The following is a 144,179-nucleotide window of genomic DNA, read 5'->3' on the forward strand; positions in this document are numbered from 1 at the left end:
TGAGTACACCCCCTCACATTTCACAAATATTTTAGTATATCTTTTCATGTGACAACACTGAAGAAATGACACTTGGCTAGAATCTAAAGTAGTGAGTATACAGCTTGTACAGCAGTGTAAATGTGCTGTCCCCTCAAAATAACACAACACACAGCCATTGATGTCTAAACTGCTGGCAACAAAGGTGAGTACAAGTATACAGGCTGTATACTCACTGCTTTACATTATAGCCAAGTGTCATTTCTTCAGTGTTGTCAGATGAAAAGATATACTAAAATATTTATGAAATCTGAGGGAGTGTATTCACTTCCGTGATATACTGTAATCATGACACTAACATTGTTTTGCTTCTTTCGAAATTACTCAAATATTAAAAAAAACACCCTTCACATAAATTTGATACACGTTTGTATCATCGGTTGAAATTTGGTGACATACATTTCATAAACATGAGCTGAATCATTCTCCTTCTGTGGAGCTTACCCAATAAGACCATTTCTTACCTTCTGTCCAAAAAGTATTATCTGAATTCAGTCCTGTGAGGCACGATGCCACCTATTTTTTAATGAAATATTGCACAGATGGTTGTACTTGTCCCTTTTATTAAATCATATAATATTACATTCACCACTTGCTTTTCAGAAAGACATCACTTCTAAGCAAAACACTGCCTTTTGCATTTCAAGAAGCACCCTTTGCAAAGCGATTGATTCTGCTTTCTAGATTGGATCTCAAGTCCTAACGACTTCAACAAGAGTGATATCCTTTTAACAAATTAACAATCACTTATGTCCTAAAGTGCTGTTGAAGGCGGTGAGGGAAGTGTATTTTATGCATCTCATTTTGCTGTGCTTTAAAGACATGTTCCTGAATGAGCAAAGTTTCACAGATCAAAACTGTTACCTTCGATGCTTTCAACACCTCTCTTGTCAGCACAGCACCAGCTTTTGAATGAAATTCTTGGAACAGCATTTGGGAAATAGATAAGGGAAAAGCTTGTTTCCATTCATTTTTCCTAGGGATTTTCTTAAATCTGCAGACTCCTTCATCTTCAAGATTAAAAAATGAGACAAAAAATAAAATAAAATCTTGAGCTTGCCCCAGAGTTTAAATTTTAAAAATCTTGATTTCAATCTCTGCATGTGCAGCTAATGGGGCTCTGGCTTAGTAAAATGGATCTTCTCAAGAGAAACAGACCCACATGTCAGATGGCGACTCCTATAGGCTTCAGTTTCTCCCATTTGATCTAAACTGATCTGTGGGTGTAAATGCAGTGACATATATCCACTTGCTAGCCACTGAGTACAGTAGCCCCATTGAATCAGTTTGAGGAGTCTACTCTAATTGGGAGTAGCAATGGGATCCAGGCAAGTGTGCATTTCCTGATCTTAACTTTCACTGCTTGAATGTGTGGGGATAAAAACATTGTAATAATGACAAAACTGGGTATGAGCAAGTCTGCCCCTTTTACTTTCTTCCACATATAATTTATATTTATAATTTTCAATATAAAATCCTTTGTCTTATTTTTAAAAAGGTGCAAGGCTTGTTTTTTTTTAAATCACAGATAAACAAAACAACATGCTCAACCATTTGTACTGGAAAATTTCAATGCAGAGTCAATTAAAAAATCCAATGTTCAAGCATATTTAATATGTTTTTATCACTTCTTTTCAAAAAGTAAATTGGATAGGATTTCATTTTATTGTTAAAATGTATTTTTAAGCCCTGTGTGACAACAATTCTAATTCAAAATCAAAGATTTCATTCTTTAATAGTGATTATAAATTCTAATTCTGTTTGGTGTGATAGTGCATTAAGATAGACACATATTATATTCTCTGTGCACAGAAGTAAAAAATTAGTGGCAATGAATTGTGTAAAGAATATTCAGTTCTTGGAAAGAAAACCTCAGTTTGATGGTGTTCCACAGGCTTTTGTATAAAGTATTTCAGTTGATCTCTCTGTTTCCCCTCATACTTGGTCATCAGAAAAATCTTCAGTTTCTCAAACTGAGTTTGTGTCTCCGGAATACTTTTTTATACAGTAGTATATGGAGATAAATAACAAATCTAATCACTCCCACTTTCAGCTGTGACTGGATCTTTCTTTTAATTTATTTTTTCCCTCTTACCATGGTATAATACTGGGAGTTATTGGGAGCTCTATAAAAATCTCCAGGTTTGCTTCCAATACTTTCTCTGAGTGATGCTGTTCTCTTTAGAACATTTTTAGAATGACATGTAGCTATTCTCCCTCTACAAGTTTGTGTAGACAAAGCTGAGCACTGAATTCTTTCGTTAAAAGTGCATACCTTCTGACAGTGAAATTCTAGAGGGTTATTGAAGGAAGAGTCTAGTCTAGTTGGTCAAGGACAATATGCAAAGTCATGAAAATATGATGGTACAACTATGTCCAGCAAGTGAACTGAAATAATGTTAAGGTGACAAACCTGCAATGTTACTTGATGGGTTTTTTTGAGGCTTGAAAATCCACGGGTCTTATGAAGTAGCTAACCCCCTCTAATTAGGGAAAAATGATGATGTGTTGAAATCTGGGCAACACTAACATAGTTATTTCTTATTCCCAAGTTTAACATTGCACATTAATATTGCATGTCACACAAAATCTGTATAGCTTTTAGAATGGCCACACAGGTAACACCAAACAAACACAGAAATGAGAGAACAAGAAGACATAGATTTGCTTGAAATTTGGATAGGCAAATATATGTGTATGGCTGAAATCCTGTTCATATGTTCTTCAAGCACAGCATTCCACCCATTCCTCCTTGGTACACAAACTAATGCTATCGTAATTCTCAGGGGTCATGTATACACTAGATAGGAAAGTTCTACTTGGACTTACACTACAAACAGGATTTCAGCCTATTGTATGAAACTGAAACACAATACAAGGTAACTTGTGTGCCTGCTCTCCAGCTGCTCCTTATGGCCAATTTCAAAACCCCTATTCTGCCTGCTTATGCTTTGTAATCTGTTTGGCTGCTCATCAGACAGAAGCCACATAACAAAAACTGACAAAAATCAAGTCAAACACATAGTCATTCTAATTTCTTTATAATCTGGTTACCTCACTAGCTAAGCATTTCCTACATTGAAATATAAATCACAAAACCTTCATGCCACATGCATTTTTAAATTGAATTCTTCTATTTTTTTCAAAGAAAAACAATTTGCAAAGACTTGGCCAGAGCAACAGCAATTCAACCTTTTATTTACCTACCTATTAGGACTCAATTTGAACATCCTCCCTTAACTGATTAGGTTCAAAGTACAATATATCTTTTGAATCCCATAAGAAAAAAAATTGTGCAATTAGTTGGCAAATGATAAACAACTACCTCTCCCAACATTTTCTCCAACTAACATGAGCTGGTTTATGGAGAAAGCCAGAGAGTTCCAGAAAAACATCTACTTCTGCTTCCTTGTCTACGGAAAAGTCTTTGACAGTGTGGACCACAGCAAACTATGGCAAGTCCTTAAAGAAATGGGAGTGTTTCACCACCTTCTCTGTCTCATGAGAAATCTATAAGTGGGACAGGAAGCAACAGCTAGAACTGGATATGGAACACCTGATTGGTTCAAAATTGGGAAAGGGGTACGACAAGGCTGTATATTGTCTCCCTGCTTATTTAGCTTATATGAAGAATACATCATGCAAAAGGCAGGACTGGATGAATCCCAAGACAGAATTAAGATTGCCAGAAGAAATATTAACAACCTCTGATATGCAGATGATACCACTCTCATGGCAGAAAGTGAGGAGGAATTAAGGAACCTCTTACTAAGGGGGAAAGAGGAGAACACAAAAAAATGGTCTGAAGCTCAACATCATAAAAACTAAGATTACGGCTACTGGTCCCATCACCTCCTGGCAAATAGAAGGGGAAGATATGGAGGCAGTGACAGATTTTACTTTTTTGGGGCTCCATGATCACTGTAGATGGTGACAGCAGCCACGAAATTAAAAGACACCTGCTTCTTGGGAGGAAAGCGATGACAAACCTAAACAGCATCTTAAAAAGCAGAGATATCATCTTGCCGACAAAGTCCATATAGTCAAAGCTATGGTTTTTCTAACAGCGATGTATGGAAGTGAGAGCTGGACCATAAAGAAGGCTGGCCGCCAAAGAATTGATGCTTTTGAATTGTGGTGCTGGGGGAGACTGAGAGTCCCCTGGACTGCAAGGAGAGCAAACCTACCCATTCTCAAGTAAATCAACCCTGAGCGCTCACTGCAAGGACAGATTCTGAAGATGAGGCTCCAATACTTGGCCATCTCATGAGAAAAGGAGACTCCCTGGAAAAGACTCTGATGCTGGGAAAGTGTGAAGGCAAGAGGAGAAGGGGACGACAGAGGAGATGGTTGGACAGTGTGAGCGAAGCTACCAATATAAATTTGATCCACCTCCAGGAGGCAGTGGAAGACAGGAGGGCCTGCCGTGCTCTGGTCCATGGGATCACGAAGAGTCAGACATGACTTAATGACTAAACAACAACTTTTTCTCCATTGAAAATCTAGAGTTTCACTTTAGGTTTCTCCTCTGTAAATACGGAAAACCAACTGTAGGGTTCTCCTTAATGAAATCCCCACCAACATCTTTCTCTATCCCCTTAAAAGTGGAAGGATTGTGAGGATCCCACTGGATGACACTCTAGATCTGAATCAAAATGCAGTGCATCCTCAAGAGGAAAAGGCTGTTTATTCTAACACAAATGTGCTTCAACCTGTATTTGGTAAATTAGCTTGCTTTTCTTGTAATCAGTGAGTTGCAGGATAGCTGAAAGATTTGTGTTCACTGGAAGGATAACACTATAAGAAGAGGCAAAATGTTTTTTTTTAACGTGATCAATTGTAACAGAGAAGGGCATCAAGCAATTATGCATGAAAACAGATATAAGGAGGCTCACAAAATAACCACAATCCATTTGCAACACTTATACCCAGCACGTTCCCCAAACTACTGGAGGGAGTGTAAGAACAGGGGATCCTTCCATTATATCTAGCTTGAACACCCAGAAACCTCCATATTTTGAACTAATGTCCTAGAAATTATACAGGGCAAAATCTACAGAAAAAAAAGAGATTTCTTGCTTTTGTTGATATGTGCAGATTCCTCAGCACACACAAGGAAAAGTGTGGACAATCTTTCAAACTCATTGGATACAACTTGGTTGATGGCTCTTTCAAAGAAATTGACTTACAAATTAAGAATACCTAAAGGCTTAGAGTCAGACAAATTTATCAAGATTTGGTTGCCTTTTATCAAGTATGCAAACAACAACACAAAGTTTCAATGACCAACACCCTGAGTTTTGAAATGGCAGGTTGCTTTCTTCATTCTCTTTAACGTTACACTTTGTCTAGGAATTTGTAACTATGCTGGACACTATAATGGATGACATTTTCTGTCTGGCTAGAGACAGATGAATGCATTTTTTAAAATTTGTTTTAATAAAACATTTTATTTTGAAGAGAGAGAGAGGGAGAGGGAGAGGAGAAAAGGCGTGTGTTACATACAGCACTGATGTTACCTGTCTGTCATGGGTTGGAGGGAAAGTTCCATCCTATGGGGAGTGGAAGGCGGGACATCAGGAGGAGGGGCTGTACTGTATATATATGTGGAGTTTGTGTGGAGAAGTTTTAGGAGAGCTGAAGGAGAGCTGAGAGAAGAAGCTTGAGTGGGAGTCTGTGTGTCAGACAGGGTACTACTGTGTGTCAGTCAGTACCAACCTGATAGGTTCAGGTGTCTTTATGGTTAGCCAGAACTGATAGGTTCAGGGTCTGTGCTTTATTTAAAGGTGTTCTGGGTGAACCAAACTGGTGTATGTATGATTGAGACTAAGCCACGTTACTGTATCTTATTCACTTGATCATTTTATTTTCCCTGTGTGTTATTTAAATAAACCTTATTCCTTTGTTAGTTAAAAATCCATCCCTGGTCTGTGTGACTTCTTATAGGGAATGGTTGGTGGCAGCTTAGTGAAACTGTGGCATATCCCAGTAGGTCTGGGTTTGTCACATTGATTGGTGTCCAGCGTGTGGGATACGACTGGTCCAGTTGTCCAGTGGTCCAGCAAAGCCTTGGCAAGTGTGCCCAGAGCAAGGGGGGTCTAGTCAGGGACAATCTGAGAGCGCGTAGGTAATCTTCTAGGCTTACCTCACGGGGAGGTACGCTAGTGGAAGAACGTGTAACCTCAGATTGGGGACTAGATTAGGGAGCTCTGAGGCAACCTGTTTTGGCGGGAAAAAAGCTGAGGCAAAGCTGAGGGAAGCAGCAGTGATCTAGCTTGTCTGCTGAGAGGCCTAGCAGAGGGGGGTAGACTCTGGCTGGCAACAGTTGCAAGTTAGTGCTGAAAGAACAGCAGCAATCTATAGAAGGCTGGTTCTGAGGTAAAAGAGAAAAAAAAAGTGGTCGCTTTATTTTGAGGCTTGACTTTTGAAAGCAGCCTGTTCTGAGGGGGGGGATTATGCCCTTGACTCGAAGCCAAATGGCAGAAATGGGTGAAGTGAGGGAACCCCAGGTAGACCAAGGTTCTGAGGATGAATTTGGCTCAGTGCAGGATGAGAGCACGGGAGAACAGAACCCAGAACTCAGGAAAATGCTCATAGTCCAACAGCATGAACTGAGGGTGAGGGAAATGGAGGAAAGATTAGAGAGAGAAAGAATGCAGGAAAGGGAGAGGCAAAGACAATTTGAGTTGGAGAAAGAAAGGATGGCGTTTGAGTTAAGAAGATTGGAACTGATGAATCAGAACAATAATAACAATAGGGATTCTGAGGGAGGCCAATTGTCTAAAACTGACCTGAAGAAATTCCCTGTATACCACAAGGGAGATTGCCCTGAGGTGTTCTTTTCCCTCGTGGAAAGAGCGTTTGTGGACTTCTCAGTAAGGGAAACTGAGAAGATGACCATCATGCGATCTTTAATCAGTGGCAGCCTGTAAGAAGTCTATGCAGAGATGCCAGAGGAATTGCTGAGAGATTTCGCAGAGTTTAAAAAGCTGGTGTTTGCCAGACATGGGATAAATGCGGAACAGCTGAGGCAAAGATTCAGGTCACTCACCAAGAAACCAGAGCAGACTTTTACCCAAGTGGGGGCCCAACTGGTGAGGCTGCTAGAGAAATGGCTATCTCAGGAGGGGACAGAGACCTTCCAGCAGCTCAAAGACCTGATAGCGCTGGAACAGTTTTATTCAGTCCTGCATGGGGAACTGAAGTTCCAGGTGAGGGAAAGGAAACCGAAATCTGTGGCAGAGGCGGCCGAGATCGCAGATTTTATTTCCCAAATAAGAAAGCCCTTAGGTGAGGGGAAATCTATAGGTAAACCTAAAGAAACCTACAGCAAGTACTCTCAGGGACCAGGAAAAAACCAGCAAGTGGGAGGGGCCCATGGTGAAGGGAAGCCCTCAGACACGAAACCAAGACCTCAGATTTTGGAGGGAAAACCAAAACCAGATGAGAAAGACTCCAAATACAGCAGAAAATGTTATTTCTGTCAAGGAAAGGGCCATCTAATCTCAGAGTGTGAGAAATTAAAGCAGCTAAAAGGAAATGTGCCTCATGATTTGAGTGGAACCAAGCCAAAAGCTGTGTTCTGTATCCAGACAGAGCAAAGCTCCTTGTCACTGAGGGAGCCTGTTGCCATGGCTACTCAATCTGGAACAGTTACATCTGCTGATCAGGCTGAGGAAAATGGTCCTCTTGTGGAGGTCAAGCGCTGCTTGCTAGTGAGAACAGATTCACAGTTGTTTGAAACCGCAGGGGTGGACGTAGGAATACTTGACCATCAGTATAGGGGGCTAAGGGATACTTGTTCCCAGGTGACCCTGTGCCATCCAGATATTATTCCTAGGGAGTATATCATCCCAAATGAGAGCCTAAAGGTGGCAGGGATTGAGGGACAGGTGATCTCGCTGCCAGTAGCTGAGGTACCTGTGAACTTTCAAGGCTGGAGGGGAGTTTGGCGGCTAGCGATTTCATCCACTCTGCCAGCAGCCGTGCTCGTGGGAAATGACCTGGCTGAACATGTGAAACGGGTGCTAGTGATTACACGCTCACAAGCTACCACGGGGACAGTTCAGGGGGGTACTGATGAGCCCGAGACGGAAGCAGAAGGGAGTTCCGAAGCTGTGGTGGAAACTTTAACCACAGACAGCCGATTTGGCCAAGAGCAAAAGGCAGACGCCACTCTCCAAAAGTGTTTTGAACAGGTGACAGACGCCCAGCTAACACCTGAAACCCCAGTGAGATTTCGAGAGAAAAGGGGGATTTTATATAGAGAGACCCTGAGGAATATCTCAAAAGGGGGAGATGGGATCAGAAGTCAGCTGGTGGTACCTGAAAAGTATCGCCCCATGATCTTACAAAGGGGGCACTCTGACATGTTTGCTGCGCACTTAGGGGTGAACAAAACACAACAGAGAATTACACAGAATTTTTACTGGCCTGAAATAGGGAAGCAGATCAAGGAGTTCTGTAAATAATGTGATGTGTGTCAGAGGCAGGGGAATAACCGTGACAGGACCAAAGCAAAGTTGTGCCCTTTGCCTGTGATTGACACTCCGTTCAAATGCATAGGGGTGGATATTGTGGGACCTTTGCCCAAGGCCACAAAGAGGGGGAACAGGTTCATTCTCACCATTGTGGACCATGCCACGAGGTACCCTGAAGCCATTCCCTTAACTAACATTGAAACTAACACAGTGGCAGATGCCTTGGTGGGGTATATGTCCAGGATGGGATTTGCCTCAGAAATAATCACAGATTTGGGCGCATCGTTTACATCGAAGCTCATGAAACGGTTATGGCAAATCTGTGGAATTAAACACAAGGAAACCACTGCCTATCACCCTGAAAGTAATGGGTTAACGGAGAAGTTCAATGGGACTCTAATGCGCATGATTAGGGCTTACTTGGCAGAGAATCCAAACAATTGGGACCAGAAGCTGCAATCCCTTTTGTTTGCTTATCGATCAGTGCCACAACCCAGTACTGGGTTCAGTCCATTTGAACTTTTGTTTGGGAGAAGGGTGAAAGGGCCCCTTGATTTAATCAAACAGAATTGGGAGCAGATCATCCAGGATGACCCACAAGATGTTGTGACATATATAGACTCTTTAAGGAATGACCTAAAGAGAAACCTAGAGCTAGCAGCAGAGACCCTGCAAGCTCAAAGGGTCAGAAAGAAAGCTTGGGATGACCAGGAAGGCAGGGAGAGGCACTTTAACCCAGGGGAGGAAGTGCTTTGGCCTAGGCCCTGCAAAGAGAACAAACTGCAGCTGGGTAGCCCAGACATAAAATACTTGGGTCACATGGTAGGGGGAGGAGTGATCAAACCCCTAGAGGCCAAAATAGAAGCAGTTCGTGATTGGCCTAGACCCAACACCAAGAAAAAAGTCAAATCATTTCTTGGGTTGGTGGGCTACTACAGAAAGTTCATCCCGAGGTTTAGCGAGATTGCGACTCCGCTGACCGATCTGACGAGGAAGAAGACTGATGACCGCATCCCGTGGACCAGCGACTGTGAGGAGGCGTTCCAGAGGTTGAAGCAGGCCCTCATCAACTATCCGGTGCTGCGTGCTCCAGACTTCGACCGGGAGTTCATCATCTACACCGATGCGTCTAACAGCGGGGTAGGAGCAGTTCTTTGCCAGGAGGATGAAAATGGTGACCAGCATCCAGTGTCCTACCTGAGTAGGAAACTCCAGAAAGGTGAGAGACATTTGGCAACCGTGGAAAAGGAGTGCCTGGCCATAGTCTACGCGATCCAGAAGGCCAAGCCTTACATCTGGGGAAGACATTTTATTCTGTGCACTGACCATTCACCACTGCAATGGTTAAAGACAATGAAAACCCACAATAGCAAACTTATGAGGTGGGCTTTAAACCTGCAAGACTATGACTTTGAAGTGAAGGTGGTCAGAGGATCAGTGAACTGTGTTGCTGACGCCTTGTCAAGAAGACCCGAAGAATGAAGACGGCGGAAGGAACATGGACTATGTATATATTTTGGTGACCAAAAAGTTAAATGTACTTGTTTATTAAACATGCTTGGTTTGTATGAATAAAGGTAACTTGATGTATTGTAAATGGTATATGTTTAAATGCCTAATTGATATGGTTATCCTAGTGTAAGTATAAGTAAGTATGGTATTGTATGTTAATGTATAACTGTTTTTGTATGTTTTGGATCCAGGTTGTTTTTTGGAGAAAAGCACCTTAGCTTTCCCCCTACAAAACAACTTATAAAGAGGGGAGGTGTTACATACAGCACTGATGTTACCTGTCTGTCATGGGTTGGAGGGAAAGTTCCATCCTATGGGGAGTGGAAGGCGGGACATCAGGAGGAGGGGCTGTACTGTATATATATGTGGAGTTTGTGTGGAGAAGTTTTAGGAGAGCTGAAGGAGAGCTGAGAGAAGAAGCTTGAGTGGGAGTCTGTGTGTCAGACAGGGTACTACTGTGTGTCAGTCAGTACCAACCTGATAGGTTCAGGTGTCTTTATGGTTAGCCAGAACTGATAGGTTCAGGGTCTGTGCTTTATTTAAAGGTGTTCTGGGTGAACCAAACTGGTGTATGTATGATTGAGACTAAGCCACGTTACTGTATCTTATTCACTTGATCATTTTATTTTCCCTGTGTGTTATTTAAATAAACCTTATTCCTTTGTTAGTTAAAAATCCATCCCTGGTCTGTGTGACTTCTTATAGGGAATGGTTGGTGGCAGCTTAGTGAAACTGTGGCATATCCCAGTAGGTCTGGGTTTGTCACAGCGTGTTCATGATAAACAGGATACGATACATTTACTGAAGGAAAGGGTTTGAATAATAATCTTAGATAATAATCTTACAATTTCAGAGCTGGAAGGGATCCTGTGCATCATCAAGTCCAGCCCTTGTCAAGGTGGCACAGTGAGAAATCATACTCTCAACCTCTGGCTCTGTGGCCAGCTACCTAAATCATCGAGCTGTGTAGCAGTTCAGAAATTACCATGGTTTATTAACACATTTCCTCCTCATTAACAGATAAGGGCAGTATGCTATTATTTTTATTCTTGTTTAAACAACTTGTCAGTAGACTCATTTTAAAACAATCGTATTTGAGTGTTGCTCCTCTCGCTCGCCAACACAACTTTGAAAGGTGGAAGTCAACATTTGTCAATTGTTCACTAATTAAAAAATAATAATTTGATTTGTCAGTCCAGTGACAAATTATCAGCCTCACAGAGTGGAATTATTAAGTTGAGACAAGTGCCTCTGTGATTTCTGTTATGTACTTGACCTTTTAAAAAAAATACCACTGCAATATTGCAAAGTTTCCTCTGTTGTATGCTTAACACACATAAATGGCCACACCTGGTAAATTAGTTGGCTGTAGAAAACTGGCACTTAATTCCTCAATGGAATTCATTTTTATCCTTCAGCAATCAGATGTTACCCATCAAAAAGAATGACTTTGTCCTCGAGACTTCTCCATGGAAGAGTAAGGAAATAAAAATGCATCCACTTCCTCAGGGCCATGTGTCCTACAGTGCTGACATTTTCCACCTTTGGATATAAACATAGATATTGGAAGAGATGGTAGAAATAATTGATCTTGACACTAGATTCGGTAGGCCACTGTCTGCCTCAGAGATAACAACTGTAATGTCTGTGTGCCTCAGATTGCTACCCCACATCTCATCAATCACCAATGCGTTCCTGCAGGTACCTACTAGGATACCAGCTTTCCATCATACAGTGGATGTCAACAGTCTCGCTGTAACAGCAAATATCATTTTCATTTCCAAATCACCTGTGTCTTCCCTTATTTTGAAACAGCCGCCAGCATAGCTCTGTGATAGTTTGATCTCTTACAGCCACTGAATTGTGGATTTCTTTCCAAAGAGCAGACTCGCTTCATTTGTGTAGCAAAGAGAGGCCTGTGAAAAAAAGGAGAGTATTAGGATCCCAAAACAGAAATGGTCAATTTAAATGTGATTGAAAAGCATAGGGATGACTGTCCACATATTTCTTTTTTAATATCTTACAGGGGGAAAAATATGGGTGTTGGTGGTATGAACTGTGCCACATAGAAAAAGCATTTCATGTGACTGCATCACGCACCCATAATGGATCAGTTTCTGTACGCATGATGGAAGAAGTTATTAATACTGCAGGTTCAGAATTATCCTTTTAATTGTTATATAAAAGATCATAGAATCATTGTCACATTTCATTTTGATTCCACAAGTCATATTTAGGGTCATTTGTATTTGCATGTGGGGGGAAAAGATGAGAAGAGAAACTGGTTTCTCCATACCAGCTTTTAAAGTGCCAGTTTTACCACAGCTTCATTGAGAGGGGCAGCCAAGCACAAGGAAACTGCTATTATTTTGGTTGATCATAGACAACGTTATATCTCTCAGTGATCAGAGACAACAGTAGAGATTCCTCTCCCTAGCCCCACCTTGAGAGGGTAGATCGAAGACAGAAGCAGAGATTGGGAATGGAGAGAGAGATGGGGTTCTCTGTAAACCAAATGCCAACCTTCTTGGACAAAATTAAGCCCAGAGGAAGGCAGACATTTCTGCCCCATGGGTACAAACTTTACTGAATGATGTACCATTTGGGGAATTTTGTGCTCCGTTAAGTTAAGGAATGCAAATCCTAATTATTAGTACTATACAATGTACAGCTGTACAAGCATATTGGCCTGCAACAAATCTTGATAGCCATTTCACATTTAACACTTTTGTGGGGATGGTATATTCAAATGTACAAATGTGCATGCATAGTCTGATGAAACGCAATGTGTATACCTAAGCATGCTGCACATATTGAAATTTTTGCACACTGGATGTGAGAACCAACCCTCCACTCTCTACATTTTAATTTCAGTTCATTTGTACAACAGGAGAGTGAACTTGAATGATTCAATTTTATAATAGCTATTGCTTTTCAGGAATGTTTGCTTTTATTGAAATAAATCCGGCTATGAAAATGCATTCAAACCCATATGAGCTCATTTTCTTTAAAGTATTCAGACAACTGTGTGAAGACATTTTGTATAAGTGGATTGCCTTTGTCTAATGGAGCCTCAAAGCACACTCATTTTTTACAGCAAAATGTGTAATGTAAACACTGCAGACTATGATAATTAATATAAATAACTATTTTTTAAAAAAAATCCATGCCTAACCATTTAAAAAATTAGCCACTAAAACTGTCCAAACACTTTATTGAAAAGGAAGTTATCATATTATTTCTTCCACTCAAATCTGGAAACAACTTTACAAAACATTAACACAGTTTATTTCCCTATGGAAGACTAATTAATATGAGTTAATTTCTTTTTACATATGGGTAAGAGTGAAGGAGCGGAGTGCGAAAGTGAGCCGTCCGTAATAATAGACGCCATAGAAGGAGGAGAAGAAGAGACAAATAGGGAGAAACCAAAGGAGGAAGAGGTGGCAGTTAAAACAGGCGGGAGAATTAGAATCAAAGGAAAGAGCGGGAAGGACAGAGGTTTGTTTAGCAGAGGAGACGAAAGGGGAAAAGTGGGCGGAGCAAGAAATGACAATTTGAGAGGAAGATATAAATGAGGAAGGGGTACGCTGGTTTAGTTCAGTGGTGGCAGAATATGAGAGAAAGAGAGCAGAAGAGCGCAATAAGACATTTGAAAGAATTAGAACCCAGGGGCTTATAAGAGACTTTCCTAACCTAAGGGTAGGTGGATTGCTGCCAGAACCGGTGCCAGAAGGAAGAAAGCCTGCACGTTACATGACTGAAGAATGGACTGTGATAGTTGTGCTACTTGAGCTCAAGTTGCAGCGAGAGGCAGAAATCGCCCACAATCAGTTCTACGACAAGTCTGACGAGAGAGGGTGGGTCCGGCATGCATGTTGTGGGACGATCTGCGCCCTTCGGAGTACTCATCCCCCAAGACCGGGCTACAAGGAATGGCGTGGGGGGTCTCCCCGTTGAGTCCCTGGGACTATGGGAAAAAATTCAGTTCCATTAGTTGCGGCTTGTTGCCAGAGTTAAAAGTTTTTGACCCCATAAGTACTGTGCTGGAGGAGGTGAGTGTTAATAAAGATGAAGGTTTTAAAGTTATAACAATGACTTCATTGTTATTTCCCACCAAAAGTGAGGGGTTGCCCCAAAAGACAGAAGAACCCAATCACAGTAAGTGTTTTTGATTGGAAGGCAGAGTTAACCACTAGTATTCAAATTTGACACTTGAGAAGGGGACGACAGAGGCGAGATGGTTGGACAGTGTGATTGAAGCAACCAACACGAATTTGACCAGACTCTGGGAGGCAGTGGAAGACAGGAGGGCCTGGCATGCTCTGACCCATGGGGTCATGAAGAGTTAGACATGACTTAACGACTAAACAACAACAACAATGAGCAAAGCGAAATTAAACTCTTCTTTTGTATTCTTGCCCAATAGCTGCCTCTACGTAAACCAATTTGCATCTATTCACCTGAAATGTTGCAGCCTTAGTTTCTTCAGAAAAAAAGAAACTATGCTTGAAAATCTGTTTCTATTCTACCAAGAAAGGAAGAAGTGCTCAGCAGTTCCTTAAAAAAAAGAACCTGTGTAGAGCAGAAACCCTACACACTCACTCCCCTTCAATTTGATAGGCAAAATGCTCTCTTAAGGGGTTGTGCACTCTCTCTTTCTCTCTCTGTCTCTCTGTATCTAATTTCTGTGCTTACAAGACCCAAGCCAGCTCACAGATTATTAAAAGACCAAACCAGTTAAAAACACAATTGTTATTACATCTCAAAAACAATTAAACAAACATAAATATTAAAACAATCAATTAAAATGATTTTTAAAGACCCACAAAAACCCACCTTAAAGGTGAATTAAAACATAGTATATGCACCTTCTCGGTGATTAAGATCATCAGAGGAGGCCTCCCTCTCGGTCCCATTGTCAGCACAAGCACGGCCGACAGGGACATGGGAGTAGGTCTTCTCTGTGGCAGCTCCCAGGCTATGTAACAGTCCCCCTCAAGAGATCAGGACGGCCCCTTCCTTTTTATCCTTCTGAAAAAAGCTAAAGACCCATCTCTTCAGGCAGGCTTTTAACAGTTATAACTGAATCCATGAACCCCATTTTAGCAGACAATTTTAATATTTTTCATATTTTAATTTTTTAGTTTTACTTTAATCCATATATTGTTTAATTTGTATTTTAATATTTAACTTATTGTGTTTTTAACTGTGTGAATTTTAATGTTGGGAGTCGCTTTGGGTCCCTTGTTGGGAGAAATGTGTGATAATCATAACCATAATCATAATACCTAAAATGATAAGCAGTACTCAAATTCACCACTGCCCAATTAGCTGTTAAAATATTGCCTTACAAATATGGTCTTCAGCTGTCACCAGAAGGAGAAGGAGGCATACCTGGCTTCCTAAGGGAGTGCATTTTGCAACCTGGGGGCGACCACAGGGAAGGCTCCACTTTTTCATTTTGTGTCCCCACCAAACATGACTGAGAGATTGTGGGACTGAGAGAAGCGCGTCATCTGAAGATTTTAAAAGCTGAGAAGGCTCATATGAGGAGATACTGTCTTTTTCATAGCCTGGACCCAAGCCATACAGGGCTTAATGTAACACAACTAGCACTTTGAATTGGGCCGAGAAATTGACTGGCAGCCAACAAAGTTGTTGTAGCATCAGAGTTGTATACTCCCTGTTACCAGCTGCAGTCAGCAGCCTGGCTGTAACATTTTCAATCAGCTGAAGTTTTCAAACAGTCTTCAAAGCCATCCCTGTGCAAAGCACGTGACTCTAAATCCAAGTGAGATATAACCAAGGCATATGCCACCCTAGCCAAATCAGGCATCTCCACAAATGAATACAGCTGGTGCACCAGTTTTACTTGTGCATATGCACTCTTGAGACCCAACTATCAAGGTTTAGGGATGAGTCTAGGAGTAGACCCAAGCTGCAAACATGAGTTTTCAGGGGAGTGTAACCAAAAATATTAATGTCATAGCAAGTTCATGTAATTTGGTGATGCAACCCCCTTCCAAATATTTATAGCTTTCTTAATAATCTTGATAGAGATTAGATTTATGAGTCTCAGTGAATGCAGAGTGTCTCTGAATCATTTGAAGCAGAAGTAGGCCATTTCCTGAAGCAGAAATGGGAGTCCAAATTAAATCTGGAGATCTGTGCACGTTCATTTTACATAGGCTTCCCATCTCACTAAACAGCTTATGGGTGCAGAATCCTGTTCACACATTACTCTAAATGAGCAAAGATTGGGGCATTAAAACAAGGTACAGTCCCACTCCCCAACTATTAAATAAATATGTTTTAAAGAGGAATAAGGTTACAGCATTTAGAACAGAAATATCCGATCTTTTGCAACATTTTTCAGTCAAGCTGTGTTCCATAAACATGTGGAATGGGAAATCAGAATTGCACCTTGGCTATGTATATATAGGCACCTAGTATGGTGTAGTGGATAGAGTGATGGACTAGGACTCTGGAGACCAGGGTTCAAATCCCCATTCAATCATGGAAGCTCATGGGTGTGTGTGTGGAACTTATAAAGGCAGTCCTTAAATATCTCACTGACCTTGAAAGCCCTATTAGGGTTGCTGTAAGTCATTTTCTGACTTGACAGCATGTAACAACAACAACAACAGTGTAGCATGTCAAAATTTAAAAATAAACAAAAACCTAAGCACACATACAATTATTGGCTGTATAGAATCTTCTGCAGCTCGTGTCAACCTTTAAATACTGATCAGAAAATGGACAAATTAATGCTCACCAGTTCCCATGCTTCACCTCAGCGCACAGAAAAGGACATCAGCTTTGCACAATCAGAACAATAATTTCTTTCCAGACTGAGAATTGTAGCTAATAAAATGTGCAACTAGCCAAGCTTCAAGTGGTTCAAGATCTCATTGTGAGTGCCTTGAATGCTGATAATAGTCATGGAAGTGAAGCAATTGCTCCAGTCCCTGCAATGTAGTGCATAACCATAGGCAATCAGCAATGACAATAATATGCTTCCTACTGGTAGGTAATGAAAAAGGAGTACAGACAAATTGGATGTGAATTGCCTGATTTCAGTGCTATTGTCTCTGATGCTTACCTTGGTATCTGGCTTTACCATTGTTCGAAATCTAATGAGGAAAAAAAAGAGTGGAAGAAAAGCAATCTGTTTTGGGTGAGGAGAGGGGCCAGGCATGGTGCAGGAGCAATCAACTAACAAGGATTAACATTCACATTCATGAACTTCCTTTGAATCTTTTAGTAGGACTCCTACTGAAGAGAGACATCTGGCATTTTTGCATTTATTCAGTGTAGCAGGATGCATCTCAGGCCTGTCCACCTAGAATCTTCCAGGTATTAATAAAAATAAATACATGAAAGTTTGTGTGACAACAATAATGTCCAGATTGGAGGGCATGAGTAGAGAGTAGGGGAGTAAATTTTCATCTCTCTTGTAAGGATGGAGAACTGCAGAGTTATCATGCTCACCCCATATGTGATGGGGTATTTTGTGGTACACTCAACAAGAAGATAATGGAAATGTACTACCTTACAAGGTCTCTGAGAGGAATTTTATCAGGGGGTACAAAGTTTCTTTTGGGGCCCCTCCCTTTCCATTTTCTGCATTTAGGGCCTAAAGCTCTTCTACTTCTTCAGAATTTATCCCTCCACAATGAATATAAATAAATAAAATAAAAGAGGACCAGAGATAAGAAAGCACATTTGATTTTAACATCTTTGTTTATGCTACAATATAGATAATGAGAAAGAATTCACATTGAAACATCCTTTAATATTGCAATGCAGATCAGATGATCAGAAAACAAAAGTATTAGTAAAAAAAAAAAGGAGATAAACATATTGTTTACTTTTTAAAAAGAGCTTCCCTGGCCCTTTTTTTGTGAAAATTTTTGAATTAACAGCATGAAAATTAAGTGCTTTGGCAGTATTTGATTCAAGGTACTTGAGCATTGTTCTAGCATTTATGCTTGTGTTTCCTTGCGTTTTCCAGCTACATCTGCCCCATTATCGCAGGCTTGTGCTGAAAAATCATTAAGGGGAATAGCATGTTGTTTCAATGCATCAGTTATCAACTGGGTAATTTCTTCCCCTCTTTTGTTGTTACAATCTGCAAGTTTGAGAAATCTTCCTTGCATCTCATAATGCATTTCTTTAAAAGATCTCAAAATAAAGGTTGTTTGTTCATTATGGGAAGAATCTGGTGGGGAATCTACTATGATTGCAAAGTACTTTGCAGATTACCTCTCAAGCAAAACACGTTGTTTTACAAGATTCAAGCATTCTGCAATAAATTCATTTGGTGAGGTAGGAGATGATGTGCTTTTAAAAGTTGTGCCATTTCACAGCTTCAGTACTGAGTGATGCTTCCAAATTCACTCCCACATGAATCTATATGTCTGTTTCTGTTTTCTGTTTTCCTGTTCCATTTCCATTTTCTGCATCTGCAACTGCCCCTTCATCCAAATAATGTGCACGATTACCCATATCAACTGCTTCTTGTTCGGGGATTAGGTTTCCAACAGTTCATTCTTGCTCCAATTCTACAGGTGAGCTCAATGAATTTTTTTTTGAGTCCGCACTTAATCCAATTTGAAAGAGCATGGTTGGAGGGCAAAGGTCCTATAGACTAAACCCTACAAAATACCAGTAGTCCTTAAAGACTAATAATTTTATTCCAGGATCCAGCAGAAGCTTTCATAGGCAGGGCAATGCCCACTTTATTTATTTATTTATTTATTTATTTATTTATTTATTTATTTATTTATTTACTATCCTGCCCATCTGGTATATTCTACCACTCTGGGCGGCTTCTTCAGATGCCACAAGGTGGCTACCCATAATGACCCAAAGGGGCAACAGAGAAAGACTTCTTGCCCTTCTAGAGTCGGTGGTAGTAGTCTCTTCTCTTTGCCTCTAGGCTTGTGTTTGTTATGTTTTGGCTGAGCCTATTCTTTCTTATCTGGAGTCCTCCAAACAAAGCCTTCTTCACACCTCTGCAGCAGGCTGGGCTCCACCAATTCTCTCCTGACATAATTATCTCCTGACAGAAGCAGTCCACCAGCTTCTGTCTCCTCTCCCTTGCAGCTTCTTCAGCAGCAGTGCTTTCTTTTCTTTTTTTTTTCTTTTTGTAAAAACAAGGTGCATGAACTCTGTCATATCTTCCCCTCACCCAGCCCTCCCTCTGGATTCACTCCTGATTACACCTCTATATTTTCTAACCCTACATAAAATTATGGATCATAATTTCTACGAATTATGATATATAACACTATGTAGGCTTACACAATGGGAGGTGGTGGCACTGCTGGTTAAACCGCAGAAGCCTCTGTGCTGTAAGGTCTGCAGATCTTCAGTGGTAAGATCGAATCCATGCGACGGAGTGAGCGCCCGTCGCTTGTCCCAGCTCCTGCCAACCTAGCGGTTCGAAAGCATGCAAATGCAAGTAGATAAATAGGGAGCACTTCAGTGGGAAGGTAACAGCGTTCCATGTCTAAGTCACACTGGCCATGTGACCACGGAAGATTGTCTTTGGACAAACACTGGCTCTATGGCTTGGAAACGGGGATGAGCAATGCCCCCTAGAGTCGAACACGACTGAACAAAAATTGGGACAAGCGACGGGCGCTCACTCCATCATGTGGATTCGATCTTATAACTGCTGGTCTTCTGACCCTGCAACACAGGCTTCTGTGATTTAGCCTGCAGTGCCACCACGTCCCTTAACAGTCAGGGATCACATAATAAACAGTATGACATATAAGAGCAACTACCCATATGTTTGCTGATTGCTGATAGGCCAGAAGACCAATTAATTTGCTGTCTCCTCTGGCATGCACAAGAAAGATAAATGTGCAAGCTTTCCCCTATTCACCCAAATAATTCTACTCCTCTTTGCTGAAAAATCACTGTCCTCCATGGAGAGGGTGGCTTGCTGTTACTCATTTCTTAGCCATTCACATAAATGAACAGTTTGGGCAAGATGTTTTAGTTCCACACTCAGCCCTCAACTACTCAAAGAACAACCTCCTTTATGCTGTTGATCTTGATTAGGGTTGCAAATCCTTGCTTGTCTTATCCTTTACTGCTGGCAGAATAAATTCTTCATTCTTTTCCTCAGCTGCAAATTACTGCAGGACAATACGGTGGTGCCTTGACTTACGAATGTCCCGACATATGACCATTTTGAGTTACGACTGGCTCCGGCCGCAAAATTTTGCTTCAACTTGCGGAGTTTTTTTCCCCATTTCCAATAGTTCTTGGGAGGTTTGTTTGTTGTTTGTTTGTTGTTTTCTTCCCCATTTCTGATGGGTCTTGGGGGGTTTGGTTGCTTTTTGTGGCTTTTTCCCCATTTCCGATGGGTCTTGCATGCTTCCCTTGCTTTTTGCTTTGTTTTCTTTGCATTTCCGATGTGCTCTGTTTGCTTTTTCCCTTGCTTTCTTTGCATTTCCAATGTGCTGTTTGCTTTTCGCTTTGTTTTCTTTGCATTTCGATGTGCTCTGCTTTGCTTTTTCCTTTGCTTTCTTTGCATTTCTCATGTGCTCTTCTTGCTTCCCTTGCTATTTTGTTTGCTTTCTTTGCATTTCTGATATGCTCTGCTTGCTTCACTTGCTTTTTGCTTTGTTTTCTTTGCATTTCCAATTGATCTTGCACACTTGATTGCTTTTCTTCCCCCCCCCCCTTTGGCCGGAAGGGATTAATTGTGTTTCCGATGGGACTTGCAGTGATTTTTTTTGTAATTTTTTTCTTCGGCCAGAACAGATTAATTGCATTTCAATGCATTTCAATGGGAAGTGATGCTTCGACTTAGACCATTTCGAGTTACAACCAGAGTTCCGGAACCAATTAAGTTCGTAAGTCAAGGCACCACTGTAATGCAGTTTGAATTGTTCCTTGCATTTGCAAGAATTATGTGTCTGTGTATATGTGCGCGTGTGTGCATCCTTTTGTGGACATTTGCAATCATTAGTCCTTGGATAGGTTATTCATATCTTTCTTAACAATCATCTAGTTGTCCTGTGCTTCCTGTATTGTGGCAAAGACCCTAAAAGAAAGAAAGAAAAACCAGGTAGATGCTGACACACTACTATGCAGCTTTGCTCCACCTCCAGACATTCCTATACTCTTGGCTGTGAGTGTAACCCATTCTTCCCTCACACAATCGTACAACAATTATTGTACAAAACACTCTTAAACTCTCAATGCTGCCAAAATCCTTGTTGAGGTCTCATGTTTCAACAGTCCAAATCAAGAGGATGAGGAATTTAGTGTGCATTGCTCATCTCTTTACTTCTAGTCAAGAAATCCCTGCCTAGTCCTTGCAGTATTCTTATTTTCACATGACAGAAAAATTAAATATGTATTTCCATCCATTAAATGAACTATTGCAATTAATTTTTAGCATAATTGCTGAGTATGTAAGAAGAAGCTAAAGGTGTATTGCTGTTGTGATTTTCATCACTCCATAGCGGCATTCAAGATTTAATAGAGATTCTGGTTGTGTTACTTGTGACAGCTAAAGCCAAATAAATCCCATTTGTTCAGTGTAGGACATTTTAATAGCTTTCCTGAAATTGTTTCAGAGCACTTCATTTATATAAAGTAAAAAATAAAACTTCCAGTGCTTTGCATTTTTCAATGAGAAAGATTGCTTGAAAGAAGAACTGCAACAAAAAATGTGGAACTATGAATGTGGACAACCCTCACACCCTAGCATTTAATGAACTGAAAATATCAAGTTAAGAAGTCAGGTGGTGTCTCAAAGGACAGGTTACCTGAAACTGTAGTTCTTCTTGTAGTCATTTGCATTTATCTCTCTGAAGAGCCTGGTTGGAAACATTCTAGAGCTGACTAAATTTGGCAGGAGCCCTCCTAACTTTGCTAGTGCAATGCGCAGAGACTGAGGCTGAGTGGAAAGTTTCACCAAAAAGGCACCTGAGGTGAGGCATTTAAAAACACCCACTTTCCAAAACTGGTTGAAATCAACTCTCAATGACCTCAAACAGATCTCTGCCATGACCATTTTGGGACATTCAATTTTCTTCACAAAAGCGTGCACTGAATGTTTGATTTTTAGTCATATAAATAGAGGTATTGACAGGGACGTGGTGGCATTGCGGGCTAAACCGCAGACGCCTCTGTGCTGCAGGGTCAGAAGACCAGCAGTCGTAAGATCGAATCCACATGACAGAGTGAGCTCCCATCGCTTTGTCCCAGCTCCTCGCAAACCTAGCAGTTTGAAAGCTTGCAAATGCGAGTAGATAAATAGGTACCACCACAGTGGGAAGGTAAAACGGTGTTCCTTAGTCATGCTGGCCACGTGACAATGGAAACTGTCTTCGGACAAGCACTGGCTCTACGGCTTGAAAACGGGATGAGCACCGCCCCCTAGAGTCAGACACGACTGGACTAAAAATGTCAAGGAGAACCTTTACCTTTAAATAGAAGTATTGCCTGTTCTACATTTGGATTATATAAAAGACCACATAACTATCTCCGGTTTGTGTGCATGCGAGCATGCATTGTTGTGTGCGTGTGGTAGTTCCTATTGTTTCCAATCAGTTTCAAGTCCCTGCAATGAAGTAAATAACAGAAAATATATGGGACATAATCTCTTTGGTGGAAAACATTTTGAGTGAGTACACAGAGGCAGCTGAGAAAGTGACAAATCAGCCTGTTACTGTAGTGAGGCAGAAAGCTATGAAGTCACACTTTGAACCAAAATATAGAGTTAACTTTATGAAAAGGATCTGGAATGCACCACATGGTCTGATGAGAGCGGTTCCATCAATTTCGACTCTAAAAGCTTCATAGGTGGCTAGACAATAGAGTGTAGTCAGTAATGGGTGCATGCAAATTAATTCTCACCTTTCCTTCCTTCCTTCCTTCCTCTTCTTTTTTGAGGAAGTAGCTGCAAGAAGAACTTTGAAATATTATTAACCCTGGTGCAAGCTCACAGTACTGCATCCTCTCCTCCATCCTCATCCTCAGTTCATTGTTTGATCATAAGTGAAGAAAAAACTTTCCTTCTCACATTTGAACAAGCGTACATAGATTAGGGGTGGCCACTCATATCTATAGGTCTTGAGCCATTATATAAGCGATAAATCCTACAGAGGCCAACCCTATATCCAGAAGTATCCAACCACTTCTGGTTGCTAGGAAGGGGGGGAAGATGCTTTCCAATTTGAGGGGGAAATGATTTCATAGTAAAACAAGGTGTTGTTTTAGAAGATGATAATTGCACTCCCAGATGTGCAATTCTCACTTAAAGAAAAACCCAAATAATAAAAGTATTTACGAAGAAAATAGATAACCTTTGGTGAGGAGCAAATAAGAGCCTCAGGGGCTGTATGTTTCTCAGCAATAACTTATGGACTGAGCCTAGCATTGATGTAGGAACCTTGGTTCCATAGGAAGCAACAACAGGTGTAGGCTCACTCTGAGAGTAAACTACCTGTATAGGTATCTAATGCTGACAAGGCAGCATGAGGGAAAGGGGGAACGTCATGAACACAGTGAAGATTAAATGTTGTGAAATGGTCAGTTTTCAGCTGGGGAATCAACCGCTTTCAAGGTTTGTTGCCATAGAAATCTAGAGGGGGTAAGCCTGATTAGAGATCCAACTTGTTTCAAAAAGCCTTGAGAATACTGACAAGAATCAATCAAATGTCTTTCTCCCAGGCAAAGGAAAGAAGTGACTACTGGTGAAAGGGATTTTTCTCTCTCTCCACAATGTGGGTATTTCTGGAACAAGGCCTTCAGTTTCATCAACCCTAGATGCAAAGAAGGCATCCAGAGACACATCCAAGGATAATAAAATGCAAAACAGAAAGAAAGAAAGAAAGAAAGAAAGAAAGAAAGAAAGAAAGAAAGAAAGAAAGAAAGAAAGAAAGAAAGAAAGAAAGAAAGAAAGAAAGCCTGTGAAGATTAAACATAAATTCAGTTAAGACATTATCCAGTATGCTTACGAAACCTATAGAGGGGCCAGTGTTTTACGCCCACCAGTGGTGCTGTTTTGCCATGTGAAAAGATTAAGACTTGAAGAGGGGAAACTCCTCTTTCTGCACTGGGTATCTCTCTGAGCAAGAAGCCTGATTTTCTCATAATTTGACTCATACAGGGAGCCCCCAGGGTTAAAGCAGGCTCTCTTTTTTCACACTTTTTCACATGTGACGTGATGAGAAAAAATTGGAGCTAGTGTCCTGCTTTCTTTGTTTGTTGAGCTAACACATAGCGTTGGAAGGAATACTTGCCAAACTCTTCATTCTTCTCACTTTAGGCTGCCTAGACATGAGGTGTTACACCATAAATTTCTAAGCCCCTTTAGATCAATCAGCTTCAGTGTGAGTAAGATGAGGAGGATCTTTCTTCTTCACATTGAAGGTTTTGTTTAAATTATATAGAACGCCTGTGGATGTCCTTTCCTGTAGGAAGCAAAGTGTACACACGTATACTCACAGAGAGAACAAGCACAGAAGGACTTGCTCGTTGCTAAAAAAGGGATTTTAAAAACCCATTCAATACTTTCATATTTAAAAAATGTCCATTGTCACAATTTTGTGGGAGTGGTGCAAATTCTGCAGTGAATTTGCACCATTCCCAGTGAATGTTCCAGTCATTCATGCTGGAAAACTGTTTCAGGAGCTTTGTGGCACAGTGGTTAAATGGCAATACTGCAATCAGGACTCTGCTCATTACCTGAGTTCAAACCCGACATATTCAGGTAGCTGGCTCAAGGTTGACTCAGCCTTCCATCCTTTCAAGGTCAGTAAATTCAGTACACATCCTACAGTGGGGAGGGCAATGTAAAGCACCCTGGGAGTGCTTTAAGTACTATGGGGTGATATATAAGCAGCCCATTTTGCTATCACAAGGTGAGGAGGGGAAAAAATAGCAATGCCTTTATTTTACTTGCCAGAATAAGAGAAGAGAGTGTCCGTATCCCTTTTAAACACATGTGAGGAACACCTGAATAAGCCTACCGGGTATTAGTGCTGCTGCTGTGCAGAAGAAGGAAAGGCGGGGGGAGAAAGGATTTTAATTACAAAATATACACTTTGATTGCTCATAGGGGTCTCTCCCAATCCCTCGCTTGCTCTAAAATGTTCCAAATTAGGTTTTGTGCAGGCAAAATAACTCATGCATCATAGGAAGAAGGTTTAATTTTCAAATACATGACTGATAGTAGATAATGTGGCATATATATGAAATACTATATGTAGCTGCCATCCTGTGATGTGTTTCTTATGATACTGAGATGTAAGGTACATGCATAAACTAATGGGCAGGCAAAGATAGGAGAAAACAAAGAGCATTTTTAAACTGGCTGGCACTCACGGTCTGACTTTTTTTTTAAAAAAAAATCTAAGACATAATGAGGACCAGCATTTTTATAATATGTGGATTGAGCAATAGAGCACATTGTTCTGGATTCAGCAGTTTTAACAGAATCATCTGGGCACACTTTCTGCCAAAGTTATCAATCACAACACATTTATGCTGCTCCCTCAATCTGCTCAGTTCCTGCTCCTTCTGTTGTTTACTTAAAAAAAAAAAATAACCCAACAATAAAAGAAAGGGAGTAAGTACTGCCCTGTTCCCAAAGTTGAGGCACCCCTTTCAGCTGCCATATACCCTTTGTTGTAATAATACATGGTTTGTCTTGGTAAACATTTATGCAAGTGCCAAATCTGGTGTGTTCCATATAGGCAATGTACATTGATATTTATAGGGTTTGGTCCTGCCATTCATCTCCAAATCCTAAATGTCAAGTACCAAACCAAACTATGTAACATGTGAAACCAAGTATTCAGTCATTTCATTGTTATATCTCCACACTCAAAGAAAGATAGGGCTAAGCTAGGTAAGACATATAGGATTTGTGAAGGACCCCTCCATCTGCCTCTCCAGAAAGAAAGAAAGAAAGAAAGAAAGAAAGAAAGAAAGAAAGAAAGAAAGAAAGAAAGAAAGAAAGAAAGAAAGAAAGAAAGAATTTAGTATTGGAGGCTATAGGCTTGATGAAAACAATGACATGCTGATGGTTGTTTAACATTGTTGTGTTGCACTACTTTCCCCCTCATATAAAAAGCACACTTTCATGCTCTCCTCTCATAGAGTGAAAAAGAAATGGTGTTACAGTATCTTATTTCTGATCTGGGGAGGGAAAGACAGAAGTGTGAATTTGGTCAAAGGTGACCAAATTTAGGTGTAAGGCTTAAAGCAGAATGAACTTTATTAGGCTACAGGCAAATGCTTCCAAGGAGGAAACACAAAACCAGCAGAGAAAAAATGTTCTTCATTCTCGATCAATGCATTCTGACAATAATTACAAGGAAGGCATATTTGTACTCTCTAAAGTGTTCCTCCCACCGCAGACAAGGCTTTCTGCACTCAGCTTATCAGCAAAGCTATAACAGACCCATCAATAATCAGCATTCCTAGTACTTCTGCTTTTCTGACTAGTATTTAGCTGCTTACTATTGGCACCAGTTTCCTCTCTATTTTACAGACACCTTCCTCATCTCTCCTTTGCCCCCCCATCATTCCATTGTTTCTGTCCCATACAGAGATTGAGGCTTAGTAACAGCTCAGTCTTTTAAGACACATAACATGAAAACAACTATTGAATACACATAATATATGCTAGAAAGAATCATAGAATAATGGAATTGGAAGGGAACTATAAGGCCATCAAGCCCAACCCCCTGCTCAATGCAGCAATCCAAATCATAGTCTACCAGAGAGATGGTTGTCTAATTTTTTAAATGCCTCCAGTGTTGGAGTGCTCACCACCTCCTATGGTAATTGATTCCATTATCATACTGCTCTAACTAGGAAGTTCATCCTGATATTCAAATGGAATCTGGGTCCCTATAGCTTGAGCCCATTATTATGGCTCCTGCACTTTGGGATGATTGAACTAGTACTTCATGGGATTTCAAGATTACACTTCTTTCATTTCTCTTTTTTAAAATGTTTATTATATTTATTATTATATTTATAACAAAAGTAAAACTATACATCAAACAATACATAACAACAAGAACATAAATGACAAATACGTTCATATATACAAATATACAGTGTTTATAAACCACCTCTGGGATTATATATTCATATTTCCAAACACATACACACCCCTTAACCTTACTTTATATCGTGTGCCCCATCTCTTTCCAAAAATATAATGATCCTTGTGTCAGGGTGTAACCTTTGTGTTTAATAAATATATGTTCTAAAAAAGCATTCCAGATCCCATTAAAATTTTCTTTCAATAATTACAGCTGAATAATTAGATTCAAAGATGGCGGACCGATAGCTGGTAAGAATGTTTTCTCTCCACCACTTCGGTCTAGTCTTTTCTTTTTCTTTTCTTTTTTGGTTGCTTTTTGCTTCACTCATTTTATTTTCACTTCACTTATTTTATTTTTACTTCATTTAGCCAACTCAGTTTATTTTTAGCTCATAATCTCTTTCTGTTTTCTGAGTTTCTCTTCTGGTTCCTGAGTTTCTCTTCCTGGTTCCTGCCTTGCTGGGACTGCTTCGGAGACTGCCAAGAGAGCTGGAGGAGATGGAGGGGAAGACCTGACCTTGGCCTGGCTTGTCAGTGAGGCAGAGTTTGGCGTCCCGAGAGCTTGTGCTGTGGCTGTGGGGGTTGGAAGAGCTTGCCTTTCATTCCGAGGGGGCTGGAAGAGCTTAAGCCCTTGGAAAACCATCGTGCTTGGTGGGCCTGGCGCTGGGGGCCTTGGGAGACTAAGGCCCAGTGTGGAAGGGTCCAGAAGAGCCTGCCGGTTCGAGAGCTAGAGCCCTGGAGGCCGTGGACACCATTGGAAGGAGTTGGGTGAGCCTGTGCTTAGGAATCTGAGAGACTGAGAGACTGACTGAAGCCTGTGAAATCTGATACCGGCTCTGTGTTCTCTCTCAGGGCCTCTTGGAGAGCCAGACGGAACTGTGACTCTTTCCTATTATTTATGGCCAGAGAAGTCCAGTTTACAGCAGTAGACCCTGAAAGGTTGAATGGGGAATTCCCCTTTCGACCCTATAACGCAGAGAGAGCCAGCACAGGTATCATGTCTTCAGTGGCTCTCTTCCTGTTCTCCCTCCTTGCAATGCTATATCAAGCTCTACCTCTGACTGTCTGGGTGGGGGTTTTTGCCCCCATGAACTTGAACTCATACCCAACAACCACTCTGAGGAAAATAAGACCTGCTGTTAGGGTGCTGCAAGACAGGACTAATTATATGGGGGGGGGGAGAAGCTTGGGTGTATTTTCTCTGCTTTTTCACTATATTAATTTTGTTGCTTTTTGTCTTATTTTGTTTTACTTCGTTTATTGTCATTAGCTTGCCCCATTCTATTTTTTTTGTTTAATCCATTTGAAGTAAATGCATATTTTAAATTTCAATATTATACTTATTTAAACTGTATAATTTGGATTTTATTGAATTTCTCTAATTTGGATATAATTATAATTGATGCCTATTGTAAATGTTTCATTGCTATTAATGTTTTTTCCCAGTTATTATTTGTTAATTTTTATTATTGTTTTGCTGTATCACCTAAGAGTATTTTGCCTATTTAGTTTTTTCTTCTCTCTTTTCTTCTTATTTTTCTGACTGATATGGAGAGGAAGGCCTGCAGGCCCAGCGAGGGTTCTAATATCAGGGTGATTACGGGTAAAGGGAGATATGGCGCTGGTACAGTGCCTACTCATGTTAGAAGAACAGTGAACAGATGTTTGAAGGCTGTTCACTGTTCTGGCACTGTGACCAACTGCCAATATCGAGGTAGGCAGCCTAGCTGGCCCTCTACTCTGAACCTGGTCCTGTTGAACGCCAGGTCTGTATCCAACAAATCCCAGCTTATTCAAGATCTTATTCTGGGGGAGGATGCAGACCTGGCATGCATAACTGAGACCTGGATGGGTAGGGAAGGAGGGGTTCCTCTGACCCTTTCCTGTCCTCCAGGTTATGCAGTCCAGCACCAGGGCAGACTGGAGGTGTGGGGGGGGAGGAGTTGCCATTGTCTATAGAAAATCTCTAGAGGTTACTAGGTGCTCCTCGGTCGTGAAGCCAGGTCTGGAGGCCCTTCATGTGCGAATTGGGGCTAGGGATGGTATTGGGATCTTACTGGGCTACCACGCTCCCCGTGATCCAGCCACCTCCCTACTGGAGCTGGCGGACTTCGTCTCCGCGGCACTGTTGGAGTCCCCGAGACTTCTGGTCCTGGGTGACTTCAACATCCATGCGGAGGCGGAGGTATCCGGTCCAGCTCTTGAGTTCCTGGAAACCATGGCTTCCTTGAACTTATCCCAACATGTCAACGGCCCCACGTACATGGGTGGCCACATGCTCGACCTGGTTTTTTCCACCAAGTGTAGTGAGCGTGGTCTGATGGTGACTGACCTTGTGTCAGTCCCCTTTCATGGTCAGACCATCACCTAATAAAATGTAACCTCGCAATGGCGCTCTCTCCTTGTAGGGAGCATGGATCTATTTTTATGGTCCGCCCTCGAAGGTTACTGGATCCAGTGGGTTTCCAGGATACCATGAGAGGGATTCCAGCAGAACTGTCTGGCGCTCCTGTCGAAGCTCTGGTTGATGGCTGGTTCTCCGCCGCTACTAGGGCCATAGACACGATCTCTCCCAAACGCCCTCTCAGAAGCAGAGCTCCGCCAGGACCCTGGTATAATCAGGATCTACGAGCAATGAAGCAATTAAGGAGACGGCTAGAGTGCGTTTGGAGAAGGAAACCGACGGGTCATAATAAAATAGCTGTCAGGATCACACCTAACCGTTACCTAGCCAAGGTAAAGGCTGCTAGAAGATCTTACTTCGCTGATCGGATAAGCGAAGCTTCCAACCAGCAGGCAGAACTTTTCCGTATAGTTTGCGATCTATCCGGAATTGGTCTGGGTGAAGGGCCTCCCCCTAGTATTTCACCTGACCAATTTGCAGCATTTTTAAAATCCAAAGTGGAGGCCATCCTCCATGACCTTTCTCTTTTTTAAAATACAATGGATCAAGCAGAGATGTCCAGCGCTCCGCCTTGCCCAGTAATTCTTGACTTCTTTCAGCCTGTAACACCGGACTTGGTAAACAAGGCACTTGATCGCTGTCGGGCCACCACCTCTTCTCTTGACCCTTGCCCAGCCTGGCTAATCAAAGCAGCCAGGCCCGTAACAACCGAATGGGCCACCGCAATAATTAATGGGTCTCTTCAGGAGGGCAAGGTACCCCTTGCCCTCAAGGAGACACTCATTAGGCCCATTAGGAAGAAACCAAATTTGGCGACGGACGACATTGGCAATTATAGGCCCGTCACCAATGTTTCTTTCCTTAGCAAAGTGGTTGAGAGGGTGGTGGCAGATCAGCTTCAGGCACTCTTAGACGAAACCAATGCCCTGGACCCATTCCAATCGGGCTTCAGGCTGCGCTATGATACAGAGATGGCACTGGTCGCACTGATGGATGACCTGCTGAGGAACACCGATGGGGGCAATATGTCCTTGTTGGTCCTCCTCGACATCTCGGCGGCCTTTGATACCATCGACCACGGTATCCTCCTGGGGAGGCTCTCTGAGTTGGGAATTGGTGGCCTGGCACTTGCCTGGCTCCGTTCCTTCTTGGAGGAGCGACCCCAGAGAGTTCAGCTTGGGGAGAGTGTCTCGGCCCCGTGGAACCTCAATTGTGGGGTTCCACAGGGGTCGATCATTTCTCCAATGCTGTTTAACATCTATATGAGGCCGCTAGGTGGGGTCATGAGGGGATGTGGGGCATTGTGTCACCAGTATGCTGATGACACACAGCTCTACATCTCCTTTTCATCTACCTCAGTGGATGCCGTACTGTCCCTTCAGCGCTGCCTGGAGACTGTACTGGAAAGAATGCAATCAAACGGGTTGAGGCTGAACCCGGACAAGACGGAGGTCTTGAGGGTGGGTGGTCATTCCACCAGTGGTATAGGCAACTCCCTTTCTTTTGGGGGGATGACCCTTGCCACAAAGAGTGAGGTCCGCAGCTTGGGGGTACATCTGGACCCGGCGCTTACCATGGAAACCCAGGTGGTGTCCGTGGCCCGCTCTGCCTATTTCCATCTATGGCGGATTGCCCAGCTGCGGCCCTATCTTGATGGGGGGGCCCTCACTACTCTAGTCCACCTGCTCGTAATCTCAAGATTAGACCATTGTAACGCACTCTGCGTGGGGCTACCTTTGAGGCTGACGCGGAAACTTCAGATGGTCCAGAATGCGGCAGCCAGGCTTCTTAGTGGGGTGAGAAAACACTAACATATCTCCCCCACTCTGGCTGCTTTGCACTGGTTGCCCGTCCATTTCCGCGTTGACTTCAAAGTGTTAATGATTACATATAAAGCCCTAAACAGTTTGGGACCTCAATACCTGGCAGATTGTCTTCTCCCACCCAGATCTACCTGAATCACCCGACACAGCCAGCAGGGACGGCTGAGGGGTCTGACGCCGAGGGAGGCCCGGAAGGAAAAAACAAGAAATCGGGCCTTCTCGGCAGTGGCCCCTCGGCTGTGGAACACCCTCCACACTGAAATTCGGCTGGCACCCTCGCTGGGCATTTTCAAAAGCCAGCTGAAAACTTGGCTATTCAAGCAGGTCTTCCCTTCAGTCAATTAAGTTATTCTTATTTTTCTTCCTTTTATTCTTGCCATCTTGGGACTCTTTGCTTTAAATTAACTGTTAAAAGTGTAAATTTATATTATATTTTATATCATTTTGTTTTTTAATGTAAAACTGTATATTTTAAATTGTTTTTATCTTCTAAGTTGTGAGCCGCCCAGAGTAGACTATGTCTAGATGGGTGGCATATAAATAAATAAATAAATAAATAAATAAATAAATAAATAAATAAATAAATAAATAAATAAATAAATAAATAAATAAATAAATAAATAAATAAATAAATAAATAATCCTTTTTAAAGTTTCAATTTACAAAAAAAAATTTATAATTAATGACTAAATTCCACATCTCAGTTCTTCTAAACTCAACTGATTATTTTTCCAATTCCTTGCAAATATCAGTCTTACTGTTATTAACATAATAGTAGTCAGCTCTATTTTTTCTCTTCCTAGGTGACTGTTTCCAAATATATTTAGAAAAACTGTCATTTGTACATCTCTGTATATTTGTCCCTTTGATTTCTTTTATCTCTCAACAGGAGACTATACTTCTGTTAATGCAGCCTAAAATAGCATTTGAGATCTATCTATCTATCGATCGATCGATCGATAGATAGATATAGATATATAGATATATTTATAGATATAGATATATATATTGCAGCTACATAGCACTGTTGACTCATATTCAGCTTAGGATCTACAGTAATTCTAAGATCCTTCTTATGTGTAATATTATTAAGGCAATTATCCCCCATCTTGTAACTGTGTGTTTGATTTCTTTTTCCTAAGTGTAGAACTTCAAACTTATCCCTGTTAAATTGATTTCTGTTTTCATGCCAGTGATCAAGCCTATCATTTTTTTAAAAAAACATTTTGTTTCTGCCTTTCAGGGTATTAGCCATTACATCCAATTTTGTGTTACAGCTGATAATTGGGTGATGGTGGTGGTTACATTACAAGACTGCAGTTTGAGGAATGGAGTCTTAGATGGATTATGGTCCCTTTTTTGTGGCCATGTAATTTAGTGGCTCATTTAAAATCAGCAACCCCTTCTTCTTGTTTTGTTTCTCTTTTCCTCCTTCTTTTTCATTTATTTCCAGATCTTCTACTTGATTACAAGTCATCTGTGGCAATAATAAGGGTTTTGGCCCTGCTCTGCCATTAAACACCAAAAGAAGGTTTCCGCCAGATTCCCTGAGCTGCAAGATCATAAGACCAGCAGTTTGAATCCACACGACGAAGTGAGCTCACATTGTTTGTCCCAGCTCCTGCCAACCTAGCACTTCGAAAGTATGTAAATCCAAATAGATATATAGGTACCACCACGGTGGGAAGGTAACGGCGTTCCGTGTCTAGTTGCACTGGCCATGTGACCATGGAAACTGTATATGGACAAACACTAGCACTATGGCTTGGAAACGGGGATGAGCACCGCCCCCTAGAGTCGGACACAACTGGACAAATTGTCAAAGAGAAACTTTACCTTTACTTTATCAAAGATCTTCATTTCCCCCAGTTCTCCAATTCTCTTTTGTCTACATACTGTGCATTTACCTTAATGGTTCCCCAACTTGACTTTTCTTCCTCTGTTTCTGTGTTGCTTCATGAGTAAAAATAAAATCCACATTTGGGCAACATGCTTTATAAAATAATTCAAAATACAACAGAAGGGTGTGGGCTTTCAAATATTCCCAAACCCTTCATCAGGCTAGATGACATGAAGGACTTTGGAGTGGGGGCAGCAGCAGAACAGTCCCTGTATTAGACATTTATTCTGTCCATGAAGTCTGTAGCTCAGTTCATTCAAAAGACAGAGATGGCAGAGTAAATGAATCAATGCAGGTAAAGTTGGCAGCTTACACCTATCCCTTTATGCTCAGATGAGGAAAACATCATTCTCAACTTCTGAGAACAAAAGGATGGCTGGAACTCTGGGATTACTGCCTGATACAAAAAGTATTAGTTCCCAAATCAAGCAGAAGCCCAGACTAACATGTCAATCTAAATTTAATCTCCAACTTTGCTGAGATACAGGTAACGTATTTTGCTATCAAGATTAGACATTTTTTCTGGATGTGTACATTATTCAGTATTTTCTGCTATTGAGTCAAACATATTTGACAAAATGTGCATTTTCTTTTTCTTTTTCAGCTTATTTCATCCTTCTCACATTTAGTATATTCAATGTGACTTGCAACACATTTGATATACCATTCAGTCATGGACATTTTTAAAATGTAACCATTTGAGATACAAAACACATTGCAAAGTCTTGAAAATGACCGTTTTTCAAAGGCAAGGTGTGCTTTGTTCCACTGCCATTCTTGGGAAGTATAAAATCAATACTTTAGGAGGGAAATGTACCCAATGACTTTCTCTCTTTCCCCAGTCCCAGGCTTGATATGTTAATAAGCATGAGTGTACAGTCTTCCCATGATACAAGCTCTGCAGAAAAACGGGTGTGCATAAATTCTGTTTTTCCCCCCTGTGATTTAAGATGCAGGTATCCATTTGGGTAATTTGGAACCTCCTATTGTCTTCAGACAAAACACTGGCTCTATGGCTTGGAAACGGGGATGAGCACTGCCCCCTAGAGTCGAACACGACTGGACAAAAATTGTCAAGGGGAACCTTTACCTTTACCTTTTATGCTCTATTCAGAGCCATAGATTCTTCTTGTCAGTGACTGATGTTCAACAAGAAGCCCACACAATCATGAAAGAAAGGTCATTTTCTGATAATATGCCACAGGTGCCTCTCAGGTGTACCTTGTCTCTCTGCATGGTGCCTAATCTGCATGTCCTTAGGGGAGCCATGTAACATTTTGGCTAGCAAATCAGTTCTAAGAAATAAGATAGTACAGTATTCTAATGATCAACTGCTATAACATCTAAGTCCTAAATGAGAACAGAAAAGAAAGAAAGAAAGAAAGAAAGAAAGAAAGAAAGAAAGAAAGAAAGAAAGAAAGAAAGAAAGAAAGAAAGAAAGAAAGAAAGACTAAGAGAAGACTGGCTGTTACAAAAAGGTTTTGTTCTTTATATTGATACCAGGAAGAACTTGCATAGTCTGTGTTCTTTTCATCTAATGCAGTTACCCTGCAGCTAAGCACACATTCCCTCAGCCATTAGAAAGGATCCTAATGTTTTGAAAAGAATGGAGCTATGCTAACGTAAGCATCCAAAAGACTGGAAAGAAAGTGAATGTGCTTTCTTCAACCTTCAGATATCTACAGCCAAAAGGATGACAGTTTTGGAAGCATATATTGAAACTGCAAGTTAACCATTTGGGCAGCTACCATTGCATTTTTAATCACATAAAAGCCAAGACGTGGAGTTGTGATTCCATTTTTCCATGATCTCACATTTATGAAATCATGACTTCTAATGTTACGCATCTGCCCTCTTTCTGAGGAAGAACCAGGGACAATATTTGCAGAAGGAGATGTAAATGTTACAGCCCTGAAAGTTCCATTAGTAGCCTTACATATTGTTCCATGTATTTATTGCACTACAAATTGACAGTAAATTTTCTTGACCGTGGGGTACTTAAAATGCTGCCCGAATTTCTATATATTTCCAGTGATAGCACACCAACTGTAATGAATCAAGTTTCTCTGTAGTAAAACTGGTCATCAGCAACTAATAACAATACATTAAGACTGTTAGCATTCCTAGAAACAAAATGGGAGACCTAATATATCTTTAATTTGAATTGCATAGCCGTATATCTCACTTTTTAAAAATTACATGGGTTATTTTCAGGATCGCATACTGTTGTAACTATATTTTTAAAGAAGACCACTGGCAAGCTCAGTGAAGATACAGGACACTACATCCTGCAACCGTACCATTACAAATTATGGATGGTTGCACATAAGGTTTAAGAGTCTTTCTCACCCCCTGTCCTCTGCAGAGGTGATGTGGAGTAAGCAAATAATTGTTCTCCTTGAAAGGTTAGCTTTCCTCAGGGGAGATTTAGATGTAAGATATAATCAAGCATTTAATTGCACCCTCAAGTGTGTAACAGTAGCTCAGTCCCAGAAAACTGAACCATGTGTTCTTCCTGGATGTGCAGGTGGAATATGTTCCTATGAAATGGTGACCTTGGGCACAGAATTCATGAGAAAAAAAAATCTCAGAATTCCACATGTTACTTAACAGTGCACATCTTTCTTTCTTTCTTTCTTTCTTTCTTTCTTTCTTTCTTTCTTTCTTTCTTTCTTTCTTTCTTTCTTTCCTTCTTTCTTTCCTTCTTTCCTTCTTTCTTTCCTTCTTTCTTTCCTTCCTTCTTTCCTTCCTTCTTTCTTTCTTTCTTTCTTTCTTTCTTTCTTTCTTTCTTTATTTATTTTCCAGCCTTTACCCTGCCCATCTAGATTAAACAAATCTACTCTGGGCGGCTTACAGTCCAAGTATATTAAAAAAATTAAAACAATATCAACAACATCTTTATATTTAATGCAGAAGTTGCAGAAACGTGGTAATCAGCTTCTGCTTGAGAAAGATTGTTAATGCTAAGTAGCCCTTGCATGACTCAAAGTAAGCAATTATAACAATGGGAGAATACTTATGATGGATTCCAAAGGCAATCCTGTCTTTGGGTGAACAGAATTAATCAGCTTTTGTTCACTGACAGTTTTGTGACAGAAATAAATTGTATACAATGTTCTGTCATAAGGTCACAGATAATAAAGCAGTTGAGTTGAGTGCTGGAAGCAAAAATTTATTCAGCCTCCAAAACAGAGTCATGACAAATTATTACCTAGGAAATTCATGTGAACATAGGGGCCTTTCAGAGACCCACTGTGTGATTCTTATGGTGGAAAGACACTTCAGTTTTAGTGGTTTCCTTTTTTCTCTCTGGAGCAAGTAAGGTCAACAAGAAAGGTTAAATTCATAAATTAGGACACTAGATTTTCAGATTGCACTTGGAGCTTGATGGACATTACTCTCTCAGAGTTTTGCTGGGAATCTCTTCAGAGGTTTAAAGGGGAACAGGAGGTACATGCCAGGAATGTATGGAGAGATTTTATCTCTCTTTCTCTAGTAATCTATATTTTTAGCAGCAATGATTGGAATTAACATATTCTGAATATAAAACATTTTTAATTTAAAAAAAGCTCTTATCAGGGATGCAATTTAAAAGGAGAAGATGGGACACAGGGAATATTATCCTCATGTGCAGGAGCTCCCTGTTTGCAACAAGGCAGACTACCTCTACTCCAATGAAATGGGCTGCTCTCCTTATCCATCTTCATATCTCACAAGCAGGCAACAAGGCTGCAGGCAGTAAGGGTAGTGGGGAGTTGCCATAGGATCCCACACACACTCTCTTCAGTGCATACTCTCATTCTGTTTCTCTCTGACACAGATATTTTCACAGAAACACAAGTCGACATACACATACACACTCCTCTGATATTCACAAAGGAGGATAAAGTTGTTTACAGGAGGATATAGTTGTTTCTCTGCACATTGAGATGATTTCCTACCTCCCCATGCACCAGTCATCTAGGCAGGAAGTCTACTATTCAAACAGAAAATACTGCCTATGCAGATTACCTCCCCTGTCTGCCATTTTGTCCTTTTAAGCTGTATCCTTGGCAGCCCTTCAACTAAATTTTTGGGAGTGAGACTGTCCTGGAGAAAGGCATAGGCATCCTTCAGTCTTGAGAGACTATGGTAACATGCTCTGGATCGAGAAGTGTCCTCTCCAGAGCATGAAGACTGGGTAAAATAATATGGAGGATAGGCTGTTACCCAAGCAGCAAATCCCTCCCTCTCCACGTTGCTCAAATGGTCCAATGGAAAGGCAAGAGTCAATACAACTGGTTCCACCAACGTTGCAGGAGTTGGGAGAACAACAGGAACTGCCTTTGGGACTCCAGCTGGATAAAGGAGTATGTGATGAAATTTATCCCTATATCTAGTCTTTTTGGAATCATGCTCCCGAAGGCCCACCAAAACAGCAGTATGATGTGCTCAAGAAAGCATGGTTGTGTATGGAATACAGCATAGCTGAGATGTCAATCCAGAAAAAAACATGGTGGAGGAATTATAGCTTGGGTATGTGCAGTGGGACATAGGAAAAGGCTGGCTCATGGCTTGCTGTTTTGTTCTTTATACAAATACTGTAAGTCTGATCTGAGTATTGAAGTACATGGGAGAACATCTATAGTACAATTATCCTATATGTGTCTGTTTCTAATCCACTTAACGCACTGCTGGATCAGATCAATTTCCATGGAAGCAAGTCTAACTGATTTCAGTGCAACTGCCAACTGACTGTGCTGAACATCGCAACCTTTTGCGGAAGAACGCTGATCTGTAGCACACTGCTTTGGAAAATAGAACATTGCAATGCTATTTTAACTCTTATTTTAGAACTCCCACCTTTAAAAAGAAACTTAAACCTTCCCAGGGTGCTTAGAAGCCAGGACAATGACAAGAAAAATGTGACATTATCTTATACATGAGATCTGGGCGGGGGGAGGGAGCCACTAGCTGTACTTACAAGTGCCAGGGAGGAAGTGGAGTTCTTTTTCTCTTCTGAAGGTTTGAAGCAACTTTGTAATAGCTACTGGCAAGAGCTTAGAACTTTATAAACTGTACTGTAGATGACTTTGCTGTAGAACTGGAGCAAAATTTGTGTGGGTGGGTTTGGGTGAGTTTTCCATCACAGAACTATAAATTAGAAATTCATCCAAGTGACTGTCCTGTTTGCAGGTGGCCATTTGGATGTGGCCATTCAGATGCTGGGGGGAGAGGGTAACAATAGAATAGTTTTAAGTGGAGGGTTTTACCATGGTAACAGGGGAAGGCATAGTGACCCTCTCCCTCAATATTCTCCTCTTTTTGAGGAAGAGAATTCCAATTTCATTATTTTCATGCACAGTACTTTTCTTTAGTGCACCAAGAGCTGTTGTCGGCTCCGCTCTTAATGGTACTCCACCCTGGAAAACAGTATAGAGCAATGATTACCAACCTCAGGGAACCCAGATGTTCTTAGGCTGAAACCCTGGCCAGCGCAGCTAGTGGTGAATGCTGGGAACTAGAGATGGCGATGATTCACAGTTTTGGTGAGTCATCCTGCTTCATAAGTCATCAAAAGTTGATGATTCATGAAGCATGAAGCTGCCCCCATGAACTGACAAAGCATGAATGTATTTGTTGATTCATGGGGGGTTATAAAAAAACCTGACCCCACCCACTTCCCCCCCGGACCACACCACTGCTGCCCACCTGCCAATGCCCCCCCAACTCCCCCCCACGTAATCGCCGCCACCACCACTGTCTCTAGCAGGCCTCCACAGCCATGACCTGTAGAAAGGGACACTGGCTGCCCTTTGCAAAGATGGCAGCTGCGTCTTCATTTAGAGCAGGGAAACTGTGGCTGCTGTCTTTCCAAAGGGCAGCCTGGACTGTCTTAAGGCAGGCTAAGGGAATCCAGGCTGCCCTTTGCAAAGATAGCAGATGCAGCTTCCCTACCCTAAATTAAGCCCTTCATATTCATCAGGGTCATTTGAACCCATGAATATGAAGGGACAAAAATTTAATGAATCAGCGGTTTCTGATAAATATTGCAATTCATTTTTTAACTCGTCCCCATGTCTACTGGGAACCATTGGTATAGAAGGATGTCATTGCTTACTTTCATGTACGGCACACCTGGTTATCCAAAAAGAATGCCACATGCCACATTCCTGGAAATATTAGTCTTGATGTCTGATGCAAGATTATAACAGATAAAGTAAATGTGAACTGAAGGAGAATTCTTTTCTAACATCACCCCCATATTTTAACAAGACAGTGAGCAAAAATACCCATAGGATTCTTGTCATACTTCCAGTCTAGTCTGACATTTTATCTCTAGCTGCAACCTTCTATGAAAACTTAAGGACAGATGAGTGGAAGGAAAACAATAATAGAATTCCAGTTAAAAAAACACCAACATAATTAATAGAATAAACTAATGGCTAATGTCCTATCACACAGTCAAGCAAAAGTCATAGCATTTAATGATAGATTGCTGCAAGTTAAGCAAACCCCATAGGCATTCTTTATTGCACACACAGTCGCAGGACTCAGTACTAGTTTGGGGTAACTGCAGAGCAGGATTTTGGTCACTGTATTAAAATTGGCCTTAAATCTGATATTACTCACAATGGCTCCAAGGAATAAATTCATACATTACTGAAACTAATTTTTTTTCAGCAAAGAGGTAGCAAAAATGTATTTCCTCTCCTTCATCTACAAGTACAGCTGAAAATTATACAGACAGGAATGGAAACATTGTTCAATATGGCCTTATTATTTTTCAACCACAGTTCTGCTCACCTCTTGCTAAACTCCAATAGAGCAACTCACCAAATTATTTTCTAATCAATGTCTGGCAGTGCAGAAATTGATTTTTCCGGGGGTCCCTGTAAGGCCCTGGTCACATGAGGGAAATGCTCTCTAGTTATCCCTCAGTTAGTTTGTTGTTTTCTTTTCTGGTCACACTATGCACAGCCAAGAATGAGATATTTTCCCAGCCAGCAGTGTACAGTAACTGCAGAACATTTCCTTATCACCAGGACAGTTGTGTTATTTTGTACCTTTATTGTACAAATGGATTACTTACCGGGATTGCCTGTGTGCACAATCTGCCCTGCGTCTTTTCAGAATCAAAGCCAGGAAAGTGGCCACCGTTACTGAGGCTCGCATATTAATTTTAAAATTTTCTGTGCCTCATACATCAATATCTTTTTAAAAAATGTCTCTGAGTGGCTGCTGCTTTTACATTAGAGGGGAGTAAAAAAATTATTTCTATGGGAAGATAAATTGAATCATTGGTATGCTAATGTAACTGGGTCTGTGTGTGTGATCTCCAGTACAACTGAACGGATATCTTAAGTCCACTGTGTACAATGAATTTCTGCAGGAGCAGCCAGTGCAACAGAGGGACAGTCTCCTAAAGAAAAACCTCTTTCCGATCAACTTTCACTCCAATTTTCAGCCCTGCTGGGTATGGCTCCACCCCCTCATGTCTGAGTCTCCCCTGCAGCATGTGCAAGTCCATCCCCTAACACTGGGGCTCCATTGCGACCAGAACAAAAGGGGCTGGAAATGATTGCTGTGGGTGCATGGGGGAGAAGGAAAGCTGTGTGGAGTGGGTGGGGGTGAGTCATGTGCAGTTGCATGCCTTATTTATTTATTTATTTATTTATTTATTTATTTATTTATTTATTTATTTATTTATTTAACTTAAGCCCCACCCATCTAGTCATAGACTACTCTGGGCAGCTGACAGCATGTAAATAAAACAGTTTAAAAATAACAGTGATTTACAACAACAATATACAATCATTCAAGATGGAAAAGAAAGAGAAAAAATAAATCAAGTAGTGCCTGGAGGGAAGGGCTGCCTAAACAGCCAGGTTTTCAATTGACTTTTAAAAATACCCAGCGAGGTGGGCATACGGATCTCTGTAGGGAGGTTATTCCAAAGATGAGGAGCCACTGCCGAGAAGGCCCGGTTTCTTGTTTTTTTCCTGCCGGGCCTCCCTCGGTGTTAGGCTCCTCAGTCACATCTCCTCACTAGATCGAGTGATATGGGTAGATTTAGGTGGGAGGAGGTGTTCCGCCAGATATCAAGGGCCTAAACTGTTTAAGACTTTAAACACAATCATTAAAACTTTGAAATCGATGCAGAAATGAACGGGCAGCCAATGCAAAGCGGCCAGAGTGGGAGAGATATGATGATGTTTTCTCACCCCACTAAAAGGTTTGGCTGCCACGTTCTGCACCATCTGAAGCTTCCGCATCAATCTCAAAGGTAGCCCCACATAGAGTTCATTACAGTGGTCTAATCTCAAGATTACAAGTGCATGTACCAAAGTGGTGAGCGCCTCAACATCAAGATAGGGACGCAGCTGGGCATTCTGCCAAAGATGGAAATAGGTGGAGCAGGCCACAGACGCCACCTGAGTTTCCATGGTGAGCACCGGGTCCAGATGGATCCCCAAGCTGCAAACCTCAGTCTTTGCGGTGAGAGTCACCTCCCCCAAAATGGGAGGGAGTTTCCCAAACCACTGATGGTGGGGCCACCCACCCTCAGGACCTCCATCTTGTTTGGGTTCAGCCTCAGCCCATTTCCCTGCATCCATTCCAGTACAGTCTCCAAACAGTGCTGAAGGGACAGAACAGCATCCACTGTGGTTGGAGAAAAGGAGATGTAGAGCTGGGTGTCATGAGCATACTGATGGCACGATGCTCCACACCCCCTGATGACCCCACCCAGCGGCCTCATATAGACATTAAACAGCATTGAGGAGATAATCAAGCCCTGCGGAACCCCGCAATTGAGGATCCGCGGGGCCAATACCCTCTCCCCAAGCTACACTCTCTGAGGACAGTCCTCCAAGAATGATCGGAGCCAGGCAAGCACCAGGCCACCAATTCCCAACTCAGAGAGCCTCCTCAGGAGGCTATCGTGGTCGATGGTATCAAAAGCGGCTGAGATGTCAAGGAGGACCAACAGAGATGTTTTATTTATCATTTTAATAACTTGGGAACCTCTGAAGAGGGGAAATCATATATTCATGAGTTGATTTACATGAACCTATGAGAGGGCTGGAGAGGCGGAGGTAGCAGCTACATGAGGCTTGGCTGGAGAAGGAGGAGTGAGATAGGGCTGGTTAGGGAGATAGCTAGAGACGGTGGAGGTGAGACTGTAAGCAGAGAAAAACTATGTACTGAGGGAACTGATGACAAAATGCTTGTGTACACTGAACAGCTGAAAGACTTCTGTTGTTATTCATTCTGCTTCCCTTCAATAAATAAGTTCTGTTTTGTTCACATGACAAGTGTTCAGACATACGCCATTTATATTGTGGATTGAAGTAATCAACTGGTGGCAGCGAAGGGAGAATGCAATGTAAGCCTTTGTTTGAGAATAGTAAACAGGGCACGTGGGAATCACGACAGTCACTAACAGAAGTGATATGAAAAATCATCATATGACTTAGAGCATCCTTGCAGTGGTTTTGATGGGTCTCAATCAAGCTGTTGTGGTAGAAGTTACCACAATGATAGTTTTACAGCCTGTTTTTGTTTTGTTTTTTTGAAACACAATACATAATATTTTAATGGGCTGAAGTATTTTTTTTCCTTTTGTTCTTTCCTGAACTTGGGGTGAACCTACTTGTTTTGCTTAGAACAACTCCCACATTCATTCCCTGGTATCTCAAATGATAAAGATTTTCCAAACAGGATTGCTATGTTAATCTGTCACATCAAAAACAACAAAATGGTACCTTGATGACTAACCCATTTTATTGGGTGCCATACAGTATGTACTGGGTTTCCCTAAGGTTAAAAACTATTTCGCTCCACACATTCATCCAAGTGCTCTATCTGTCTTCTTGGTCCATCTACATATTTTTCTCCACACTGATCTTTTTTCTTGTTCACTTGCACAAGGGTAGAAACTGAGATCTCTGTTTCAATGTTTGGGAATATCAGTTTTCAGTTACTTCATCCAGTTATTACAAATAATAGTATTTTGAGCCTAGATTGTTTCCCTTTAAAAAAAAAACACTAATTATAATGCATAGCATTGTGCAATAAAACAAAAGAGAGATAGTGGAGAAGTAGAGAAGATCTAGTTCACCAGGAAAGAACCTCATTGTTGCACTTTATATGACAATTCAACAGAAGGGTCAACTAACTATCTGTTGTAAACTGCTACTAAACACTAATAATCAACAAACCCATTAGGGACTCTGGGAAAGCAAAATTTGGGATATAACCAGCCCTGGCATTTTAGTTGCAAAATTAGCAGTATCTGTGCAAATGTATACTGTTACTGTTTTGGAAATCATCCAGGCAAAACAAAGGGGGGGGGGAGGGGACTTTGCAAAAATATTTATAAGAGAACTACTTAGTTCATAGCCAGAGGAAAAGGCTCTCATAGTTGATGTTTATCTGACATGCTTTACAGAAGATCCCAGTGAATACCAATGATCTAGCACTATTTAAAGCTAATTATCTGTGGGTGCAGATGGGTCTCTACAGAAACCAATTTCAAGATATAACCAACCTGGTTATTTAAGGCAGGAAATCAATAGTATCTACACAAACATTTGTGTTTCCAGGTCTTAATGTATAAGAGGTCTTTCAGACAAACACAGCTCCCAAAATGATTGTAAGAAAAGCTTTAGTGAACAGCAGCCCACACCTTCAGTTGCATAATGAATCTGAGTAAGCTGAAAAAGTCCAACACAATGTCCAATTGTAACTTATTGGAGTTGCTTCCAGTCAGAGTAGTTAACACAGAGAGAAAAATGGATGGTTCTACTTGTTTCTGCATTTAGATTGTTTCAGCCTAGGCAATTTTTATCACAAATAGGCAATATATTTGAATTTCTTCAAAAAGGAACAGAAATGGATTTTTCATAATCTTCACTTCAGATGTAATAATTATTTACTATTCTTATTATGGAGAGACCCATGTTGTGCCTTCCTGGCATTTATGTGTTAAAGATGACATATACCCCTCAGCAACACTAATCAAACACTAATGTTTGTTGGTATACAGCAATTTGTAACATTCTACCCACTATAGTTTAATATCTAAAAGACCTCACCTGTTCCTTGTAACCAATTAGGCCTATAAAGTCTTGCCTCCTCTACCCCTCTTTACACCTTCCTTTGATGGTGCTGAGTCACAGACTGAGGCAGAGACTATGTGTGTTTGCCTAAGTTTGTGGGCATTACCTGAGCTGCCACTGCTTTCTTCATTTACTGTTTGGTATGTTTTTTTGTAATGTAGTTTTTAGCACTCTGTTGTTTTCATAGGATGCCCCATTTACCCTTGTCCTAAGAGAACTAGATAAAGATTTTATATATAAAATCTTTTATATATATTTTATATATATTGAAAAGCCTTTTTTCAACAATGTTTTGCACTAAAAACCCTCTATCCTGGCATAACACTAAAACCCTAATTCAATAATAGTGTGGATTCTCAAGAGTTAAATACCCAAAGCTATGAACCTGGATGGATGGAACCTATCCATTTTAGTTTCTTCCACATTCTGCTTTTTACATTAGTCTTAGAGCCTAATTTAAAACACCTGGGATTTCACCTGTGTTAAAAACTGCTGAGTTTCACATTCATGCAATGAATTCCAAAGTGTGTATTTATTTTCCTCTGAATCAGTTTATTTTCTTAGGGAGTGAGTTAAATTAAATGGCCAACAGAGGGCTATTTATTTTAGGATGCCATTTTTTATAATTGATTTAAGTCCATTGTGAACCTTACAGCCAGGTTTAAAAAGGAGCTCCTCTATGCATACTCGATGTAAGAACACTAGCTGAAAATATATAGTCTCCCAAGTTGGTACATTAACAGAAGAAGATACCCATTTCAATTACTATGTAGGAACACAGGAAACAACTCAAAAACCACATGACTCGAGTCAGCTAAAATTAAAACATATTTTTTGAGAAATATAGATAGGCCCTTAATTATCTAAATTAATCTCTGAATATGAAGAAGTTTGTGAATTCAGAAAAGTCTTATAAAAATGAACTTGGCTGAAATCTGTCCCCATCACCACTTATGAGTTTTAGAATGATTAATTGTTTGACCTACTAAATCAAACCCATCTTGACATTTGTCTCAGCATATTTGAATTGAAGGTACCAGGGATTAATCCTGTCATGAAGGGGTAGCATGCGCATTGGAAAAAAATATTCTGCACCCAATGTTTTAGCTAAAAATTCAGACAGCATCTGCATCCTGGACCATTTTTCTCCAGCACAGAATGTTATAGTGGTTGTGGCAATTCTTAGGCAGATCAGACCTGAGCCATGGGTCTTAGATTCTTCATAACTGTATGACTGGAATGCACACAAGATTAACTGTGCCCACTTTCAAAATAAAGTCTCCTGGTCCGGAATACAGCAACAAGGATACTAATTTATCCTACATTAAAAAAATAATATCACATTCTTTCTATCCTGAATATGAAAATAAGAAATGTATAAATTCTTAGCCAAAAATGACACATCCATAGTCAGAGACACCTGACCAGCTTGTCCCGTATAAGACTACCCATGGCTTCAAGAACTGTTGAAAAGTTATGTGTCTCAAAAGCGGCTATGGCATGGTTGTTTACAATGTGCAAACAGACTATCTCTATAGTTTGTACCTAGATTGTTGTGCTCCTTACTATGGGAGAACTGTTTTGATCTTTCTTGCATTGCTTTCCAATGCCTGACCTGCTGCTCTTTTTTTTTTTTTTTTTTAAAAATAAGAATTGATTTTACCTCGTGCACCTGCCTCTGTTTTTAAAACTGCTGCTTATTTCCCCCCAGTTCTGTTGGATTTTATTAAACTTAATTTGTTTGCTGTAAGTTGCCCCGAGCAGTGCAAATGCAGTGGAAAGAAGGTATAAAAAGAATTGTAACATACAAACAAATCATGCTTTTTTGGTTTAAGTGCAAATACCTTTTCAAATAAATCAGAGTGCATAATTTGGGATGAAATGAAATGGATGAGAACCTCAGCAAACCCCAGCCTCACAGCTAGCTCTGTGTCCATAACTCTTCAACCCAAGATAAGGAAAGGAACAAGAATCTATATTCTGAATTGCCGTTAATGCTTTAGGCTGCAGTCCTATACACAATTACTTGGGAGTACATCCTGTCAGGGCTTCTGAGGCCACTCTATAGTGCTGCAGATGCTCTCTGTAAGATCTTTCTGCTGATATCAATCCCTAGTTTACTGGGAGAGAAACTTGCTTCATATGACCTGGCTCATGCCCCATCTCATAAAACCCACGGCTCACAAAGGTGCACTTTCTTCTCGAACTGTCTTAGTAACAGTTAAAGATTTGTCTTGCCCAGATTTCTCTGCTAAACAGACATATTCTTTCCTCCTTGCATATAGAGCTAAATTTCTGGGAGTTTTGGATTGTATGTGTGTTTGCTTGTTTCTTTTTAATGAGAAGCTGAGCAAAATCTACTGGCCCTGGCTGAATTTGGGTCTGACTCTTTCTGTCACTGTTTAAGACTGAGCTGTGCACTTTGCCACTTCACTTTCCACCGGAGTCTTTTTGTCTGTTTCGGAAATGCCAAGTCTGCTAAGGACTCAAGTGCAGACTACTGTCAATGACTTCCTCCTGGCTTAGGGATACTGCACAGCAGAAAGAGACGAGGAAGTGTGCTTTTTCATGTCAGTGCAGCAATAACTAACAGGAGAAGATAGTACTAATCATTTCCCTTCCTAAATCCTCTCCCAGACAACCCTGACACACTGTTTATCTGTCCGTCCGTCCGTCCGTCCGTCCTTCATTCATTCATTCATTCATTCAGTCAGTCAGTCAGTCAGTCAGTCAGTCAGTCAGTCAGTCAGTCAGTCAGTCAGTCATTTAAAATAAGAACAATTTGCACCAAGGATAATTATCTGAATGACAGCCAGACAGGGAGTGTGAACTCAGAATCAAATAGGGCCAGTGTGGAAAGCATCCCTGAAAAGCAACATTTGAAGTTGTCTTCTGAATGTTAGCAGGGAGAGGGCCAGGTGTAGGAGCTGGGTCCACAACATCAGAGCCACCACACCATTGTTGCCTACACATCAAACTAAATATTACCCCTTTCAGACTCATTCACACATGCTTGTGTATCATATGTAAAATAAATTCTTCTGAATTACACTCATGGCCTATTATGTCCTTTATTCTGTTCTCACAGTGGCTAACCTAATGCCTACAGAAAACCAGCAAGCAGGACATGATAGCTTTCTCCCTCTTGCTTCATCAGCCACTGTTATTAAGAGGTATATTGCCTCTATAGCCACCGTGACAACTAGTCATTGATAGACCTGTCACCTGTGTCTTTGTCTGATTCCCCCTTTAAAAACTACCTCTTAGTCCCTTTTAAATCAATGGGAAAAGAATCCATCGCTTGCGTGTCTGCCTCCTTTGTGGCTGTAGCAAAAATGGCCATAAGCCTTGCAAGGCAGTGACAGAGATGGGAAGAGAAGCTGCATCACTCAAACGCTGAATACATGATGATATGTAGTGGAGTGTGTAGCATCCAACAACAAGAAAAAAATGAAGTGCTGTGGTCACTCTCTTTGTGTCGCAATCTATGATGGTTCACCCCTTGACATTGATCTCTTCAACGGATGAAGAAGTGATTGTGAATCAACCTTTAATCAGAAGTCAAGGTCTATTTCTATGTTCCATTTGGGAAGCTGCAGAATGACAAGACATCAATAGACACTGTCAAGAGATGGAGAACTTAGCAAAGGCATTGATATTTCTGCTACAAGAAGTCTGATTTAGCAACTGATGGTCTTTGCCTGAGACCCTCCCAGGATGGCTCTGGCAGTCAATCTATGAAAGGAATTGTGTGTGTGTGTGTGGGGGGGGCACTTCTGCTGCTAGAGACAGCAATAAAACTATCTTGGCAGCCTAGTCACCATTTTGCTTCCCCCACATTGCCCTTGAGTATGCCAGAGAAGCCAAGAGCAATGTTGCCAGGGAGCTAGGCTCCATTACAAGTCTAGACTCCTAGTAGTCTATGCTCCAACTACAAATGCTAAAGAAGATGAGACTGAAAGCTTTTATGCAAGCAACCAGAAGGAAATTGATCACACAACAAAACAAGACATGCTTATAATCGAGACTTCCGGCTTGACGTCGCGACGAGACAGCAGCAGGAGGACAGAGCTCTGTCCCCTGGGCTGAATTCTGACCCGTTTTGGGACACCGTAGGGTGTCGGAACCACCCTGGAGGGGTGGTGAACTGGGGGAGAAAACCTGTTGATCACGGGGGGTGGCGGCCACCCCGGTTTGATCCAGGAAACTCCCTAATCAGCCAATGGGCAGAAATAAGCAGCTTCAGTTAGCTTCCAAGTCGCTGGTAGCTGTCTGAGAGAAGCAAGGAACAGCACCTGGCATCTCTGTTTTTCCATCGGGTGAGAATTCTTTTGCAACTAATTGCCTACGTACCCCTACATATGGAAAAAAAAGAATTGCTATCTTATCTCAGTAACTTTCTAAAGCGGCAGAAAATCTGGTGGGAGGGATAGCTGAAGAAAGTAACTTTTTAAAACTATACTTTAAGAATATTTACAACCTGGCGTTATAAGCTTAAGAGACCTTCATGCAAATTAAGTGTGGACATTGTTTTGTCTATCTAAAGTGTTTGGAATGATTCCCAGAAGAGGTGGCCTTGGACATTCTGTTGTTGCTTAAGGCTGAAAAACTGTTTATCTCCTCGTGAGTTTCTCTTTGCATCTGGCCGGAATTAACCCTAAAGTGGACTTTTCAAAAACTGTTCCTTGGGTCGAATTTGGTTCAACTCTACATAGCCAAAGCGGAACTCCTGAAATGACTCTGGAAATTTGGAATATCTGTTTATAAGCATCTAGGCAGCAGAAACAGAATGGCACAACAAGGACAATTTTGGAATGAAGTAATATTTATGCTTCAACAAATATTAACGACCGTGACATCTCATTATGAAGAGGCAAAATTATCCAATCAACATCAGAAGGACTATAGTCCACAAGCAACTGAAAACAACAAGGAAGGAAATGGGAGTATCACAGATGATGCATGCCAAACCAAGCAGCAGCTTGAGAAAGTTAATCTAAGAGAAACATCAGTCTTGGACCAGAGGAGAGTACCAAGGGAAGACAAAGGGAAAAAAACAGCAAAATTAACCAAAAAAAGCCTGGAAGACTCATTGAAGATAGACCAAGTACAAAAAATGGACATAAATCAGATCTACAAAATGGTTTTAGAGGACATGAAAGATGACAGCATGTTTAGAGATGTAGCAGGGAATGAAAAAAGAGGAACCAGAGAGGGAATTACCTAGAAAGATGAAAAAAGGGAAAACAAGGAAGGGCCCCTTAATATTGGAAACATGTTTATATTTATCATTTGGATCTGTAAAAGGGTATATTCTATATATTAAAAGGAGAACTAAATTGAAATAAGGGAGCCTGAATCAGGGTAAAGATGTAATATGGTGACTTTTTATTTTAGGCAGACTAAACTAGATATAAAGCTGGGTCATGGGTCTGGAACCACTTTCAATAAGAATGTCATTAGAAGATCTTGAGAACTTTATATAATATGAGAGTAATGTTATGATAGTAGCTATACTATATACTAAAATCTGTATATGAATGGTTTGAAAGAGGTCGGAATTTGGGGGGATAATCGAGAAGACACTGAGATGTAAAAAACAAATAATTGTAAGCAAGTATGTAACACGATGTCTGATAAGCACAAACAATGTAGATAGATTGGAAAATTAATTTAAAAAATGTTAAAAAAAGAGACATGCTTATAATCATAGGTGGCCAGGATGCAACATTAGGAAACAAAACAGAACCAAATGTTGTTCTAGACTGATTTTTCTTCCATTAAATTTCACTCTTCCTTCATCTAATCCAGGCATCTGTGTACAGATTGAGCAGATAGGGAGAGAAAATATACTCTTGTCTCTCATTCATAGGGTCACCATAATTCAGAGGCAAACTGACAGCATGTAACAAGCATGTAAGAAACAATGTCCTTTACCTCATGTCATTTTGGAACGTTGTGATGATGGGAAGCAATCAACACAAAAGTGTCAGGAAGACTCAGGATGTGCTTCTGATATTGTCCTTTTATTTCAAGAGGAGTTAAAAATATCAGAATGGTTCTCAGAAAAATGTCTTCTGAAGGATTTTGGCTATTCGTTAGTGCTTAGCAATTTCCCTAGGCCTTTGAAATATTAAAATGTTGAAGGGCCATTATAGACGTATTTTGTCTGTTCTACGGGAGATGCTGACAATACAGCTTATTCTCCAAGCCCTGAGGGACAGAAATCTGTGGGGGTCAGGGTGGAATGAAACTAGTGCAGTGCTGTAATTTATCCTTCATCTCCCGTAAGGATTATTTTCCTTTAAATTATATTTTCTGACACATTTTCAGATACTTTCAGAATTCCTTTTGGTGATATTTCTGAGCTCACTATATTATTGTAAAGTGGCCAAGTATCTTACACTTGCCATTTTTCCTTTCTATTGCACATTTCTCCATTATTCTACAGCGTTCCTAGCTGTCCACATTTCCTCATCTAAATAAAAGACCCCAGGAAAGAAGTACCTTATAATATCTTTAACTGAAGTATGGGAAGCTTAGTATGGTGCTTTAGCTGAAGTGTGGAAAGTAGGGTAAGTGCCACAGAGAAGGCTGTCCAATAGAACATGTTAATTGTTCGTTTTAATTTAAAAAATATGGCAGGTGAAAATAATAAATTTTAATGGGGAAACATTTCATTATAAGAAGTTAATATAAAGAGATATAAAACAACAGAGATTTTGTATTGTACTGTATTAACCAGTATTAGCTACTATTCCCCAAGTGGGGAGAGGATTTTGCCCAAACCTTGAAGTTCCAAGTTGTAGGGCCTCCCAAATCTTGGGCCTCGCTCAGGCTGGGATGATCCGATATTGTGGCTTTAAACGTCAAAAGTTGAAAAGCCTAGACATTGACTACAGTTGCTTTGACTATATAAAAAACTGAGAGTATATAAATATAGGGAGATTGTATGATGTTTAGGAACATAGAATGACACAGGCTTTGTTTTTCATTGAGAGGGGGAGAAAATCTCTGCTAGGAGTGGGTAACAATTACATAATAAGATGAGACTTATTTAGAAATGCCTTATGCTCTGCTATCCTGTGCTTTTATAATATTTGAAAATATGTACCCACATAAATTTTAAGTAACTTTTAAAAGTGACTTATATGAAAAGCTCCTTTTTTAAGATTAAGAACATATTTTAGCATTACAACTTTTGGAGTAATAAGTTTAAATTCTAAACTGTAGTATAGAAGATACTAGTTCAGTAAATCATGCCATTTTTCTCTTTAAATTAAAATTCTGTCTATGTATATGAACTGGGACTTTGTGTAAGAAGACTGCAGATTTTGAAATATATACACATTATTTTATATAGTTTACACCAATATATGCCTGCAACATTGAGCTTTTTTATATTATAAAACCCCTGTGAAGACATTCAAATTCCCGCACAAACTCTGACAGAGGCAAGATATGCACGCACCCTCCTCACCCATTTCACAGTTAAGGTAAACACACCTATCAGATATCCTCCACAATGACTACTTCTTTGAAATTCTTTTTGAAAATATGTCTTTTTGCTTCAAATGGAATGAGAATGCTTGAACATCCTATGAGAGAGATTTTCAGCACAGCAATAAGATGAACTAAATAGCAGGAAGATACAAGGTAGCTTCCTGTACTTAATCACAAGTATAAGGCAGCTTTCTGGCTGAATTGCATGATACAAGCCACCTTCCTGTTGTTCCTGTGCTTAATCATGCAGCCCCGTAGTGTCAAATATGTAACTTTTAAATATTAAAAAGGAGCCAAGCTGCACTGAAACTTATAGAAAACATGAATCAGGATTAATTAAAGTGTCATTGTTGTGAATGGGCATTAATAACAATCTATTTTAGCTGCATCAGGCAAAAAAAAGGCAGAAAGAAAAATTAGCTGTGTAATAGTCTCGCAAAGAATGCCTTACATTGTAGCTCTAAATGCTATGTAGGTTTCCATGTTATCCTTGCTAAGGAAGCTAATGGAGGAGTCTTGTTTTGGTAAGCTTTTTATTACGATGGTTGTTCTCAGATGCTGCAGTTCTGCCTTCCATTCTATCTTCTGAAAGCATAAGGCCCTTACCTGTGCTTTTTGCCCAATGGGGAAATTTGCAATGGCAATGTGGGGTGTGGTGATTTTCTATCTCCTCTTTTAAGTGGAAAAAGGGAGGATACGTTTAACCATGGAATGCATTTCTTGGGTGGGAAATTTGGGTAGCACACCGACTGTTCTTGGGGGACAGAATTCTGAGTAATGCACAGGCAGCACCTGTGTCTTTAAGACAGAGGCTGAAAAGGCAGTTATTGCTACTTCATGGGATGGGGTGGGATTTTGTTGCAGATCTAGGTAAACATGTTTGGGAGAAGCTGTTGACAGTTTGCTTTATTTATCTTTCTTTTTAATATTGTCTTCTCTTAAGTTGTTCAGTAACAACAGATGTTATTTTCCCAGAGTTAATGCCAACAGGCCTGCTATTTATTAGGGCAAATGTGTATTTCCTCCTGTTACAATATATTGCATAGCAGGCCATTACTGATAGGAAAAAGCCAAAATGTAACACAGGCTTTGAGTGTACCAACATCTACTAACAGCATATATACAGAACAGTTATCCACGGTTCTATAATTTCAATAACACCATCCAACTGATCTGCATTTGAAAAAAGGAGGTAGTTCTAGGTAAGCAAAGAGACTGCTCTCTCTCTCTCTCTCTCTCTCTCTCTCTCTCTCTCAATTAAAAAAGGCACTCCTTGTGGTGGAAGTTAAGTCACCAAAAAAAAAAAGGGTTATAAATCCACATTTTTAGTGAAGACTAAATTTGAGGATTAATTTGTAGTCCAAATTATCATACCTAATAGACTCTGCATAGTTTTAAGAATAACACTTTGCTTTTAATCTAAAGAGAATTTTGCTCCTCTTTGAGGAGTTTTATTTAGATGGAAGTTTGATTGGAAAGTAGAATAAAAATAAATGATCGTGTTACGGGAGAGTCTTAATCTCAGCCACCCACCTCTGAGCTTTTCTTATCTTGTTCCTTTTATTTGTGGTATTCTAGTTAAGCTGTCACTACCAGCTATTCGCTCGCACAAAACTCCTGTTTTCCTGTCTTCCTTGGAGTATGCTAACTTACCTCAGAATTGGCTAGCATATATCTGTAGTGAAAAACAATATCATTAATAAGGAGTATAAAACCAACAGCAATAGCAACAAATGGTGAGGATGTAGGTTGGAATCTCAGCTGTACTCTCCTGTGTGTGTAAATCCTAGTGAATTCTGTAGAGCTACTTCTCAGCAAACCTCCCTTTCGGTTGGGTTCATGTTAAAAACAGGAACAATGTATAACATATTGAAGAAAAATATTTTGTTTTATTTCTTTGGCAGACTACTGGCACTATTTTTAATTGCAGGGACTGAAAATCAGTAGCTCCTAATTTGTGAGGTCTGTTGGTAACCTACAAGTACAATTTGCCCCTGAGTACTGGTTGTTAGGGAAAATAATGAGAGAAAGTTATTGTCATTATGTTCTGTTTCTGAACATCAGATTGGTTACTGTAGAAATAGGGTTGCTGGACTGGACAGGCTTTTGGTCTGATATTTGAAGGTTCTTCCTGTATTATTAGCTGAAATCCTGTTGCTTAGCATAGTAAGAGACAACTAGAGTAGGCTAATTAAATCAATGGAACTTTGGAGGAGTTGACTCAATAAATCACACCTGATTCAATAGGTCAGTGGTGTCCAACCTTGGCCCCCCAGAGGTTCTTGGACTTCAACTCCCAGAAATCCTGGCCAGCAGAGGTGGCGGTGAAGGCTTCTGGGAGCTGTAATTTAGGAACATCTGGAGGGACAAGGTTGGACACCACTGCAATAGGTATTTTCGACTTGGAACTTAATATGCTAAGTAACAGGATTTCAGCCAATACAATTTTGTTGAGACCAATAACATATGTTGAAAATATTTCCTCTACTTATGTGTTCCTCCCATATTTTGTTATTCTACACTTTATCAGAATTCCTAACCATCATCTATGTGTGTGTGTGTGGGGGGGGGCTTAAAGTCAACAATATTTGGTGACCCAAATTTGGGATACCATCGTGAAAAGGATATCTATACCATTGTGATAAGAATGGACCTGTGTTTCTGCCTGCACATTTTTTTTTCTTTTGAATGGTTATCCAAAGACCCTGAGATAATTAGGTGGAGCTAATTATAAGAGGTTAATTAATTTCAGCAATTATTATTTATATGAAGCTGTAGTATTTTCCTGGCAAATTTTGTGTGATGAGGCAAAGGGAAGTACTCGACCTTTTGCCACTGAAAGTTAATTGCACACTGTTTTCAATTCTAAAATGACCCATTATAAAAATGGAATTACTACTTTACAAATTGTTCAGTAAAAAAACAACAGAACTTTAAGAAAAGTATGATGCTTGAACTGCTGTATTAGGCCAATCTGTTATTATGAAACAAACTGTAGTAAGGACAGGGACAGGAATAAATGTGTAATCAAAATCTTCACAGATCTACAGTCAGGTTGCTAAAACTAACATTTTGGTATAGTACTTGCATATAAACTTTAAACTGCATTTCCAGACTGGGCATTTTTGGACCTTACAACCAGAAGAAGCCTTCTTGAGTCAGACCCATGGGCCATCTAATTCATATACAGAATAAAGGCATTTAATGCAGAACTGTCTAAAGGCCTTCCTCTTCCTACATGCATGTAATGAAAACACTGACCTCTACATCAATAAAGCTTCCTCATTAACTTCAGTTTCAAGGAAATCTCCACAAGGTTTTGGATGACACAAATTTGCTAACTAAAAATAAATATTGCATTTTTACCGTATATTAAGAATACAGCCCCAGTTCCCAGCTTGAGTTGTAAACATGCTAGGGCAACTGTAGAACACCTCAAGTATTCACCATGAACATGCCCTTAAACACTGCAAACAGGATTCCAGCCACCATTTGCTATCTGAGGATGGCTTTAATGGAAAGACAAGCTATATGTGTATATAATGTGAGCTTGAAAAAAATAACTTATTTGGACTATGTTACGCTTCTGGCGCAGAGTAAATGAAGACACTTTACCAGTTCTTCTTTGACGGTTATATTTACATATATGTACACTTATATACAGGCAGGTCTCTACAGCACATCTAGAGGTCTTCACACAGTCCGACAGCATGCGTGGCAGAAAATCACATCAGAAGAAGAGAACATTTCACAGACACAGTCCATATTTATACATAAACTTGTCTCTGTCCAGTCCAATCGGGTTCCAGGTGACCTCATCTCTGTACCTGGGCTCTTTCTGGTTTCACCTCATTGCATCAGCTTAGGATGATTCAGCTTTTCTCTCAGCTGCACATAATGGCAGCTCGTAATTGAAACATATATGGGTTCAGGCCTATAAAATTCTATACCCTGACACCCCTCCTAATTTTTTATGCCTGAACACAGCATAATCCCAACACATTTACACATTATTTTTTAACTTTTATTTTTAACACACACTTGTTACCTGTAACCTCTGTGTGTTCTGTATGCACCTTTGCATCTGTGTACACCTTACATTTCTTCATGTGTTCCATTTTCTCATCCATGGTCCCTAACCATTTTCTTTTTTCAAAAGCAGGAAGTTCTAAAACTTCTTTGTAATTTTTGGGTTCTATATAAACATGACACACTCTCACACCACCCATTCCAAACCTCTTGGGTGGTATACCCTTGTTTGTCCTTTGGGACCTTCTGGGACCTTGTGTTTCTGTCTGTGCCTCTGTCTCACTAACCTCGCTAGTGTGTGTTTCTTCATGTTCTTCGTGTTCTTCAATAACTTCTCCATCTTCATCTTCTCCATCTTCATCAGCAGAGGACCTCGTGTCTTGCTCATGTGTTTCTTTCTGTCTAAACTGACCTCTTCTTTTTTCACTCAGTGGAATGTATAATTGTGAATTTGCGTGTACTTTGTCCCAGTTCTCCCCCTCATTGAAACTGGCAGACCTAGAAATTACAACGCTTCTATCACCATCTAGAAATCTATACACCTTTGAGCTAGGCTCATAACCCAGGAATCTCATTTTCTTTGTTTTTGCTTGACCTTTTCTCCTGAGTTGCTTAGGCACATGTACCCAAGCGGTACATCCAAACAGTCTTAAATACTTCAAACAAGGTTTCTTACCAAACAGTAAATAATATGGGGTTTGATCTATCGAAGATGACCAAATTCTGTTAATTAAAAAATTCGCAGTTTTCAAAGCTTCTGCCCAAAGTGCATGATGCAACCCTGCATCAGCCAGCAGTGCATCTTTCATGTTCTGGAGCACCCCATTCCTTCGCTCCGCCACTCCATTCTGAAATGGACTATAAGGGCTTGTTTTTCTATGTCTGATTCCTGTGGATTCTAACCACCTCTGGAATTGTGTATTTGTAAACTCTGTACCTCGGTCAGTCTGCAATTGCGCCACCTGGTGGCCAAAGCGCCACTCAATAGATCTAAGACAATTCTTAAATGTTTGAAAAACTTCTGTTTTGGATTTCAGTGTGAAACAAAACGAAAATCGTGTATAATCATCCACAATTACCAATGCAAATTTCGCTTTTCCTAATGAAGGTGGAAATGGCCCTATTAGATCAGCATGTACCAATTCAAATGGTCTATTTGTCTCTCTGGTACTCTGTCTCTCTTTTGGGGCAACATGTGTTTTGCTTTGCTTACAAATTTGACAGTCCAGGTAATTCTTACAGTCTCTTATGTTCACATCTCTAGCCATATTTTCCATTTTTTTGCACTGTCTTAAAGTTTACATGACCCAGTCTTCTATGTAGTAAGTGTATACAATTGTCATGTTGGGGTTCATTTCTGTGTATCATGTGTGTGTCTCTGTGTATTTGGCCTTTTAATATGTATAAATTGCCCTCTTGCTTCGCTCTGGCCACTACTTTGTTATTTTTCTTAATTATACATTCTCCTTTTTCAAACATTACACAAAACCCCTGTTTATCGAGTGCTGACACACTTAGAATATTATAATCAATTGTGGGTGTAAGTAACACGTTACTTATCTCCAACTTCAGACTGGGAACAAACACTCTCCCTTCTCCTGTTACGTCTGCTTTTTGTCCATTTGCCAGCGTCACGTTCTTCAGCTCCGTCTTTCCTAGAAAACAAAACATCTCTACATTGTTAGTCAAATGATTTACGGCCCCCGAGTCAATTAGCCATTCAGCTGCGTGGGTGTCCTTGAAGTTATCTCTTGTTTTTCTGCTGACAAGAGAGACCGATCTCTTGCTGCTGCTCTCTGCAGAGTGTTTGTAAACTGCTGCTTCGGAATCCTTTCTGTTTGGGAACATCTCTCCTCTCAAACAATCTTTTTGCAAATGATTTCTGGACCCACACTGGTAACAGGCTTTGATCATCATGGCATGCCCACGCTGCTCTCTGTTTGTCTCTGGCTTTCGTCTTCGGGACACGCTGCCATCTGGACTCCATCTCCGTCTCTCCCGGTCAGCTCCCACGTGGCTTTCTTCTGCAGCTTGGAATCTCTCTTTCCAGTGTTTCTCCTCCTGCAAGATTCTGCTTGTTACATATTCAAGAGTTAGTTGTGTATCGGAAAGGCTTTCTAAGCTTGTAATAAGCATGTTAAATTCTGAACTTAAACTGCTCAAAATCAGGTAAACCTTCTGCTCCTCAGGGAAAACAATGTTCATTAACTGCAGTTCATTGAACAGTCCCTTCATGGTTTGTAAGTGCTTTGAGGCACTTTCCCCAGACCTCATTTGGCATTTATAAAGCCTCCTGGTTAGGGAAATCTTTGTGCCTGCTGTTTCTCTCAGATAGATGCCTCTCAGTCTGTCCCAGACTGCCTTGGCTGTGTTCAGTCCTTGTATATGTACTAATTCTTCATCTTCTAGGGACAAAATAATAGTACTCAGAGCTCTCTCATGCTCTTCCTCTTGCTCTTCTGTTAACTGGGCTGGAGGACGGCTCACATAAGACCACAGGCTCTGTCTTCGTAATAACATTTCTGCTTTGACTGCCCATGTCCTATAATTTTTACCATTCAGTCTATTTATGGCCAAGCCTCCTACGCCTCCCGTGCTGTATGCCATCCTGCCTTCTCTTGCAGTTCTCTGTTTCCTTTCCCCTCCTGGGCTAACAGACAAACTGTCTTCTCCCAAATCTTCTACTTCACTGCCACTGTCACTTTTGCTCTCTTCCTTCATTTATTTACTTCACCCACGTTTACTCACCACCGTCTTGCGCAGTGCACGTTTCTGGGCCCATAACCTCTGTTACGCTTCTGGCGCAGAGTAAATGAAGACACTTTACCAGTTCTTCTTTGACAGTTATATTTACATATATGTACACTTATATACAGGCAGGTCTCTACAGCACATCTAGAGGTCTTCACACAGTCCGACAGCATGCGTGGCAGAAAATCACATCAGAAGAAGAGAACATTTCACAGACACAGTCCATATTTATACATAATCTTGTCTCTGTCCAGTCCAATCGGGTTCCAGGTGACCTCATCTCTGCACCTGGGCTCTTTCTGGTTTCACCTCATTGCATCAGCTTAGGATGATTCAGCTTTTCTCTCATCTGCACATAATGGTAGCTCGTTAATGAAACATATATGGGTTCAGGTCTATAAAATTCTATACCCTGACAGACTACTACCCTCATTACCGGCATGGTTAGTGGTGTGTAAGTTCCCTTCACATGACAAAAAAAGATGGTGAAGAGATCCTGAATGCTGGTCTCCCCATGCAGGTTCATGAGTTCATAGGCACTAATTCCCATTAAATGGCAAATGTACTGTGAAGGAGGGTCCATTCTTATGATTGTACCCTGCTGAGTACAATTTGTATACTTTCTAGGAACTGTCTTGTGCAAAGAGGAAATATGCATGTGTAGCATATTTAGAAGTTAGCTGTATGGATATTGCTAAGCAACAGAAAGCTTGAGTTTGCAGCACTTCAGTGCCATGGAAGCTCCCCTTCATTCAGGACCTCTCCTGAGCAATAAATTAAATGTACAAAACCATGGTTGCTAAAGTGTGGGGAAACATTTTGGAAGGGGAAGGATTAGCTATTCAGTCATTTTTAAAACCACATGAGGGAATCAAAATGAAGCACAGTTGCATTTGATATCCTTGCTGCAAAGCTGTTCGTCCACTGGCTGTTCCTGCCACAATGGCTGACCTGCTTTTGTTCAACTTGAGGTCATGCCTTACCAGCTGCCCTTCTTTCTACTCCTAAATTTATCACCAAGACATTAATTTCATGTATTCGCGAAGGCTTTCACGGCCGGGATCTAATGGTTGTTGTGGGTTTTTCGGGTTCTTTGGCCATGTTCTGAAGGTTGTTCTTCCTAATGTTTCAACCAGTCTCTGTGGCCGGCATCTTCAGAAGACAGGAGTCATAACTCTGTCTGTGCTCTTGTTTGGTGCAGGTTGTTTGGATAGTTGAGTATTTATAGCTTTTGTCCTTTTCAGGAAATGGGTGATTGTGGTGATCAATGTGCTTTTTGTTGCGCGTGTATTGTTGTGATAAGAGGGAGAGATGATCTGTCACTGTGATTGATGGGTGTCATTAGCTGGTCTTTTGTGTGCAGTGATCACTGGTCCTTGTAGCTGGGTGGAGTTCTTTGACCTTTTGGAAGCTATATTTTTTCAGTGCTGGGAGCCAGGCCTTGTTTAGTTTTAGACCTTCTTCTTTTTTGTTGAAGTTCTGTTGATGTTTATAGATTTCAATGGCTTCCCTGTGCAGTCTAACATAATACTTCAGTGTTTTGAAATAGAATTTCATGTCCAGCTTGTTACAGAGCATGTTCAGCTTCTGCCTATTTTTCCTGTTGTTTTAGTCTGCAGTGTCTCTCATGTTCTTTGATTCTGGTGTGGATGCTGCATTTTGTGGTCCCAATATATACCTGGCCACAACTGCAAGGTATCTGGTATGCTCCTGCAGGGCTGAGGGGGTCCCTTTTGTCCTTTGCTGACCATAACATTTGTTGTATTTTTGTGATGGGCTTGAATACTTTTTGTATGTTGTGTTTTTTCAAAAGTTTTCCCATGTGGTCTGTGACCCCTTTGATGTATGGCAGAAATACTTTATTTGTGGGTGGCTGTTTTTCCTCTTCAGTTTAATGTTGTTTTCTTGGTTTGATGGTTCTTGTGATTTCATTTTTGGAGTAGCCATTTGCCTGTAGGGCCCAATTCAGATGGTTGAGTTCGTTGCTGAGAAATTGAGCTTCACAGTTCCGATTTGCACGGTCTACCAGTGTTTTGATTATGCTATAAATGTGCTGAGGTGGCTCTTCCATGTAGCAAACTTCTACATGGAACATTTTGAAAAACAAGCCCTGGCTTTGGCACCCTTCACACCCAGAATTTTATGACACACTCTTTTGTAAGACAAGGAGCATTAGCAGCCAATAAATTACTATTTTTTAATGCCATAACATTCAGAAGTTAATCAGAATAGCTTCCCCGCTTGTAAACATTAGACAGAAATCTGGCACTGCTGCAATCTTTTCAATGCTGAAAACTCAGTCCTGTTAAATGGGGACCAGCATGCAGTGCAAAACTATTCATTGTGAGAAAAAGTAAAGTTCCCAAAACAGACATTATCTGCTTCAGAAATTACAGTACAATATAAGTGACATAAAATTTGTAGTGCAGCAGTTACAGTGTCATACGTAGACATGGGAGTCAAATAATTACTTAGCCACAAAGCTCTTTGAGTGATCCCTTTTTTTCCCTTCTTCCTCAGACTATAGCTGCTTTTGTGATATTTTTCTGTTACCTGTTCATGATAAATCAGTGAAATCTTTCACTTTTTCTCCTACTAATATCTCAGAATGAGTTACTGAGACTATAAGTGCCAGTTAATGAGATAAAAGATGTGAGCTAAACTGGGGAAATTGAAGCTATTCTGTTCGGTGATTCTCTGCAATTTTGCTGCACAGCTGCTGCACAGCTAGAGGAATTTAACCACAATTCAAAACTTTGCAATAACTAGCTAATATAATTAGGAAACTAATTATATTAAACAATCCAAATGTTGCCCTTGCTTAGCTTGTTAATACTTTGGTTAGTAGCTTGGTAGACCAAGACCCATCAAATTGTCATCAGACTGTCTTATGGTGACACCATGTCAGTCTTCTATCAGGAGGAAGATTTTCCTCTAGTATACTCTTTTTTTGAAATTTGCCCAAATAGTCATATTTTAGAAGGCTTTATTCTCTGAACATAGAGGAATATTGTATATATGTATTTAGAAGCATGTGTTCTGAGCAAAGTAAAATTAAAAATATTAATGACAAGCAATTGCTGAGGGAAAGTAAGTCCAAGACAGTAGACAGCAGTAATTCAATTCTCTCTCTCTCTCTCTCTCTCTCTCTCTCTCTCTGTGTGTGTGTGTGTGTGTGTGTGTGTGTGTGTGTTTGTGTGTGTGTGTGCGCGTGCACATGCGTGAACCTCTAGGAGTTCTTGAGAAAGGAAAATCCAATAGTATCATATGTGACATATTGAGAAAGGTAGAATTTCTATTTAATTAAATGGAATTGGCAATTGTTAATATAATCCTATACATGTTTTCTAAGAGGTTGTATTCAATGAGTTCATTTGGGTATATTCCCTGATAAATAGATATAAGACTGCAGCCTAAATTCTCTCACTGGCTATCAAACAAAACATGGTTTTACTGGCTGGTCCAGTTTAACAGAAAAAGAAGACCAATATTGGATGTATGTAGTCCACCGCAGTATTTATATAATGGCTGCTTTGATGTCTGTGGGAAGCCCATGAGCAAGTAATGCGTGCAATAGTAGAGCATGCTCACACTCATAGTTCTCAGCCAGTGACAAAGAAACATAACTTGTCAGCGACTCTAGCTGTTGGAGATCTATAAGTTCTCTGTAGGACATGTGGCACATTATGTTTCTTATACAAAACTCCATTTTTTAAAAATGTTGCTATGTGTTTAAAATTACATGTATCTTTCTGATACAAGGAACAGTTCACTCATGGAAGGATAGTGCTGAATCCCTGAGGCATATTACACTCCATCAGAGTAGTTCTGCATACAAAGATCACAGAGAGCACCCATTTAAACCAGTGGGGCTGTGTAATCAAGCACACAAGTGCTTCAGATATTAAATTGCTGGTACTCTGGAATACTGTGTGTGAGAAAAGATGCGACAGATTTATACTCTGTGGGATGAAGTCACAAGTGGGAAACATGAGAAAATCTAGAAGAATGTTTTCAGATTTCAGGGGGCCTCACCAGCCCTAGGAACAAGCAAAAATGCTGAACAACCCAAAGTGAATGTTGCCAGAGGCCAATGTTTCCATTTTTGTACGTTTAGGGTTTGGAGGGTCCCTGCAGCCTGCTTCTCTATGTAACCACCAGTTTGAGAGATTTCCAAGCACACCAACAAAATTAACATCTATTCGAGACAGGTTTTGATGGGTGGGGGGGGGCATCCAGGTTCCTAATGTGCTACATTTTGTCACTGGGAGTTGCTTTGATCACCCCAGGATTGAATTCTAACTGCAGTGAATGGCTTGTTTTCTTCTATGAAAGTACCAAACCTTGCTTGCTTTGAGGAGCCATGCATGAAAGAAAAAGGAAGCAAATGCTTGCTAATGTTTCTCACATTCACACTTGTGCTTCAAATTATTGCCTAATGTCCCTCTCTCATTCTTTAAGGGCAGAGTCCCTGCTAGCAATAATTTTCTTTGTTGAGCTGTTCAGTATGCTGAATTATTTGTCATTGGAGGATAATGTAAAGAGGATAAAGGGAAAGGTGGGGGGGCGAAGGGGTGAGAGTGTTTTCAAGCACCTCAAGGACTTATTTTCCTGAGAGCAATAAGATCAACCAAATTTCGGATGAAAAAGGAAGACTGCAGTGAGCAAGCAATGCTCATATCCCATGAGAATAGAAAGTAATTACAAAGCAGTTAAAACATATAATGCATAATGGATGATCTCAAAGACAATAGCAATGTGCTGTCAGAACAGTATTCCTTGCCTATATCAGGAAGCCATTGTAAAACATTATCAGACAGTTTGAGGGTGAATTCATTGAATTGTTAAGTATAATATTATTGTGTGTGGACGTTCAGGTTAGTCACTTTACTGATCCCAAGTGGATTTACTTAAGGACACCCACACAGTAGACTGGAAAGCGAAGGTTATGCTTAAATATATAAAAATGTTAATGGACTTTTCTTGAAAAGTGTATACTTTGGGACCATCAAATATGACAAATCTATATAAAAATAAACTATCTGTCAGCCTGTACAATAACACAATGTAAATCATAGACACCTCCCTTACGTGCCAGCTTGTAGCTTCAAAATACAGAGGATAAACTAGAGTAAGGAAAATATGTTGCCTTTACTGTATTGTGCCTTTTAACCATTCAAACCCTTACCTGTTTCTATCCCAAAGAGAAAGAATTTGAGAATGCCAGTAAATTGTGAAGCAATATTCTCCTTCATTTTTACCAGTCAAATTTAGTAAGTAGGTATGTCCCCAGCATAGTTAGGAGAACACTGTACCTGCTTGCCACATTGTTATAAACGGTTGGGATTCTTTCAGAAAAGAGGCAGCTACTCTAATTTAAAACTGAGATCTTTTCTGTGCCTCAGTCAAATCATTTGTCCAGATGAGGATTGCAGCCAAGAAATCAGAAGCTTGAAGCTTGGAATGGCAACTATTGAAGGAACTAGGAAAAGATCCTCAAGAATAAGGATGTGTCACTGAAGACCAAGATTGTCCATACAATGGCATTTTCAATTACTGTATAGCAATGTGAAAGGTGGACAATGAAAAATAACTAATAGACAAAAAGATGGTTCATAATGTGGTGCTGCACCAGAGATTTACAGGCACCATGGAACACCACAAAGACATATAAGCCCAAAGTCTTTCTAGAAAAAAAAGGACTAAATTGAGCCTATTGTACTTCAGGTTATTGTGAGAAGTCAACACTCACAGGAAAAGATATCAGTGCTAGGAAAATTTGCTTCGTTGAGAAATAAAACCCTCTCGTCCCCACTGGGCGTTTGTGACTTACCTGCAATTTCTACTCCTTGCACCCCCACTCCCAAAAAAGCACAGTTCTTCTCTGAAAGAAACCATCCCAACTTCCTATCCAAACAATGTCTCTTAACAGCTAAAACAGTAATAGCCGTCTTTGAAAACTTACAAGTCTGTAATCAAATTCAGTTGAAGAAAGTGCCCTGGGGAAACTTGCTGAGACCCTTCTTCAATCAACGGGTAATACACAAACCAGGGGGTTCAAAGAAAGGGCGGTTGGTAGATTTAGCAGCAAAGACAGCATACAACAACCAGCTCCACAACCATTGGCTTCCCAACTGAAAAGGGAGACAAACTCCTCAAAGATCTTTCAGAGCACTCAGGTGATATTGCAAATTGCTCCAATTAACACCAACAGAAAGAGATGGGAGACACACAGATCAGTAACACACAGATGAGTCAACTGTTAAATATAGAAGCGCAGAAGATAGTCCTCAAGAATATTTGATGGCTCCCACATAAATATGATCATCAAAGACTTCATCTCACCTTTGAACATGCTGTGATCCCTCTCATTCTCCTAAAAATGAGAACTTATCTGGGCAAATTTCAGATTACTCTTTCAAGAGAGTTTTTTCTGAATCAACGGCTTTGCCCCCCATATGGAGTAGGCCTACTTCTTTGATCCCTGGGAGCAATCCTCAAAGAGTAACCAGAGACGATTCCAACTTTAGATTTGGTTCTAATACTGGGAAATCAATAAGGGTACAGGCAAAGAAGTTAAAGGTCTTCCCCTTATCTGATAACAGGATTCCCCTTTGTAACAGAGAGGAAACTCAAGCTCCCTTGATTGACCTTAACAACAAGTGGGAGGAAGTCAAAACTAGTGTTGCTTCCCTATGTAATCAGACCATATCACTGAGAAGTAACCTAATAACGGATGACTCGGGCTTATGAGCCATAGCTGCACCCCTTAATCAATTTGTAACAGCAAGTAACAATATCAGCTTGATACGAGAACCTAAGTGAGATCCTAAGCACCTGATGGTACCTCATCAGGACATTCCGATTCTGATTTCCTTAAATAGTGAAGAAACTGAAAACAGTCAAGGTCGTCTCATGTATGGGGCTAGTTCATGAGAATCATTTGATTCTGAATCTCAAACATTAGCCACTCAGGAGAAGGTCATGCCTACCCATCTTAGCCACTTAAAAAATTGTATCTCAACATACTCTACTGTAACACAACACAATTCAATCTGTAGACATGCATCACCTTTGTACAAGCAACATGTCTACACCTCTTAATGTTAACATTCAGAATCCTCCCCATCTCCTGATCTTATGGACTGACATAAAACCATAGATGGCACCATCTCTGTTCTATCATGGACTATAGCAGGATAGAATGCAAAGTGTAATGACAATTCCTTTATTAAGTATCTTTCTAAGTTTGATGTCTTGATGCTGCAAGAGACTTGGACACTAGGGGAAATTGAAGTAAATGGTTACTCTGACCATCAAATAAGTGCCACTCCCAGTGAAAAGAAGGGCAGAGCTAAGGGTGGTCTTCTTATATTGATTTCAACTAAGCTCCATATTACAATAACCAAACTTCCCTCCCTTGATCAATATGCTGCAGCAGTGAGGGTCAAATTTAATCATTGTGCAATAGTGTCCATCAATGTGTATTTACCACCACAGAGTCAGAACATCCAGATTGAATGGATGCGCCAAGACCTTGAATCTTATATTGAAAACCTTTTGTTAACTAATGATGACAGCTAGTGATTTTAATACCAGATTGGGTACAAATGACTTGTCTCTTTATGCTGTTTATAACTTATGCCCTCCTGATGGTCTACACTTCCCCATAGTCACTAGGCGCCTCTTTAAAGATAACACCAGTAATTATGCAGGCCTTAACTTGGCACAGCTAGTTTATCGGCTTGACCTGCATATATTAAATGGAAGCACTACAGGTGACATACCAGGGGAACTAGCTTTCTGGTTGGGAATGAGAATGAATACATAGATTACACGATTGTCAGCCATAACATATTGAATAATCTCATCAATCTGGTGATTGATAGCAGGATTGATAGTGATCACCTGTGATTAAAATTGCACCTGAAGTTACACAAACACCATATTCATATTGAGAAAGCCTTGCCTATGAATCCCTAGATGATACTAACCAATTCCAGGATTAAATGATCAGGAAAAGCCTCATTTTATTTTATTAATCAACTTAATAATAATCAGTTGTCTGAGATCCATTCCACCTTTCTCAAAGTGGGCCGAAGTAAGAACATAATTGCGCTGCATGAAAAACTAATAAACTGTTAGATTTAGCTGATACAAACAACTCAACAAAAACCCATACTATCAAGCACAGGTCCTATAACTAGTTTGATAACGAGTGTATTGATGAAAAAAATGGTAATTTCAAAATATAAACAAAATAAAGATAAAAATCCATCATCAAAGGAAATGGAGGAACTGCTGCAACTTAAGAAAGGCTATAAGAAATTAATTAAAGAAAGAAAAGTAGAGGTCAACAGATAGAATGGGAAAAACCCATCAAAGTAGTCAGGAGGAAAGATATGAAATCATTTTGGGAATCCATAACATTAGCTACCAATAATCTTTCAGTTAGGACAGACTGCTTTATTAATGCTCAAATGTGGGAAGCCCACTTCCATGAGCTTTATGCTAAAAGAGACAATCCCTCATTTCATGTGAGTCGTTTATATATAAATCTACGAGAATGGCACCCTGTATCAATCTCTGAAATAAATGACCTTGTAAACCAATTGAAAATTGGCAAGGCCCCGGGCTGTGATGGCATTCCTCCCTAACTTATTAAGAACAACTGTGAATGATGGGACCCAATTCTGGCAAACCTTTTCAGCTATATTGACCAAAAAGCTTACATGCCATCTGATTGGGGCACAGCCAGTATTATCCCCATTTGTAAAAAGGGCAAGAAAAAAAATCAGCTAATTATGGGCCAATCAGTTCACAACCCATAATTAGTAAGCTTTATGCTAGACATTTATCTTGGAATTGATAGACTGGATGGACTCTGAGAGTGTTTTGGCAGATGAATAAACTGGATTTACATCTGGTAGATCTACACAGGATCATGCCCTTATTTTAAGGCACTTAGTAGACAAGCACTCTAAGAAACCCTGAGGGTCCCTATTTGGTGCTTTTGTTCAGTGGTTCTTAACCTTTTTTACTCAAATGCTTTTGAACTGCAACTCCCAGAAACCCCAGTCAGAACAGCTGGTGGTGAAGGCTTCTGGGAGTTGCAGTCCAAAACTCCTGAGTAACCCAAGGTTAAGAACCAGTGCTTTTATTGATCTTAGATTGACTTTTGATTTAATTTGACCAAACAGGCTCTGGAGTAAGTTAGAGTCTTCCACAATAGATCGATGCCTTCTGCTGCTTATGTATAAGCTGCATGAAAATACAACTCTCAAAATTAAATGCAACAAGGAAGGACACTTGTGTGATAAAGTTCCTATCTATAATCATGTGAAGCAAAGTGTATATTAGGTAAAGGTAAAGGTTCACTATTGGTGATCTTTTAGTTTGTTATTAGGTGCAGGTATAGCTCTGGGATAAAAACTATTCAGAAAACGTGTGGTCCAAGTCCTAATTGTTCTGTATCTTCTGCCAAATGGCAACAGTTCGAAGAAGTTGTAAACAGGATGGGAAAAGTCTCTAAGGATGTTGTGTGACTTTCTCAGACAGTGGGATGCAAAGATGTCATCCAGGGTTGATAGCTGGAACTATCATTCTAACTCCTGCCCTCTGAAGATGCCAGCCACAGAGACTGGTGAAACATTAGGAAGAAAAACCTCAAGAACACAGCTAAACAGCCCTAAAACCCCACAACCATCAGACATATATCCCTTCTGTTATATGCAGATGATGCAGTCCTAATTTCACAGACACCGATAGGACTAAAGAGAGCATTACATGCTCTCACGCAATATTGTAAAGAGGAAATGATACAAATAAATTACTCAAAGACCCAAGTTTTAGTGTTACCTCAGAGGCCCAGGATCTATAAGTGGTTAATTGATGAACATGAGATGGAAGAAATTAAGGCTTACAAATATTTGGGTGTCGTCTTTCAATATAAAGGAAACCACAAGGCTCATGTTAACAATGTGGTACAAGCAGCACAAAAATCTAGTGTTGCTATATTAAACTTCTCCTACACAAAGGGAGGTCAGTATGTATCAGCCAGACTAAGATTGTTTCAGGCCACATCCCTTAGTCAGGTCTTGTATGGGACACAATTGGGCCTCTATTCTTCATTTATCCAGTTAGAATTAGTTCAATCTAAATTCATGAGGGCTGTCTTACAAGTTCCAAGAGGGGTATCCAATGCAGCCCTTAGGCTTGAAGTGGGCTACTTGAAGGTTAAAGCCAGAGCTTGGCTGGCTATTTTTAACTTTTGGCTAAAACTAACCTTTCAACCAATTGGATTGACTTCACTGGCATTACGGGATAACCGTCAATCACCTTGAAGAACAGTATAACATAAAACCAACAGATATGGCTATTCGGTAGAATGTATCCAATAATGGGGACATGTTAAGGCCAAGAGTAATCTTAGGGAGCATATTATTGAGACAGAAAGGCAGCAGGACTTTGATGTCATCATAAATAGGCTTATACTTCAAAACGCACTGCTTCTACCCAAACTGGCTGAATATCTCTACTTACTCTTAACACCTAAACAACGCAAAGCACTTTCTCTGGCCCATTTCAATGTGCTTCTGTCAGCAGTCCAGGAAGGGAAGTATAACAACATCCCTTACACTCAGCGTATATGCCCCTGTAACTCTGGTGAGATCAAAACCATCTCCCATGTATTACTTCATTGTGCTTTTTATTCTGGCATTCAAGAAGTCCTCATTAACCCTTACATAAGGGCATTTCCTGGACGATCAGAGGTGCATTACAAACTGCTCTTGCTGATAGGGCGATGCCCTGTCAGATATACTGGGCTAAACGAAAATTCAGATATATTGACAAAAGTAGCTAAATTCTCTGCTGCTGCAATCAAAATCCATGAAGGAAAGGTTCCACCCAAAGTACAGCTATAGTATCTGTAAATTGGTATATACACATAGAGGCCTTAATGATATACAGGCTCTATGAGCTTCTAAGTAACAATTTTGTCATTCTATGCAAGCTACAAGGGACATGGTGGCAATGTGGGTTAAACCACAGAAGCCTCTGTGCTGTAAGGTCGCTTGTCCCAGCTCCCACCAACCTCGCGGTTTGAAAGCATGCAAATGCGAGTAGATGAATAGGGACCACCTTGGTGGGAAGGTAACAGTGTTCCGTGTCTAAGTCGCACTGGCCATGTGACCATGGAAGTTTGTCTTCAGACAAACGCTGGCTCTATGGCTTGGAAATGGGGATGAGCACCACCCCCTAGAGTCAAACATGACCGGACAAAAACCGTCAAGGGGAACCTTTACCTTTACCTATGCAAGCTACAATAGCCTATAGACAAGGCCTATGATAGGGAGGCAGGAGATATCTAATAAGATATATGAATGTAGTTATATATATGTATCTAGAAGTTTTTTTGTGCTTTTAGATTGATTTTATGTTCCCTAATTTAAATAATCTTGCTTACTTTTGCTGATTAATGACCTAATAAAATTATTTTTAAAAAAATCAGTGCTTGGAAAATTTGAAGGCAGTAGGGGAAGGGCAAAAGTGAACATGAGATGGGTTGCCTTCATAAGGAAACCACAGCCTTTAGTTTGCATAACCTGAACAGGGCTGTTCATGAAATGATCCTTGGGATATCACTAATTGAAAGAGTCTACATAGCTAGACTTAGCAAGACTTCACAGCACATAACAATCATCTTAATTCAACACTGACAGATTTTTAAGAGCTAAGCACTTAGGCCCTATGATGTTCCAAATTTGAATTCCTTAAATATCAAGTTGTAGCTGTCCCACATACAGAGAAATGTGCAAATTTTCTCATCAAGAACGAACTAAAACCAATTTCTCACCAATCCTTAGCACAAAGGACTGCTTATTCCTTGGGACTGTAAATGGACTGCAGGGTATGGAGTATTACATATATGTAAATAGACCACTGAATATATGTACTGATACTAGAGATGGGGACAAATAAAAAAATGAATCATGATATTCATTAAAAATCACTGATTCATTTAATATTCATCCCTCCATATTCATCAATTCCACAGGCATTGGAAGGGACAAATATTTTTCAATTTTTATTTGTTCTCCATGGCCTTCCCACTCTGCTTATGGGCTTTGCTTTTAGAATCCTATATATGTAGTTACAGATTGGCACTTGCATATGCAAGTTTATGGGATGGTGGTACAATAGGTAAATTGCCCCACTACTCTTTTGCACTTCTATTTGATAAGCGTATTTCTGTGGTTTGAGATGGAATATGAAGAAATCAGATCAGTCCTGTCTTCTGTGTTGAGAACAGGCTGTCTTGTCATGACAAAACAAAACAACCTAGTGAGGAGTCTCCTGATGGCAATTTTTAGAGTATATATTGTATTTTACTGTAGTTTAATTGTTGTAAGCCACCCAGAGACCTTTGGGTAGTATGGGCGGCATATAAGTTAAATAAAATAAAATAAATAAATAAATAAAATAAACTCCAGTGAGACTATGTGTCTCCAGTGCAAGAGTGGGACAGAAACACTCTTTAAAAAAGAAAAATGTTCTCTGCATTTTGCAAATAATGTGACAACACAAAATTAGTGCTTTTTCCTTAAGTACATGTAGACAGCAATTACAGCCAGATTGGATGAGTGACCAAAACACACACACACACCCTACTAAGCCTGCAGGTTTTGCCAGTTCATGCAAGACAGCAGCCATTACTATATTTTCCGGCCAGGTACATATTACAGAAGTGCTTAAAAGTCTGTCTCATAGTAAATGGGCAAAATCTCTCAGAGATTGACCAAGGACCCTGTGACGGACAGGTCAGTAACCACTCCTGTCCATCACAATGGAACCCTGATTCAGGAGCCAATGGTTGAACAGAAGAGGCGGAACTAAGAAAATATAAGAGGAATGGAAGATAGTTAAAGATCAGTTAGGGATGAGTTGGGGATATGAATTAGAGTTAGGGACTTCAGTTAAGTATATTAGAAGCAGTTTAGGCAGTTAGGACCAGTCTTGTGTTAGAGAAGAATAGAGAGATAGAGAAGGAGATAAGAAATGAATAAATACCTTGATTAAAAATGATTCTACCCAAGCAAATATAAATGTTACCAAAGTACAAGTTGTTGAATGAATAAAATAGACCATCCATGATTCACTTTACATGATTTAATGATAAACACATAAATAAACATTGTTATATTGGAGAACTGTGATTTAAGAGTCATATTTGATAGAGTGAGGAATAAATCTTCTGGTGGCAGCAGAAAAGGGTTGAAAAATAAATGTCATACCCGAAAGTGAACCTGGGTTGTGTGGAAGAACAAACAGGGGAACTGGGTATATGTGACAGACCCTTCTTTTCTTGCAATCTCTAAGCAAGAAGACTTTTGTCTATATACACGTTTTCTCATTTAGTGTGTGAAGACAAACAAGATCAGGATTTCCCTCCTTTATTTTGATATTCTCACTGAGAAAAAATCCCTTTCATATTTTGTAATAGAAATTTGTACATTTAGGAGGTTTCGGGTCTGTTTTGAAATCATAGATATGAATTTAGTTGAAAACTATACACGAATACATTATAGAGAGTGGGGACTTAATGTACAAAAATGGATATATAAATCCTTACACTACTTTATTTGTGCTAAGAAAAAAGACCAGTTCCCCAACTCAATATGAAGAAACAGTAGGATGGAAATGTAGGTCTGACAACTCCATGTTGTACCATCACAGCAAATTTGCTGTTGGCTTAACTTTGCTCTTATTCTTGATTTCCACATCATAAGTTATTGTTTTGCCTCATTACTAAGTATACTGTTGGTTGCAGTTATAAGGAAGGCTACAGGACAGTAACAAAAGCACATAATGCAAAGCTTTCTTTTAGTGAAGAACTAAAGCCCTATTAAAACAGCATTTAGCCAGCACTGTGAATATGCTTAGAAGAGGAACATTTAGCCCCATCATCCTCTGATGTCATGTTTTGAGTACTGAGAATGAAAAGAGAAGCTCCTGATTGCATGTAAGTTTTACTCATGAGCAAACCTCTTGGAAAAAATGTGGGTTCATCCTCCAGTGTTGCAACCCAAAGAAAGTAATTAGACCAAAAAACATTGTAGGAATTATTGAATGTCATATAACCCACATGCTTATTTAGGCAGTATGGTAGAACATGCTATTTTATGGTACCTTATTGTATCCTATGTCATGGTGGTCCCAGCTTCACTACCAAGCTGATGACAGTGTGGTGGACCTACCTTCCAGATCTGTGTATTCACTGAAACAGAGACATAGGACTCCATGCATCTGAAGCTACCATTCCATATTATAAGTATTCAACTAGTAACTAGCATAATCTGCCTTTGGAAGGATCTTGAAGGTCAGCCAGCCATTTCCTCACTTTTGGGAAGTGATGTTAGCATAGAAAACTGTTAACCCAACATGTTAAGAGTTTTTGTGTTACAGACACTGACACACTCTCAAATTCTTATTCCCAGACTGCTATGGCAAATTGTTTGTTAAGTATTCATTCATTTTCTGAGTCCATTTGACCATACAAATAAAGAGCCAGATACTTGGTGAGGCCCCTGATCATCTTAAAAAACCTGCAGAATCATAAACAATTGGGTTAAGTAAGTGTCACTTTGTGCCTATTTGGGATAAGATAATGTTATTAATTATTTGAAATGTGTGGGAGGATATCAGCAATGCAGGCCTCCTGCAAAATGGAGCTTGTGGTTTTCATATGTGCTCCACCCTTTTAAAAGGTGTTACTCTTTTTAAGTTATTTCAATGGAAGAACACTGTCAAATGGGCCTCTTTTAAACATGCATTCTTATATGTTTAGAAGAGGTTTTTTGGGGGTGGAGGGTAATGGTAATTTGTGGTTTCTACAGCTCTTATGAGAACATGTTCTGGAATTTCAAACGTTGATTTCCATCTCTGTAAATAGGAATCAGAACACAAAAATCTGAATTGGCTAGCAACACCTCTGCACTGATTCATAAGGATGTTCCATCTGCACAAATTCACCACAACACAGTTCTAGTTGACAATGGATTGATCATGTTGTTGTCAATCAATTTGTTTAGAAATAAGTATAAAGAAGGTGTGGGTCTGCAGTCCACACAAAGCTACAGGCCATTCCAAATCACAAATCTAATTCTCTATTATGGAAATGCTGCCTTTTAAAAAGATGCAAAATTGTACCCTGACATATTTAACTGGAAAGTAGTTACATACAAATGTGTATGACCAAAATGTTAAGATCTTAGGCACACTTAGGTTCCCCTTGACATTTAGTCCAGTCGTGTCCGACTCTAGGGCACAGTGCTCATCCCCGTATCCAAGCCATAGAGCCAGCATTTCTCCAAAGACAGTTTCCGTGGTCACGTCGCCAGTGCGACTAGACATGGAATGCCGTTGCCTTCCCACTGAGGTGATAAAATTGTTTTAATTATATTGTTATATATCTGTTGTAAGCCACCTAGAGTGGTCCTGTGGGGCTAGATAGGCGGGATATAAATAAATAAATAAATAAATAAATAAATAAATAAATAAATAAATAAATAAATAAATAAATAAGTACCTATTTATCTTCTTGCATTTGCATGCTTTCAAATTGCTAGGTTGGCAGGAGCTAGGACAAGCGACAGAAGCTCATTCCATTGCGTGGATTCGATCTTACAACTGTTGCTCTTCTGACCTTGCAGCACAGAGGCTTCTGCGGTTTAACCCACAGTGCCACCACATCCCTTTAGGCACACTTATTTCTGTGTAAATATTCACTCAGTCTATAGACAAATAACTTATTGTTTATTTCAAGTTTTTGAAGCTTGCTGTTTAATTTACCTGGGACCGGCTTAACAAAGATGAGCATATTCTGCACTGCAATGTATAAATGTTATAATAACTTCCTCTGTTTGCACAGTGCCAGATGTTTAAGAGCAGCTGAAGTAGATGCTCTCAGTTCATTTATAAGACATGATAATTTATTGGTCCCAAAGCTCAGGCATGTATTTAAATATAGCTCAACATGTATCCTGTCTAGAAAACAGTGTTAATAAAAAAGGTGTGTATTTTGGATTTGGAGCTAAATTGAGCTGATTTGGGTAGGTTCAGAGGATAAACAGAAATCAAAGTGGGATTCCCCTGAAGGAGAACAAAATCACTTATGAACACTCATTAGCATAAGCAGCAGGTCATTCCAAATCATATCTTAACCAGAACTTGGGAAAATTAAAAGTTGCAACCTCAGAGAAAGTGGCCTCTCTGAAAGAACACAGCAGCACACCTAACCCAGTGTTTCATTGAGGTACAAATTACCTTTAAGCATGGCACCTTCATGAAAACACCAGAATCTGGAAAGTTATTTTGAAAAAAATAACTCTGCTACACATTCCCCAGACTCCTGGGCAAGTTATTACTGTTACTAACCTTCTTTGACACAGTCTGGGAAGCTTTTGGGAAGTGCTACTGTTGTCATTTCTGGGAGTGTTCTATATACATTAGAAATCTCCAGAGCATAACTTACAGAACAAGATTTCAGCCATTAATTCATATAAATAAATGCATTGGTTGTTGTGGGTTTTTCAGGCTCTTTGGCCGTGTTCTGAAGGTTGTTCTTCCTAATGTTTTGCCAGTCTCTGTGGCTGGCATCTTCAGAGGACAGCACTTTGTGCTCTGAAGTAAAGTGTAAAATTAAAGAGTAAAGTGCTAACTTAAAGAATGTGCAGATATTTTCCTGGATTTCACAATGGATGTGTACATCATGGTTAAACCTTCTCAACTCAACCCTGTTTGGATTCATTGTCTATTCCAAAATACTTTGAAAAGTTGCTCATTATACCTTTCTTTGCTTCTTCTTCCTCTCTCTCCCCATGCCCCAAAAGTCACTTCATGAGAAATTGTCTGTCATCCCCCCCCCAAAAAAAGTTCTTCTTCACAAAAGCAACTTATAATAAAAATGCTCACACCTAATCTTTAATTCTGGGTATGAAGTGTTGAGCGCTTGTTAAGCTATGTTGGCAAGCCACACATGGAGTTATAAGCAGACACATGCCAAGTTTGAGGCCACAAGCCGAATAAGATCGATAAGGAGCAGAGAAACAAAAGTGTTAAAAAAACCCAAGGTCATGAGAGGAAACAAGCTTGCCGTATAGTTCGCTAGCCACAAAAGGGAGAAGCAGAGATGACGTCTGTTAGCAAGGGGGGAAGGATGCCAGCAGAACCAAAGGTCTATCAGTAACTGGGACCAGATGAAAAATGGGACAGGATTCCTAGTTGCTTAGAAGAGGAAATTTCAGCAAGTACAGCTTTTAAAGCAAGTTACACTTGCTAAAATCCCTCCTCCCTGCAACAATTGAAAATACAGGAACCACACCCTCTTTTTCTCCTGGCCACCCCAATCAGGAAGTGTGAGGACTTGAGATAACCAAAGGGAGACCATTTTTTCCAAGGATCTCTGCTTCTTCAAATACTTTTTTTTTATGCAGAGGGTAACAGCAGCTCCCCACTGATGCACAGTTGAAAGTAACCAAAAGCTGCTAGCAGAACAGGGCTTCTATGCCCATTTACCCTGAGGAATTCTCCACTGCAGTCTTGGAGGCAGGAGGGCAGCTTTGACTCTGATTCTGCTGCGCATCATCCTCCCTCTGTTGGAGAACAATCCTAAACCATTTTTGCTGAGGACCTCTCGTGCCCAATAAATCCTGAGTGGTCTGCTTTCTGCAGGGGCAGAATCTGAGTCCTTATCAGAGAAGGATTTCTCCATCTGATTCAGATTGTCCTTTGAAAAGCATGGGTAGCACTCTCCAGCTATGGAAGACTACAGATTCCATTATCCATAGGCAACATGGATATTTACTTGCTGTCCCGCACACCTGGGGGATTCCAGTTTGAGGCACACTGCCCCAAGGTTGAAGAGGACCTAATGGTTTGTGGTTCCAGCAGGCCAGCCACCTTCACATGATACCTTTCTGTATCTGTCTTGCAGGCACATGGTTTGGGTGGTGTATGGGAGAGATCTGTAAACAGTGTAATCAACTGAAAATGAAATGCACATCATTCAGATGGTGACAATTATCCCAATTCAAATCATGGGTGGTAGAATTGCACTTCTGGCAAATTGTAATTCACTGGTTTCAGATTCCAGACTTCTCATGCAACAAATCATTTTTTTTAACATCCATATGTTTCATTTTATGCCGCACTAACTTTTTTTCCCCTCCCAGTTTGGAGCAAAAACCATGATACATCTCCAACACTCCCTACCTGCATAACAAATTCTCCTGGTGTGTCTATAAGAGCTGAAGGATAATTCCACTGACCTGCCTGGAATCTATTCCTTTTTGAACGTGTCTAATAGCAAGGGGATTCAATCCTTTGCTTGCGGGAAACAAACATCAAGCGGAGCCATTATCTGTACACATGGCAGCCTGTATGGTGAGCATCTGCAGCCCCTCTGAAGAGTTCTGCTTGTTATCTCTCCTGCAAATAACAGCGACAGCAAATGACAACGAAGGTGTTGCTGTGCTAACGAGCAGATATAATCTCATGAACGTTGCCACACATTACAGCCATATGATGCTCAACAGAGCCAGGAGTAATGGGATGCCTTTGATTGTACAGCTTGATCTTCTCAGCCACTACCATTATTGTGATAATAATTTTAAAAATTATATTACCACCACCCCACCCACTCCAAAAAGCCTGAGGCAGCTATTTTCCCCATTAAGCAATTAACATACTATTTAATCTCATTTTATTTTTTATGGAGAGGCCTTGTATATCTGAGAGTTGCCCCATCAAGCTACAGTCTGGAATGCTGGTGTTTTCTTCAGATGGAATTGCAATAACACTGTATGTACTTTCCTGCTTTCTGGCCATGCTAATTCCTTGTCAGAGAGTTTAATTAACCTTTTAGCCTCACACTGATTAAGATGAACTCTGATTCAAGCCAAAGTCATGTCCTGTTTTAGCTGTGGGTCAGCATGTTACCAGATTTTAGTTGACAATCTACATTGGGAAACATTTTAAAAAGTTTTTATTTTTTCCTCCTTATTCTGATACATGCATTAAGAAAGCTGTTCTTTGTAACCCTGCCCTCACATATACTGCTTGAAGGGTGGCATAGATCTCAACTGATAGCATAGATCTCACCATAGTAAATACTTGTGGATATGAGGCAGGCAACCTGGTGATCTGATATTTGGAATACAATATTCATCATTCCTGTGTTCACTGTGAATGATGGGAACCGTCATCTCAATTTCCTGGACAGTGTCTTGTATCACCTGTTGTTGTTGTTTAGTCGTTTAGTTGGTTCCCACTCTTTGTGACCCCATGGACCAGAGCACGCCAGACCCTCCTGTCTTCCACTGCCTCCCAGAGTTGTGTCAAATTCATGTTGGTAGCTTCAATGACACAGTCCAACCATCTCACCCTCTGTCATTCCCTTCTCCTCTTGCCCTCACACTTTCCCAACATCGGGGTCTTTTTCAGGGAGTCTTCTCTTCTCATGAGATGGCCAAAGTATTGGAGCCCCAGCTTCAGGATCTGTCCTTCCAGTGAGCGCTCAGGGTTGATTTCCTTCAGAATGGATAGGTTTGTTCTCCTTGCAGTCCAGGGGTCTCTCAAGAGCCTCCTCCAGCACCACAATTCAAAAGCATCAATTCTTCGGTGGTCAGCTTTCTTTATGGACCAGCTCTCACTTACGTACATCACTACAGGAAAAACCATAGCTTTGACTATTTGGACTTTTGTTGGCAAGGTGATGTCTCTGATTTTTAAGATGCTGTCTAGGTTTGTCATCGCTTTCCTCCCAAGAAGCAGGCGTCTTTTAATTTTGTGGTTGCTGCCACCATCTGCAGTGATCATGGAGCCCAAGAAAGTAAAATCTGTCACTGCCTCCATATCTTCCCCTTCTATTTGCCAGGATGTGATGGGACCAGTGGCCGTGATCTTAGTTTTTATGATGTTGAGCTTCAGAACTTTTTTGCACTCTTCTCTTTCACCCTCATTACAAGGTTCCTTAATTCTCTCTTTCTGCCATCAGAGTGGTATCATCTGCATATCAGAGGTTGTTGATATTTCTTCCAGCAAGCTTAATTCTGTCTTGGGATTCCTCCAATCCAGCCTTTCGCATGATGTATTCTGCATGTAAGTTAAATAAGCAGGGGACAATATACAGCCTTGTCATATACTTTTTCCAATTTTAAACCAATCAGTGTTTCCATATCCAGTTCTAACTGTTGCTTCCTGTCCCATGTATAGATTTCTCAGGAGATAGATAAGATGGTGAGGCACTCCCATTTCTTTAAGGACTTGCCATAGTTTGCTGTGGTCCACACAATCAAAGGCTTTTGCATAGTCAATGAAGCAGAAGTAGATGTTTTTCTGGAACTCTCTGGCTTTCTCCATAATCCAGCGCATGTTAGCAATTTGCTCTCTAGTTCCTCTGCCCCTTCAAAATCCAGCTTGTACTTCTGGGAGTTCTCAGTCCATACTGCTGAAGCCTATCTTGGAAGATTTTGACCATAACCTTGCTAGCGCGTGAAATGAGTATCACCTGTAGGTTCCATTGATTCAAGTGGGCCTTCTCTAACTGCAACTTACTTTAGCATACTAAGTCACAGTTAGAGCAGGCCCATTTGAATCAACGGATTGTATGGAACAGTTGACTCACTTAATCCCCATTGATTGACAGGCCTACTCTAGTGAGTTTTACTACACCAAGCAACAGGATTTGACCTCTATGTAAACTGTAATAATGTTGCCTTCACCTGTTGTTCCCAAAGGGAACATGTTATGGATAATATGTGTAACCTTACTGCATTAGTTCAAAACAATGCTGAGGATTAGAGATGGGGGGTATTCGTATACTACTACCCCTGCACAGCTGGACTTAATGAGGTTCTGGTCACCGGGGCTGGACTGTCCACTCACAGCCTTGGTCAGCCTTCCAATTGCTCCCGGAACACTGCTTTCTTTTCACTCATCTAGCCAGTCGGCAGGCATGAAGGCAGACTTGTCCTCTCTCCTCCTGCCTGGAGTTGGCTAGATGAATGGAGAGTGGCGCTTGATGAGCGATTGGAAGGCTAACCAAGGTTTCCACAGCAGCTGGACATGTGAGTGGATGGCCTGGCTCCAGAGGTTGTAACCCTCATTAAGACCAGCTGTGTTGGGATATTCGTATTCATATACAAATACCCCCATCTCTACTTATGGTTCCATTTTTAGGGCATATGAGTTCTGAAAGCTTGTGAACACTATTGACTGCACACTATTGACTGCACACCAAGTTAGAGAGACATTTTTAATTTCAAGGAGTTGGGGTTCAATACCTACTATATTATCTCCTGTGCCCCCCACTGGGTCTCTAATGCTTCACCTGTTAGAGAAATTGCCTGACATAATGTGAAGACAGTACAAACTAAGTAGTAATACATTGGTCTTCTCAACAATCAAATTACACCAGCGTTAATTGGAGTTATGCAAATAACAAGGGACTAATGGCAGACTTAAATCTAGGAACGACTGTAGTGCAGAGCATTGTTTTATGACATATTAGAGCTGCTGATCAGGTACTACACCTTTTATGCTTCCCTAAAATGAAAACTCAATATTTTTTGCTTTGTCAAGGCTATAATTTACATTTACTGGCCTTCCACTTGAAATAAGGCTCATGAATTTCATATCGGCACTAAGCTAGCTCTCTGAGCTACCTAGGACATTCCTTTCACAGCCCTTTAAGGGAAATGATTGCGGAGACCTGATATATTATCTTTTTCACTTCTCACCATTGAACACAGTTCTCATGATATAGTAACTTTAGCCCTTCATAAATAAGGCCATTTGACTTACCTATTGCTGTTTGGCATGGCTGAAAATTATGTTTAAACTGGGGAATGGGCAGACATTTGGCACTATACTTGTACAGGCTTCCTGCAGGGCAAATGTCCTGCCCATTCCCCTGTATAAATCACTTCATCAGAATATATAAGCTAAGACAGGGAATACCTGGCTATCTAAATGAAGGTGGACTCCATCTCCCATCAGTCCCAACATAGAAGCTGGGATAACAGGAGGATAACAGGAGTTGCCTGATAACTATTTGAAGATCCATAGGTACCTCAGCATTGCTATAAGTAGTATTACATAATTCAATTTATTAGTTAATTCTGAATAATTTCTAAATTTTACCTCAAACTACATTGGCTCCTTCTGTTTTTTTTTTTTTTCCATTTGTGAGGCAAGCCATGCTGCTCTTTCTACAGGTGAATAAACTGAGATGTCACCCAAAGTAAATGCACATGGCCATTTAACAAGTTAGTAATTTGCCAAGTTAATCCAATTGTCATTTCTAGCATGCTGCAAGCAGATGAGGAGATTATTGTCCCACATGGCATCTGGAAGCTAGGAAGTGGTGAGATTTTCATACTGCATAGCAGAGCAATGAAGAGAGCATGCTTGTCAAGTGATGATGTTCTTGTACTGTGATATACTGAATCCGATTAAATCCACAACTATCAATTCTTTTCATGATAAAAGTATAGCCTCACTGCTGCGGACAAGTAATTGAGGAAAGCTAAAGAACATCAGGATACTTTGAAGTGTGCATGACCATTAGTAGACTTGATTATTTAATATTTGAGCCCTTTTCAGGCCTTCAAGATGCATATTTAACAAAAATGTGAGAATTTTATTAGTCTCTTCCTTCTGATCCATCAGAACACCTGCAAATATTTAGCTCATGATGGGCAACCTTTAACCTACGTAAATTTTTGGTCTGCAACTTGCATAATTTTTCACCATCAACTATGCTGGCTAGTTGTAGGCCAGAAATATCTTGAGGATCCACCTCTGCTCCTGACATATAGCTATGCATCAAGAAGCAAATGTTTCAAGAGGAATAAAGGAAAATGCCTTAAACCAGCCCATACCTCCTAGTCCCTTAAGTCTGGTATTGTCTATGTGGACTGTCAACAGATCTCCAGTCTGTCATTCTTGGCTGGAAATGCTAGGGATATCATCTGAAGAAGAAGCTTATGGATCTGATAAAAGGACTATCCCATTCCATTACAAGCTACCTTTTTTTAAATCTGGGACCACTACTATTCAGAACATTTGCTCTATATTTGAGCTCCCTGCTCAGTCTGAGGACTGAGACAGATGCAGGTAACCTGCTGATACCAATAAAAGCTAGGCTTGAACTTTAGTGGGTGCTGGAAAGAGCACTGTTTTGGGAAAATAGAAAGAGATTCAAGTGAGAACATCAGTCCAGCTGAAAAAGCAGGAGTCAAATGGCCCAGAGTTGAAGGGAAAGAAAAATTCTGAATACTATCAGTATCAGGAGTGGAATAGCCCACTACAAGACGCTATGAAAAGCAATTAAACACCATTTGTGTGTCTGCAACTGTTATCAAGAAGCTTTGAGTGCCACACTTTTGTTAACAATGTCTGATCTCAACAAAGATAATGGACTCCTGTAGCCTTTGGATGCCAAATTGCCCCTAATGCACGGAGAAGTGTTGTTGTAAGGACACAGACTTTGGCAGGTTAAAGGAGAATCACATACACTATTGCCATGACTTCCTTAGATGAAGGGTCAAAGAATACTCAGGTTGCTTTGAAACTTACAATAATGCTAACAGGCATAATGTGGATCAGAGAATGGATCTACTACACTAAGCACTGGATCATACAGTGTTGTGGAGGGCACTGAGGGGGCAGCAGCAGCATCCTTCAGGGTGTTATATTTGGCCCAGGTACCACAAGCCATTGGCCCCTCATCTGAGCTGAGAAGTGGGATAATGAGGACAGTGTGTGCCCTTTTGGTTTCATCCAATCCACTGATTACAAAGATATGTCAAAATAGAGTTAGTTCTCAGCATTTGGTCTGAGGAGAGAGGAGCGGGTGTGTGCCATCAGTTTTCTTTTCTGCTAACCAAGAGCTGAAACATCTGAAGTCAAAATGTTTAAGGCTGTGAAATGACTGCAAGAAGACACATGCTTTGTAAATAATTAATTATGCATCTTCTTGAAGTCTAGTGCAAAGATTCAGGACATGATCCAATTAAATCAACCTCTCCTGACTAGCAGGGAAATAGAGAGTAAAATGTATTATTTCACCCACACAAATCTGCTCCAACATCAAATGGGGACCAGATCTTAAAAATTAAAACGGCCATCTCCAGTTAATCAGAGTGACCTTGCCACAACAAAAAGGGCACTGTTGCCTCCCAGCTGGCTGAGAGAACACAGTTTCCTTACAGAGAAATCAGCCATATGCTAGTGAGACCTTATCTTGGCTCCATTGATGGCTGATATTTTTCTTGCCTTTCTGGAATGATTGTATCAATATTAATTCTTGGTCCAAGTCAAAAGGAACAGAGTGTCAATAGGAGCAGCCGTCTACTACATATGCTGAATTAATGCTTTGGATCCAGACTTGAGTAAGCTTACAATAGATCCATTGAATTCAATGGAACACATCTCTAGGACAAACTTAGTTTTACTGGTTTCAAAGTGTCTTGTCCTAAGCATGCCTGCTCCTGGTTCCAAGCCATTAGAACAGGTTTAGGGAACCTGTGGCCCTCTTTCATCACTAAGTATGCTGGGAAGGGATGATGGGATTTGGAGTCCAATATCACCTGGAAGGCCACAGATTCTTCCCCCTTTGCAGAGTAACTAGAGATGGAAATATATAACCAAATGTTTTCCCATGTCAAAACTTTGCCACCCAGAACAACCTAGTGACTCAAAGGCCTGGGTTTGCATCCCAGGAAAAAGAGGAGTACAGAGAAGTACTGCAGGTTCCAAAATCAGCTTTGGGAGCTTGTAGTTCACCTAGCCTTACTGTATGTAGATATTTTAATAACAGCTACAGCATTCCCAGAGGCTATCGCCTGCTCCATAGTAGTGTTATATCAAAAATTGTTCCCAGGTTAGTTCCAGCCATCCTAATAGAGTAAGATAGTAAATAAATCCCTTCCAAAAATTTTTGCAAAAGAAAAGACATGAGGTTCAGGATTCTTGTGCATGTTATGCCCATAGTTTGGCTGTGAATATAGGTAGATGCTTTGTCTTTGTACAATAATCTCTGTAGCACTCAGTATCCTCCAGTCCCCACTCCAACTTGGTGCACTTCATCTGAAGCTTAGGTAAATATGTCATAACTCAACTCACAGAGCTTGTTCAAATAACAAAAGACAGACTTCACACGTACCTGTAGGTAGGTCGGTAGGTCGGTAGGTCGGTAGGTAGGAAGGAAGGAAGGAAATTCAGAAGGGCCCTGAAAATGAAGAATTAAAATACGAGCCTTTTCCCCCATGAGAAATAAAACTTTCAGGAAACTAGGAGGCAGTGTGGCACAGAAACAGCTTTGCCTTTCCAGGGGTGTAGAACAGAACATTCTCGGTTCTTACATTGATTACAGGGCTTGCAAGGAAGCAGTTTTGTTAGTACAGTAGAGGCAAAGTGTAACTACAATGAACTCTACAAAGCTGGGAGGCCCTAGAGAAGGTGCTGAATCTGGAAGTATGTCTCATAAGATTTTTTTTTATTTTTTTTTCAGTCCTATATAAATAGAAGGCCATTTGATTGAATTATCTTCAAAATTATTCTACCAATTTTTTGGGGGTAGCTAATCCCCACCACCCCAACAACACTTTGCATTGCCCTCCCACCCCAGAATAATGAAGTGAGATGCAGGTGATGGGTAAAACTAGGGCCCCACTTTATTGGAACATATCCATAACAGTTGAAAGGCAGGGGCCTGCAGTGGTGCAGAATCATGTTTGGTGTCAAAGGTCTCCTGGGACACCTCACCAACCTTATATGGGCGAGTCCCACGCCTCGTTGTCGCGCTGTCCTCCAGACAGCATGACCCCGGCTGGCGTAATTTTAACTCCATCCCCGGGCCTGTAAGCCCCCTGTTTGGCGGCCCTCAGCCCGGGGAGGACCCCATCAGGTCTTCCCTCTCAGCACCGTAACCTCACAATACACAATGCCTTGAAGTCGGACATGCTAACCCCCTAAGTTGAACTCCATGGGCACTCGCCAATTCCATTTTCTTCCGCACTACCCGCCATGGAATGGGCAAACTAACTATGCCCCATTCCCCCCATCAAGCTGAAAACTTCGGCATGCAGGCCCCTGTGCAGGTCAGACTATAAGACCTCCAAACCATCATCCGATAAGTGAAGCCCATCACCTCTGTAAAGCCACAGGTGGTCCAAACAGATCTCCGGGTGTCCAATAACTGAACCCAACTCTTTAACTACTTCTCTACAAATCTCCTTATTAAGGTCCCTATGTGCCCTATTCAAACAAACGGCAGCACAAACTGCACAAACGTGGGATGATAGTGGACCAAACAATTCTGGAACTTGCATACTTGGTCTTCCAACTGCTTAGGTCTCTCAATATAATCAGCACTAGTGACTTGCCACTTTATCTAGCCAAATGATTACCACCCAGATGGAGTAACAGCACATCTGGAGGTGCACTGAAACTTGCAGCTGATATCACAGCAGTGAAATCTCACCAATGCATTCCTCTCCAGCCAATGCAGCTCATCTTAACAGTTGGTCCCAGTCCCAAATCAGGGCCCCAAGGCGATATTGCCGCATACTTTGCCTCCCAGTAAATAAAGGTGTGCCTGACTAGCTGGATCGTCCACCGCCAGCCAGTCAGTTCCACTCCTGAAACAAAATACAAAGAGCCGGACACCGCCTACAACTGCGGCATGTCACGGACATAAAGCTTGTATTGATTAGATGACCATCTACCAACCCTCTTGATCTCCTCTGAGCTGTATCCTAAGCTGGCTGCAGTCGAAGCTGCCCCAGTCTGGAATGAATGAGTTCTGAATCACCCCCCACGAGGCCAACTCATTCCAAAGCAATTCCCATGATTTTCCAGAACTGGTACAGTCAACCCTCAACTTACGAACTTAATCCGTTCCGGAACAGCGTTGAAAAGTTCATAAGTTGATTTCCCATTTCCCATAGGAATGCACTGAAACCCCGTTAATCTGTCACGGCCGAATAAAAAAATACACAAAAAAATTAAATTAAAATAAAAAGCACCAAACACTGCAAGCCCCTGGGCCTTCAAAAAACAACTCCACCAGCCCAATCCCACCCTGAAAAAGGGGAAAAAACATAAAAAGCAGCACCTTAACTCCACTACCGCTGCCAGGCCAGGACTGCTGCTGCCAGGCCAGGAGTGCTTGGGAGCAGCCCTTTGGGACAGGGTAGAAAGGCTCTTTCTTTTCCGCCTCGTGGCTTCTCTCAAAGGCTGCTCCGGAGTGTGTGTGTGTGTGGGGGGGGAAGGCTGGATCACCTTTCTCTCCCGCCCTGCAGCTTTTCCCAAAGGCTGCTCTGGACCATGGGTGGCGGGAGAGAAAGGCTGGATCGCCTTTCTCTCCTGCCCTGTGGATTCTCCCAAAGGGCTGGTCCGGATGGTTTTTGCGGCAGCAGAGAAGCCGAGTGGGGGGGGAGGCGATCCGCAAAGCCATCAGGAGCAGCTCTTCAGGAGAAGCCACGAGGCGGGAAAGAAAGGTGATCCAGCCTTTCTCCACTCCCACGCTTGGGAGCAGCTCTTCAGGAGAAGCCACGAGGCAGGAGAGAAAGGTGATTCAGCCAAAAAAGTACAGTCCATACAGTACAGTACCAGGCAGTAGAGTACCAGGCAGTAGGTAGTCTGAAGTCTCTCTCCGTATTCACACTCTCTAACCACTGGGGCGAGTGAGGTAGCAGACAAGCAGTCTCTTTGCTGGCCAACGGTTAACTGAAAGTTCAAATTTCCCGCCTTCCCCACATTTTTTTAGTTCGTAAGTCGAATCTCCATTCGCAAGTCAAAGCAAAGTTTTGCGAATGGAGCTGTTCGTAAATCAAAATTTTCATAGGTTGGGATGTTTGTAAGTCAAGTCATCACTGTATTCACTGCACTACTGACCCCACCAGAGTGAGGTAAAAAATACCCTCTATGTAAGAGGATCTGTCAATCAGTGTGCAACCCACTAGTAATTAAACAATAAATTAGCAAAATCCCCACCATTTGTTCCAGTCACAATTTATTTATTTCCTCTATCCTGAATATTTAATACTTAAATCACCCCTCCAATAAAAGCAATCTTGACCAATCTTGTCCTTGACTGCTACTTTAAATCTTTTTTTTTTAAAAAAAAAATATTATCCTAGCCACCTATCAGTGGGTGGTGGTGGTAAATCCACTCACTAGCCCCCAAGGCATTGTCCCCAGACAGGAGACAAAGTCCCAGGGGCCCACAAGTAGCCCTCCAACTACTCTCTCTAATAATCTAAAACAACAACTAAAACAACCCCCTGTCGTCCTTTCAATTTCCTTCCTGACGCAACAAACAATTCCCTCAGTGCGCTGCAGATGAGTGAGCTCTTCTTGCATCTCGTGTCACCTCCCTGGGAGAAGGCAAAGAAGGTCCATGCAGCGATGGGTGCCAGCGGACCCAACAATGTCACAAGATAGAGTACATTGTTCAGGAAGCACTGGTAGGCAGGCTATCAACACCACTGCCTTTCTTCTTATTTATACTGTTAGTACAAAGCCCAGAAACATTCTTTTGGGAAAAAGGACAACTGTGTGCTAATCACCCACTGCTAATGGTGAGCCCTGATTTGAGTCAGTGTTGGAGACCTTCCTTGTTTAATTCAGTGAAATTATCCTTCCACTGTCTCCAATCACACATCACATGGATAATTTTTAAAAGGTAATTCAAGCACAACTTGACATGGAACTAATGATGTCACTATTGTGGAAGAAACATAGCAGAAAATGATTCACTAGATTTTATCAGCCTATGAAAGGAAACCACTCATAGTATAACCTAAACGAAATGAATAGACTGTATGTGGTGTGTGTGTGAGGGGTGGAAGGTTTTACCAAGAAACACTGCAGTGAAAATCAAAGCAAACCCAAAGTATGGTTAGACATACCTATGCTAGGAACAGTATCTGATAATCTGTTGAAAGCAGTACAAATCGGATAATTTAGACATGCCCTCCCGACTGAGATTCATCTGGCACCGACGCTGATGACATTTCGGTGCCAGGTCAAAACCTTCCTGTTCCAGAATGCTTTTAATTGAAATAATATCAATTGTGGGTCCTGGTGGCAATTTTTAGAGTATTTTAATTGTATTTTAATTGTTTTATCTTTTTCTTGTATTTTAATTGTATTTTAATTGTTGTAAGCCACCCAGAGACCTTTGGGTAGAGTGGGCAGCATATAAGTTAAATAAATAAATAAATAAATAAATAAATAAATAAATAAATAAATAAATATCCATTATCTAAAAAAAAGATTCTGCATCTAAACTACACAGCAAAATAAAGAATGGGAGGGACACAAAAATATTTTTCTAACTATGTACCAAATTAAAACATTTAAGGTAACAGAGAATTTTTCCCCTGCCCCAGTGACTTCATTGTGAAACTTAAACAAAAGCATAAATCTCACCCACCAAAATATGTGAGAACTATGCACATTTAATGTTGCTCTTACCAATGCAATGAATCTGAAAATTATTATATCTTTTATTTATACATAACTTGGATTTCTAAAGAAAAAAGTAATCAGCTTTTGTCACAATAAAACATTGCAGGTTGTTCCATTTAACAGATCTCCCACTACTGTAACAACTGAGTTTTTAATTGCTGTATTTATAGGATTCTGAATTACACAATGTAAATAAAAATGATTTAAACACAGAAGGCATCTTCATGAAGATCACAGCAAAGCATTTTACTGGCATACAGAAGTTTCTGGGTTCTGTCTCTGCTGCCATAAGTTTAAAAAGAGGACTTGGTGAACAAGTTTTTTCCCTACAATATCCACTCCTCTAACTCCTTGTAATTAGATTCATAATTTTTAATACAAACAATTCACACAATCAATTCATAAACAAAGGTAAATACATTTTGGAGACGGCTTTGTGAAAATGAAAGATGACACATTCAGGGAATGTGAAACAGAAATTTAACGTATTCAGAGAATTAACTGTCAAATGAAAAATTGGATGGAATTAAGCCGATGGTGGTATTCTGGTACAGCAAAAATAAAAACAAAAGTTTTTTGTTATGAAAGACAGGATGACAATGGGATGTTGTTTGCACCTGAGCGGTCCCTCATTTCAAATGGCCTGAATAGCCACTGTGACATTCCTCCTGGGAGGATGTAGGAAAAGCAATTTGGTGCTGTTTTGCTGCAGACTGAAGGTACAGCTTCACGTAATAGAATACTTGGGCACAACAGAGCGATTCCTGCAGATAGAAAACTAGCATGTCAGGTAAAATAAACCTCAGTAGAACTATTCTTTTAAAAAAAAAAAATCCCAGCATCCCTAGGAGAAAAGGAGGAGAACAGACTAACATTTGCCAGGGAAGAGAGTGTGTGAGCCATCCAATACCAGCAGCTTGCTTCCTGCTGCCCACTCTTCTCCTAAAAAAATGCTACTTCCTGTCAGTACCAGGCCCCTTCTTGTGTGAGGCAGCAGCCATCTTTTCCACCTCCTCAACTGTTTCAGCTTCTGGGATAAAAGGATAAACACCTGTTAGTTGTCACTAACTGTAGGCAAAGAGGGTTAACCTGTTCAGGAGACATGGGGGTGAAGGCCAAATCTCAGTTGGAAGAAAGAGGATTAACAGGCCAAACCTTCTTCATTATTTGCTTGCCTGCTTCTATACATCTGCAGAGCTACTACAGTTTAAGTCTGCTGAGTGCCAGTGGAAGGATCTTTCTATAAGAGGGAGGGCAACAAACAGAAACAGAAAATAACCATTTGAACTATACAGAACAGTGGGAGATTTGTAGTAAAAGGTAACTACTGTAGTATGAGAGAGGGGCGCACAACTGGCTATTACTGCCCCCAATGTACTACATATTTCAAGTAGCTGTGGTGGTAGGTGCCCTGCATTGAAAACTTCAATATCCAATATCACTTTGTGAATGAGAAAAGAACTATACAGGATTGGATCCTGCATAGGTGTGCTGCTACAGTGCATAGGCATGCTGCTACAGTGTGTATTACAGAGCCATGAGGTGTGTTAATTTGCTTTGCTAGGCTTCACTGTACAGGTGTAGATGAGAACTAGGGGATGGGGAAGCAGAATCCCTGTGGTCCATCATGATTTCATTACAAGTGTGCCACTGTGTAGTCTTCCAGCTTTGAGTATGTCTATTTAGAGGTGGATGCCTGGGACAAAATTCTTGTGCTGGTGTACTGACGCTCTGCTACTCAACAGTCTTCCATGCCATTCTCTATTATTTTAAAATATATTTTAAAATATTTTTAGAAGCAAATGCAGAATCCCTTTCCCTGCAACAATGCCTGTTTGGCCAGGAAAGAGTTAAAAAGTTCTACTTGGATAACTTCTAACCAGCCCTAGGATAGGGTTCCATATCACAGTCAAGTCCCATTGAAATCAATGCCTAGTGTGCTTTTCTCTGGATCTATGGATTATTGTTTAAATAATGATTTAAAATATAATGGAATTAATAAATACTGTGTATTACTAGGATAAACTGGCTGGATAGCTCAATGGTTTCAGTATCTGACTGGAAAGCCAGTGCTTGGGAGCTCCATTCCTCTCTATGCCTCTTAGGAGAAGATTCAGCCTTTGTGGCCTTGGGCAAGCCGCAGAGTCCCAGGGTATCCCCAAAAGAAGGGAAGGATAAACCATTTCTGTGTATTCTCTACATAGAAGACTTTGGAAAGGGTTGCCATAAGTCAGAACTGACTTAATGGCACACAATTATTAATAATTATTACTAGGATCAGAGCGTGCTGCGTATAAACTATGAAAAACATCACTACAAACCTAGCAAAAATATGCTATGAAGATGGAACAGAACATTTCAAATATGTCAAGAAGATTAGTTCTCAAACATCATCATTGGTCGTATTATCCCATTATTTTAATTTAATTATGCTAATTCACTTCACATTTTATTAGGCACGTTTTCTATCTGACAGTAGACATAAAACTTAATATATTTCAAGTACAGCAGAGTAATCTAAGTTTCTGTGTTGGCTCAGGCTGTCCTCTTAATAGCAACTCACAATATACTTCTACAGAGGTTAACAAGCAGAACAATCCTTTGGAATGGAGGGAGAAAACTAAAGGCTAGGGAACTGTCAGGTCTAAAACATTGCCAAACTCTTCCCAGGCGATTTTGAGCCAGCCTACAGAAAAGTTCCATGCCAGGTTTATTTTGTAGAAACTCCTGGGTTATGGGTTTTGCTCTTTGAAACATTTTGCAAACATGGTCCATGATAAATTGAACCTGGTATCCTACCCACCCAATTGTTACAATTGTGCTGAATTCATTTGGGTACAATTGGATTTGGTTGCCATTCTCTCAGTACCTTCATTTACTATTGTTGCATGCCGCCAAGTCAACTCCCACTTTTTGCAACCCTATGAATGAGTGATCTCCAAAATGTCCTTCCCTCAACAGCCACTTTAAAATTGAGACTGTGACTTCTTTTGTGAAGTCAATCCATCCAATATAGATCCTTAGATTTATAGCTTCCTTAAATGATACCAAAGCAAAACTGTAATCCAATCTTTCTTCAAACCTATACTTTTAATAAAGGTTGCTTGCAATATTACAGTAAAGAAGGTCAGTTAGTAACAGTCAAGTCAAATTTCCAAACCTGTGTTTACAGGTGTTTTTCAGATATAATTCCTAGATATTAAGATATTATAGTAGCGTTAACCGCTAACACTTAGTAGTTTTGTGGTTGAACTCAATCTAAGTGTGGCTAATCAAATGATAAGTGTAATTATAGATACTTTTCCTTTGTGGAGGGAGGCTGTGTATGCACATCTGCTCTCTGGAGAAGATATACTCATATCTACAATGTTAGATATAAAGAGGGGTTTTTTTCAGAATTAGTTTAAAAAAACAGTGTTAATGCATTAATTTGAATGTGTTACTTCCCCAAGTTCTGTGTGAGAGCTTAAAGTCCTATACCTAAATAGGTGAATTTATCACTTTTTATTTTTAAAAACAAGCTCAATTTGTATTCATTCTGTTTCTGAAGAAAACTACAAAATATAATTAAAATAATGAATTAAACAAAATATTCACCGATCTTTTCCCAAAGCAAACCAGTTAATTATTAGCATAATCTTCAAACCAGTTCATTACTAGAATACAATCAGGCAAACAATAATCACTACCATGACCAGCTGCCATTATGTACTCAACTGAGCTAAAGGAATATGTTATCTTTTCAAAGAAGTGGAGTCAAAGAATGCCTTAAAAGACACTGGGAGAACTAGTCTTCAGTAACTCTACTCCAGCTGGATTATGCTGGCTGTGATTCTCAGAGGGTAAAGAGATGTTTTCGCAATTTGATGTCCCTGAATTGCTTTTCTGGATTTTTCCTGAGTTGCTAACATACTTGAGAGGCTCCAAGGTGAGTCTTCCTTGGTCAAAGGTCAATGAAACATTACATTATCAGGTTGCAAAGATATAGAAGAGGGCAGCATTTGTTCCCTTTAAACTGAATCCATCTGCAGCCCATTTGAATTCTGCTTTGGGTGATCCTGGGCCTTGGAAGCAGAGTGCCTTACGGCCAGGTTTGTGAAGACAGGCCAGCAACTGTTCCAACAACAATCTCCCTCCTTCACAGAAAGGGAGATGCCAGCAACCAAAACATTGCAGCCATGGTGTGTTGGGGCTTACTTATACTTAGGTTTGCTCAGATCTTGGCAGCAGAAGCATTCAGAAATTAAAGCCTACCACTCCATCCTGTAGCCTCTAATAGCTTCGCCATGATGAAAGGGACCCCAACAGAGCCTCAAACATTTTGGGAAGGAGGGGTAAGATTCTGTAATTCCTAATCCTCCTCAAAAAACCCACCTATTATGGCTGATGATGTAATCAGCCTTACATGGAGTAAATTAAAGCAACAGGATTTCAGCTGTTTGATATTATGGTTTTGTTGCTAACTCACCTAACTTTTACTGTTTTCCTATCACTGCTGGTTAGTTCCGCCATATGAAAGTTGTTCCTTCCAATGATAAGAAAGAAAGAAAGAAAGAAAGAAAGAAAGAAAGAAAGAAAGAAAGAAAGAAAGAAAGAAAGAAAGAAAGAAAGAAAGAAAGAAAGAAAAAGTAGTACCATAAAGCAGACACATAGGACCTTTCTACTCACTCTTGAACCATTTGAACTGAAAACAACTTTTGCAGTATATTATCCAAACATTTTTAGCATCTTAGAAGATTTCATTGCATTCACAAAAATTCTGACATTAACTTTGAAATTTATTATCCCTTAATTGTGATGCTTCTCTGAAAATTCCAGAACTTCCCTCAAATACTTTGCACCATCTTTATGTGGCTGAAATTCAAGGAGAGGACCCAGCTACTACAAATTATTTGTGCTGGGGGCACATATCCTGGCACACTGTGCATAGTGCACTGACAACTTCCAAGTTACTCACTTCCTTCCTGCACCCCTTCCTTTGGGAGGCCAGGTTGGCATTCTTGTCTTTCAGACAGCAAGCAAGGACATTCTGTTTTGGGCAGGCTGAAAACAACTGAACACAACTGAGTTTATTTGCTTCTCTTGAAAGTCGCTTTTTTCATCTGCATATTCTAAAATTATTTTTATTACAATAGCAGTTTTAGAATACTGTATATTTCATTCTTTTTAATGTTAATAATTTAACTGTTTTTAATTGGGTTTTTCCCAGCTGTATATGAGGCTCCTTTGGTGCCTCAGCTGGGAAAAATGTACCATAAATATAAAGTATGTATTATCACCATCAACCTGTCTTGCCCATACTACAATGCGGGACAGCATGCATGCTATAGTTACGTGAAAAATAAGTAATATGTTTACACATACACTTCCCCAAAACAAACCAAAAACATTTCCATGGCAAAATTTATACTTTTGAAGGCTCCAAAATGTATATGATAGACATATACACATATGTGTGCAAATGCACGCCAACACTCCCGAACACTATACATGTAGCAAAAGAGGACTCATTTCTTATACCATATTCAAGTGTTACAACTCAGTGGAAGCCTCTCTTCACACACACACATTGCCCTCCCAGCCCGGAAATAAAGAGGCGAGACACAGGTTGTTGGATTAAAACTTGGGCCACAACTTTATTAACTGTTCAAACTAAATCCCCCGACTACAAGGGGGCCTAAATGTAGTCCAATATTCTTCCAAATACAGAGCAGTCTCAACCTCTGGACTATTATAGAGCAGGGTGAGCTCCTAGTCCTGAATCGTGCTGTCATCTGTACAGCACATCTTCAGGTGCTTAGTGACTATGGTATCCGCCACTGTCTCAGCCCATTGAGCCTTGTGACCCTAAGTGAACTGTTAGCCGGGAGGTCACCCTATGAATAAACCCACCTGTCCTCAGGTGCCCGATTGGGTCCACCTGACCAAGAGATGGAATAATTTTTGCACCACGTGTCCTCCATGAACTAACCCCGACTCTTCTCTTCACACTACCCACACCTGTGACCAAATGTGGCTTTAACTACTCACATATCATTTTAATTTATTTAAATTAACCACATCCCACTGTAAGAAAGGGATGGGCGAAACTGCACTTGCATCCTTTGGGCCAATTTAGGATTCAGGCCAAAAATTCCCATCTGGCTCCACAGGCAACCAGCTAGTCTCACCTTCAGGGTAGGCGGGAGGGATGCTCAACAGATGAAAGGAAGAAGCTGAGCTGGAGGGACCTTTCTTTTTTGAAGGCTGTGTCCCTCCTCCCCTCCAGAGGTGGCATCATTCATCTCCGACGCCGCTTTTCCAAATGGGAGGGCAAAGCGACCGCGCCATGGTGACTCAGCACCATGGTGGAGCGAACACACACACAGAGAGAAAAGAAAAGAAGAAAAAGGAATCATTTAAGGACTACTCATCTGTCATCACTTCCATGTCCTTCCTACATGTGGAAGGTAATCAGTCTAGAGGAGCCATTGTCAATGGGGGTCATATGGTTCCCTGTTGGCCCTGACACATTTGAAGGGGCCACAGAGGGGAAACACATTTTCACACACCATCCTATAAGGTTCATTATGTGACTTGCCCAATCCTGATTTGGGCTTTATTTCTTTCATACTGTCCTTTATGGACATGTTCCCCCACCCCCCACCCCAAAAAAAAGGTTGAGAATGGCATGACCCTGCAATGTTTGTGAGCTCTCCACATGAAATGAGACATGGGGAAATCAAGCTGCCAAATTGCACGGCTTTGTCTCCTCCGTGTATAGGAGGGTGATTAAACTGGAGATGGAGGAGGCAGAGCTAGAAGGCGCTTCTCTATATTTAAGCTTTTTGTCATATATATGAAACCAGAATAGAGCTCCGTTCCTTCCTAGCCTTCCCTGGGGATGCCAAGGGTCAAACTCAGGAACTAGGACATAAAGACCACAAGTTCTACACTGCCACAATCTAATCTGCAGTGGCTTCAGAGCCAACCAGTACTCTGAGTCATGAGACTCAGCTGGTAGAGTGATTATGGTAGTGAATTTGTGAATGTTTGAAGACAGCACACACAATCATATTTAGTTGTGTGGTGATGCCCTGGAGACAGAAGACAGAAAACATTCCTTCACTATAGAGGCAAACAGACCAAATACTCTTCCTTTACCATTCATTCTTTGTGAACAACAGAGCATCTTTTCCAGGCTCCATCCCTGCAAATTAATGAAATGAGGGAAGGGAGGAGAATGCAAGAAAATATTTATTAAAATTCATCATTTATGTTCTTTTTATGTAACTGGGCTCTTCTGGAAATAGAATCTCACATTTATATCACAATATGTCATATGGGTATGTTGCTAATTAGTTGTGTAAGAGGAATTTATATATCATTAGACACTATTAAATGAACTTTTAAAAACTACATTTTACAGTAATGGTATCCACTTGGGATATGTCTATCATTAGCACTTCTTTAAAGAGGATATGGAGGTAACAACAATGGGCTGAGTAAATTGAAAAATTGTTAAAACTTTATGTATGTCATCTCAGAAGATTATGTTAAGTGGTGCTGGGTGGCACTGCTTGTGCAAGTAAAATGGATGTAAATTAAACTCTACAGAATCATAATCCTTAAAATGTTAATGCAATGTATGGCTATGTTTTCTCCACAGAGAAAAAAAATGAGATAAAAATTACAAAAGGTCATCTACGGCAGTGGTTCTTAACCTTGGGTTACTCAGGTGTTTTTGGACTGCAACTCCCAGAAGCCTTCACCACCAGCTGTGCTGGCTGGGGTTTCTGGGAGTTGTAGTTCAAAAACACCTGAGTAACTGAAGGTTAAGAACCACTGATCTACGCCAGTGGTTCTCAAATTAGGGTCCCCAGATGTTCTTGGATTGCAATTCCCAGAAGCTGTCACCACTTGCTATGCTGGCCAGGATTTCTGGAAGTTACAGTCCAAGAACATCTGGGGACTCAAGTTTGAGAACCATTGAACTTGTCCACCCATGAGTACCATGTAGCAAATAAGCACTCAGAGACCTTTAATACAGAGGTCCCCAACCCCCAGTCTGTGGCCTGGTGCTAGTCTGTGGCCATGGCAGGACCAGGCCATGGAGCCAGATCTCCTGCCCCCCACCCCCCCATGCACCCCATCTGCACACACAGCTTGCCTACACACACACATGGGTGCCCCGCCCACCCGCAAGTGCATCCCACCCACCAGCAAGCATGCCCCATCTATCTGTGCATGAGTGTGAGCACGCCCCACCCATGAATGCACCCTGCCCTCCATGCATGCATGCAAGCACACGCATGTGCATGCCCCACCTATCCATGCATGCGTATGAGTGTGCCCCACCCATCCACAAACACGCCACAGCATGTGCGCAAGCACCCCGCCCACCCGTGAGCATGCCCCATCCATCCATGAGTGCACCCCCCACTAGTATGGGGGTGCCCCCCCACAGACCCCATCACCCCAACTGGTCTGCTGTTCAGAAAAGGTTGGGGACCACTGCTCTAATAGATGAACTGAAGATCTGCCACACACACACTAAGATATACTCATTTGTTCTTGGACTATACTACTTCAGACTGCAAATGAGAAGGCTGGCATGTACAATTGCCAGAGGAGGAAAAGCCATCACATGTCAGAAAGAAGGCAGAAAGGGAGCAATTCACCCTGACATCTTGATTTCTATGCCAGGGAAGTGGCCATGCTGGTTAAGGGATTCTGAAAGTCGTGGTCTTTTCTAAGGTCCGATTATGTTTACCTATAGCTACATGTGCAGAGAAACATTCAATTCTTCAAAAAACTCTCTGATTTATGAATGTGGATTATTGTGCTTCTGTACCCACAATTCAAAAATCCAGGAAATGGACCATGTTGCCAGCAGGAAAAAGGATGCCATTCACACTTGAGCTTACTTCCATTCATGAAGCGACACCAAACAAAGAAAAACTCCTGGAAGGTTGACTACTTTTTTGATCAGTTAATCACTTCTCACCAAATACAATGCAATTGTCAGGGCTGTTTTTCAACAAGTGTGAATGGTAATGAGCAGACAAGGGTATCCTGTAGAGCCTCTTGTCTGCTGCCATTGGTATTTTCAGCATTCAGGCTGCCCTTTGCTAGGTAAAGCTTCGCATCCTTCTTCCTGCTGGCAGCGTGGACACAATATTGTGCAGCAATATCGGGCCATTTCCTGGCTTTTTGAGTTTTGGGTACAGAAGCACGTTCATAAATTGGAGGCTTTTTGAAGAATTTAATTTCCTGGCTTTTTGAAATGGGAATTTAAATATATACATGCTACCCACAAATTCAATCAGAAATTTCCCTCATATACAATTACTCAGTCGTAGCGGATTCCAGAAGATTAGCATATGATCTGTACTATAACACTCAGTTTGACCAAACTCTGGGAGGCAGTGGAAGACAGGAGGGCCTGGAGTGCTCTGGTCCATGGGGTCACGAAGAGTTGGACACAACTTGACAACTAAACAACAACAACATGATAATCAGAGAAGACAAAAGTGAGAACTGTTTGGATGTGCCTAAAGTCCCTGTGTGCCAAAATATTTTGAAAGGTTGTTTTGGAGTTCATGAAGGTGTGAGCAGGTAGAACACTTAAAATGAAGAAACATACACATGCTTTAACCTCTTTTTGAAACTAATGTTGCCATGTTTCCTCCATCAAATGCAGACTGGAAAGCTATGTTCCAAATTCCAGTCCCATTCTTTAAATTAGGCAAGCTGAGGAAGGAAAGCTGTATTGAACCAAAACCTCTAAGGATATGTTGTGTGTATGTTTTTGTAGTATATATGCTGCTATAAAATAATGCTCTGAAGGAAGTTGATGTCAGATTGTATCCAGGCAGTGGTACCTGCAGAATGTGGAGGAGGCTTAGTGTGATAAATCTAAATGCTATCATATACTGCAAGGGAAGAATGCATAATTCTCTATAATCTCCTGCTATAATGGTCTGGAGGAAAGAGTCTATACAACCTCATAAAGCATTCTTTGAATTTAGTCAGACTCGGCTACCCAGTAGGAACAAGAGGATCTGTCAATTTATTATGTTTCTGTTCCTTGATTCATTCTTTGCACTATTGTAAGCATTTTGTGACCATTTTCTCTTTGAATACACAATTTAGTGTGTAATTTTTTTGAGAAAAAATTCCTCTGAGGTATGAACAACTCAGGTTAACATTGTGATTGAATGCAGATTTACATTCTGACTAAAATAAGAACCAATTACAGATATAATTATCCCCATTCCTAAGATGTGTTTCCCTGTGGTTGCCAACTCCATTCATTGGACTCTGCCTATTAATATAATCTCCACACACAGGACTGACATTTGTAGGTCAAAAATAAACTGGGCTGGAGACTGAGTATTAAAGAGATAGGCCAAAACTAGAGATGGGGACAAATTTTTTAAAAATGGTGATTCATTGTGATCCATTATTCATCAAGGTTAATGGATCAATGAATACAAATATATGAATATTCTTTGATGAATCAACAAATCAATTTGTCTGCACTTTAACTGGCTATAACACTGGCCCCCAACCACCTAGAGACACCAATTTTGCAGGGAAGCTTCCTCAGACACTTTCCTACAACCCCTGAACATTGGATCACAGATCCCTGAGTGATATAGTCACAAAGAAGACCCCCAAGGAAAGATCCGCCCAGATACCTAGAGACTCCAGAATCACAATGGAGCTTCCTAAGTCTTTCCCCAACATGCTTGCCAACTTTGGTGAAGACTGTATATTGGACATCCGAGTTATTCACCCACAAATTGGGTCCCCCCAGGAGAGTTTGCCACATGACACAGAAGCCCACCAGCCACAGATCAGCTGATCAGAAATTGATAGGCAGCTGCCCCCACACTCAACCACCCCAACAGTTGACCCCCACACTACTTCCTTTCCCTACTTTAGCCCCCACCCAACTCCCACCGACACCCCCTTACCTTAATAGCTGCTACAGAGGTCTCCATCAGGCCCTTGCAGCCACAGCGTGTAAAAAGGGAGAATGGCTGCCCTTTGGAAAGATGGCAGCTGTGACTTCACTTAGGGTAGGGAAGTGGCAGCTGCCATCTTTGCAAAGGGCAGCCAGTCTCCATTTTTACATGTGTGGCTCCAAGGCCAGAAGACCTCGGCAGCAGCAATTAAGGTAAGAGGGTGGTGGTGGTGGTGGTGGGGTAGGCTGTGGTATTGGGTGGCTGTGTGGGGTGGTGGCTGCCTTTCTGCTGCTGATCAGCTGATCGGCGGCCAGTAGGCAGAATGTTTTTTGTGGTTTTTTTTAATACAAAGGACAAATAAAAAGGGGTAAATATTCATCCCTTTGTATTCGTCAGGGTCTCTGGAACCCACAAATACGGATTGACGAATATTTAATGAATTGGCTATATTGTTGGAAAAAGCAATCTGTTTTTATATTCATCCCCATCTCTAGCCAAAACCCTATTGCATAGTGTAGTACATTTTTACTCTAACTGTGACGTAGGATGCAAAAGTAAGTAATGCATATGGTACTTCCAAAAGGATGCTGCTTTTTATTTTTCACATCAGATTTGAACTGGCAGGCTTTTAAAAACAAGATACTTCCAAAAGTAGGATTGTCCTTTGGAAGCTGTTGTAACAGAGAATCGTACACCATAAAGGAAGACTTATGGGCACCATACTTCCTCTGCATTGTCTTGACCCAAGGACTATTGTGAGGACAGAGGAATATTGAAATACCATGAAGTAGAGCATCTTTCTATACTGAACTAGGAAGACCAGTCTCATAATGCCTGTTGTGACAAGAGAATAACCTTTATCATTTCCATTTAGAATGTGTAACTTGCTGTCAGTCAGTTTATAGAACAATAGATAGGTATCTTCTTAGAGAACTGTGCAGGAATCTATTAACCTTCCATTTCACACAAAGGTGTCTCTAATATAGCATCTCTAGACAAGATTATCCAGCATCATAATGGTTGTTTTCTGGTCAGATCCCAAATTCTGCAACCAAATGCTGTTTCACTCCTTGTTTGTTTGTTTTAACAGCAGTACTAATGTGGTGGCTGTATAATCAGGAGTGAAAGCAACATTTTATTTCTGCGTTGAATGCAAACAGCACATCTCTGAGATGTTATAAATCCATCTGGTGCCTCAGCAACAGGATTTTGGTGGAAATTAACAAAACCAACCCTATCTACACCAATAAATTGAGGATTTTGTACATAGTACCAAAATATGTCTGTAATCCTACTTGTCATAGTGTGTGGCACAAAAAAGAAATTCCTGTCACTTACCACTCTTTCAGTCATATCTAGGACCATTTTCTAAGAAGATTCATTATAGCTGACCTCTCTATTGGAGTTCTGATGTCAACAAAGAAGATACAAACATATACCTGCTATTCTTAGGATATGAATACCTTGAAAAATGAACAAAACCATTTTTAAAAGCTATCCTAACAGAATAATGTTCACAGCTAGAGATGGGGACGAATATAAAAACGGATTGGCTTTTTCGACGAAAATAGCCAATTCTTTAAATATTCATCCCTTCATATTTGTGGGTTCCAGAGACCCCCACCAATATAAAGGGCTGAATATTTACCCGTTTTTATTCATCCTTCGTATTACAAAACAAAACATTCTGCCTACCAGCTGCTGATCAGTTGATCGGTGGCCAATAGGCAGCCACCCACCCCCACCGCCACCCATCCCCACCAATATCCCCTCACCTTAATTGCCACTGCCAATGTCTCCATCCGGCCTCCCAGGCACGGTGTGTAAAAATGGAAACTGGTTGCCCTTTGCAAAGATGGTGGGTGCAGCTTCATTTAGGGTAGGAAACCTGCAGCTGCCATCTTTGCAAAGGGCAGCCGCGTGATGGGGGTAACAGCAGGGGGGCGGAGGCGAGGGCGGATTTTTTAAAATAAACCCCTGTGAATTGATGAATAATTTTGCTATTCATCACTTCATGGACGCAACTTCATGCTTCATGAGTTGTCAACTTTTGATGACTCATGAAGCGGGATGACTCGCCAAAATGGTGAGTCGTCCCCATCTCTATTCACAACACACAGGACCATATATTCCACCAAATTCTTTTCATATCAATGGCAGTAAGAGAGGCTGGTCTTCAGTAATGTTGCCAATGCTAAATATAGTGGCACAGAAGCCATGGTAGTTTTCTTCTTTTAAAGCTATATTTTAGGTTTTAAATAAGTTTGGGAAGCATGTGCCTTGTTCTAAAGGAGAATCACACTGTTGCAGAATTTTGAATGTTGGCTAAACTCCTCTAACTGTGCAGCAGAAGTGCATGGGTTCACACAGCAGAATTAGTGTCAAGTTCCCCAGAGTAGTCTATCTCTTTTTTTCTCATCAACTGGCATTTACAGTCTTATTAACTCACTTGAGACATTAGCTGGAGAAAGAATAAAAATGTATCTTTACTTGCATTTGAACAGATAACTGAAGTAAACAACATGACTGCTTTGAGCAACAGGTCTCAATGGACTCACTGACTGCTTTCAGCAGACTCCTTGAATAATCTAACAGCCAGTAGACTAAAAGAGAGGAGGAAAGGGCTTAAGCAAAGAGGCAAAACTGTCTTTGAAACAGAGGCAGGGCAGGAACAATTGGTTACTGCTAGATTTATTGACAGTCGTCCCAGCCAATAAAGGACCCTCCCAACCAGACCTATTAAAGGCAGCATGCAAGGTTGAAATTACTCCAGCACACAGTTCCTGAAGCCTCCAGGAAGAAGAAAAAACAATATGACTCCCAGATACCTTGCTTGAAATGTAAGAATGTCCCAAATCAGACTAGAGGCATGACTTCTCATGGTTTCATCACCTGCTTTCAGTGGTGAGTGGCAGTGGGACATGGGTAAAAAGGTGTGGGTTCAGAGAGGGAATCAATGTGTGACCCACTGTCTTGCCTACTAGCACTGTGAAAAAGCTTTAAATATTGAATTTTCTCATTGTTGCATGGGACCTATGGTGGCCCTTACATAGTTTTCAAGGTATGTGATAAATATTGAATTACTTAACCAGATTTGCAGTAAGGGAATTAAAGCTTATAATTAATTTTAGGAATAATACTGTGATTTTTTTTCTTTAATGTCAGCAGAATTTTTAAAACAATGTCATGTAAATTGCATGTAATGGGTTACATCCAGTAGTAAGTCACAGCTACGGCAGGGCCAGTGGGGAAATGGTCAGTCAACTCCTCTGTAAGTTCCATTTATTCAAGAAACCTACTCTAGTTGTGACTTACTACAGAATTTCAGCCAGTGTTTCATGAGGAGATTGCATACTTTTCTGGGAAATTTAATTCAATGTTAATTTAAAAAGGAAGATAAAACATAAGAGTAGGCCTAGGAAGTGGTGTCAAGCATAAACAATAATAAATATAGCACCAACAACAATTGTAAGTATTCCTGAGTGTGGGTTATTTCTTGCAAATCGCCCAGCAAAAGTTGAATGTCTGTCACCTCCCCCAAAACCACCCTAGCTTGCTGATGATAGTGGAGGAGAGTTCTGGATCTGTACATTTTCCCCAGATGCCCTCTGCATTTGTATGCTACTCATGAGGGCACAACATATTTCATGCATTCATTAATTAAATGTATATCTTCCTTCAGACAACCACTTAAAGTCATGCTCAGGCAGCTAACAATAATATAATACAGATAAAAGCAATCCCTGTTGAAATAGAACACTTTAAATACAGAGTGTTAAAAAGAAAGAAATTGGGTTCAGCCAGTTAAAAACCATTCAGCAATGGATATTCTTAAATGCCCAAGGCCTGCTTGAAAGACACTTGGAGACAATCAACTTCACCTCTTGCAAGGATGTGGTTAAAACCTTTGAGGTTGATGGGTTGGCTACCTCCCATCATACTGAATGATTCAGAACAGTTTTCTGTGTTGGATTGAACCCTTCTGTTATGCTATCTACAATATGTGTGTGCATGTGAGGGGGGGAAAGTGTGTTTAGATAGATAGATAAAATATCTTTAATTTGATGGAGAAATTAATTCTTATGAAAATTCCAGTTTAATTATGAAGTGAGAGTCTGCCATTAACATTTGTTTTGAATTAATTATTCAATATTTTATAAAATCATAGCTTAAGAATAATTAATTTAAGACTTCTGTTCCATTCATCAAGAAAGCAGCAGCAATAGCAACAGCTGGGTATGAAGCGTAAGAGGCTGACATTCAAGGCAAAGAACAGTCTGGTGTCTGAACAAGCCAGATGACGCCAATAGTCTTTTTAAGGCTCCGCCGTAAGGCCATTAAGAGTTTTGCTGCTAGTTTATAAAATACTTTTGCAAAATTACACTGCAGTAGTACAATGTAATAAACGTTAAGCATGCAAAACCAGTCTGTATCTTACTTAATTCTCTTATGACATACTGCTGGCACTACAAGCTTAGCAGCATATCATTTTCTTGGATCTGACAGTGAAAGGCTGAGACCTAGGGGCAGGACCTTGGCAGTGTCACACCAAGGGGGTCCATATCATGTCACAGGGCTCAGAGATGTATGAAATAAGAAAAAGTGGTGGAAGAACTGCAAGCTTCATTCTGTTCCAGGATTCAAAAAAGATTTGTTGGTTCAGAAGTATCTAATTCTGAGTGTTTCTGTTTTGCACCAGGCTCTGTGTGATGGAGTATGACACTCTAACAAAAAGCTAAGTATATCTCACAGAACTGAAATCTGCTCACTTTTCTTCTAAACTTCAGAAAACCTTTTTTTTATTGTTTATTTTATTAACTGCTGGCATCTAGCTTTTAAAGCGGCCTTTTAAGGGTTCAAATAAGTTCAGAGAAGGTGAAATTATGTTTAAAGGGCATGTTATATACCCTTTGCAATTTTTTTTTGGACTTATATACTGCCCCATAGCGCTACAAGCACTCTCCGGGCGGTTTAGAATTTAATTATACAGGCTACACATTGCCCCCCCCTCCCAGCAAGCTGGGTACTCATTTTACCGACCTCGGAAGGATGGAAGGCTGAGTCAACCTTGAGCCGGCTACCTGGGATTAGAACCCCAGGTCGTGAGCACAGTTTTAGCTGCAGTACAGCATTTTGTTTTTTGGGTAGCTCTGGGAGATACCTGGAAGTTTCTGTAGGGCAATGAGTCTACATACAAACTGTAGGGCACACTCTGGCTAACCCAGACATGGACTTATGAAAATGAACGGCAAAATCTTGGGTTGCCTGGTCAACAGAGTATTCCTTGACATTCATGGCCAAAGTGTGAGACCTTGAGAATGGAGCCCAATATAACCAATTATCTTAGTTTACAACAAAATCATTGGTTAGATTAGTCATAGTTGCTATAGCTGTTAACAGTTCTCTCAGTGTGAAAATCCAGTTTGCTTTAATGTGAGGTAGGCAGGAAAATCAGATGCATAAATATAGGATGAGTGCCAGTTGACTTGGCAGTAGTCCATGTGAAAAAAGAACTAGAGAACTTAGGAAACCACAAGATAAACAGGAATCAACAGTGCAATGTGTTGACAAAAAAAAGTAAATGCTTCCTAGAGCAGGGCAAGCTCCTATTACTGAATTGTGCTGTCCTATGAACAGCATGCTTTTAGTTGCTCTATGAAATGGTACCTCCCTACCAGCTCTTCCCATCAAGCCTCGAGACACTAAATGGGCAGCTGGCAAGGAGGTCCTTCCATATAGGACACCTCTCACCTGGTAGTCGATAGGCTCGACCTGCCAGCGAGATGTCCTAATTTTTTGCAACCTCGTGCCAACATGAACTCGCCCCTACTTTTTTCCTATCACTACCCGAGGCTGTGACCGGAACTGACATTAACTGAACTCTGTTTACATGTGTATTTATAATGCCACACCCTGTAGTTAATAATCGGATGGGCGAAAATGCACCCGCAACCTTAAGCCAATTAGGATACGGGTCACAAATTCCCATCCAGCTCCAGAGGCAGCCAGCTAGCCTCACTCTTAAACTAAGGGTGGGCAGGAGGGACTGCTGGCTCAATGGGCAAACGAGGCTGAGACATGAAAACGAAGCCTTTTTGAAAGCTCCAGCTTCCCTCCCCTCTGAAGGCAGTGTCAACTGTGCAATGCCGCTTTCTGAGCAGGAGGGCAAAGCATCCCCGCCACAGCAGGAGAGCGCCAGGGTGGAGCAGACAGTTCTGGGTACAAGCTTTTAAGAAAGATATTGACAAACTGGAACATGCCAAGAGGAGGGCAACTAAGATGCTTTGGAAACTAAGACCTATGAAGAATGGTTGAGGGAATTCAACATGTTTAGCCTGGAGAAGAGAAGGCTGAGAGGCACTATGATAGTCATCTTCAAGTACTTGATGGGCAGTCATGTGGAAGATGGAGCAAACTTGTTTTCTATTGCTAATGTGAGGAGATTCTGAGGTAATAGATTCAAAATATAAGGAAGGTGACTTCACATAAACATTAAAATAAACTTTCTGGACTGTAAGAACTGCTCAGCAATAGAATGGATTATCTTTCATTGCAGATTTTTAAAATGGAGGCAAAATGACCACTTATTTGAAAGCTATAGCTGTGGATTTCTTGTTCCAGCAAGGATGTTTATTTGATAGATCCCTTCTAGTTCTACAATTTTATTATTGTATTGTAATCTCTTTAAATCATTTTACTTTTGTATCTGTGTATATAAACTGGCATATGCAGTTTTATGCAAGTCAGTGCCTTCTAACGACTAAACAACAACAAAGTGGTCATTCTGTGCATGGACCATGGTAAGACATGGCATATATTGGGCTGATGGATTTCCTCCTCTCTCCTTTTCTGTGGGCCAGAGCAGGAGATCCAAATAATTTCTTTGCTGTAGTTTTAAGGTTTTTTTTTTTTCATATCAGCACAGTGCACAATTTAAAATAATGGACATATAGGAAATACAGGTAAATTTAAAAACAAATTTAAAATGTTAAGATTTAACATTTAGAATGTTAATTTAGAATGTTAAGACTGTTTTTCACCCAAAATGGGGTACTTCAACAGTTTTATCTTGGCCATAAGTGCACACTGATTGAACTTCTCCATCATCACAGAAACTTTGTCCGCTATCCAAGTAGCCCCATTTTACTTGATTTTAGTTTAAACTAACCAGAGTTAATAAGCAAACTCAGGAAGCTATGATTGTTCAAAATCTAGTTAGCAATAAACCAGGATCAGAAATCACATTTATTTCTAGCCTGCTCTAGGAAACTAAACTTTAAATTAACTAGGGCTCCCTGAGTTAGTTAGTTCAATGCAGAAGGAAGGACATCTGGGTGGGGTGCCTGTATGCAAGCTTGAGGCTTCTTACAGCTTGCACATGTTAGAGGAAAATAAATTTCCCCCCATTATATGTGAACCAACTCTTTGTCTCTATAGAGAGTGTTCTTTCCTGCTCAGAGGGGAGGATCAGTTAATATTTTTGCAGTGTTGTAGTAGAAATAATACTTTTCACTATCTAGAAAGTACTGTTTTGGCATCATAGTATGTGTAAAGTGCAGTGTCTAATAATATTATCTCTGGGTTTTTTTTTAACAACCTTAAGAGAAAATGACAACACAGAAAGACATATCAAATGGGAAACTGTTCCAAGATTTTAAAACTCTGTTGCTTGGAAGTATAACAGCACATACAATTTTTGTAATAATGATGTAGCTGGTTGGATTCCTTTGAAATGTCCTAATGAGCCCCATGACCAGACTGCAGTTCTTCCCCTTTGAACCTTTTCTGCAACCAGAGGTCTAACAGTTATGATTAAAACATTCACGTTGCTTTATCCTGCAGCTACCAGTAACCACTGAACACTGGAAATCCGCCACTGTGGTTTACGGAGAAACACTAATCAATAAAGCTGGAAGAAACAAAGTTAACTCTTTCCACTGGGATTCTTACTAATCAAGAAGAATACACACTGACACACATTTCCCTCTCTCAAAGCTGTCTGGAAAACTCAGTGAGAGGGAGCATCCTGAGGCAGAAGCATTCAATTCTCCATTGTGCTGTGTAGTAGAACAGCTGGGCTGTGTGGCTGTAGGAAAACTACACAGTCACAGAGTGCCCCCAGAAATAAGGGCTGTTGAACGACTGTTGAATACTCTATACCTACCTCAGAATTGAGTTGAAGTACATTGTTATTATTATATAACTAACACATTGTAGTTCATATATCTAAGACACCATTCGGATAACTCTCCGTTTTAAAAATAAAATATGTGACCCATCAAAATAGCAGTTTGTTTAGTTTGATATACACATGCATACATATTAGCAAAAACTGGCTGGATAGCTCAGTGGTTTATGTATCTGGCTACAGAGCCAGAGGCTGGGAGTTTGATTTCCCACTGTGGAAAAGAGCCAGCTTGTGTGGCTTTGGGCAAGCTGCACAGCCCCAGGGCACCCCTGAAAAAGGGAATGGTAATCTACTTCTGAGTACTCTCTACCTGGAAAACCCTGAAAAAAGGGTCTTCGTAAGTGAGAACTGACTTGATGACACATGGCTGTTATGAGTACTAAAAAAGGTTAATAGTCTTTGCTCATACAAGAGACAGATAACAAATTAGCATAGAATTATAGCATCAAAGCTTGGAAATAAAATAATTGCTACTTCACCCTTGCTATACTATGTTTATGCTTAAAAAAAGAGGGATGTCTCCTTTCCTAGGCAAACACTCTCCTGCTTGCTTTACTGTTGGATACCCTCTAAATAATGTGCAGGAAATAGCACTGAAGTTCAGAATTGAACTATATGGCACATAATCCCCACCTAATTGAAGTCAATGGCAAATCTTGCATTGATTTTGTGGGAGTTGTTTGTGACCTAAATTAACAACTCATATTTCCTTCTGATACTTATCTACATTTCTCTTTCCTGGTGGCTTATATTCACGACTACAGCACATTACTCCTGATATATATCAAGTTGTAACATTCTACGATTTCCTTTGCCCCTTGCTTGGTCGGCTAATTTGGAAGGAAATCAATAGAATATAGACTTGTTCCTAGTACACCAATGGACATTGTACTGAAATTGTAATAAGATCCTTTGCTGAGGGTTCATAAATCTGTTTCTTGACATAAAGGCTTACCCGCTTCTACAGTTTCTTACTTACCAGCGTCAGTGGCAAATCACTGTAAGTGAATCCAACTGTTGACCTACCTAACGCACTGCATAGACATTTAGATCAGGTCATTCACTTTGAGAAATCTCATCCTTAAGCATTGTTTTTAATCAGCACTGTTTGTTTATTTATTTATTTATTTATTTATTTATTTATTTATTTATTTATTTATTTATTTATTTATTTATTTAATATCCCACCTATCTGGTCGGGTCAGGACCACTCTAGGCGGCTAGCAATCATAAAATGAGACAATAAAAATATATAACAATTCAACTAACAAAAGCATTTCACAGAACAGAAGACACAATAAGAGAGGAAAGAGGGGGCGTCATGAATTATCTGATGGGAAGGCCTGCCGAAACATCCATGTCTTTAATTGATTCTTAAAGATACCCAGCGAGGGACCCCTACAAATCTCAGGAGGTAGATTATTCCAGAGGCGAGGAGCCACTGCCAAGAAGGCCCGATTTCTTGTCTTTTCCTTCCAGGCCTCCCTCGGCGTTAGGCTCCTCAGCCTCACCTCCTGGCTCGCACAAGTGATACGGGTAGATCTTGGTGGGAGTAGGCGTTCTGCCAAGTATCGAGGCCCTAAGCCGCTGTTGTTGTTGCTGTTGTTCTTTAGTACGATGGGAACATCCATTTGGCTCAACTATGTCTGGGCCATTTTCTTGCTGAAGTTCTGTTCTTTTGGCAGGATTCAGTATGAACAAGAGAGGGAAACTCACATCGCTTGTAAGCATGGAAAGTTCATGCTATCTAAAGATTATAAAGAACTTTTCTCTTTAAAAAAGCTCTTCTAAAGAGCTAAACTTTCACAAAAGAAGCATGGCCTGAGAGAAAGGTTAGCACAGCATATTAAGCATTCCTCAAAAAAAAAGGGGGGGGAAGAGGAAAGAAAGAAAAATACATTGATAAGATTTTCTTGTAGGAGGAAAAAAAGTCACTGAAAGATATTCTACAGTGAATGGACAATCCAAATGCATTGGCAGTAAATTCTACATTTCTCTCATTAATGTATAATATTTCCCTCCTCTAATCCCCAAGGGAACTCTTTTGTAACTTTTAGAGATCTTACACTGTTTAGAAGAATACTTATGAGAAAGAGATTCCAGCAAACACTTCTGGTGAGGCAATACTTTTTAATGTGAGCACTCTCTCTTAATATGAATTCAGTCTTACCCTGCATCTTCTTTCCATCTGCCTGTGATGTCAAGGCACAATGAATTAAATGCTGTGATATAGAAGTGCGATTTTTATCAGCACACCTTGGGTAGAAATGTCACCATATTTTTCACCGGAAATAAAGCATCAACCTGCCACTTTGAAAGATGAGAACTCTGTGATAACCTTGTGCAGAGAACTTTGAAACCACTTTTTGTACAAATAGGATTTACAACGTGGCTTTAATTGATTATTTTATCTCGCCTCCAACGATGGCCCCAGCAGAATTATTCTGTGACTTTAGTGGCAGAGGGCTTGCTAAGGTGGCAAATATGTACATGCTTCAAAATGCAGGTGGGGGTTGATGTGATAGACAGCTCAGACATTCCCAGGCTCTGGTCTTTAAGCATTGAGTCATCTGGCTCCTAAAGAGAAAGGCAGAGCATGCGGGTATCCTGATATTTGTACTCCAATTCCCACGGATCTCCTATGATCCTGATGGGATCCTTATTAAGGACCTCACTAGTCTCTCCATGGTTCTTCTCACCCCATTAAGAACTAGGCCAGCACCCCCTTTGTATCTTTGAAGGGAAAAAAGGCAAGAGTTATTCTTGCCTTCTGGAGGAAGGCACAATCCAGACAATGGTACACAATAGCTGTATGGAGGATGCCTTGGAACTTTTGTTTTGCTGATTGATTGATTGATTGATTGATTGATTGATTGATTGATTGATTGATTGATTGATTGATTGATTGATTGATTTGTATGCCACATTTCTTCCAACAAAGGGACCCAAGGCGGCTCACAGCATTAAAATTTGCACACTGATTGGCAGGTCCACTGAACTGTTTTGAAGGCTGGAGACATGTTCACCAAGCAGAAGTTTCCAATGCTTGCTATTCTTTACTATCTCACCTGGGAATAAATCCCAAGGATGCCTGTGGACTTAATCTGCAGTAAACATGCTTAGAATTATGCTATAAATATTTTTTCTCTCTCTTCTTCAGGGTTATTCCACCAGCTGCAGTGTGCTCTATAGAGGGAGCATGGAAACAACATCTAAACCTTCAGTTCTGTTTGAAAACAGGCAAACAAATATTATTTTAAGATATTATATTTATAGCATAACAAAAGCAGAAAAGTTGTGTTGACCCCAATTTACACCACTGAGATTTTTATGTTGTTTTTAAAAAATCAAAATATAAACTATTACTTACATTTTAAATTTTTATTCTTAGTCTCTGTTTCAAATGTGCATATTCTCAAAAGAGAATGAAACAGAAGTACATATATATAAAGAAGAGGTAAAGATGGAATATTAGGGATGTGCACGGTGAAAACATTCAATTTGCTTTCGTTTTGGGTTCTTTTGAGGGCTGCTCAGTTTCAAGTTTGTTCAGGTACAAGTTCTTTTGATCAGCCTGAAAATATCCAAATCTTTCAGGTTTGTTCACTTGAGTTATCCTAAACTGGTTTCTGATGCTACAGCCAATTAAGCCCAGAGAACCCTCAAAAGTAGCCCCCCCCCCAAAAAAAAAGATACCACCAGGGCAAGAGAACATACAATGATCCACTCAGAAAGTGTGCAACAGCAAAAGTATGTGAGAAAGGGAAAAAACCAAACCAGTTATTCTCATACCTATGAAGGCATTCTATAGGCCATATGTATAAACAAAAACGTGGCTTGATTTGGATTTCATGTATAGGTTCTTTCCATGTGTCTAAAGCAGTGGTCCCCAATCTTGGGCCTCCAGATGTTCTTGGACTTCAACTCCCAGAAATCCTGGCCAGCAGAGGTGGTGGTGAAGGCTTCTGGGAGTTGTAGTCCAAGAACATCTGGCGGCCCAAGGTTGGGGACTGCTGGTCTAAAGGACTTTTTTGACTGGAAGACTCCTGCAAAACTGACTGCCATAAGTGCAAGGGGTGCCTTGTAGATGTGGGCGGGCACCTCACCCCAAAATTTAGAAGAGACGTACTCCCTAGCTCTGGTCATGGCCCATCCTTGGTGCAAGGCATTGTGTAATCCTTTGCATATGGCACATAATGCAGTGTTTGTCATTAGGTCATGCACAGTAATTCACAAGACTTTGCACATTCACAGAAGAAAACTGCTGCCAGAATTCCTCCAGCAAATCAGTACATCCAGTACTCTGAGTATAGTTCCAATCATATGAAGGACAGTATAGGCAAACAATGTTATCCACAAAGTTTCTTCAATGTGTGAACAATTCTTCTGAGGGATTCTGGACTAAGCACCAAATCACACATGCTTTGGGGTTAGAAATTCATACACATGCTTTGCTTGTTTTGCATTTCTGTGAATACGGGAAAATGTGTTGGACATCACACATTGAAAATGATGACAAAAGAACATGTAGCTGTCTAAACTATGCACAAATACATGTATGTCAATGGGAACATGAGTCTATTGACAGATGCACTGCAAAATGCTCACAAAATATGTATGGATGTTTTCTGTTAAAAAAATCCCTAAAGAACAAACTTGAAAATAGTGGGAGGAAGGAGAGAGAAAAATGTACCCCTTCCCAACCAGTGAATTAAGTAAATGGATTAACATAATAATCGTGACACCATGCTAAGTGTGGAAAATTTGGAATTGGCTGCCCTCTTTGGCAAACAGATGGAATTGGCCTTATAAGTTTAATGTTTGCTAAAATTACTGTTTCTCCTGTATCCAGCTACCACAGGTTTGCAAGAGCAATGTGCTGGTAGTGATTGCCTTAAATACAATCAAATTTTACTCCCTAGCAATAATTCTAACCTCAGTCAATCTCTGTTTTATTATTTCTTTGTCTGCACTGGAGATGGAAAACATCCTCAATTTAATATTATCAGAAAATTTAATGGATGTTCTATTTACTCCACCTCTAAAATCAGTAATATATTTTTTTAAATCAAGCTGGCTCTGACACTAGTCTAGTTGGCACTTCTGTGGGATGACTCTCCACTTTAATGAAATTAGCTCTGCCCTTTTTTCATTATCAGTCTTCCTCTCTCTTTCTTTCCATGCAGGCAGAGTTGATATCCAAGCCATTGACATTAACTGAGACATTTCTCATTTATATTTCCTATCTGGAAAAACTACATCTTCTTTGCTTTCATGTGAGGCTCTGGATACATCTACACTGTGTGTGTGTTGACAAGTCAGAACTGACTTATAGTGACCCTAATAAAGCTTTCAAGGGGACGTGGTGGCGCTGCGGATTAAACGGCAGAAGCCTCTGTGCTGCAAGGTCAGAAGACCTGCAGTCATAAGATCGAATCAATGCGACGGAGTGAGCCCCCATCACTTGTCCCAGCTCCCACTAACCTAGCAGTTCGAAAGCAAGCAAAATACAGCAATGTGTGTAGATAAATATTTACCACCATGGTGGAAAGGTAACAGCGTTCTGTGTCTAGTGACCACGGAAGATTGTCTTTGGACAAATGGCAGCTCTATGAGTTGGAAACAGAGTTGAGCATCACCCCCTAGAGTTGGACATGACTGGACAAATTGTCAAGGGAAATCTTTACCTTTACCTTAATAAAGCTTTCAAGCTAGGTGGAGACTGGTCTAACATCACTAGAATGCAGCGTGTGGCTCTCTGCTTTTAGATTTTGGAACAAGGTAATACAGTCGTGCCCCGCTGGATGATTACCCCACTCCATGATGAATCCACATTACATTGCCGTTTTTGCAATCACTTTTGCAATTGCAAAACAATGTTTTAAATGGGTGAATTTCGCTTCTCGTTGATCAGTTCCCTGTTTCAGGAACCGATTTCGCTTTACGACGATCAGCAAACAGCTGATCGTTGAGTTTCAAAATGGCCACCGGCTTTCAAAATGGCCCTCACTGTTTTCTAGGATGGATTCCTCACTATACAGGCACCGAAAATGGCCGCCGTAAGGAGGATCTTCGCTCGACGAGCAGGTATTCATCCCATTGGAACGCATTAACTGGGTTTTAATGCATTTCAATGGGTTTTTTATTTCATTTGACGATGTTTTCGCTCTACAGCGATTTTGCTGGAACGAATTAACATTGTCAAGTGAGGCACCACTGTACATGCTGATCTATCTATGGGATATCTTACCCTTCTAAAGAAAGATGTCCATAACAGCTCATGGCCTAAATGTTTTCCAGCCAAACTGTATCTATTACAGTTCTCTTTGGACTTTCTTTATGCCCAGGAACCCAAGGCAGCCAACTCTATCTTAGAAAAGCGGATCAGGGACATTGACTTTCAGTATTCCATTTCAATAGCTTGCAAAACATGCTCTATCTTGCACCTTGGCCTGAACTATAATTTCTCCCAAAGTGCTAGTTATTTAGAGAATTTGATTATCACAAAATACAGGCACGTCTTCTCAAGAGCCCAATTTAACTGTCTCCAATCTGCAATTTTAGATGGGCGATATTCTGGCACCCCTTATGAAAAAAAAATGTGCCCTTGTAAGGACAGAGAAATAGAAACTGTGAAGCACATCCTTTTGGAGTGTAATTTTTACAGAAACGAGCATATCAAATTCCTCAAGCCCATAATGAATGTCTTCCCAGGTAGGACTCTGATTTAGCATACAAAATATTTATTAAGCGACACAAACAAGATAACCATCGAATCAGTGGACAAATTCCTTCTCTCTGCTCAAAGAATATGAAAAACAAACTTGATCTCTACCTAACCCCATCTTAAAAAACAAACAAAACAAAAACTAAAACAAATACAAAATTAAAAAAAATATGGGTAATCTATATCAATTTTCACTGTTTTAGCTATCTTGAAATGTTTTAATTGCTTTCATCTATTTTAAATATTACATGTATGTATTTTAATGGGTCGGAGACTGCATAATTAAGATTGATTGATTGTATATAATATTAATACTAAAAACATCGTATGGGTAATCTATCTTATTACTTTATACTGTTTTAACTGTCTGGAAATGTTTTAATTGCTGCCTCTTATTTTAAATATTATATGTATGTATTTTAATGGGTCAGAGACCGCAAATAAAAATTGATTGATTGAAAAATGTGAGTAGATAAATAGGTACCACCATGGTGGGAAGGTAATGGCGTTCCGTGTCTAGTCGTGCTGGCCATGTGACCATGGAAGATTGTCTTTGGACAAACGCCAGCTCTATGGGTTGGAAACGGAGATTAGCAACCCCCCTAGAGTTGGACATGACTGGAGAAATTGTCAAGGGGAACCTTTACCTTTACCTTAATAAAGCTTTCAAGGTAGGTGAGAAACTTAAGAAGTGGCTTCACCAGTTCCGTGCCTTCAGTGAGTTTTCATGGCTAAGTGGGGATTGAAGCCTTGTTCTCTGGAGTCCTAATTATCACTCTATCCATTACACCACACTGGAAATTACAGCTACACATCTACACAAGACTACACTAAGTTTCATGGAAGTAGCCACTTTAGTTTGTTTTAACATGCACAACAAAATGAAACAAACATATTTTGGTACCTTGAAAACATTTACTTTTAATGTGAGTTTTTATGGATTACCATATTTGCCGGTGTATAAAGCGACTGGGAGTATAAGACGGCCCCCCAACATTCCCACTCAGAATGTAGAGTTTGTTATATACTTGCTGTATAAGACTATCCCCTCTTCCACATGCGTGATTCTGCTTTGGCTGCATCATGAGGAGAGTTCCTTTTGCCCCTTTTGGTTCCTTTTCAGAGGTGGCAGCCATTTTGGAGAGGCAGCAGCCATGTGGTTGCATCTCAAAATGGCTGCCACCTCTCTGCTGTTCCGACAGTCAGCTGTTCGGCGCTAGAGTCAGGCTGTTCCCAGGCTAGGAGCTGGGCTCTACTGGGTCTTACTACCAGGTAAGTGACTTCGCTGGGAGAGAGGGAGGGTTTGCTAGACATGCACCCAGCGTACAAGACGATCCCCCCCACTTGGAGGCATGTTTTTCAGGGCCAAAAAGTCGTACGCCGGCAAATACGGTATAATCCATTTATGGACTGCAGTCTAAGAGCTCATACTGAGATACATCTATTTGTCTTAAAGATATAGCTGCCTCTCCAATAGCTATTAAAGGCACAGAAACTCTGTAAAAAGAAGTGGTAAAGAAAGGGATGGAGGAACGAAGCTGCAGGATGTGTATTCCTGCTCTATGTGCAATGCCCCTCCATGTATTTTAAATCCTTGTTTTTAATCTATAAAATATTTTTGAAAAACAGTATTTCTGAATAGGAAATTAAGTCTTTGTGTGTTGGTCCACCATTTTTTCAACCATTTTATTATGTGTTTGATTATCAAGAAATTTGCATAATATGCAAATATGACTGCTTGGATTTGGGGAACCCAGAATGGATTATGGCACCTCAGTGAGAGAGAATGCCCTGGTTTCTTGGGAGGGTTTGGAATACAGAGGGAAGAGCTGAATGAGCACAGGGTGGAGTGAGAAATAATAAAAAAGTGAGTGGGAGGAGAGAGAAAAGAAACAAGACTGGGACGAGGAGGGGAAAAGGATTTCTAACTATGTAGGCATCCTTCAGTCTCAAGAGACTATGGTATCGTGCTCTGTATGGAGGTCTTGGAACCGTGTCTTGTGTGGCTGAGAAGGCCAATTCGAGAGTGACAATCCCTTCCACACTGGAGACAAATCCAATCTGTCCCCTGTCCAGCTCCCTGGTTTTGCTTGTTTCGGGACTGCCTCTTTGCCTCAGTCTGCTGGGCGAGGGTCTCTTCAAATTGGGAGAGGCCATGATGCACCGCCTGCCTCCAGGCTGAACGCTCAGACGTCAAGGTTTCCCATCTGTTGAGGTCCATTCCTAAGGCCTTCAGATCCCGCTTGCAGATGTCCTTGTAACGCAGCTGTGGTCTCCCTCGGGGGCGGCTTCCCTGCACTAATTCTCCATACAGGAGATCTTTTGGAATCCGACCATCAGCCATTCTCACAACGTGCCCAAGCCAACGTAGACGGCGCTGTTTCAATATTGTATACATACTGAAAATTCCAGCTCGTTCTAGGACTACTCTATTTGGAACTTTGTCCTGCCAGGTGATACCAAAAATGCATCGGAGACAACGCATATGGAAGGTGTTCAGCTTCCTCTCCTGCCGTGCACAAAGGGTCCAGGACTCGCTGCAGTATAGGAGTGTGCTCAGGACACAGGCTCTATAGACCTGGATTTTGGTGTATGCCGTCAACTTCTTATTAAGCCATACTCTCTTTGTGAGTCTAGAGAACATGGTAGCTGCTTTCCCAATGCGTTTATCCAGCTCGACATCTAGGGAGAGAGTGTCAGAGATTGTTGAGCCAAGGTACACAAATTCATGAACAACCTCCAGTTCTTGCATGGAGATAGTAATAGAGGGAGGTGAGTCCACGCCCTGGTACATGACTTGTGTTTTCTTCAGGCTGATAGTTAGTCCAAAGTCTTGGCAGGCCTTGCTAAAATGATTTATGAGTTGTTGGAGGTCTTCAGCAGAGTGGGCAACAATGGCTGCATCATCAGCAAAGAGGACGTCCCGCATGCATTTCAGTTGGACTTTGGTCTTCGCTCTCAATCTAGAGAGATTAAAGAGCTTTCCATCTGATCTAGTCCGGAGATAGACACCTTCTGTTGCACTTCCAAAGGCCTTCTTCAGCATGACAGCAAAGAAGTTCCCAAACAGGGTTGGCGCAAGGACACAGCCTTGTTTTACTCCGCTTTGGATGTCAAAGGGATCTGATGTTGAGCCATCAAAAACTACAGTGCCCTTCATTTCCTCATGAAAGGACCTGATGATATTAAGGAGTTGAGGAGGACATCCAATCTTGGGAAGTATTTTAAAAATCCGTCCCTGCTAACCAAGTCAAAGGCCTTTGTGAGATCTATGAAGGCCACAAAGAGTGGCTGTTGTTGTTCCCTGCATTTCTCCTGCAGCTGTCGGAGGGAGAATACCATGTCAGTGGTGGATCTATTAGCTCAAAAACCACACTGTGATTCTGGATACACTCTGTCTGCAAGCACCTGGAGCCTCTTCAGCACAACACGGGCAAGCAGCTTCCCTACCACACTAAGAAGAGAGATGCCACGGTAGTTATTGCAGTCACCCCTGTCTCCTTTGTTCTTGTACAATGTGATAATGTTTGCATCCTTCATGTCCTGTGGTACTCCACCTTCTCTCCAGCAAAAAGAAAAGAGTTCATACAGTTCAGTGGTGATTTTCTCTTTACAACACTTCAAAACTTCAACGGGGATGTTGTCCTTTCCAGGTGCCTTGCCAGAGGCAAGGGAATCCAAGGCCGCTTTTATTTCTGCTAAAGTTGGTTCACTGTCCAGCTCTTCCAAGAGAGGCAGGCACTCAATGTTATTTAGTGCCTCTTCCGTTACTACATTCTCTTTAGAATATAGCTCAGAGTAGTGCTGCACCCAGCGTTCCATCTGCTGTGCTCGGTCCTGGATGATCACGCCTGTAGTAGACTTCAAGGGAGCAGATTTCTTCTGTACTGGACCTAAAGCCTGCTTGATACCATCATACATTCCCTTGATGTTACCTGTGTCCGCTGCTATCTGTATCTGTGAGCAGAGCTGAAGCCAATAATCATTGGAACATCTCCTGGCAGTCTGTTGGACTTGGCTACGAGCAGCTCGAAGAGCCTGCAAGTTGTACTCACTAGGACAGGCTTTGTATGCTGCTAGAGCTCTCCTCTTATCCTCGATGGCTGGAATCAGCTCCTCTGAATGGGCTTCAAACCAGTCAGCCGTCTTTTTGGTCTTCTTGCCAAATGTGGACAAGGCAGTGTTATAAACAGAGTTCTTGAAGTGTTCCCATCGTTCAGGTGCATTTGCATCAGCCGGGCCTGGAAGGGTTTCCTGAAGCGCTTGGGCAAATTCCTCCACTTTTCTTTGATTGCGAATCTTGTTGATATCTATACGGGGTCTTCCTTCCTTTTTAGTGTGATACAATCTCTTTGTTCACAGTTTTATTCTGCTACACACCAGGGAATGATCAGTATCACAATCAGCACTCTGGTAACTGCGTGTGATCGTAATACTAGATAGGCTAGAACATCTAGTGAGGATCAAATCAAGCTGATGCCAATGCTTCAATCTTGGATGTCTCCAGGAAACTTTGTGTTGAGGCTTTGTATTAAAGAACGTGTTGGTGACACAAAGACCATAATAACAGCAAAACTCCAGCAAACGTTGGCCATTATCATTCATCTTCCCAATGCCAAAACGGCCTAGACAGGTGGGCCAAGAGTTGTCATCAGCACCAACTCTAGCATTAAAGTCTCCGAGAATGAACAGCGGCTCTCTCTCAGGGACTTTTTTGATAGTAGCTGCCAAATCGTCATAGAATTTGTCTTTGACTTCTGTTGTGGATGACAGTGTTGGTGCATATGCACTGATGAGGGTGACCAGTCCCGCTGATGACTGGAGCTGCAGAGACAGGATTCTTTCACTCCCCACAGTAGGTGGAACAATGGATCTCAGCAGAGTATATCTGACCGCAAAGCCAACACCATATTCCCTGGTCTCGTTCAGTGGTTTTCCCTGCCAGAAGAATGAGAAGTTTTTTTCTTTGACAGATCCCATGTCTAGCAATCTCGTCTCTTGCAGGGCAACAATGTCCATCCGCAGTCTACTCAGTTCAATGTCTATAACAGCTGTCTTGCGCACGTCGTCTATTTCCTGCAGGTTGTCAGAAAAGCCAGGGGTCATTGTCCGAACATTCCAGGTTCCCAACATTAGGGCAGATGTTTTCTTCTGATTGTTGCATGGTGCATGGTTATTGATCTGTTTTTCGGCTCTCCGACCATCAGAAGTAGCCCCTGGCATCATGCTCTATGCCAGTCAAGCAAAACGTATAACCAGTAACTGCTAGTTCCTGTGTTATTTCAACACTGTATGCAAAGCTGGAGTGACCTCTCCAGAGCACGAAGCCTGGGTAGAATAATATGGAGGATAGGCTGTTACCCAAGCAGCAAATCCCCCCTCTCCACGTCACTGAAATAGTCCAATGGAGAGGCAAGAGCCAATACAACTGGTTCCAGCGACGTCGCAGGAGTTGGCAGAACGACACAAACTGTCTACGGGACTCCGGCTCCGGATTTTGCCTCGAGGTTATCTCCTGAAGCCTTTTCCATCAGTGGATATAGCCACAAGGCAGTGGAGGTTTGAAATCAGAGTTTTCCTTCTCCTAGATGGGCTGCCTTACATGGCTGACGAGTCCCACCTACCCGGCCTGCTCCCTAATAGTGCGGAAGTATGATCCTACTCCTGAAACATTCCTGCCCCCAGGAATGCTATTTGGCTATCCAATTAAAATGTCCCCCAAACACAGCTCCCTCCTGCCTCTGCTTCCTCTTCAGGAAATTTCTTCAGGAAATTTCTAACTAAGCAAACCTGATATAGGCTGAATGACTACCATAGGAAAGAGACAAAGAACAGTGCAAAATAAAATAAAATATATTTAAAAATTAAAAAAATACAGTGGATGGAAGAGACAGAAGTACATTAGGGTGAAAGTGGGAATAACACTTCATTAATTCACATGCAGCTGGGCAGTTTTTGTAGACTAAAACACTTTAAATAAATAGAATCATACCCAACTTTTCAAGTGATATCAAGTAATGGAAGAAAATTACTTTTGCCATTGGACTTTTAGTTGCATGTCAATGAAACTGGATGGGAAGCAAGTAGTGAGGTGACTGGGTGGCATTTAGATAAAGTTGAACAATTCAGTTCAAATCAAATATAGTGGTGCCTCGACTTACGAACATCCCAAGTTATGACCATTTCGAGTTATGACCAGCTCTGGTCGCAAAATTTTGCTTCAACTTGCGGCCGGAGCTTCAAGTTACAACAAGAAAAAGGCAGGGAAAAAAAGCCAGGAAATTCAAATTGCTAACTTATGGTAGGTGAAGAGGCTGCTTCTTTGTAGCTCTTTCACCCTAGCAGTTAGTGTGCATTCGGAGGAGGCTTCAGACTGCCTGGTAAAGCAAGATGCTGCTTTTTACTTTTTAAAAACTGTTCTGGGTGGGTTTTGCAGCTTGGTGTTGAGTTGGGTGGTGGGATTATGTTTCTATGCTGTGAAGGGTCTTGCAGGGTTTGTTTGTTTTTTGTTTTTTTCCCATTTCCAATGGGTCTTGGGGGGTTTCCTTGCTTTTTGGTTCCCCCCATTTCCAATGGGTCTTGGGGAGTTTGCTTGCTTTTTGGAGTTTTTCCCCCCATTTCCAATGGGTCTGGGGGGGTTGTTTGTTTTTTGGTGCTTTGCTTTCCCCCCATTTCCAATGGGTCTGGGGGGTTGTTTGTTTTTTGGTGCTTTGCTTTCCCCCCCTTTCCGATGTGACTTGCATGCTTCGCTTGCTTTTTGCTTTGGTTTTTCCCCATTTCCGATGTGTCTTGCATGCTCCACTTGCTTTTTGCTTTGCTTTTCCCCCATTTTGATGTGTCTTGCATACTCCGCTTACTTTTTGCTTTGCCTCTTCCCCATTTCTGATGTGTCTTGCATGGTCCACTTGCTTTTTGCTTTGCTTTTCCCCCCCCCCCCCAATTCCGATGTGTCTTGCATGCTCTGCTTGTTTTTTGCTTTGCTTTCCCCCCCTTTCCGATGTGTTTTGCATGCTCTGCTTGCTTTTCTCTCCCCCCCCCCTTTGGCCAAAAGGAATTAGCCACGTTTCCAATGGGTCTTTCAGTGATTTTTTTTCTTGTGATTTTTTTCTTTGGCTGGAACGGATTAATTGCATTTCAGTGCTTTTCAATGGGAAATGGTGCTTCGACTTATGACCATATTGAGTTACGCCCATCTTCTGGAACAGATTAAGTTCATAAATAGAGGCACCACTGTAGTGTTTTGAAAATTAAAACCTTGTGGTTATGCTGCTGGCTCTTTTGTGCCCTATATTGATTGTGACAGCTGCATATTATTTCTTTCCCCAGCTTAGTATACTGTCTCCTATGAACCATACTGCCTGTCATCCAGTGCAAGTGTCACATTAATGGTTTCTGTGATTCTGTACCTGTACATAGCATGATCATGAGGACATTTAGAATTGGTTGCTTCAAGCAACACAGTCCTTTCTGCTGGTATGGCAATGAGGTCTGAAGTTATAATTTGAATGTACTGCAACACAGGCCTTGGTATGACACATCATGAATGTCAGCATCTTTATACTGATTTTCAAACTGTCTTAAAGGGATCTAAAAATCTTATCACCATCTTGTACATTAAATTTCTCATGGAAATTGAGAAAAAGAAATGTTAAGGGAATTGAGAATATTTGCATTATTTCAGTTCCCTAATTGCACCATGGCTCTTTGAAAATAATTGGCAGAACTCTATAGAAAAGGGAGCTGTGCTTTTCTGAATATATAATAATGAATGAAATAACCAGTGTGGAGTTTTGATGGTTAGGGTAGTATTTTCCTACCCCATTTTTCATTATTTGCATGAAATCTTTGGCGCAAAGAAACTTTTGGCCAGGCAGCAATTAATTTCTTTGGTCTCAGAAATGAAAATAAATAATTGGATAAAACCCACAGAAGAAATAAATTTGTGAAGAAATAGTTAAAGAACCTGGAGATTATTAAGATTATTAAAGTGGCTTAACAACAACCTAACTATTCATGCAAATATTTCAGCAAACTACATAGCCCATAAGCTCCTCATTAATGGGAGAACATCTCTACAAGAAATAAGAACTTTAAACTTGAAAAGAGCACACAACTGGAGACCTATGACCTCAAAAGATAATTCAGCTTAAGTGAAATGGGAAAAGCTATTTGCAGCTGCAGACATGGCAAAGCAGCAGGCCTGGATGACATCTGCACAAAACAAATACAGTATTTTTACACATTAACAAAAAAAGTAGCTACTTAATTTCTTTAATAATTGTTTGGACTCTTTCAGAATTCCAAACATCTGAACTGAGTCATGAGTGATTTCATTTTGAAATTTGAACCCACAGATCTAAATAATTTAAGGCCAATCTCACTACTTTGCCATCTTCATCAAGTCCAAGAAAGAATGATTCCAAACTTCTTATTGGTGCTAATGGAACTACTCCTAGAGAAGAATTGTACAGCACAAATTCTGCATTTAACACAATATATTGATGATAGCTCTTTTAACTATTTTCTCAGGGCATCAAAATTTTATTTATGCTGATTATACCAGACATGCTGCTCAGACAGACAGTTTTCAGATAGTAGAACATCACTTAATAAATACATTAGAAGAATTTGGTGTATATTAGGATAGAAATGGTAGCGCGCTGAAGGGGCGAAGGAACGCCCTCGGAAAAGCGCAGCGGGCTTGCTTCCCTCAGCGCCGGAAGCGCGGACAGCAAAGGGCCACGTGATTTTAATGATGCAACCGGCGCTATTTAAGGGAGCGCCGGTGCGTCCTAAGGGGCTCTTTTGCTGTTGGCTGCCAGAGAGAGAGGCGAGGAGCTGGAAGCTGTGGACGGAGCGGTTCACCCTCCCCCGCTCTCAATTCCTTCTTACGAAGCGGAGGCTGCAAGTAGTGGGAAAGAATTAAAAAAAAAAAAAAGGGACGTGGGGCTTTGGTAGGGAGGAAGCTTCGGGGGAATAGGGTGTGCGGGCGGCGGCGCGGCGGGCGGGCTGCGCCCGCGGCCCGACAGTCAGCTGGGAGTGTCCTCCACCTCTGCCCCCCCGCGTTCTCTTTCGGCAGCCCAGATTTCGCGGGTGGCTTGGTGGCGATCTGGGCACTTGGCTGGTGGCTGTTTGGGCTGGTAGGGGAGTGACCGGGGGGGGGAGCAGGCAGGCAGCACGGTGGTTTTGTTGGAGCGAAGCCTGCCGCCATAGGACGCTGGGAGGATTCCCCCCCCTTTTTCTTTTCCGGCTGGGATCGCCCCCCCCTCTTAGTTAGTCGGAGGCTGGCTCCACTGGGGCCATTGCTGGTTTTTGGTGGAAAGGGGGCCTATTTGAGGGAGCGGTGCTGGTCTGGGGGGGTGGTTATTATAGGGGGAGTGTGTCCACCCGGCAGCAGCACGTGGAGGGAAGCTGCAGCCAGGTCTTGGGTCAGGCGCCATTTTGTAGATTCTGCCTAGCCGCATGGCCGAACTGGTGGCAGCCATTTTGTGAGTTGGTTTCGGTTTCACATAAGGCATAGAAAATAAAGAGAGAATTCTTTCTGGGTCTGGCTTTAGCAGTCTGTAAGGCATTTGGTTTACAACAGGGTGCGATTGCAGGCGGATTCGTGAAGACGGATACTGGCTGTATATATATATATAAATAAATAAATAAATAAATAAATACACACACACACACACACACACACACACACAAAATTAAATTTTTAAAAAAAAAAGAGAGAGAAAGGAAGGGTATATAGTTACATACATATTACAGTATAAGGGAACCCCTTTCCAAGATGCCACCCAAAAAAGGAGGGGGCAGGAAGAAGGGGAAGGACCCCGTGCGTGGGAGAGTGGCTATTCAGGATTCAACCCCACAATCATCCTCTGATGAGGAGTCATGGGCTATGCTACGGGAACTGCATTCGAAGGTGGTAAGCATGGAAGCTAGGAAACTGGAGACGCAGGCCCATGGGGGCGTAGGGGTTACGCCAAGACGGTCGGCTAGGGAATCAAAGGGAAAGCGCAGGGCTGAAATGAGGGCGATGACTCGTGAATTGACCAGACGTTTTGATGTTCTTGAGTCCGGGCAGGGGCATGAGCATGAAGGACAAGATGGAGGTGAAGAGGTATCATCAGAGCCTCCCGGGATCCTGGGAAGCAAACGCAGATGGACAGGGGCGACAAGCAATGCAGATGCTGGTGAAGGAACTTCATGTGGGTATGACCCCTATGATGATGCATATCCATACCCGCAAGGGGCTGCCCAGGACACAAGGAGTGAGAAGAGGGGTGAGTATGATGGCACATGCACCACAGCAGCACAGGGGGTATGTTGGCCGTGGTTTGAGGGTCAACAGCAAGCGATGGGCACTCCCAACATGGGCATGGCATCGCCTATGGCATGGTCCGGAGGGTTTTGGCCGCCAGTTGCTCCGCAATGGTTGGGTTGGGGCATGCCTTTTTCAAGCCCTAACAAGAATAATTCGGCACAAGATGGCAGCGAGTTCGGGATAGCACGGCACCCTTCCGTGCCGAATACGGGCTATAATTCAGCCCCATTTACAGCTATGCCTTACACAGACTATAATTCGCCGCTAGGCGATCACCTGACGCCAGCAATTAAGGAACGAATTTGGAGAGGCGATTATATTGACTTCTATGACCTCCTGAATAGGGAATATGAGGTAAAGGAGCTGGATAAGGATGACGAAAAGGTTAAAGAAAAACACAGGCGGAAGAGGCCTGACAGAAATTGGAACAATTGGGTTACTGGTTTTACCATATATGCAGGAGTTTTGGTAAAAATGCAACCATGGAAGGCTTCCGCCCTGTTTCAATATTATGACATATTGCGCAGAGCAAAGGCGGAATTTGAGGGACAAGCATGGCTTAGGTATGATGAGGCGTTCCGAATGAGGAGCGCCATTAGGCCAGAACTTCGTTGGGATGAGGTTCACCCGGGTCTTTGGTTGCAACATATGTCGCCAGCTAAGACGAATTTGGGTGACAGATTTGATTGTGGGCACCTTAACATTAAGTTCGCAGGGACTTCTGGTACCCGCCAGGGGGCGGGGCAGACGGTTCAACCCCGTCTGCCTTGCTACGAATACAATAATAGAGGGTCCTGCAACAAGTCCCCTTGCAGGTTCAAGCATGAATGCATTACTTGTGGGGGAAAACACCCCAGATCTAATTGTTTCAGGGCCGGGGGACAGCGGCAGGGCAAGCAAGGCGGTTTTGGTAGAAAGTCCGACGGGGGTGGCGGTCCTCCAGGAAAGGGGACCAACACCAATCAAAATTAATATTTTGAGAGAGGGATTGCTGCATTATCCCCGGCAAGAAGATGCAGCATATCTGCGCTCTGGCTTTCAATATGGATTTAGAATTCCAGCATTGGGTAAGCGTAGGGCATTTTTTGCCAGAAATTTGAAGTCAATACAGGGTATGGAGGAGGTAGTTCAGAAGAAGATTGACAAGGAGGTTAGTGAGGGTAGGGTCGTGGGGCCATTTTCTAGGCCTCCGCTGGATGACCTGAGGGTATCGCCTTTGGGAATTGTCCCAAAGAAAACCCCAGGGGAATTCAGGCTAATACATCATTTGTCTTTTCCAGAGGGCGAGTCTGTCAATGATGCCATACCAGACGAACTGTGTTCTGTTCGGTATACATCATTTGATGAGGCGGTAAAAATGATTAGATCTTGCGGTGTCAATGCAGAAATGGCCAAGGCCGACGTGAAAGCGGCCTTCCGGATTTTGCCTGTTCACCCAACAGATTTTAATTTGCTGGGTTTTCAATTTCAGGGGCATTATTACGTGGATAGGGCCCTACCTATGGGTTGTTCAATCTCGTGTTCGACCTTTGAACGGTTCAGCACATTTGTGGAATGGCTGCTTCGGCAGAGGATTGGCTGTAAATTGACAGCACATTATTTGGACGATTTTTTGTTCTGTGGACAGGCAAACACTGGGAGGTGTCAGATATTCTTAGACACATTTAGGGAATTGGCAGCGGAGTTAGGTTTGCCACTGGCGGAAGAAAAGACTGAAGGGCCGTCAACGACCCTTACGTTTTTGGGCATAGAATTAGACACAACACAGCAGTCTTCAAGATTGCCGCAAGACAAATTAGTGAATATTCGGAGATTGGTTGGTAGTTTTAGGGATAAAAAGAAGATAACATTAAAGGAGCTACAACAAGTGGTAGGGCATTTGAATTTTGCGTGTAAGGTCGTAGCGCCGGGAAGGGCTTTTGTGCGCCGTCTTTCCAGCGCCATGTCAGGGTTGAAGAAACCATTTCATAAGACGAGAATAACGAAAGGTATGAGGGAGGATCTGAGGTTATGGGAGCAGTTTTTGGATCATTTTAATGGGGTTTCTTTTTGGAGATCTGACATGAACCTCAGGGCTGATGTACAAGTGAATTCAGATGCTGCTGGGGCGTTGGGTTTCGGAATTTATTATCAGGGCAGATGGTGTGCAGGAGTGTGGCCGGACGAATGGCATATGCAAGGTATTACTAGGGATTTAACATTTTTGGAGTTTTTTCCAATAGTTGGGGCACTGTGGTTATGGGCCAAGGAGTGGTCCAATACCGTGGTGCGTTTTTGGTGCGACAACCTGGCGGTTGTTTACATCATCAATAACTTAACCTCACGATCGGAAAGGGTTATGGATTTGGTGCGCGCATTTACATTGAAGGCACTACAGAATAATGTTGTAGTGCACGCGCGACACGTGCCGGGCATAGATAATCGGATCGCTGATGCTCTTTCGCGCCAACAGATCCAGCGTTTCAGGGAGCTGGCGCCGGAAGCCAGGGATCTGCCAGAGGTGCTTCCGGCGGAGGTCTGGCAGATTGGCGTGAGGAAGCGTCGCGGGCGATAGGTATGGCTTTGGCCCCGAGAACGGGTATAAAATATAGAATGGCTGTGAATGAGTTTTTGGAATTTAGGAATAGGGCGCGATTGGAACAAGAGTGCCCAGCACCGGTAGGACACTTGCAGCAATTTATGGTGGATTTGCATGGATGGGGGCTAGCCCCAGGTACTATTCAGGGTAGGTTGGCAGCGTTGAGTTTCTATGCGAAGGCAAAAGGCCTGAAGGATTGGTCGGGGGATTTTAGAATTAGGAAGATGATTGAGGGATGGTCCCGTGAGCGGGGAAGGCTAAGGGATGATAGGACACCCATTTCTCCAAGGATTTTGGAAAGTTTAGTAGAGCTTTGGGGTACCTTATGTAGGGATAGATATGAGCAGGTGCTTTTTCATGCGGCGTCGTTGGTAGCCTTTTTTGGGGCGCTGCGTATTAGTGAGTTGGTGGCTTTCAGTAAAACGGACGAATCACGGACGGCATTACAGTGGGATGACGTAGGGATTCAAAATGGGCAGGTTATAATTAAGATTAGGAGATCTAAAACTGACCAACAAGGCAAAGGCGGGCAGATAAGGCTGGGACGGTGCAGTATAGAAAGGATCTGCCCTGTTCAAGCGGTAAGCCACTTTATTCGTTTGAGGTTAAGCACGGGTGGTTATTTCTTTCAACACAAAGATGGAGTGCCCCTTACAAAATATCAGTTTTGGAAACTAACTGACATGGCACTGGAAAGAGTTGGTGTTCAAGGCTTGAGATTTGGTACGCATTCATTTCGAATAGGGGCGGCATCGACGGCGGCAGCTCTTGGATACGACGATGAGCGAATCAAACAGTTGGGTCGCTGGTCATCGGGTTGTTACAGGAAGTATATAAGACAATTGCCTAACGTATAGGTAGGGGTTGTTTTTTGTCTTTCAGGAGGAGAGATGCCGGGGGCACGATGGAACATCATGATTGTAGGACACAGCTACGTATATTGGGCAGCTCGCTATGCGGCTGCTTCCCATTGGGGAAGTGACCTAGGGCTTGGAGCCCGGGCTTCGATTACTTGGAAGGGCATGCGGGGCATGCAATGGATTCAACTAGGACGGTTGACTACCTTTGGATGTTCGCCTCCGGACATCTTGGTAGTTCACTTGGGGGGTAATGATTTGCCCCAGGTACCTGGTAAGGCTCTAATATTGGATATTTTGAGGGATTTGGATAGGCTACATGCCTTATATCCCAGGATGAGGATCCTTTGGTCAACAATCATTCCACGCTTAAATTGGCGTGGTGCGATTGATGGGGACAGGGTCAACAATGCCCGTCGTTTGGTTAACAAGGAAGTTTGCAGAGGTGTCAGCAAACGCGGCCTCGGTTCTGTGATTGGACATCGCAGAATTTTATTAACCAGTTTGGAGTATTTCCGGGAGGATGGGGTCCACCTGTCTGAGGCAGGTTTGGACATTTTTTTGGATGATTTGAGAGGGGGCCTGCTTGAGGAATTTGGTCTTCTTGGTGGGTACATGGGACATAGCCGATGCTAGTCCTCATGTTTGTGGCGGGTAGTGCGGGAATAACTGGTCGTCACGGTGTTTCCCTTTTGGTAATATTCATTAAGTAACAGTGCGTCAATGCTGACAGTTCCTGCGGATCGTGCGATTACAGGGCTGAAGGCAACTGAGGCGCTGAAACACTCCCGGACCAAAAAGTCATTAGAGGAGATGGCTGGAGGTACGGGGTGTTTTTATTAAGCCTTCCAGGTTCCACCCGTCGGTAGTACAGCTGGAACCTGGGGGCTGGGACTCGCCCATTGGCATATAAGGATTTATTTGGTGTTATTTCCCCGCACTACCGCAGGCCCCCTCAAATATGGATATGGTGTTTATTTGGTTTAAGGAAATTTGATTTGGCTAATAAAGTGTGGCCCATGTTTAATACCAAAATAATTGTTGTCCGCGTCTTTATTTCGGGGCTTGGGGAAGCAAACTAACTTAAACTGAGTTCCACTAAGTCTCAGATATTTACCTTTCAATTGAGAGAAAAAAAGAAGGTGTCTTGGATTCTTCAGGTTACCTGGAAGAGCATCCTACTAGATCACTGTTTTGCTCCCAAGTGCCTAGGTGTTACTTTGGATGGTATTGATCTGTAAGAAACATTGCCAAAATACAAAGGAAAGGATCTCCACAAGAAACAATATTCTTCAAGAGTGACTGGGAACCAGTTAAGGTTCACAACCACAAACTACAGCTTTGGCACTATACTACTCTGCAGGTGAATACTCTAGTTCAGTGTGTTGCATGTAGAACATGTAGATGTAGCACTCAATGAAAAGTTCTGAGTCCTGTTCTTATAACACCTCACAGGACAGAAACATCATTCAGGTAGCCTTTGAGAATGGCTACAGCCAGATGATAGTTTAGGGAAGGCTACGATGTTTACTTTTTTAACGGAAGTAGAGAAATAGCACTGCTCCTCTTCTCTCCATCATTGCTGAAGCGAGCTAAAATTACATTGGGGAAAGGAATGTACTATAAATGTGTTAATCTAAAGGAATGTCAACGTACTGCACTAGCTAGGATCAAGGACACATCAGTTCAAATTCACAATGTCCTCTAAAGCTGGTTGACTCCCATAAAGCATAATCATTATCCCCTAGCCTAACCTACTACATGGGACTGCAGAGGAGATAGAAGAGGCAGCCAAGGAATACAACTATATATGTTGTCTTGAACATATGGCTGAAATCCTTTTGTTTAGTTAGTAAGCGACAACTAAAATAGGCCTATTGAATCAGTGAGGATTTAGTGAGTGAGCTCCTCAAGCTCCATTAAACCAATAGGCCTCCTCCAATTGTGACTTACTATATTAAGCAATAAGATTTAATCCAAAAGATTTAAAAAAATGATTTAAGATACTGAACTTGAATCTCATTACAAGGAATTGGGCCAGACTTTCCTTTGACACTAGTTTTGTTTCTATACAATGAGAATCACACTTCACAGAGGAAATCAAGGCACTAAGATTCCTTAATAGAACTATCTTACACTATTTTCTTGAGGAAAAGAAACCCTGGGTCTCAAACTGTACAATACAGTTAGTATATCATTACAAACAAGTATCCTGTCATACATAAAATACATTTGTTTATCTTAGCATGAGGTTTTTCTAAGAAATATGTTGGCACATTAGCTTACTTTTGTTTTCTGATTGGTTTTCTGATTGGTCATCATGGGCTTCATTTACAAGAGTGATTGAGCAGGCTTGGCAACCTTGAAGACATTTTTTTCTTTACAGGGATAGCATCTTCTCAAAATGTCTCATTTTGAAAGCAGCATCTTGCATAGCTTGGCCCTTATTTCTAAAGATGCATGTTCAGGATTACAGTGTGGCAGAAGCACATAGAAAGTTATATAAATGATCTTATGAAATTATTAAATTTCCATTATTAAATCTCTAATTCTTACTACTTGCATCTTTTCTTACCGTGTGTGATGGGTTTCCTTCTGAATTATTCAAAATGTAGCAACGTATGTGTTCTGTATTGGAAGATACATGGCAATATATTGTGGGCACCACCAAAATCATAAGCATTGGTTTCAAATACAGGTTCATTAAAAACATCATGTCTCCCAAACCCCTAGTTTTTCTTTGATTTGGATTGTAAACCACCATAAATAAGTTCTCCTTTATTTCTCTCTCTCCCAATGTGCATGCATGATTGTAATCTTATAAGAAGTCAGCTTATCTCCTTTGCTGTTTTTCTGTTTACCATCAGGAACAAAACTATGACACATGTTTGATGCCTAGAGCCTTGGGAAATGTAGTTTTCCCAGTGCTCTTGGGTATGGATAGACTCTAAAGACACCCACTCTAAGAACCAAGGGGGGAAACACAGAGGTAAGGAGAGGGAAAGAAGAGACATGATTTTCATCCTTTCCTGTATGTTATTGCTGTCACAGGTGCTAAAACTGATTCCACTTTAATGGTGAGGTGAGAGTTTTTGGAAACTCACAGGTAAATTGGAAAAGGACATTTAGTCCCATTTGTAGAATTCAATTCCTCACTGTGTCTCCATATAGGAGAGCCAGCCTGTGTGGCTTTGAACAATCCCAGGAAGCCCCCACATGAAGGGAATGGTAAGCCTAAGTGGTTTTCTACGTAGAAAGAGTCACTATAAATTGGAATTCACTTGATGGTATGCAATCATTATTGTTGTTGCTATACCCCCAATTACGCGGTAGGGATTGTGACAGATTTTAAATTGCCCTGCAAAGGTATCAGGTTACTGGGAAAGATGTGACAACCACATGGCTAACACAAATTGTTCAGAGAGAGAGAGAGAGAGCCAGAACCAGCCATTCCTACAAAACTCAAGCAAGCTATTTCAATGCGCGTTATCTCATTACAGCTTTTTCTGGAGGATAATTTCTTAAGAAAAAAGTTGAGGTGGCTGGTCCATGTGCTGAAGTACCATTCATTTTCTGAAGCCGTGTATAAAGGCATCAGTGAACCATTTCATGTGGTTTCTTCATGCAATTCTAATTCACAAATTGGATTTTCATCTTTATTGTACATCTGAGCTATAATATAAAAGATTTATATTAAAAAAAAGTTTGATTTCCCAGACAGACAAAAAGTATGTTGCCTTGATGTAGATTAACATTTAGGTGCTGATTAACATCTGTTTCATAATAGCCATCAGGACCCCAGGAACTCATTATTAAAAATGTGTGAGAAATTTGCCTGGCTGTGGGGTTTTTTTAATTGTCATTTTAAGACCCAACCAAACAAAACCATCTGGATCTTCCAGCATTGTTCATAGACCCAGATGCAGATGTAATCAGAAATGTGTAAATTTCCTGGCTTCTATTAGAGAAATGTGGAGAGAGAATTGTTCATTTTTCTAAAATAATGCACAGACACACTATTGTCATCAGGTGCATTCCTTGAAAGATTCATATGAATGCATCCTGTTGAAAATGCAAAGAAATGACACACAAAAATGTATACTATTTTAAAAGGTGTGCTGCAGATGTAGAGAGCTGGGGTACAAAACCACTGTTATTAGTATGTCCAACTACAAATTGGAAATCAATATGTTTAAAACCCCATCCCTGTAAACCTGGTGTTTTCGGAAACCTTAGCGGGTGAAATTAAGGGTCTGATCTGTAATTGTTGAATCCAGATAGCCTTACTCTATCTGTGTTCCCACACAGAATTATACAACAATATGCAGCTTTGGAGGAAAAATGTATGTTTTTAAGGAGGATTACTGCTCTTTGCAGTTATGCATATTTCTTTGTGTGTCTGTACGCAATTTCTTACTTACTGCATCACTGACTGTATGAGGAAATCCAAAGGCACTCTCAGTGCTTGATTTCCCGTCATCTACCAAATATAATTCTAAGCCAAGGACAGTGCTAAGCTATTCCAAATAACCTGCTAAGCTCCAGTATGGAAATCTCTCTGATTTACAGTTTTTTGCCTAAACTAATCCTTCAGCAGTGCAGTTTTGAAGCACATGATCTCAACTTTTATTTCCTTGAAGGTTAGTTGCAAATCAATCACCTGATTGATTCTTTGCAGTGCAGAAGATATTGATAGTATTGGCCAACTGTAAAGAAATTATTTCTGCATTCTTATTTATAGAAGGTAATAATTCCCAGTTTCCTCGATAATACCACATAAGTACTTGATTATTTTAATTAGTCTACTGAAAAATTGCAGCATAGTTACAAGCTAGAAACATGAACTTCTCTGTGCAAGTATTCCCAATATAGCTTTTTAATATCTTTTTCAACTTGAACATGTAGAGGCTGGCGGTGGGGGCTGGTTGGAAGCATCCTATAATTCAGTCAGTGAAATTTTCTAGGCAAAAAAAGAGGAGATATGATTCATGCTTTCCTTTGGGGATGAAGCCAAAATAACATGGAAGAGAAAACCCACCTCTAATTTTTGAAAATCTATCTCATTTTCTGACCAAAAAGATACAAAAAGTGTACGTTTGCACAGATGCAAAGAAATAAGCAATTTGTACTAGAAAGGATCAACATGAAAAAACCAGGATCATGGCCACTGTTCCCATCACCTCCAGGCAAATAAAGTAGAAATTAGAACCTGCCCTACTTTCAGGTAAGGTGAGGTAAAAACTCAGGCAGCAGATACTGCTAGTCTGCTGTCTCAAGTGTTGATAAATAGTTCTCTGGTTACAGAATGTTTTGGACTTCAGTTCTCAAAAGCCATGCAAGCAATTAAGCAGAGATTATTGAATTCAAATCTGAAATATTGGGGAGAGGGAGGTTGAAAGCCATTTATCCCATCACTATCCCATCAGCAGCACTGAAGTATATGATTTGGCAGCCAGTCCAATCAGCATTTACACATGCCTTTCACCTGAAACAGCAAAATGTGATTGCTTGTAATACAATATGAACCTAAGAGTGGTAGCAGTTACCTTTGTGATTGGTTCTGTTTCCCTCCCATAGTTCTGAGACTGAGTGTTCACCAGGAAAGGAACTTAGGTGTTGTCCTGAACCTCAACCTATCATAAGGGGTGGGCTAGCTAGGCATTATGGGCAATACCAAAATCAGATTGATTGTGTTCTCTGCAGCCAAACATGGAGAAGCTCTATACAATCAGCAAAAACAAGACTGCAAGCAGAGTAAGGATAAAGCTGATTGTGGCTCTGATCATCAGCTTCTTATAGCAAAACTCAAGCTTAAACTGAAGAAAGTAGGAAAAACCACTGGGCTAGTCAGGTATAATCTAAACCTTATGAATACACAGTGGAAGTGGAGAACAGATTCAAGAAACTTGATTTGGTGGACAGAGTCCCTGAAGAACTATAGATGGAGGCTCATAACATTGTACAGGAGGCAGCAACAAAAACCATCCCAAAGAAAAGGAAATGCAAGAAAGCAAAGTGGCTGTCCAACGAGGCCTTAGAAATAGCAGAGAAAAGAAGGAAAACAAAATGCAAGAGAAATAGGGGAAGTTACAGAAAATGGAATGCAGACTTCCAAAGAATAGCAAGGAGAGACAAGAAGGCCTTCTTAAATGAATAGAGCAAAGAAATAGAGGAAAACAATAGAAAGAGAAGAACCAGAGATCTGTTGAAGAAAACTGGAGATGATAAAGGAACATTTTGTGCAAAGATGGACATGATAAAAGACAAAAATGGGAGGGACCTAACAGAAGCTGAAAACATCAAGAAGAGGTGGCAAGAATACACAGAGGAATTATACCAGAAAGATCTGGATGTCCCAGACAACCCAGATAGTGTGGTTGCTGACCTTGAGCCACAAAACCTGGAGAGTGAAATCAAGTGGGCCTTAGAAAGCATGGCTAACAACAAGGCCAGGGGAGGTGATGGCCTTCCAGTTGAACTATTTAAAATCTTAAAAGATGACGCTGTTAAGGTGCTACATTCAATATGCCAGCAAGTTTGGAAAACTCAACAGTGGCCAGAAGATTGGAAAAGATCAGTCTACATCCCAATCCCAATGAAGGGCAGTGCCTTACAACTGCACTCATTTCACATGCTATCAAGGTTATGCTCAAAATCCTACAAGGTAGGCTTCAGCAGCATGTGGACTGAGAACTCCCAGAAGTACAAGCTGGATTTCAAAGGGGCAGGGGAACTAGGGACCAAATTGCTAACATGTGCTGGATTATGGAGAAAGCCAGAGAGTTCCAGAATAATATTTACTTCTGCTTTATTGACTATGCAAAAGCCTTTGACTGTGTGGACCACAGCAAACTATGGCAAATTCCTAAAGAAATGGGAGTGCCTGACCACCTTCTCTAGCTCCTGAGAAACCTATATGTGGGACAGGAAGCAGCAGTTAATACTGGATATGGAACAACTGATTGGTTCAAAATTGGAAAAGGAGTACAACAAGGCTGTATATACTGTAGCCTTCCTGCTTATTTAACTTATATGCAGAATACATCATGTGAAAGGCTGGAATTAAGATTGCCGGAAGAAATATCAACAACCTCAGATATGCAGATGATCCCACTCTGATGGCAGAAAGTGAGTAGGAATTAAAGAACTTCTAAATGAGGGTGAATTAAAGATCTTCTAAATGAGGTTTGTGTCACTGGGGAGGGATCAGCACCAACAGGCCTATTATATTCTTTTCCTTTCTACTGCTTTAAAAACCCTAAACATTTTATTACTTGTTGGTTGTTGTGGGTTTTTCGGGCGCTTTGGCTGTGTTCTGAAGGTTGTTCTTCCTGACTTTTCACCAGTCTTTGTGGCTGGCATCTTCAGAGGCCTGGAGTAGGAACTCTGTCCATGCTCTGTTGCTGTTTGTTGGATAGTTGGGTATTTATAGCTGTGGGAACAGCTTTTGTCCTTTTCAGGAGATAGGGTGATCAGTGTGTTTTGTGATAAGGGGGGGGGATGATCTGTCACTGTGATTGATGGGTGTTGTTGGTCTTTTTTGTGCTATGATCCCTGGTCCTTGTGGCTGGGTAGAGTTCATTGACCTTTTGCAGGCTGTATTTTTCAGTATTGTGAGCCAGACCTTGTTTAGTTTTAGGCCTTCTTCTTTTTTGTTGAAGTTCTGTTGATGTTTATGGATTTCAATGGCTTCCCTGTGCAGTCTAACATGATTGCTGGTGTTTGTCCAGTACTTAGTAATTTGAAATAGAATTTCATGTCCAGCTTGTTTTAGGGCATGTTCAGCTACTGCTGATTTTTCTGGTTGTTTTAGTCTGCAGTGTCTCTCATGTTCTTTGATTCTGGTGTGAATGCTGCGTTTTGTGGTTCCAATATATACCTGGCCACAACTGCAAGGTATCCGGTATACTCCTGCAGTGGTGAGGAGGTCCCTTTTGTCCTTTGCTGACTGTAACATTTGTTGTATTTTTGTGGTTGGTCTGAATACTGTCTGTAGGTAGTGTTTTTTCAAAAGTTTCCCCATGCGGTCCGTGAACCCTTTGATGTATGGTAGAAATACTTTATTTGTGGATGGCTATTTTTCCTCTTCAGTTTGGTGTTGTTTTCTTGGTTTGATGGCTCTTTTGATTTCATTCTTGGAATAGCCATTCGCCTGTAGGGCCCAATTCAGATGGTTGAGTTCGTTGCTGAGAAATTGAGCTTCAGAGTTCCGATTTGCACAGTCTACCAGTGTTTTGATTATGCCTCTTTTCTGTCATGGGTGGTCATTGGAGTTTTTGTGTAGGTACCGGTCTGTGTGGGTGGGTTTTCTATAGACCTCGTGTCCCAATAGGAGGTCAGTTTTTCATATGACCATGACATCTAAGGACGGGAGCTGGGCCTCTATTTCTTTTTCCATGGTGAATTGAATCTTTGGGTGGATGCTGTTTAGAAATTCTTCTAGTTTTTCTTCACCATGGTTCCAAGTTTCGAAGGTGTCATCCACGTATCAGAACCAGACTGTGGGTGTGAAGGGTGCTGAAGCCAGGGCCTGTTTTTCAAAATGTTCCATGTAGAAGTTGGCTGAGGGGTTGTTCATAGAACTCGTTATCCCACTGAAAGTAGCTGGTTGTTAGGCAGTGTTAGAAAAGGGCCTTGATGTTTTCTGGAAAGATCTGCTGGAGGAATGTCAGGGTCTCTTTTTTTCCGTATCGTGGTGAATAGGAATACTACATCAAAGCTAATCAGTCTGTCCCTGGGCTTGAGTTTTAGGGTGCTGATCTTGCTTATGAAATGTCCTGAGTCTTTGTTGTAGGATAATGTGGGTCCAATTAGGGTCTGTAGGAGGGTCACTAGGTATTTTGCTAATTCATATGTTGGGGAGCCATTGGCCCATTGTAAGTGGATCCTTTGTGGATTTTGGGAAGTCTGTATACTCTTGGTGGGAGAGCTTCTGTCTTGCACGTTCGTTGAAGGATGTTGGGGTACAGGGAGGAACTCCTGATCAGCATGTTTGTTTGTTTTTTGATTTTGTTGGTTGGGTCCCATTTCAGTTTTCTGTAGGTGGTGGGGTCTAGAAGTTCCCTGTCCTTGTATTCTTCTTTTGAATTCAATGCAATAAACTATGCGCTTTGCATTTTAAAAGTTTTCCCCCCACACATATGGAAAACACGCAATTTGATTTTCATGTGAAAAGCACAGAAACAGAACTTTCTGGGAGAAGCTTCAGAATGGAGGGAGATAAGTTTTCAGTCAGCAAGTTCACAACAACAATAATTACAGGTCAGCTGAGAATTCTGTTGCCTTCCAATAAAAATTCCCTCACTGCCACAATCTTTACAAAAGCCTCTTGGATTCTTATCTACAAGTTTTCCTTTGAAATGTCTGCATGTAATTTCATCCTCCTTGGTTTATCAAACAGATTTTTCTGGAAAAAGAGTGAGTGGGAGAAAGAGAGAATGAGCTCTTCTTCACTGAATGGAAAAGATAAAGTATAGCAGTCTTTTGTTGTCTATACTTGTTTCATATCATCTAGTATTCTTATGAGAGAACTAGATGCTTGTAATTGAGTTTATGATAAATGTTTTTCATCTTTTCTGCAATGTTTGCCCCCTCTCCTTCACAATACAAGTAGTAAAAGAGATTTTCCTGTGAATGAAGACCGTTTTTGTTGATCATTGTTTCAGTTTGAATATTTGTTTGTTTGTTTGTTTTATTTAAATTATTTATATGCCAGCTTTCTCCCCATAGGGGACCCAAGGCTGCCTACAACAGATAAAATAAGAAAATTAATGCACTATATAAGTATCACATTTAAAAAACAATTAAACATACATTAAGATTTAAAAAATCAAATATGAAAACAATTCAAAAAGAGTTGAAAACTTGTAAGTTAAAAATCAGCATTACTGATATAACTTACTGCTTAAAGGCCTGCCACTCATCTCAGTGCTACTGAAAGCTTTCGAAGAAGTTATCTGGATGCTGACGAGACAGGCAGTTCTTAAGAGTGCTTTTTATTTTGCTGTTGATGTTGTTTGGCTTATTGCCTGTTTTGTATGGGTTAGCAAGGTATATTACACAGCAGCATTACAAAAAGTTTAAGAAGAGAAGATGATCTTCCACTGTTCCACATATTTTGCACCAGTAATCATAGCAGCTGTTTCTCTAATCTGCTGATATTATTTTGCCTCTTTACTTGCTCTTCCCTTGCTTCACACATACTTGGAGATGAGTAGATAGAGCATATTGTGTAGGAGGAGGTGTATTCCATTTGTATCCCAAATATTTGCATTCCATGCATGAGAGTGAGGGTGTGTCAGTCCCATTGCTTCAGCAAAGAGGATATATCATGTGCTCCACTTGAAAACCATGAACACACACACACGCATACACACAATTTTGCAAATGAGTATGAACATTCAACAAAACAATTGCACATTTCTTCAGTGTAGGGAGAGGACTACTCATGAAGTTGCAGAGCTTTTGCAGAGCTTGGAAAAAGTTTTTTTTTTTTTTTTTTTTTTTTTTTGTAGGGAGGCGTAACTTCCACATTTCAAGACAGACCATGGTGGCTGTAACATTCTGGGAGATAACAGTCTGTAAAACTAACTTTTCTAAGGCGTGCTCTAAAAGTACTTTTGGCCAATAAGGCAGTTCTTGTGAATTTTCTTTTCTTCCTAGGAGGCTTTCTCTAAATTATTAAAGAAAAGAACTGTGAGGACTGCTCCTGAAGATTCCAGAATCCTCAGCTTTAAAGCACAGTAAGAAACAGGTTTCTGAACGAGGTGGGCCTTTGATTTGATCCAGAAGGGCTGCACTGGTCTTCTGAGTTTGTTGAGATAAACAGCAGATTCTAGAACCTGGAGAACTCCAAGAATCCTCCAGACAGTATGGCTACCAAAAGAGTGATTAAGAAAAAAAATCTGTGCTATTTTCTGTTGAAGAGGTAGCTGTAGAGAAGAGTGAGAGGCCAAAAGAAAATATGTGGTGATCGCTTGACGAAAAGACACCAACTCATAGCTGTTGGCCAATTTGTGGTTGAAGATCTGTGGTTGTAAGCTATGGAGCTTCAGAGTCTGGAATGGACATCAGAGTTTTGAATGCCTGAATGCCTCTATAAAGGTACCATTCTGAATTCAACAGCTACATTATGGTGGTGAATTTTTAATAGAGATTGCGATAATGCCTTCCTGCTATACAACTGTCATTTGGCATTGTCTGCCTTCCTCGTGCTTTTAAGGCCCACTCTATAAAGATTTTACCTTCTTCAAAAGGATCCATTACCAAACACATCTTCTTTATTAGGTCTGAAAAAAATATTGTCATTGCTATTGTTCAATTATCTCTGGAAACTACGTACAATTACTATATCATCGGTAATAGTAGATGAAACTCCACTTTGCTAAAATAGGTAATTCGGGGTGGCATAATTTTCAAGGAAGTTGTCAGGAGGCACCAGTTGACAATTGGGACTAACTAACAGAAAAGTACATGTTCTTTCAGAATAATGCAACATGAAAGCTTTTATTGCAGAAAAACAGCTACGCAAAAGCAGGGATTATTTATTTATTTATTTATTTATTTATTTATTTATTTATTTATTTATTTATTTAACTTATATGCCACCCACACTACCCAAAGGTCCCTGAGCGGCTTACAACAATTAAAATACAATTAAAAAGATAAAGCAAATAAAATACAATTAAAATATATACTCTAAAAATTGCCATCATTTTATATGCTTAGTCCATAATCAAGGCTTTTGAGAAATCAGAGTGTTTCATTGGACTTCCCAAATGTTAATAGTAATAAAGCTACTAAAATTATTGGCTGTAATCCAGTAGCAAATAGAAATTAAAGTAAGCCCATTTGAATCAATTGAACTTACATAGGAGTTAGGTCACCAAATCCTCATTGATTCATTGGGCCTACTCTACCTGCAGTTTACTGTGTGATTTCAGCCATTGTCATCATCTTTAAAAAAAAAAAAAAGAGCTTGATGGACAAAATTCTTGCCTCACACCTGAGTTTCAGTATTGTGATTCTCAAAGCAATAAAACCAGATGTGCTGTTCCAAATTAACCCACATTATGTATCAAGAAAGCTAAAAATACACTGGGCCACTACTCTGTATTGTGATGGGCAACAAACTATTCTGGACATTAGCGCCTGTGATGTTTGCAGTAGCAGTGAAATATTTGACATATCCTTAGCATCTGTTTCCCTCTGAAGCCAGAACCTGTTCCAGGGAATACCCAGCTTTTCAGAACAGCTTGTTAAAGGTCTGTCACACCCACCCAGCTCCTCTATGTGTTCTCTCTAACAAACAGATTTGCCTTCGGGCATGACAGTTTCTCTTGTCTCCACTTCCGCTGCCACCAGAGGAAAACCTTCCCCAATTACCAATTAGGACCACAGAATCAAGTGTGTCAAATATAATATTGTTTATTAATAGATTAACATATTTAAGAATCAAGGAAATCATAGATGGAATTGTATTTGCTATTCATTAAACTTCATTTAACTTAGAAATCTGCTGGTTACTTTGTATTTAGTTTGAATCACTTTATAACAATTTATTTCTTATAGTTTTCATTGCATTCAGTTCTCTTATACGTTTCTTTCCAAGTGTTACTTTTTGACTTTAGTAATCACTCTCTCTCTCTCTAAAATCTTCTCCTAGTTCTAATTCTTCATAACAGTTCTTCCATCTACCTAACTCTTTCCCTAACTCCTGACTAGCTGGCCTATCTCATTATAACTGAAACCCCTAACCGATTTTTAACTGTCCTCCATTCTCTTCTTATATTTCCTTGGTTCCACCCTCCTGCTCAACCATTGGTTACTAAATCAGTGTTCCATTGTGATGGACAGGTGTGGTTTCTGGCCTGTCCATCACAAGGGGGGATTGTTCACTTCTCCATGTGTGGATCCATGATAGCTCCTCCCATGAATCCAGTGATAGCTCTGGGTCCTGATCAAAGCTTCAGCCATGGACATTCTTCTTTAGTCTCTTTTCTGGATTCTTTTATTTCACCAGGCATTGGACATGTAGTTTAACAAAATTTCACACACACACTGCTGTTCTTAGGAATTTGACTATTAATATACAACTAATACACCATTCTGCAGCTTATCAGTCACCATAACAACATAGTTCTGAATGCAGCTAACTAGAATCAGGCTAGTCTAATAAATAATTATTTATTTAGGGACATTTCTAAAAATCTAAAATCTGTCTGCCAGATATTTGTGAGGTGTCCTGGGAAAACCGCATTCACCATGACCCTCCGTCCGCATAGCTGCTCTTTTACAAGATGTCTAACTGATGACTGCAGACGCTCCCTCATAAAAGAGCAGCTATGCAGAGTGAGAAGTGGAAGAATTAAAAAGAATAAAGAGTTCATCATTATTTTGGATTAAAATCTGAGCCAGATAAGACTTTGAGACCACAGTTTTTTTTCTTGCTTTTAAGCAAGCATTATGATTCCTATTCTGAGTGAAGAAATCAAGAAGCACAGTGACATTCTTAACACAAAAACAACTGTTGCTGTCAGGCATGTGTAAGATTTGGGTACACTTAGATTTAGGCTTGCATTCCTTCAGCTATTGCATTCATTCATGAATCATCATCAAAGCTATTTATATCACCTGCCCATGAATCCTAATGTATTACTCCTGCAGTTGCCAATGCCATAAATTGTTCTTACATATCTCCTGCTGACATCTCTGTTGGAGCTGAGGACTCTTGATGATCTGATGAATGCCTTGGCAGATTTGAAAACCACAGGTGCATAGTCGACTCAGTTATAAGTAGACTAAAAATTGCTCAGATAGAATGTTTGCTCTTTAAAAAGTATATCAAATAATGATGTGCTTTCATCTTAAAAGTAATACAGTTGGAAGCCTTTGTGTTATTTCCTGCAAAATTGCTAGAGAACATTGCAATTTTCCTGTTAATGATCTTACATTAAGCAACTCATTCAAAATGATTATATTTTTCACAGTTAAAAATGACAATTGTGTGGGTAGGAAGAACTTCTCCAGCTAGAGCACTGATCTGTCAAATCTGGCCTGGATCTGTGAAGCAAGAGGCAGGAGAGACACAAAGGAAAAGCCATCTGCAGCCAATAAAAATCAGCCTCCTACTTAGACAGACCTACAAGGCAACTGACCCAGAAACTTTCAAAAGAGTCAGGGATTGTAACCTACAGGTGAGCATGCTGGCCTATTTCTGTTGTGCTATTATTCTGCAGATCTGCTGTGCCCTGAGCTCTCCTCTGGTTGTAGTATGGTGAGACAAGACAAGTGTGAAAGGTTGAGAATGGAATGTGCACACAAAGCACGCTTTCAGCCTTTGAATGTTTTGTTAAGGAATACCATCTTCCTTTTTTTAAATATGATTGTACTCCAGTAGGGAGCAATATGATGGTGATGGTGAAGCTGAAGCTGATGGAAATAATGATTAGCTTTTGTTGAAAAATGAATCTCCTTTCTCTAGAAAACACTTTGATCTTCTTCTGCTTATTAGATGTCTATGTTCCAGCCAGGAAAAAGGGTGATGTTATATTCTTATCTATATAGATATATGGAATATGTTACCAAACTGGCCAGGTTTGCAGAACATCCCTTCAGAATCTCCATGTCACCTAGACATGGATGTGAATGCCACAAACTGTTTTAACTGGAAAACTTGTCAGATCAACAAATATAGGTGGAGAAGAAAGAGCCTCAAGGCTCTAAAGGTGGGGAAATGATAGCTATATAGCTCTAAACAGCCCACATCAGAATAACATAAGAGATATGAATAACCTAACCAAAGAGCCATCTCACGGAATAGCTCTCTTTTAGAAAGTGAGGCCAGATTAATTTAATCATCTTTTGTTTTTATACTAAAGGATTGTCTGGGGTCTGGGAAAGCGAATATTCTAGAATGGTCTACCTGTCTACTTCTTCCTGTTTAGTAAATGTCCTATTTTATGCCCATGGTCTCTGGATTAGCCAGGTAGGATGACAATGGTCAAGGCAGGATAAAACATGTGACTAACAAAGGGCCACATCACTAGTCACCCTGATGAAAACCATAAAAAGACATATAGTAGCCATATTAGGGGTTCAGGTGCAGTTCAGTTTAAGTGTAAGATTGGGTTCTTTTTGCTGTGTCCAAGGTTCCTGCGATTCCACTTCCCTCCGTGCAGCGCTCTTCCTCCTCTGTGCAGCAATCACTTTGAACCCCTTTGGTTCTGGTTGCGACAGAACCCTGTGCGTGGGGGAAGTAGAGTCGTGCACACATGCAGGGGTGAAGTTGTGAGAGAAAGAGGTGGAGCGCCACCCAGCAAGGCTGAAAACTAGAGGGTATGTTGGTTGTGTCGCTTCCTGAACCTTCCAGTCGAAGTTGCCAGCTGGAGTTCCAATACTTCATAGTTCCAAGACTATTTAATGAGACTAAGGAGAGGTAATCTTTGCCACACTTATCTATCTTCTGGAATATTTCCCCAACCCATTGATGGTTGCCCAGTCTATCCCCACTTTCCTATGTCTGCATGTGTAAGAGGGTGATTTAGGAAAAGATTCTTCCTTTGAGCATTTTCAACTATGCAGATTTGCTTCTTTTGACCTGCATTTTCCCATATTGGTTTTAAACTTCATTATGAATCTATTAGATTTTAATTCTTTTGTGTTCAATAAAATTCCCCAAATCTATCACTCTCCACAGTACACTACACTACACTGGGTATTGCCACAACTAGAGTGGACCCTTTAAATCAGTGGAGCTTATGGAGGAACTAATTCACTAAATCTTCACTGATTTAGTGGGCCTATTTTAGTTGTGACTTACTGTGCTAAGCAACAGGACTTCAGTCAAAATCTTAGAATTTTCTTGGTTCTCTTTTCTGTCCAATCCCACAATGTAATTATATAATTTAATATAATTATATAATTTGATAATATAGTTATATAATTTACTATAATGGATCAATCTACTAGTGTCTCCGCCTTCATGGAAAGCACATCCCACACCTTTGGAAGCTTTGTTCTCTATATCTGATATATCATTCAGTTCCTGATGGTGCTTCATTTTTCCAGAATGTCTCCCAGCCAGATTTCAGGGAGATAGGAAGCCTGGGTTGGTAGATTAATGAAAATCAGGTGACTATCCTTGCCCTGAATGCCAAAAAGATATTATTTCACACACACCCTCAGATGTACAGGAATGGGCAAGGTTCCACACACTATTGCAGCCCAAACAGATAAAGTCAGAGAATGAACATCTGAAAAATCCAAATCCAAAAGAACCGAACACAATATCATCAGTGTTTCTCCAAGAAAATGTTCTAGTAATCTGGACACCACAAATCTGAGAATATATAGGGCACAATCCTAACTAGCTAGGCT

The 144,179-nt window shown here is 40.9% G+C and overlaps 1 long non-coding RNA gene across 1 annotated transcript; it reads left to right on the forward strand.

Annotated features, from left to right (window-relative positions):
* Positions 1 to 39,832: 39,832 nt before the first annotated feature.
* On the forward strand, positions 39,833 to 107,255 carry LOC144588462 (uncharacterized). The gene is made up of 2 exons (XR_013544038.1): positions 39,833 to 53,063; positions 106,977 to 107,255. It is a non-coding gene; the product is annotated as an uncharacterized LOC144588462 (long non-coding RNA).
* Positions 107,256 to 144,179: the final 36,924 nt, after the last annotated feature.

This window comes from Pogona vitticeps, chromosome 3 (assembly GCF_051106095.1).
Source record: "Pogona vitticeps strain Pit_001003342236 chromosome 3, PviZW2.1, whole genome shotgun sequence".
Taxonomy (NCBI): Eukaryota; Metazoa; Chordata; class Lepidosauria; order Squamata; family Agamidae; genus Pogona; species Pogona vitticeps.